This window comes from Chironomus tepperi, unplaced genomic scaffold, assembly GCF_022539635.2.
Source record: "Chironomus tepperi strain 1889 unplaced genomic scaffold, CSIRO-AGI_Ctep_v1 contig_445, whole genome shotgun sequence".
NCBI lineage: Eukaryota > Metazoa > Arthropoda > Insecta > Diptera > Chironomidae > Chironomus > Chironomus tepperi.
Window position 1 is genome coordinate 8,516,692 of NW_027226567.1, and position 122,586 is coordinate 8,639,277.

Sequence of the window (122,586 nt, forward strand, 5' to 3'; positions counted from 1 at the left end):
ATCGGGACCTGGATTTCGAGAAAGCATAGAATGAACGCCTAAAGCCAAATCTTTGCTTCTGCCAGCTAAGAACATTAATTAATTTGCAATAAGCTCTACCTAAAAAGCATTTCGCAGTAAGTAAACGACCCTTTATACCTAATTGAAATTCGAATGTACAAAATATTGAAAATATGACATCCACAAGCCAGTATACCATTGAATGCCTACCAAGTGAGATACATTCAGGGACAAAAAACTGCAATCCTAAAAATAATATTCGAACCGAGATAAGTGACTAAATTGTTAAAATCAACAATTGTCTTCGTAAGTAAACATTACTAAGGATTAAACAAAGAATCTTAGGTTCAAAGGTCAACGCTCTACCACATAAGCCTCTGATGTTATTCATTATCATTAGTTCGTCATTATTGTAAGTCAGGTAGTTTATGATTCTCTCATTTTTTGTGAGTCACTTAGTTTATGAGTAAGTCGGTTTATGAGTCAATCGGCTTATGAGTCAGTCTGACTACTATCTTTAGAGTCTGTTATCTAGGCTATATTGGATATCAAACCCACTCATACTCTGTTTGGACACAGTTTTCCAATATACTCGAGTTCTTCAAGACCAAAATTCACAAAATTATTGCGTCACATTCCAAAAAATTCAAACTTCTTTCCCTCTCTCCTTCCAAAAATCTCAAACCACGCCCCTGACTCTGTTTACATCTAATAGACTAGCTTGTCTGCCTACTAGTTAACTTGTAAATTGAGAAATAATATTCAATCTAATTTATAATTTAATATTCATCCTTAATTAGTCTGTAGTTAACTTTAAGTTAGGTAGTTGATAGTCGTGGCTACTGGGACACATAATCAGCATTTTAATGAGAGTGATTTCTACCTGCCATGCTCTAACGAGATAGTCCACTAGTATTCATATGACTTCATAGCCATAAAATGCTTAATTTACCCCTAATCTTATTGGACTTTATAACTTGATTCATTCTCATGTTCTAATGTTTGTTGCCTTGAGAATTTGCAATGGATTAACGTCAAACCATATGTGCGTGTGTATGTGTGTATGTATGACTAAACTACTGACTACATCAGTATATAATCGACTTTTGGAATCCCTATGATGATGCAATGGTAAATATTTAATGAGGATTGGGAAACATGCTGATAAAAAATTTTTTTTTTCCTTCTTTTTATTCAACAACTGTTTAACATATGGTTGACATAACATAGAAGCAGTTCAAAGGCCAAATAAGAGAAATCGTGAACGGTACAAATGTTATTTTTGTGCATCATACTCACCACAGTGTGTAAACTTTTGTTGATGTTTGGTGACTTAGTTGGCGTTATTCAATTAAAAAAATGCTCATTTCTAGTACCTGAATATATCATAAATGACATCACATTAGTTTGCGACAAATGTAATTACAACAAAAACAATTCACCACATATACAAAAACATAAATCAACAAAAAAATAAAGCAATAAGTAAAAGTGTGTTACAAAATTCACAATTGAGTCCCCTGTGTAAGGTTTTAAGAATTTTCACCAACAATTTTATTTTTTCTGTCAATAATATTTTTCATATAAATCGACATCTACCTTACTAAAAATAGTGTTTAGCAATTAGAAAAGTGGAAATAATAGTGTTATTGATGAAGTGCCGCTGAAAGTTTAATTATAAAATCAAGAAAAATCGATAAAAATAAAGCAAAAAAAAAAAAATAAATTGAGGACAAATATTTTTCACTTTTTTTTTCTCTTTCTTAAAACAGAAAAGAAAAAAAAAATATCAAAAAATTTAATGAAAATTTTCACAAAAAATTATCGAAATGAGACACTTTATAACAAGCTAATGCATAAGTTGTCATTGATTGTAGAAAGTTTTTGAGAATTGAGCTCAAAAAGTAGGATTTTGATAGATTTTAGGTAGATTTTAATTGATAAGTATATAAAAAAAAAAATTTCTCCTACATGTCCTTTGTCTCTCTCCACATACATACATACAGACTGGTTGGATGAACCATTTTTTATTCTCACCTCAGTGATGAAATCAAATAAAAAATTTTTTTTTCTTTCACTTTCTTTTGCTACTTAAAGAGATTTTTTATTTTATATGAACATTTCTTCTTTTTTTTTCTATTCTCTTTGTGTGTTGTGTGTCCTCCTTTATGCCATCAAAATTTAGTTAAAACGTGTAATGAACAACGATCAGCCACCAAATAATCAAATCAACCAAGACGGTGGCGTTTGGAATAATGAACAAGAAAATGATCGATTGAGCTTTGAGGATTCTGATAGATTTTCAGAAGGATCGTTATGCTCTTGGAGCTCAGAGCAGGAATCTCTGTGCAACAATTGGCGTGGTTGGAAGAAGCCAAATCTTAATATAACAAATTCATTTGGTATAAGTTTACCAAGACGAAATCCAGATGATGTTATATCACTTACGGAGCTAGCAGCGCGTTGTGTCGCATCATATATACCATTTGAATTAGTTGAACATGTATTTCCACCCGTTCCTGAACAACTTCAATTAAGAATTGCATTTTGGAGTTTTCCGGATAATGAGGAAGATATTAGATTGTATAGTTGCTTAGCAAATAGTTCAGCCGATGAATTTCATCGTGGTGAACAATTATTTAAAAATAAATGTGTTAAAGACCCCCTGCAAATTGGATTTCATTTATCGGCTACCGTAATATTACAGCAGCCAAAAAATCAGTATAATGTTGCAGTCACATTCGATAGACGACGAATCTCGTCATGTAATTGCACATGCACATCGTCAGCATATTGGTGCTCTCATGTTGTCGCTGTTTGTTTATTCAGAATTCATTGCGTAAGTCTTATTTTTTCATTATTTTTAAACTTTAAACAAATTGTCTTTTTTTTTTTGGTTCCTTGACTATATTTTTTTAGCCAACAAAAGTAAGTTTAAGAGCACCAGTATCAGAGTCATTGACACGATTACAACGCGATCAATTACAAAAATTTGCACAGTACTTGATAAGTGAATTACCACAACAGATACTCCCGACAGCACAACGTTTACTCGATGAATTACTCAGTGCTCAACCGACAACAATTAATACAGTATGTGGAGCACCAGATCCAACAGCTGGAGCGTCAATTAATGATCAAACAAATTGGTATTTGGATGAAAAGACACTCCATGATAATATTGCCAAAATTCTCATAAAATTCTGCATGCCAACACCTATGGTATTTAGTGATGTAAATTATTTAACAAATTCAGCACCGCCAGCTGCTGCTGAATGGAGCTCATTATTAAGACCATTAAGGGGTCGAGAGCCCGAAGGCATGTGGAATTTATTATCAATTGTACGTGAAATGTATAGACGATGCGATCGTAATGCAATACGTTTATTGGAAATTATCACGGATGAGTGTATGGCAGTTGATCAAATTTTGGTATGGTGGTTCAATATTAAACTCACATTGTTGATTGGCTATGGAAGTCATAGTGGTGGAAAACATAATAATGCTCATAATAATTCTAACTCTATGCAACATGCTTGTGCATCATTATGCGATGAGATTGTTGTATTATGGAGATTAGCAGCACTTAATCCAGGACTTGCACCAGACGAACGAGATTTATTGCACGCTCAATTTACAACATGGCACTTAAAAATACTCGATAGAGTCACAAAATGTACCGTCGCGTCATCATCACATAACAGTCGACAGCAACAAAATATGAGAAATGATACAGAATTATTTACAGGATTTAAGCCTGCAATTGAAGCATGCTATTTAGATTGGGAAGACTATCCAATTCCTGGTGTCACTCATACACAGGATACAAATCCAATGTATCATTGTCCATTTGCATGCTTCAAATCAGAATCGAAAAATGATGGAGTATCAAATGGCATAACAGTACATTCAAGTCAAGCGATCTTACAGAATAATGTAAAGCAGTTTCACTCACAAGCCCATCATCATCATCACCATCATCATCATCATCCGCACATGTCAAATCAACCAGGTCCATCAACCACTGGTCAAAAGAATAATCGTCATCGGAGTTATGCATCAAGCAGTCAAAATAGTCAAAGTAGTAGTGACAGTGTCAACAACATTGACTTAAATCCCGTCAATTTATCGGCAAATGACTCAAAACGTAATGAAGATTTTGGTGGTAATCGATCAAGTGTATCGAGTGAAGGTTTTTGTGAAAATGAGGATGAAATTGATGATACACAAAATTCATCAAAATTATCAACATCACGTAAGTCACAGAATGCAGACGAGTCATTGGATAATAGCTCGTTACTCGACGACTCAATGACATTACAAAATGATCCGACAATTAATGAATATGTTAAGAATGAGAAGGAAAATGTAAATAATGGAAATGACTTAACTTCACCATCCTCATCAAATTCATTGTCATCAACATCATCATTGTCCATATTATCACAAAAACAACAGCAACAGCAACAACAGCAACAACATATGATGAGTAAAACAAATAATAACGGTAATAATGAGTATCAAGAACCGACGCCATCAACAAATTACGAGAATGTCAATCTACGACGAGAGAACTCAAGACGATCATCAAAAGATGACTCAACAAGTTCAGATAGTCAAATGAATGAAGACTATACATCGATGTCAAATGTTGAACAGACCAACAACAGTAATAATCATGTCAATGTCACAAATAATGTACACAGTAACAACCACAAAGAGATTGAATATCATAATGAAATACGAGAACAAAGTCATAATGAAGGAGCAGCAATGCCATCAAATGCTGAATATTTTCAGAAACAAATTCAAAATGTCTTTGCTGCACAGTTACAGACACCATCGCAGCCACCCACACAAGAGAAAATGCAAATGTTTTCAAATCTTAAACCCACGGAGGATGCATGGGATATACTGTTCGCACGAGCTGAAGGATTACATGCTCATGGACATGGTAGAGAAGCGTGTATCCTTGCTGTACGTTTGGCTGAACAGATGTTGGCACATCCACCAAATTTAATGATTGAAGTACCACCGCCACCGAAAAGGAAAGGCAAAAAGCATATTAATCCATTGTCACATCAAGTTAGTGTATTGGCATCAGCTACACTCTCGAAATGTGCTTTCCTTTGTACTGTTCTTGCTGAAAATTCAGAACATTATCACATTGCATTCCGCGTATGCTTATTTGGTCTAGAAATGCCACGTCCACCAGCCAGTACAAAACCATTGGAAGTAAAATTAGCAAATCAAGAATCAGATTTATTAGCATTACTTAAAAAGATTCCATTAAATGCAATGGAACTAAAGATCATACGTGACAGAGCTGAGGCTTTAAGAGATGGAACCTTAAAGTCACGAGGTGAAGCTCTTCTACCGATTATGTTAGCTAGCTTTATATTTGAAGCACTCGTTATGCCAAGTGTTACAGGCAAAGAGAATCGTATGAAGGCATTATGTGCCTCATATCGTTATCCAACGGATGAGAATTTAGGATTTGAAGCAGCTGTTGCTGCATTAGGATTAAAAGCAAATGTTTCCGAGGCAGAACATCCATTATTGTGTGAAGGAACAAGACGACAACGCGGTGATTTAGCACTAACACTCTTATCATATTATCGCGATGAACCGCGTAAAATATGCCGTATTATGGAGAAATTATTGGATCGTGAGATACATTCATTGATAAAGACACCGCTGTTACCGTCGTACTACTCAAATAATCCACCGACAAGAAGTCAATCATCACAAATGCGACTTGATGCTGAGGTTGAACAGCAATATGCTGGAAATGAGTTATTGAATGAATTTAATGGAAATTCACGTCCACAAAGTAGTACAAGTGCTGAATTAGAAAATGGAATGTCAGCAATGAGTCTTAATCCGATTCCCGGAACATCAGCAATTCAACCAGCAGCAAGCAGTACACCACCACAAATTATGTCAAATAATATAACTGGAACGATATCAAGGACGAAGGATTTACGCTATAAAGGAAAACGAGCATATCCATCGATTCCAAATCAACCATCAGAAGCAAGTGCCCACTTTATGTTTGAACTTGCTAAGAATGTACTTACAAAAGGTGGTGGAACAAGTTCAACGTCACTTTTTACACAAGCAAATGCCACAAATAATTCACATGATCCACATCGTGCACTCCATATGTGTGCATTTCAAATTGGCTTATATGCATTGGGTCTTCATAATTGTGTGAGTCCAAATTGGTTATCGAGAACATATTCATCACATGTATCATGGATAATGGGTCAGGCAATGGAAATTGGAGCACCAGCTATATCATTTTTAATTGATACATGGGAAGGACATTTAACACCGCCAGAAGCAGCTGCTATGGCTGATAGGGCATCGTCAAGAGGATGGGACGGTAATATGGTATATCCAGCAGCAGAGCTTGCACTGTCTGTATTACCACATGCCGCAGCATTAAATCCAAATGAAATACAACGTGCGATTTTACAATGCAAAGAACAGAGTGACCAAATGCTTGAACGTGCATGTATAACGGTCGAAAAAGCTGCAAAAGGCGGTGGTGTATATCCGGAAGTTCTTTTTCAAGTTGCAAAATACTGGTATGAACTGTATTTGCGAAATACACCCGGAGGTGAATTGGAACCAGAAGAACAGCATGATTACTTTAATGTTAATTTAATGTCATTGGTCGAAAGTTCAAATGAATTACAGCAACAACAGCCAGCAGCTCCTCCACCTGGTCCACAAGCAAATCCCCAACAACCTTATCCACCACCACAAATTCCACTTCCACAAATGGGAATGCCAACCTATCCTTATGCTCCCTATCCATGCCAACAAATGTATCCAAATATACCCTATCATGCTCCAAATCAGATGCAAATGTACATATCACCATCACAATTCTCTTATCCACCACCACCACCACATGCAAATAATCCAGCTGCACCATATGGTCAGCCACAAATCCCACCACAATTTCAAATGGCACATCAGCCACCATCACAGAGCTATCAACCGATGCCAAATCCACCCCAACAATTTCCACAAATGCCAGTTCAAGTAAATGTTCCGCCTGGTGCGAATCCAACAGCTGGTCCAGCTCCAATGCAATATTTTGGTAATCCACCGCCACCGGTTGCAATGCAACAACCTGGTGGACCAAATATGGTACGTCCACCACAAATGATTGTTTATCCACCATCTGCAGCAAGTGGCTCATCAATTAATGTCCGACATCGTCATCAATTTAGTCCAACACAATTGCGATATTTACTACAAGCATATAATGTTGGAATGTTGGCATTAGAAACACTTGCAAGACGTGTTCATGACGATCGCCCACAACAAAAATATGCAAGAAATCCACCATATGGTGATGATGTTAAATGGTTATTAAGAATATCGAAGCGTCTTGGTACACAATATTTACATCAATTCTGTGTATGTGCTGTTAACTCAATCGTCAGTCCATTCATACTACATGAGGTCGCTATCGAGTCAGCACATTATCTGGCCAGAAGTAACTCTAATAATTCTGCATTGGTTATGCAACATTTGCGATCAACTCTTTTGCCACTCGTACAGAAGTGTCAGCAAATGTAAGTCTATATACTATTTGATATTTCCATTCACTTTATGCATTAACATGTATTTATTATACAGGTACATTCAATGCATTCACACAAAATTGTATCACTTAACGGTTGCTGATTATGAAGAGTTCACAAATACAATTTTATCGGCACGTGCTGCATTTCAAATTACACCGGAAGGACATAATCAATTTAAAGATTGGATTCAGTCGATTAGAAGGTATGTTATTGAATGATTGGGGTATGTATGGAGGTTGAGCTAGTTGCTTGACATTTTGGCCACATCACTTGATGTGCTTACAATACTTATAGGGATTATTGGTTAGTGATGTATCCATGGAATGGATTCAAGTAGCTTGCTGCTGGAAAGATCACTGGATGTGCTCAATTTACTTTGGGATTATTGATTTGGGATGTATCGATGGAATGGGGTCAAGCAGCTGGTAGCTGATAATATCACTGGATGTGCTTACAATACTTTGGTATTATGGGTTAGGGATATATCCATGGGATGGAGTCAAACAGCTAGTTGCTTGACATTCTAGATATATCACTGGATGGATGCTGGGTTTTAATCCCAGAAAATATAATCCCAGATACAAAATTAATACACAACCAAAATATAAGTCCAGAACATAATGCCAGGAGTAATTGTATGTGGCATTATAATCTGCACGTGTAGTTCATAAGGCCACATACATTTACTCCTGGACTTATGTTTGTTCAGTGCAATTATAAGTCCAGGTACAATTACTCCTGGCATTATGTTCTGGACTCATATTTTGAAGTGACGTCTGGGATTATAATTTCTGGGATTAAAACCTAGCACCCACTGGATGTGCTTGCAATACCTTAGGGTTATAGGTTGGGGATATAACCATGGGATGGACTCGAGCAGTCAGCTGCTTGAAATTTTGGACACATCATTGGATGTGCTTATTTTACTTTCGGATTATGAGTTGTGGATGTATCCATGGGATGGGGTCAAGCATCTTGTTGCTGGACATATCACGGGAATGGCTGGCAATACTTTAGGATTATGGATTGTAAATGCATCCATGCGATGTTGTCAAGCAGATATGAGCTGGGCACATCACTGAATGTGATTACTTTACTTAACCATTATGAGTTCGGGATGTATTCAAGGGATGGGATCAAACAGCCAGGTGCTTAATATTCTGACCGATTCAATGGATGTGCCCACAATACTTTGTGTATTTTCAATGATACTCGCTTATTCAGGAAGCAATCAGACATAAAACTTGTAACTAATCCCAAACTTCCTTAATCGTCTCCCGCATATCTAGGTCAAAATCATGCAAGAAAGAGCTTTGGACTCAGATAAATGCTGCAATGCAAAATCAAACGAAATGACAGCGGTTCGATACAATTAGTGGAAATTCAGAAAAACCAATTCAACAAAATGGACAGCCATCACATTATTATTCATCAGCGGCAACTTCATCAGCTATTTTTCCCACTTTACAGTCATCAAGCATGCAACTTGTCGTCGACTATTCAAATTTGTCGGCCTGCATACCATCGTCAAAATTTAATCAAGAAGATAAATGAATGTTCTTTCCTTATTTTTTTGGAGCGTATTCCTTTTTACCGACACGCAATAAGGCATAAGAATTGCATAAATAAGTAACGAAACATTAATGATGAAAAAAAAAAAAACAGAAAAATTGTAAGTTTCATTGTATGAAATAATGTAATTTCTCGTGACTGTCATGATAGATATCCATATCCATCATTAAATCGACGGTTTAGACTGGACAAAAAGCACATAAATTTTAATTCAAAAATCTTTTTTTTTTGGTGTTTAATAATTTTAATTTACATCTCAATTCCATTCTTAATTTTACAATTAAAAGGAAGTGATTTTTCATATTTTTTTTAAATGAGCGAGAATTTTGCATTAAAAAAATTGATTGGAAATGAGCAATTCTTCTTTAGATTACTTGGAAGGACTTTAACTTCTGAGGCGAACCTACGCTCAAAAGGAATGATTGTTGTTGCTCAATCAATTTTTTTGTTGTGCATGAAAATTTTTCGTTCAATTTTTTGATCGGCAAAAAAAAATTTAATTTTAAAAAATATGATTAAATGTTCTCTACATTACAAAATAGACATAGAATATTTTCTATCATATCGTTGCGTCAGTGACATGAAAATGAATTAAAACTGAAGATGAGCATCGAACAGACAATCTTAACAGGCAAAGAGAATGCTTTCATATTACAGAAAGGTCATTATGGTACCTGAAAGTACAGTCTTATTGCCTGTTATGACAAGGAGGAGCATACTCATGTGCCCAAGTGAGCAAAAACTAGTTAAAGGCAAGTTAGTGACTAGCAATTGACTATTCTAACAGTTTTAAGCCCACACCGGAATTATCCTCAATTATTTTGATTCAGGATAGTCACATTTGGGTAAATACCCTCATTGTCTGTTAGGAATCATTTGCCTGAATAGCATAAACCACTTAATCAATCAATAATGCAGCCTCAGGCCGGAGTGACTCTGTCTTGTTACCAAATTTGGTTTAAATACCAGAATCACGCTGGTCTGGTGTTGAAATTGGATGGATTAATCGACATTTACTATTTGGGTTATGGATTCTTGAGGTATTTGTTCTGATGAGTCATTTTGACGACTTGATGTCGAGTATCTTGAGTAGTTCTTAAGATGCTGGCTTGTAAAAGCAGGACATAAAGTGACATAAGTTCAAGAATCTTAAATGCTCATCTGTGATTCATTTTTTGACTATTTCAACATCTTGCCCTAAGAGGCAGTGAGCATAATCAATTAAATGAGCCTGCTTATGAGTATACTCAATAAATGCAATTGAGTATAGTAATCTTAGTGCAAAGCTCGAAGTCGTTTCGAATATTATATGGAGCAGAGTTGGCAGGGTTTTGGAGTCCGGACTTTCAAAGTCCGAGCTTTGAAAGCCTGGACTACACTTTGGAGTCCTGCCAACTCTGATATGGAGTCTAGTCGACTTTAGTGGACTTTTCCATACAAAATTGGAATCAACTTTAAGCACTGAACTAATTAAGCACACTCATGAGGATGCTCAGTGTCTGTTCGGGCAATTGATGTTAATTTTCCCCAAAACTCTCAATTATTGTTGAGAACTCAAACATCCAAGAAGCTTTTCATACAATTTCTAGTAAAAATTTACCCCCTTTTGTTCTTTAAAATCAAACTTTAGTTCAATTTTTTTTTTATATTTTCTAATTATAAAATGTATTTATCATATTAATTAGATTATTATACATAGTAAGGGATTTTTTCTTCTATCTAATTTTACTAAGAAATGGAATGAAAAAAAAAATAACAAAAAAATCATCAAAAAAGAAGTAAATTTCCATTTGTTTTAGTGTCGTATTTTTACAAGATGAGTAAATGATGAGAGTGGTAATTAACATATAAAAAAAAAAGCAGAAAAAGATGAATTATATTAGATGTAGAGTGTACTTGTAAGCTATTAGAATTTTAATAACAAAAAAAGAAACAAAAAAAAATTTCTTCTTTAACTTCAAACTGGAACTAAAAAGACAAAGAGTCCTATTTTCAAATCTTAAACAGTAACAAAAGATCCAGCACGTCCCCCAAAATAATTCTCTCTCTTTTTTTTGTTCACTTTACTTGTATATTTATTATTATACATGACACAGCACCGGCTTTAACCGCCTACAATTAATAAAGCAATTTTTTTCAATTTAAAATCTTTGAAAAGAGCATAAAAAAAAACATAAAATAATAATAATGAAAACTATGAAAATTTAAAAAAAAAAAAAAAAAATCTAGACAAGAAGCAATTCAACTCAAGAAGAAAAACCAGAAAAAAATCTGAAATTCTCCGTTACTTTTGTTTCTTTAGTTCTGCTCTTTAGCATTTCCATAAGTCAACAACACATGATGTAAATAATATATAAAAATGAAGAACTTTCTTCTTTTAAACTTAAACAAAAAAAAAATCTCACACATCTACAGACATACTTAAATATTGACATGGATGGTTGATATCGGATGGTATAAGCTTTGTGGTAAAGACTTAATGGCCATGAAAGAGTGAATTTTGCGAAATATTCTGAAGATTAAATGTTGATGAATTAAGCAGAGCTTGAAGTCTACTCGCAAGTCGTTTAGAATTGTCGACAAAAGTCGACTTGACACGAAATATATTCAAGCTCTGTAATTGAGAATCTATTGACTAGATGTAACCTTTTGAGATCAGAATTGATCTATTGCTAAGATGGCACTTATATCCATCAATCCCTAAAAACACATCATATTCACAAGTGCATCGCTTTGTCGCCGTGTTCACGACACGATGAACAATTATTTTATATACGAACCCAAAAAATGCGGTTCACGGAATTGTGCCACTTGAGAATATTTTTGCCAGACTGTTAACACTTACTTCAATTAATAAACAATTAATTTAATCCAAACTATTCAAGTTTGAAGTTTCAAGTGGCATTCAATTCAATTTTTAATGACATTATTATTTGTAGCTTTAAATTCCAAAATTGACATTTCCATGCAACACTCTAAATTAGAACAGAGTTGCAAAACAGGGATCTGTGACAGACAGAAATGGTACAAATTCTTGGTAATTTTTTTTTTGGTTTTTCTGACAGAAACATACAAGTTATCAAGAAATTGTTCGGTTTTTACCTTTCTGAGGTGCCTATTTTGGAACTCTAGATTAGAACTCAAATTGACTTGAGTCAAAGCTTTAGGTTCAATTTCTATTATCCTCATGTTATCCGTACTATTTAATTAATTTCTTATATGCATGGTTATGTCATTAGTTTATCACTTGTCATTTCTGTATCATTTCTTGATGCAATTTGAAACAAATTTTGAAGAGAAAATTTTAAAAAGGCCTGAAATTGCCCTTAAATGCAAGATTAATGCCGAATGAAAAGAAGCATTTCTCTTACGAGTTCCAACAAAGAAAAGAAATTGAATTTAAGTCTAATTAATTAAAAAAAAAATAAACATTAGCTGTTCAGACCTGAAGGTCCATAGCTGCGCGTTCATATGCGTTTCTACTTTAATTTATTAAGACTTCTTTATAAAATTGTTAAAAAATAAGAAATAAATCCAATGATTTGTTCCAAGCGGGATTCAACCTTGTAGTCCTCGATTCTCAGAGGTAGACTTCCTTGTAGACTTCTGCTATATCTTCGAGAATTCAATAAAAAAGATGTTTTGCGAGATTCTCTTTCGAACAGGCAAAGATCATGCTTTTGAGAGCTAGATATACTTGATGAGCATGCTCGTGAGTCTTACTCTCAGTGTACTCTGCACTTGAGAGCAAACTCGTTACCTACTAAGGTCTGAATTGTATTCAAATCTTATCAAATCCCGATTGGCACATTTTGGCGAAAACAACCGAATTTGCCAACTGGCAGCTACTTGACTTTAAGTATACTACCACCTCGTCGCCGTGGTGGCAACATTTCAATATGTGCCGATCGGGAATAATATTAGTCATTAAGTCCATATCACAAGTCTCACATCCAGATACAATACCATAAAAACACAACACACAGACAAAGACAACATGAAATGAAATGAGAAAGAAAAACACCCACGAAGGTCTTCAAACTCCCTTTTTTAGTCTTCTTCTTCTTGTGCTTAGTTATAGTGACTAACAACTCTCTCAATTGTTCATAATAAATAGTTTTGGTTTTTTCATAAGAAAAAGAGAGATAACTAATGGTTGTTCACATCTATTAATAAGATGAATTACATATAATCTAATGTTGCACAATGAATAATCTTAGCTGATTATTAATTCTCATATTTCTTAAACATTTTTTCATTTTATTTTGTTTACAACGAAAAAAACAAGCAAAATTTGTAAAGCACAATTTGAGAAAGAAAATTGGACATTTCCGGTGTGCCGACTCAAACCCGACCATTTTTGTGTTTTCCTCAATAATAAAAGAAATGAAAACTTACACATGATGTACATACTAATGAACTCTTTCTCTTTTTTTTTTAATTTTTGGAATCTGCTATAATAATTATTTATTGACATTAAAAAAGAAAAAAAAAAAAACAAGTGAATTAAACGTAAATTGAATATTAATAAAATTTAAATTCAAAATCACTATATTTATACAACACAGACACACATACATACATACAATTCTATTTTATAAAAGATGGTATGAACTTAAAAATTATATTTACATTCAAGAAAAAAAAAATTATAAATGATAAAGAATTTTAGTGTATAATGAAGAATATAAAAATGATAAAAAAAAGGATGAAAAAAAAAAAAATGAAAATCTTTTTGGATAAAAATTTTTTTCTAGGATAGGAATTTTTTTGTCTCTAACCTCCTGGCAGAGTTTACATTTCCACAGTGCTTTTAAGAATAAAAAAACTTTTTGCATAGCTATTGCTCTGATGTTATTTGAAGAATTAATAAAAATAGTAATGATGTTCATTTTTCACATTAAGATTGTAATAGACTATTATTAACCTTTTTTGTGAAAACTTTAAATTGATGGGAAATGAAAGAATTGAAAGAATTTTGGATTTGCTTGAAATTCTCTTGAACAGATGATGAGCATGTTCATGAGTTTGCTTACAAGATTGAGCATGCTCAATTTCATTGATTGAGTAGACTCATGAGATCGCTCATTTAGGTGAGTATGCTCATTGTCGGTAAGGGTTCAAGGTGTTTTTGATATGAATTGACTCGAGGGATACAGTTGAATCTTGTAGCTTGAGCTCAAAAATTGGTCGATTTATCTCAGATTCAAAAATGAAGTACTCGAATGTCAAGAGTCAGACTTTATCGTGAAAATCATAAAATATTGAATTTTTGTGGTTAAATTATCCAAAAATTTTTAAATTTTGTGGTTAAAAAATCATAAAAATTGAAAATTTGAAAATCATAAAATTTTGACAGTTACGGTTTTTGACCTCCAACTAAAAATTTGAGATTTTTTGGACATCTTTTATAGAATTCTCAAAATTTGTTGGAATCAAAATTCGTAATTATTTCAATTTTTAATGATTTTAATGTAAATGTTCATTTCACGTCTTGCCTTAAAAATATCAAAAATATAAAAACTTAATACAAGTGCTGTCCATTTTAGAAGATCAACCTTATAGTAGAGCTCTGAGCAATATCGGCTCAGATTTGCTATGGAGAAGTCCATTCAAATTGACTCAACTCCTTATAAAATTAGAGTCAACCCCGAACTCTACTTTCTACATACAAATGTCCTCAATTTTGCAAAACTTAATTAAAGCAAACCAAAATTCTTCAATAAAAATTGTACATTACATGCTTTGTAATTGAATGTTTACTACACTCAGACATAGTTTGGTTTGCAATCAAGCAATAAGAATGAATACCATCCAAGAATTCTGAATCAATCTTATTGCTTTGTTGACAACAATTTGGATGAGTTGTAATGAAATTTGATTATTTGAGTTTTGAAGGGTTTATGATGAAAATTTGAGATTTAACTTTATTTGAAGAATGATAAATTTATAATTCTAAATTATTATAAATTTTCAATTCATATTCAGTAACCATGATCTCTTGAATTAGCAAGACTTAGATTAATAAAAACAGATAATTTAAGCTTCGATCTCTTTTTGGTTTGAATATGAAAATTTGTGAATTTTATCAATTTTATCATCATCAACATAGAAAATCTAATCTACATTGAGTCTTAATTTGGGCTTTTAGAAGCTTGCGACTGTTTCAATTGTAAGCTTTCCTAATCAACAAAGTGAATTAGAGCTTAGTTCAATCCTATACCTAAATTCTTATGGATTAGGGCTCAATATAGAAATTCTACGACTTCGAATTCTGCAATCTTTTGAAAAGAGAGTTAGGTCTAATTTTGGATTTTGTGTTGGAAAATTAAGTCAAGTCGATTCGACTTTTTATAAAATTCGAGTTCATTTTGAACTCTGATTAGTAATTTAAGAATGTTTTTGAAAAACAAAACGTCATTTTGAAACTCAGAACAAATTTTCAATTTTTCTGAATTTACTTTACATTTTGAATCTTAAGCAATGTCTAGCAAACTTTAAAGAGCTTGTAAACATTACTTACAAATCTTCTTAAATCAGAAGTACATTCATTATCGAAGCACTTCAAATGCAAGCACATTCTCAAGTTTAACAAGCTTCAATTACAGCCACTTGAGAATAATTTTCTCAATTTTCATCATAAACCTCAAAACTAAAGCTTCTCAAGCAAAATTTAAGTTCAAATTTAAAAAAATCAACAAAATTTTCAGTTTTCAAATTTTATTATTTATGTTTTGCTCCCCTTGTAGACTTTTTATCCAATATTATACATTATTATATTATTGGAATATAAATATATATTAAATATATTATACATATAAATAAATATAAAGTAAAGTAATGAAAATTATTACAGAGAAAAAAAAAGAAGAAAAAAAAATATTTTGAGGAAAAACATTAAAATTTAAGAGTAAGAGAGAAAAAATTTTAAAAAATAAGAAAAGAAGAAAAATATTTCACATACACACATAAAAGATATACTTACGACCGGAGTGGAATGGGGTGTGATGCAGGTGAATTGTGGATGTCAAAATCTGAAGATATTTATTTTGAATTTCAAATATTTCTAAACATTTTTTGAAAATTTAGAATTTCTATATTTAAAATTTTACATTTTTTGACTTTTTTTTAAACTTTTTTAATTTGATTTCATTGTTTTTCTTATTTGAAATCTTATCAAAATTTTTGTTTCAACTTTTTAAAATTTTAATCTTTTTTTATTTTCTAAATTTCTTTTATTTAAGAAATTAAAATTTCATTTTTTGAAAAATTAAAAGTTCAATTTTTAGAAATATCTAATTTTTATATCAAATTTAGCTTTAACTTTTAAAAATTTCATTTTAATTGTTTTTCTAACAATTTGTTAACTTTAATTTGATTACAAATTTTAATAATTTTAATGTTCAATTTTGAAAAATTTAGTTTTAACTTTTAAATTTTTAATTTAAATTTTTTGAAATTTAACTCTTATATAATTTTTCAAACCTTTTTAAAAATTTAATATTTTTAAGTTTTATTTTTATCAAATTTTTATTACACTTTTATTTTATTTTTTGAACATTTTAACATTTTTTTTTCAAATTTTAAAAGCTCTTTGTGTAAATTTTGAAAGTTTTTTTGAAATTTTAATTCAATTTCTTTTTAATTCTTAACTTAATTACCTTAGAAAAGCTTTAAATTTCAATTTTCAACAATTTTTACTTCTAAAACTTCAAATTTTTGAATTTAATTGAAAATTCTTGAATTTAATTGAAAATTTTCAATATCTTGACAACCACAAATCACCCGCAGACCTCCCAACTCCACAAAGGTTGCTGCTTTTTTCAACAAATTTGTTTTAAATTTTTAAAAGCAGAAACTGTTTTACAAGGAGATTATTACAAATTACAGTGTACTTTTTTTATTATTTCATACACACATACACACACAAAACAAAAAAAACTAAAAATCCACACATACATACAAACATATATTTACATACCTCCGTTGATACTATTTTTAACATAATTATTTGTTGAGCAAATAATTTATCTACACATGAAATTAAAAAAAAGAGCTTTTTTATATATACACACATACACACACAGATAATGTTTACTTACCTACCTTATTTTGCAGGCATTATTTATTGTTTTTTTATTATTTTTTAAATTATGTGAACTTTTTTATGTCACATGTGCTATTATTTGCCCAATTCTCTCTCTATCTCTCTCACTCACCTCTCTTTAATTTCTCTTATTATTTTTACAAATTCAAATTCTTTTTTTTTTGTGGAAAAAATTTTAAGTGAAAAAATGAAGTGTCTTTGTATATTATATTAAAAAAAAAAAATGAAGAAGAAAAACAGAATCTTAGATGAAGATGAAAAAATACATAAAAATATTCATTTTAGACTTTAAGTATTTCAGAAATTTTAAAAATATGAAATAAAATTTAAAAAAACAGCCGATAAAAAAAAAAAAAACTTTGCATTTTTATTAATTTCTTGGTGAAGGTCTGTGAAGAAATTGTTTGTTTTTTTCAGGTCTATTGTGGTGTAGTTTGTGGTTGACACAATTATTTTCAAAGTAAATTAAGTAGTAATGAGGTTGTTGTAATTGCTGTTAATAGCTTCTGTCTTAATTTGAAAAAGAGCTTGAAGTTAATTAGGATTTTGAATGGAAATGTCAACTAGATCCAGTTTAATCCAAGGACGTATCTAGACTGAGGTGTATTGGGGATTCGTCTCCCCTTCTTGAAGTGGAAATTCTTGTAATTCTAAATAACTAGAGTAATCCCCCACCAAGCATGATGAGAAGTTTTAAATTTAACGATTAGTCACTAGACTTCTATCGGACATAATGATAGAAGGACAGAAGGACAGAAGGACCGAAGGACAGAAGGACAGAAGGACAAATCTCGAATTAGGCTCGGATTTTGTACACAATTTGAAGCACCTTCGAGCATTGGAATTGAAAATCCCAATATTATTCCTTCATATGAAGGATTCTTGGATATGTCCATGATTACAGATTATTTTTCGAACAAAATACTAAAAGGAATTCGTTAGGATCTTTAATATGCTCCCCATTAACTTTAAACTCCTCTTTACCTACAAATAACATCCTAATAAAGCCATGTGCTGAAATAGAGCCATAGATCTGAGATAGATTTAATAGAGTCAAAGATAGATTTAGATGTGTAGCATAAATCAGAGGCGTATTCAGAGATTGATGTGTTCTGAAGATCAAAACATTTTTATAGAAATTGTTTTAATTTTGTAAGGTATTTTGAGAAGAAGTCCAACCCCGACCTCCTAAAAATTTGGGCTTTTTTAAAAAAAATTCAAATTTCCTCCCCCTGAAAAAGCTTTAATGTTAGCTCATTGGAAAAATAATAAGAGCAATCCTTTAGTATGTTTGTTCAATCAAGCTTTAAATCCTCTTTTATAACCTTATATTCAAAATAAACAGTTTGATACAAAAAACTAACAACTGATGCCATCCAACAACATTCAGTAACACAAAAGCAATTCAATCTATTAATTAATCCAATTCCAATTTAAAGATGTAATTCAGATCAAGAACAAAATTAGGTTGAACTCGACTTAATCCACATTTATCTATAATCAGCATCTAAAACAATTAACAATCATGCTAACAACTCTGCTTACCTAAAATAATTATTGTAGTCATTTCATCTGTGCATTGAAACAATTTTTTTTTGTGTATTCATCTCTTCATCACCATAAAAGTAACACAAATGACCTCAGATTTTTAATAACGAAACCAAATCTCTTTTTAAAGTAATTTTTTTTTTTATAAAACAACACGCGAGGTCGATGTGGATGGAAAAGAAGAAAAATTAAGCAAAAAAAAGAACTGAAATTCTCACATTAACTGAAGATATTTTTATTTATGGAAGAGACCTGGAAACTTGTTAGCGATGTTATATAATTTTTAATCTTCTTAGACCAATAATGTTTCATTACAATAATTACTGTAAGCTGGAATGATGTTTTGTTTTGTGCTTGTGCTGTATTGTAGAATTTACTGCTTTGCTGCTTTGCCTAGGCATTCCTAAATAGCTTATTCAAATTATTCTTAGTGCACAGTCTTTATTGGGAATATTTGTTGCTGTAATAGTAATTTTTATTTGGTTATAATTTGAAGTTTGAAGCATGTCAGCATAGGATCTAGTAATTAACTTCTGAGTGATATTAGAAGACCACAAGATAAAAAATAGAATTGCTGAATATCAAACCTTAAATTAAGTGTCTTTGTGGAGCAATTGGAAAGATATTTGTCTCAAATTGAAGCAAAATACCTCAAAGATCGTCAGTTTGGATCTTACTGTTGTCAAAATTGCGATTTATGGATGTTAAGATACTTCAACTGCTTAATACACTTACTTACTTACTGTAGCCATCCCGAGCAACATAAATGAAGAAGGGTCCGCCTTAGAGCTTTTTAGGCTACGCTAAACCTCTTTTATTAATACCAAATGGAATGCAGTGATATGGACGCCAAACTGAGGTGGCTATAAGCTCCTATATTGAATTTGGGTTACAACAAAATGCTTTCAATCTGACTCTGTTGCTGACTCGTTCACCTTATTTGTGCATATTCTCTGTCCGCACATTAGGCTGACATTCCTTCATCACTGTTCTCTGCATAATAAAGCTTTTGGATCTCTCTAGTCTGTTTAATGTTCAAACTTACTTACTTACTTCGCTGGTCATACAAATCAGTTGTGATCCATGACCTCCAACAGGAGTCACCTGAAGCTGGCTTTATCGCTTGCTACCACTTGCCAATTTCTGATATCAAGCGAAATACTATATCTACTATATCTATCGACAGCTTAATATTCAAAGCAAAATCATAATTTGAGATTCACGCAATGTTGGCATAAGCAACGGGTCTTTTAAACACATGTGTACAAATTAGAGACCTTTAATTTTGACTAACACACCGGATATCATATGCAAATCACATCAATATTCAACTAAAATCAATCATTATCCTCCAAATTTCAGGTGATTTCCTGTGTAAAATTTAAATTACAATAATAAAACATAGAAATTGACTACTTTAACCAAATGATACCCAATCAATATTCCCAACTGACCATTAGTTCTACCAAACCATACCCAGCGACATCTTCGCAACCATCTGCGTGAACATAAAAAGAAGAAAGCATTTATTACCCACACTGATTAATGGCTTTGCTTATTGTCTATTTCCATACTTACTCTAACAGCTGCCATATTTTATCACTAGCCCATGATACCCATATGTATGAAAATCATCTAGCCAGAAAGAAAATTACGTAACAGCAATCATTAATGTTAACAAAAAAGAGTTGGACAAGAATTATCAATTCATAGCGCAACAACCTAGCGATAAAAAAAGAGTTGTAATATAAGCAGAGGAAGCATTAAAAAAAATGCTATATGCGCGCCACGAATGAATCATTAACCGAGGAAAGAGTTCGTTGTATAGGTAATTAACATCCGAGACTCGTGCTCATATGTGGTATATGAATTGAAAGGCATTTACAGACACAATGAATGGATTCACCCATAAAAAAATTACTTTTTAGCTGAGAATTTTGAGAATAGATGATGACATTTGGGTGGCTGGTGTGCTTTGACATTTATATGTTTAAGGATTGTCTGGAAAGTCAGTATAATAGTGAATATGATGACGATTAGTTCTGTATGATCAACTGTAAATTGCATGTAGAAGAACAGGTTCTTGTTCCTGGCTGTAAATACTACTTTTACTAGTTACTATGCTAATCTTCATTTTCTTAATAACTTCCATTGCTGGTCGTAAAGATCAATTAGCCTTCCTCATGTCCATCAATTATGTCCGCCTGAAAATGGCCCAATCGATGGCTTCCGACACTCTCCGCAACTCTTCTTTCTCTACTATAAACTGTTTGTGGATTTAAATGCATCAGATCTAGATAAATGTCCAGTTAATGACTAGATCTTACATATTTTTGTCTACCAAATCTGATTTAATTCTATTTAAATTCTAATTTCTTAACAAACAACCAGCATGTCAAGAGTTATCTAATCCTGACCAGCAATTGCATTTCAGACAACAATAATTCAGTAGATCAAGTGAATGTTGAACCTAATATGCATCCATTCATTTAAGTAGATAAATACCAATTAAAAATGAATTTTGCGAATTAAATTTAACATCTCAATTCAACAATTTAATTCCAAAAAAACAGCATCCATCACATCCAAATTACATAAAATTTCATTTATTGCCAAAAAATGCGCATTATGAATCGATTGAATAACAAACCAGCATAATTAACTTCACAGCAATTATTTCTTTTCACTCTAAAGATCAAGAAATAAAAATAAAAAACTGGGAAAAACAATGCGGGATGGATGGTAATAAGTAGAAAGAGGCAGTGAAGTGAGAAAGCCTTTTATTAAAAATTCATATTAAGAACAAAGAGGTAGGAACCAAACCCGAGTAGTATGTTATGGAAGTTTTGGATACTTTTTGGGAGACAAATGGATTGAAGGGAGCTATTTCAGCATTTATGGGGATTTAACATGAGCAGCATATTTTAGTCGCTAGGGTCTGTCAACTAGGAAAGCACATTCTAAAGAAATGACGAAAATTCGACATCAGGTCAGCTTCTACAGGTCCTAGGCCAGATTAGATGAGCATTTCTATGATTATAACGTAGCCTGCAAACTTATGGCTATGTTCATTTAACCTGAAAAGCACTGATGTAGCAATCTCCAATAATTCAGTACTAGGCTTGAATGACCATTGTGCTTTGCCAGATTCGATTAAATTTGGCCTCAGGCTATAGTCAAATCAGCTTGGGTCAAGGCAACTTGAAAAAGTTGTATTAACGAAGCTGATATTGTTAAGAGATCTAGTGAAGCTACCTTCTGGTATTGTCAGTAAGACTATAGAGTGCCAAATCAAGGGTACGTGACGACTCATTCCGACCCATTTTTAAAGTAAAAAATGAAATCTGCCGAATTGTGCTATTCAAACAATTAGCATTTCAAGCTGCGACCCAGAAGAACCCCAACAACTATATGTGTTTCTCGGACATAACAGCAAAAACACACCTGGAAAAAAGAACTGTAAAAAAATGTATAATCTGATCATCAAAAAGGCAAAAAAGATAAATACGATTACGGCAAATTTGCCATATCATTTTATTGTTTATTGTCTATAAGTCAGCATTCTGTTTTTTCAATTTTATGTCATTTTTTGTATCACTCTAAATATAAATTTTTTAAAATTAAATTTAAAACTTTCGAAAACATCTAAATATGTAAAAAAATAATAATGTGTGTCATAATAATGCATTAAAAAATTATGTGGTTTACATTCGAGCATGAAGGAAATAAATTAAAAAAAAATTTCGATACCTAAATTAAAATGCAAAATGCTTCTATTATCGCGTACCAAGTGTATGTGACATAATTATTAAATGCCTGGCAAAATTAATAATTAGGAAATAAAATTTAGCATAAATTACAAATTATTATTCATTATCGAAGGCTGAACATTCAGCACAGACATAAAAAAAAAAGTCCCTTCGATGCTCATCGGCCGGAAAAATAAAAAATTATGAAATTTTTCTGTAAATTTTTTTATTTATTATTCATGTATGATTTTTATGTGTATAGTTATAGAAAAAGTAGCATAATTCAACTTTCAGTCTCACTAATTTTTTTTCATTTTTGTGTTGCTTCGTTAGCATAAAAAAGCCACATAATCTAATAATTCATAGCATAATTTGTTATCGTTGATGCGCGAACAAAAAAAAAAGAGAAATGAAACTTTCAGTTAAAAGCCACAAAAAATTAATAATTTTTTTCTAAATGATTCTAGTGGTGAGAGCATTATTGATGCCAATTTTTGAATGAGGATAGCTTCTTAATTTTGTGAATTGTTAGGGGTTCTTGAGGTCGAGATCAAGACTTCTTAGTAACGGTCTAGAGAGTTTTAAAGACTGAGACATCAAAGACGCCCCTTGTATTGTTGGGTTTAAGTTTTGATCTTGAACTTGGTCCTGGTCTCAGCCTGGGTCTCAGTATCGGTTTCGGTGTCGTTCTCAGTCCCAGTCTCAATATTGGTCTAAGTCTCGATCTCAGTTTGATTCTGAATCTGGGTCTGAGTCTCAGCCTGGGTATCAGTATCAGCCTGGATATCAGTAACAGTCTAAGTATCAGTTTGAGTCTCGTTCTCAGTCCCAGTCTGAAGTCTAAGTCTCGATCTCAATCTGAGTCTGATTCTGAGTCCAAGACTGATTCTGATTCTGATTCTGAGCCTGAGCCTGAGCATGAGCCTGAGTCTGAGTCTGAGTCTGAATCTGAGTCTGAGCCTGAGCCAGAGCCAGAGCCTAAGCCTGACTCTGACTCTGACTCTGAGTCTGTTTCTGAGTTTGATTCTGAGTCTGAATCTGAGTTTCAGTCTCAATGTAAATCTTAGTCTCAGTCTCAGTCTTAGTCTCGGCCTCAGTCTCGTTTCCAATCCTGATCTTGGAGTTGGTCTTAATCGCAATCTCAGTCCATGTCTCAGTCCAATTCTCGATCTCAGACTAAGCCTCAATCTCGAAAATTCATCAAAAGCGAGACTCTGAAAAACCCCTAGTGACTCACAAAATGATGATAACTTATGTTATGATACATGAACAATTGACTTAGCCATTGGTTTTGAAATCGTCCGGAATAAATCGATTTTAAAAATTGTATTTCAAGGAAAATTTGTTGCTGTATAGGAAACTTAATATATCAATTTGGAACGTGTGGATTTGAAGATTTTTTTGGTCCATTAAATGCTGATTTTTTTTTTACATAATTTGATTATATTGCGGTCTGTATCGCATGTGTTTGTGCAATTATTTGGGTGATTTGCGGCAATTTGTTGGATTTTTGAATTGCCTGAAACTATGAGTAGCTTGTGTTTTGTGTACACAACTGAGATTTGTTCTGACAAATTAGAATAAGAAGCTAATGAGCACACGAGTTGGATTTGGTATTTGAAAATTGTTTGTTAGCTTCAAAATTGGACTTCAATTCAGGGAATAAAGAGCATTTTAGATTGTTAAAGATATCAATTTCTTAAAAATACACAATTAAATGCTATTTGTAAATCTTTGGTATCATTAAGGAACTAGGAGCTAAGACATAGAGCAGTGATGGTCTCCCAATGCTAGTATGACTAGCGATGGGCTTGAATTTGTTGAATATGACTCGTAGCCAGTGTCAAACTGACCTGGATTCACTATTTTCCGACATCTTCACGTCGTGTGCCTTTAAGGTTATTGCATAAAATTAAAATGACGATCCCCGCACGTCACCAGTAAATTAACACATAATTTGAAAATATTAATAAATTTCATCAAACCTCATCAACGACAGCAGCAGCTAATCCTCATTTACATTTAAATTACAAAAATTTTAAACTTAATACGATTTTCCATTTTAAATTGTATTACCCGTGTATGATTATTACATTTGTCAGACGTCTTGCCATAATCCAATTTAGAAGGAAATCACGTACAAAGTAAGCAACATAGTCATTACTACTGACTGATCATTTGTAAAAAAAAATATAGTAAGTAATTTGTATACAATAAGACTTAACGACACAATCAACTTTACATTTTCTCTTGAATTGATCATGGATCATTATTTCATTCAGATCATGCAAATAACTAGATTCACTGAAATGAGTCTATTTACCAGAATGCACGTCTTCATCAGGCAAAGGTCAACAAAATTTTCAAGTTTGAAAATTTCTAGGGCAATTGATATAATTATTTGCTATTCATTTGCAGCGTGAGCTTCATGAAATGGAAAAGAAGAGCCCGGAAACTGTCAAAAAAATACGTTCATGCACAGTTCCATGAATTAAGGTTGAGGTAAAAAAAAATTCGGCATCCCTTTTTTAATTTTGAAAGCTTTTTAATTTCAATGGCAGCGGACTAGTTCTTTTTATGATTTTAATTACAATTTACAAAGTTTCATGGATATTGTAATTAAATTTTGTCAGGATAGTCAATGACAGCTGAAATGTATCAGCTGTTTAGGGGTAATTGACATTGTAAAATGGGATAATGAGAATAATATTGGAAGGGATTGGCATGTCATTAAATGGTCTGAAGCAGAGTTCGCAGGACTCTGGGAGTAGAATTCCAATGGACTTTAAATTCTGGACTCCAAAATTGAGTTCTATCAACTCTAAATAATCCTAAAGAACACAAATTGTCCACTAGTTAACCGGTAATTAACCGTAAAACGCGAAGTTTCTCTGGCGGCATTGTGACGACTGGTTTGTCACATTTTTATGGCGAAAAATGCAATTCGCCGCGTTGTGTCACTTGGGAAGATTTTGAAGTCTGATTTTATAGATAGCATGAGATTAAGTAGTAGGCCAAGGAACTCATGGTAAGAAACTTTCAGTAGATCTAATTTTCGACGAAATTGTCACGCCGCTGTCAAGGCAACTTTATGTCTTACTGTTAACAGGACGACGCAGCGCTGCTTTTACAAACACATTGTGCTGTTGGATTTTTGATTTGATAGTTGGCAATCGTTTACAGGAGTAAAGCTTTAAGTGACATTTATGGAAGCCCATGAATCACAATTGATCTAAACAGACATCGAAATAAGTAAGTTAGTATTAAAACATGAAACATCATTCTAAATTTATATAGACATGACTTGAACTTTCAAGTCTCTGATGTACTTTATGACCCTAAATAAAGATCCCCTACCTTTAAAATGCCACGATTAAATTTCAAATGCTTTCATGCAGTCAAATTCAAGTACAAATTTCTTTCCAACAATATCTGAATGCTTCAATAATTTTTCAATAAAATACCTCAAAAAATCATTCCAAAAATTCAGCACAAGCATTCAATACATTTGATTTCATTTCCATTTTCATGGATATTTCAAATGAGTAAGATTCTCACGTGGCCCAACATTAAATACCGGCACGCAAATATTTCTATTGAGATATTTTTGAAAAATAAAATATTTTAAAGCCTAAACTTGTAAATCTACAAGCCTAACAAGTTTTAAAAAATCTTTATTGGATGACTCGCTGAACAAACTCAACAGATGAGCTGTTTATTCGCTTTGTAGGACGCCTCTTCATGACTATTAACTAATGATCAGCCAGTAAATAAATATTGAATATGAAAATAGTCTATAATAAGGAAATTAAACAACAAAGAAAAATTGTGTCAATAGGATAGGCTCTGAAGTTCATTGTTGTCTTATATCGTGATGGATAAATTAATTGATTACATTTCCTTAGAATTACTTCTTTTTTTCAACAGCTGGAGGTTTTGACAGTTAACGAAATGTTTTATTAATTGTTATGGCAATGGCGACAATTGTCACGTTTTTATGGAATTTTCGTGTCTTGATATCATTAAATACAAAAGAATTAATTGTTTGGTTTGATGTGATTTGCCAGTAATGGCGGAAGCACTTAGTAGCAATGGTATTGTCTGTAGTTTTGTGAATTTTTGCGTGTTTCTATTGAGTTTTCGACCAAAAAATCCTTGGGAGGAAGTTGTCGATGGAGACAGTATTGGTAATTGGCAGACGACAGCTTATGGTGCTATCTGAGGAAGACGATGGATAACAATAACAATTGATCTGTATATCTAGCGAAGTGTGTAAGTAAGTACTATTAAGATTTAAATATCCCGAGCTAGTCCAAAGAAGCAGTCAGAGCACCGCAATTTGCTGCATCGTGCTGTTCGGGTATCATTAAACAAAGATCAGTAAATATTGAAATGCTGTCACCTAGACGACGAGGTACAACTATAATTAGAACAAAGCGTCAACAACTTGGGAAATTTGGTTGTTTTCGCCAATTGACTGTCATTTGGTTCTTAGTATACCTCCATCTTGTCACCATGATGTCGAAAGCAACCAAATTTGCCAAGTGGCTGCAAAATGGCTCTAAGTACACTTCTCACTCGTTGCCGTTGTGGTAACATTTCAATATGTGCAGATCAGGAACAGATAAAATATGAACTGAAACTTTATGCATGAACATCAACAATTACCAACCCTGCATTTTACTTATACGATAACTTTTAAAATATTGCATCTTACAAGGTCTGCGGCAATTAAAACACAGTTCCAAAAAATGCAGTCGACAGGAAAAAGATTGTTCATAAAATTATATGACTTTTTACTGAAAGTATCGAGTTTCTTTATATAAACAGAACCAAGCACATTTTGTAAGCCTTCCAATAAACAAATATTGTGACAATATTGTATGGAAACATGTTTATAACACACATGAGAATATAACTTGTGGGTTAACAATCCGAAATATCACGATGATTCATTCATATAAGTTATAGTGGTGCCATTATGACTTCATACTTTTCAGCCATGAGTTGTTCCGGTAAAGTTCATAAGAAATCGTGTTAAATTCATCCAAATCAAACTCAATTTCCTTAAACTGCAACTAAAATGTCTTAAAATCCAAATTGGCAAAAGAATTAGCTTCAAAAAACGCCATAAAAATGTCAACTTCATTGTAAGGTTTCCGTCAATAAGAAATCAAAACCAAATGTTCAACCTTGCATCACAAATCGTTCATTCACCACGAGTATCATTTAAATGGAATGACTTCTTTTTTGTATTCATACATAGAAGACTTTACGATTTCAAGGAATGAGAAGAAAAAACTTGTATTTTTTTAAGTAGTCGCTCATTATAAAATATATATTTTGATCCCATTTTTTTCATTATTTTTCTTATAAAAATTGTGCATTAAAAATTTTTAGTTCCTAATTAAAAAAAAAGGTTTTCTCATTACTCACTAAAATTAAGTAATGTATTATTAGCTGAATCATTTATCAGATTATTACACTTGGCTATTCCTTTATATTGCTGTGCTTTTGAGCTTTTAACTAGCATTTCATCGTCACTATTGTTATTATTATTACAATTTCCTTTACTAATATTGGCATTAATAATTGGTGGTGATTTTGAGTATGGAATTGTTTGTGTGATGCAATAATGTGGTGGCGGTGCATTCATTTGACTTGATTCAAGTAGAATGTGATACCAGGTAAGTGGATTAAATTGTGGACCCTCGCCACATAACTCTGGTGGCAATATATCGCGAGCGACAGCCTCGTGTAGGGTTGACAGATTTGATCCATGTAATTTAATACGTTCTCGAGTTTTTGAATTTAAAAATGGTTTTATGACTGACAATGCGGCCTCAACAAACCATGGCTGTCCAATGAAATGAATACCTTTAAAACGTACTGGAAATGAATCCTGAAGTCCCTCAATCATAAGTTTTAATATTTTTGGATTTAAATGTGCACTCTGCTTTAATGTAAAGTTTGTCCAGTCGACAATTACAACAAATCCATTTGCTTGATTCTGCTTATTCTCTATAAGCTTCTCGAGTGTCAATAACATTGCACGGTATACAGTGAGTAATGAATATTGTGTATAATCCCAATTCGATGCAAAAAATACTAAAACTTTTCGTCCTCGTCGATCTCGATTCTTTAACACACCCGGGAAGCCATCACGCAATGCCATTTGTATTGTATCGTCGAGTACGCAAAGACGCTGTAAGATGTCATGATTTTTCTGTCTATAAAGTTGATAATTGATGAGCAATTGAAATGATTCTGTGACATTAAATTTTCTAGCAAATAAGAATCTATAGAGAAATTCATCATCAGCATAACATGATTTATCTCTAAGTGCTAAATCACGACTTGCTCCTATAAGATCTTTTAATATAAGCAATGCTCGATATCTCTCATTTGCATCATGCTTATTGAATGTCATTTTTTCACCATCCATCTTTCCTGAACCGTAAATAGCTGCATCTTTCCCATGATATCCCGTTTTTTGAAAGTGACTATGTCTGGTCTTGGTCGTGTAGTCATCATAAAATTCTGACATGATTTTTTCTTCTATTTTTTTCCTTTTTTTATTGTTGTTTACTTTTCTTCTGCTTGGTGATCAAACCATGATAAATAAAATGATTCAATGGAAGTACGAAAAATGTCTGTAATGAGAGGAATCAGAAAAATACGTTAAAAATAAAGAAGTAGCAACATCATGTTGGAATTTTAGTTCCAACATAAATGAGATTTTTTGTCCTTATATTTCCAAAATGAAATTGTGATAAATGAAGATAATAAGGTGGCAAGCTGCATGACTTCACGTACATTCGGTCCGGTACGGAAAACAAAAAAGCTTTTTACGATCTCATTTTGACTGTACATACACATATGCTTAATTATAATAACCTTATGGGCAACACTTAACTGTTATTGCTAATTTCTTTAATAGAATTTGAGAAATTTTTATTATTTTTGGCAGTTCCTTAGCAATAGAAATACCAGGTCTGACTGTGTTTGCTTATTTTGCCTTTACTTTGTATCGTCGTGACCTATTTTATTGTTTCTTATTCGTCTATTGCACTTACTTTTTTTCAATTATCAACATAACATGTAAAGGTTTATGAAATTTCTCTTCTTATCTATGTATACGCATAGTTGTACCTACATAAAATATGAATTGCTTATTACATAAACATGGGCAGAGAATACAGTTTTTCTGGATAGAAATGATGTTTGTTTTGGCAGTTGTTTTGTTGATTTTAGGGTGTTTAAGTCAATTAAGTTGGTATAAAATGTTAATGATTATGGGAATTTCTGATTTAAAATCTAGACTTAGATCTGGAGATGAATAAGATATAAATTGCTTAGACCAGAGCTCGAGTCGAATTTTGTTTAAAACACGACTCTACTACTTACTAAATCTGATTCGATTTCGAGCTCTTTTTATAACAAAGCAAACCTAGTGAATCGGCTCTTATTTGACCACATAAATGGCTGGATTCTAAGGACAATAAGGCCCAGTCGAATGTCAACTAGGCAAACTCTAATGTCGTAATGATGCAACTTGTCGTCTTTAAGACTAAGCATAATATGTATGCTGACGTGAAGTGATTTTTCATTCTTAGAACTATATTACATGAAAGGAAACTGTTGAGAGAGACAGCAGTGCTCTTCTGTAATATAAAAGCATACTCTGTGTCTGTAACAGTTTAGAACTAGATTTCATGGAAGCAAGCTGTTGACAGAGACAGTATTGCATTTGTTACTGCAAATTGACAAGCGGTATCCAGCAATAGGACTAGTTTCAGGCGAAATCTGAGCGAGACCTTAGATCACAGCTCGTCTGTATGGCTAGCAGTAAATAAGTCCGAACTAGAATTGCAAGGAGTCATAGAAAGCTATGTCTCCTCTTGTAAGGTTCAATTTGGACTTATTACGACAAAATTTGGACAAAAATCCAGATTCTAGCCTTTTTTAAAATTCTTGGGTTTTCAAGCTTGTAAACCAAGAAAAACTTAGTTTTTAAGAGCCAAATTCTTACAAACTCTATCATTAAGTTGATGCATGATCTTGATAAGTGTCATTGATCTAAATTATACCAACCCAAAGAGTTATTAAACTTCATTTGAATAATTTTTACATTATTTTTCTTGTTTCTCAATAGCAACAAATCACTTTCAACTGTGAATCATCAAAAAACTACAAATTTCAATTAAAACCAGCTATAAATTTGTTAATGAACAAAGTCTGTTTAACATGCAAATTGAAAGATTGATCAGTAAATAACATTTTAAGCAAGAAGCTGAAGATTATTCAAAACAAAACAGGAAATTTTCATATTTAAACCTTCTGCTGTGAGAAAAAAATTAGATTAAACATTAAATGCAATTCATGGTCGTTATAATCCGATTTGTTCATTTGAGTACAATCACTAACATTTGCATTATTCGAGTAAGCTAACTAAGTTTATAGATTTTAATCTGTAAATAATGATAATTGATGAAAACTGAAACTCTTAACCTCAAAATTGAGCAATTAATTGGGATTTAAAGACAGTAATTATTGAGTTGTGCATCAAAATATGCATTAGGTGCAATAATTTTCTTAATTTTATAGCTTGAAATAATAAGCATCTAGTTCAATTTAAATAGTCAAATTTCCCATTCAAAATACGTTCGTCGAGACATGTTGAATATAAACATAAGCCATGTGCCCATGATTCTACATATCGCACGTATTAAAAAATATTGAGAATATGAGAACAAAATAGAAACTTTATGACATATTGAGAACTAAGTGCGGTTCACTAACCAAATGAATGCAAAAAAATGTACACTGTGACAATACCTAATTTGGAACACTCCTTAATAAGAGTAATATATCAATGATATTAAAGTCTTGTTTACTGTCTTTCTATAACATTTACATCGTAGATTGTTTTTGAAACGTGAATGAATCATCGGTAGTACTTTAAATCGACATAATAAAGATGTGTAGTCAATTGAGACAAAGAACTTTTTACAAAAATATCGTAAAACACAGAAAAACTTTCACCGCATGACTAAGCATAAAGGCAGAGAAAGAAAAAAGAACAAGACATCGTCGTATTGGAAGTAAATAAAGTGTAAAATAACTGAGGTTCATAATGATGAGCTTATTAAGCACAAACATGCAGTTTCCAAGATCCTCAAGTTACGACGATTTGCACTTTCCAATTAAGATTTAATTAGTTCAAGGCTTAATTATAGTGAGCAGTAATTTTTTTGCAGATTTGACTTTTTGTGCATTAATAATATATGAATATATACGTATCTATTACTCTTTTTCTTCAATTAACGCTCGCGTGTTGTGATATTTAGACATTTTATGGTTAATACTATTGGGGTTGATTGGGTATGACGTCTAGGACTCAAGATACTTGGATTTTCTAGCTTATACGCACGATTTTTGCCATTTTCTTAGCTTATTCTCAATTACAGCGAGGATCCTTAGCTTAGAAGTGTCATAAAATGTAGAACATCTACTTAAGTCGCTTCAAACACTAACAAAGCTCTTCACGCTACCAACATGTGCTTCGCAACAGCATTACATTGATGCCCGTCATTTAAAACGACCCCCTTACAACTCGTGCATATTGAAATCATTTTGAAGCCATTCAAAGAGCAAATTTTGCGGTGTGTAAGAATTCGCGGTCACAAACATTATTTTTTGCAACTAAGTATATGTATTATTCACTTCCATTCCATTTGATACACAGCAGAAACGTGGTTGAGTTGTACGTACAGCTTATTCTTTCTATCTCTGTGTTCAAGGAAGGTCGACTGGTTTTTTCTTCTTTACTTTAGTTTTCGTTCTTTTTCATCTCTCCATCTCTTATTCTGGTTTTCGGCATTTGATCGCCGCATCGCAACAACAAATCATCAAAAATATTCTCAATTTTTTTCATGTTTAACTCGAAATTCAAATTAAATTACGATAAATTATTGTAAAATCAGACGAAAGAATTCACACAATATTAACGAGTACTGGAAATAAGCAATTATAGATCTTTTTTTACAGAAATGGATTTATTTCACATTCAAGAACCAATTTGAATTAATCTTTTAATTTTTAAGTTGATTTGGGTTGGGTTTTTTGTAAGAAGTAAGCGAGAAGATTGAATGTGAGTCATTTATTATCAAGCTAATTTGAATTTAATTAATTGATTTGGTATCGTGATCCGATCAGGGCAAACATGTTAGGCACTATGGACTATGGAGTCAGAATTGAAGTCTTTTTAAGTGTTTGTGGAGTTAATTCAGTTGTGGGCAACCTTTTATTTGTCTCGGCACACTTTGGGTGGTTAGCATTGACCTGAAACCGCACACAACATACGCTTTATGACATTTCCAAATGTTTTTGGTGCCGCGGCACACAAGTTGCCCACCACTGATTCAATGAATCAAATGTCATCATGATGTCAGTACATCTACGTGACTTTAAACCAATAAAAATTACCTTGACACCTCTTACTTGATGCTGACTTTTAACTAAGCATCTTAAATGAATAATTAACTAAATATTACCCCAAACAAACGGGATTCCCATGCAATAACGTCTGTTGACAGTTACTTGCTATCTTATATCAACAAGCTAAATTTATCACCGGTTGAAACTCATTTTATTTTCTTGAAAATAATCCCTAATTTCAGTGGAAAGCCTACTTTTTTATCATAGTTTATTTCTTGCGATGAACATCATCGATCACCGTTACTTTCGCTTTATTTATGAATCATCGCTGAATTGCAATGTGTTAATAGACTTTGAACATTTATTTTTTGCACTTGCTAGAAAAAATAAAACTGTTTGATGTTCGGTTATGAATCTCTTGTGTTGCATAATTTTGTGAAATATAGGCAGATATAAGCAGAAAATAAGCTTTGTAGTTTTGTGGCAAGACTCAAATTTTTATGAATGATTCAGAAGAATTTTTGATATTTTAAAAAAAAAATTAGAAAATGGATTTACCCCAGGATCAGGCACTAAAGTAGAAATCTGAAAGTTCTTATTTTTTACGATTTTTACAATTTTTTCAAAATTAAAAATCTTAAAAATTGTGCATTTTACATGCATAAATTGCAATATTTACGAGGAATGATAATGACTGACCCTGTACTGAGCAGACATTGGCATTGGTATAATTACAGTCTGCGATTCAGCCAGCTTCAGACGCCAACTAAGAGAGACCATGAATACAGTTGACTGAACGGCTATCAACTGACTAAGTAAGTAAGGTAAGTCTGATCTTGGGTACAAAATATTGTTATTTTAAAATCTTCTCTATTCTATGATGAAATTCGAGTCGATTTCAAGACCATTTATCGGTCACTGAATATGATAGAGCACAAGTTGAAGCTTACTTAAAATCTAGCTTAAGTCCTGATTGAGGGTGTGATTCTATTTAAAAATCAATTTAAAGACTCTTAAATGAATCAGAATCTAATTATCATAAAAACAACTGATGATTTTACTCTATAGCAATTGTCTATTCCTCAAACTGCCTTAAAACTATCACACTGACTCAAAAATACTTCATTAAACTATCAATCAAAAATATCCCCTCGTTATTTTAACACCGGTAAAGTAATTTATGATTAATTACCCAAGCAACCAAAGACCATAACAGTTTCGGTCACTGAATTGCTAGAGCACAAGTTTGCTTTAATAGTATACCGCAGGCAAAAAAATTGACGAATATTACTGACTCTGTTGTTAAAATCTAGCTTAAAACTTTTGAGGGTGTGGATCAATTGAATATCAATTTTTAAGACTTTTCCAAAGAATTCAGAGATAAAATCACGTATTGAAAAAACGGAATAACGGCTAGTTAATGTCCGTTTTGATGATTTTTCAAAACCCGATCGTCATACATTGAATTGGTGACGACATGGCAACTAGGCGGCAGTATACTTAGAACCAAGTGACAGAAAATTGGGAAATTTACTAATTTTCAACTTGACGTTTCAATATGCGCTGATCGAGATTCTAACGCATTCCTGTCCACTCGACCAACATAAACAGCTATAACTAGTTATTTGGTTTGCCGAAATTGCCGACCGTGATTAAAATGTTAAAAGTCTTTCTACATTTCTTACAAAAAAATACTAAAATTCAATTTTTGAGACATTTTTTCATTCACAAAGCTTTCTAATGCTAAACCTTAACATTTTGGTCTCATTTGATTAATTTTGGTTTATACTTAATTTCCATAAATAATTGGTTCCCTTGATAATTCATTTATTTCCAATATTTTTGTGTAAAAACTGTGAAAATTTATTTAACAAAACACTTTTTTTTTGAGTAAATGTCAGTCAATTTCATTCCAACACACAGCTTTGATGATGAAATTAATTTTTCTCAATAATTGTAACACATTTTTTCCTTCTAAATTGCCAATAATAGCATCATGTAACGTATACCTTATAATTTGAGATAATTGTACCAAAAAATAGTAATTACAACTTTATATTTCTTAATGAATTTTCAGCACATTATTTAACATTTAAGTATCAAAATGCACATTATAGATCTCATGCACACAACAGAGTAATAAAAAATTGTGAAATAGGATTGAAAACTAAGCCACATGAATCTGATTTGATGTGTATTTTTTTTTTTTTTTTGTCGGTATATTGAGAACTGTCACGTATCGAAATTAAAATTTTCTCGTTCTTTTTTATCTACAAATGCAGAGAGACAGGGTTGGTGACTGTGATATGATTGTAGTAGGTGATATTAAGGCTTTAGTCAGTCTATAGTCAGCAATATCTATAGTTGGTCAAATATTTTAATTGGCAAGCGGTAGCCAGCGATAGAGCCAGCTTCAGAAACCGACTGAGAGAGGCTATGGATCTCACTTGATCTGTACGGCCAGCGAAGTAAGTAAGTAAGTCAAATATTCACTCAAATAATTCTCAGCCACATGGAATCGTCTATATGCAGCTATAACCGAGACTAATTGACAAATTTCCACAAATTCTGACTCAAATTAGCCAAAATACAGTCAAATAGTCTTATCACCAGTTGCAATCTCCCTCTGACTAATCAGCATCTGCTGTAAATCGACCACATTCACTAAGTCATCAACCCTGCCCAAAATACATTTGATCGAGAATTGAAGAATATTTTTTTATCGACAAAATATAAATTGGGTACGTAGATTCATTATCACTTTTATCATACTACGTAGTGTTTTCAATAATTTTTTTTTTGTTTTTTTGTCATAACGCACATGTGTATTGAGAAACAGAATTCTTGCCAGTAATGCTTCACACTTTATAGACATGTAAATAAATAGAGATGATCATTTATATAAGTTATTTTTTTCCCATTGTTCACAGTTTCTATTTGCCATGACATTGTGATGAGTAATTTGCATATCTTTTAGCTGTACAGTCGTAATTAATCTCATTTAGAATTGAAGTAGAACTTTTTGCCGGATTCGAAATGTATTGCGTCATGCTTATTGCACTTATTTATCTTTTTTTTAAAAATATTTTTGTAAATTCACCTTAAACACCTGTTTTAAAATACAGAATTTTGCTTGTGACTTAATGCAAATGTTGTAATAATCCAGTATTATCGCCTTCACTTATTGATTTCTTTTAAATGTACATGAAAATTTATCGACAAAACTTTTTTTTTGTCATCGGAAATGAACGTAAATTTCAATCAATGCACTAAAGCATTAGAAATAATAAAATGATTTATATAAAATTATTCTGTTCTCTTCTATTCCACTCGAATGTGTTTCTACTGTCTATATTAAACTGTTTTTTTTTCGATCCGAAGACAACTGGCGACACAAACTTGATGGCACGAAAGCAAAACATAAACTGAAAGCACAAACACTGAAAAAAAAAAGCGTTTGTAAAAATGAAAATTTATTCCGAGTTGGAAGCAAAACTATACTAAAGCAAGTTTTACGAGCTAACAATGAGGTTGTGTAAGCTGTGATGTGCTTAGTTTGTCTGGATTACTTATTTTGGTTGCAGTAAATGTTGTTTATTAATTTATAGTATTTAAAATGAGAGTTTTGCTCAATATAACGTAATTATGTAGGTTGCAATCAATTAAGCACACATTAAGCATGCTAAATACTGATAAAAGATTGTGTTTAAAGGCTAATAATTAAATTAAAGTATTATTTCAGTGTTTTCTGGTTGAAATTTACGAATTTCAACAACAAAAGACTGCAACTTATTTTTATCATATTCAAATATTATTTGACCGTTAAATTTTATTTTTTGTGAGTCGAACTGGCGGAATGGTTTAGTACTTCGGTCATATTGCAACACCGATCCATTATTTCGAGACTCGGTTAAATTTTTCACGTGTCCTTTTTCGAATCATTTAGTGCTTAGGCTAGAGACAATAAGCTGATAATAGCGTCAAGTGGTTCTGATCCCACTATAAAAGGTCTATTGAGTGCAGTGGTCTTCACTCGTTAAAAATCACGAATCGCCCTAAAGCAGCTCTGGATCAGCTAAAGGTTTTTTTTTTTTTTTTTTTTTTTTTTTTTTAAATTTTATTTAACAAAACTTTGCAGTTAAAAATCAAAACTTAACATTTATTTTGAAATCACATCCATAAAAGCGCTCCAGCCATCATCCAACCCATACCTTTCTAATTCAATATTATTCTCTTCTCTATCTCTTTCACATTCACGTTTTTGTGTAGTTTATTGTTGGTAGATATTTGGTATCCAAGCATTCGATAAATGTACAATAATGTATCTATACGTATATCCAATTGTGAGTGTAGTTACGGACACACACTAGTCGTTTGTAAACACACATATAACTTAATATTTTGTGTTGCCGATCGTTCGTTTGCTTGCTTGCCTATAATTAGAATTTCAACTATATTTGGATTCTTCCTTTAGCACGGAAATTATTCTTTTTTTTTTGCTGCTGCTGCGGTAATTATCACGAAAATTTTCATGTCGATCAAAACAGAATGAGAATTATTGCATAAACTATGAAATAATGTACAAAATATCTAATTTGAGAGATCATGTCAGCAAAAATTAAAACCAGAAAATTGCGAATAGAATAATCGAATTTTTTTGCCCGGACTGGAATTGCCATCAATTAAGCTCTTTTTGTCATACATGTACACACAAGTCAAGCCATCACAGATCAAAGATCATTTAAATCATCATCATCATCATCATCTGGAAACGGCAGCAATTTGAAAACAAGTCAAGCATTATGAGTCATGAGAATCACTTCGTGCGCTAATGAATTCAATTGTAACTAAATACATTTTATTTTTTTGTTATTGTCGTTGTTGTTGTCAAGCTGTCTTGTTTGAGTCCTACTGAAGACTTTGTCTCTCAGACAGAAATCATCAAAGTTATCAAATGTAACAGTAGAATGCTCCAGCAACCTCAGAACATGACACCGTGAAAAAAAAGTTCTTTTTTTTCGGTAGAAACTGGTTCTTGGGGGCGTTGAGATTAAGTGATGTGATGTCCTGGATGATATGGAGTAGATGAAGGTGGTTCTTATGGAATTCGACATGAAGCTTCCAATTGTCATCGGCATGGAGAATTGTAGTGCATAAAAATGAGTTTTCAAGCTTTATCCAACTCCAAAATGCAGCATAATGCCCAAAACCCTAAAATTCTTACTCTTAGCCATCATTTACAACCAAACCCAATTGATCGTAAGCTGAAAGGAGTCGAAAGAAGTAACGTAAACATTTAACATGTACATACGTCCCTCAAATATCAATCAAAATATTTTCAATGAACTTTCTTCTGTCTTCTATTCGTACAGCATGTTAACTTGATATTCTTGAGACACCCAAACGAAAAAACACAACAAAAAAAAAAATAATAAATAAAATGAATGTTCTGCCTTGGGCGATTCTTCTCGTTACTTTCATTGCCTTCTTCACTCTTCTTCAACAGAAATTGTAGCACCATGAAACTCGTATGTGTATATACACAGTTGATTATTATTTGGGGAAACTGGTTATATATTTTTGCCGGCAAAAATAAGTACCTTATTTGGGCGTTATTTATATAGAATGTTGTGAGGTAATTTTACACAGTCAGAATTATTTTGTATTTTGTCAATTTATTTTCACCAAATGGTTGTTTGGAATTTTAAGTTGTTAATTGTAATTGCAATCAAGTTTCAGGTCAATTTAAAATGTTTTGCGTTTTAAGATGTTGATAATTTGATGGTCTTTAAGTAGTTCAAATGAAATCAATTTTATAAGGTAATTTGTTTGTCGAGATGTGAATGCTAATTGTGGGTTTTAAGTGACATGACGATCAATTCTAAGGTATACTGACTTTTAAAATACTGACTAACTATTTAAGCAGTGGCAGTAGTGACTGGAGTTGAATTGGTGACAAGTTCTCTCTTAAATGGAAATTTTGGATGATTTTGTATCAATTTACTGTAAATGTATTGAGAATTGTGTGAATTCTGGTCATATTGATGACATTCTAAGTAATGAGATCGGTCACTAGTATGAATCGAACTCACATCCTTTCAAAAGCTAGTTCAGTACACACTCAGTCAACGTACAGCTGCCTCCAGACGTTATTTAAACGCTCCAATAGGCACCAGTGTGCCCAAGCTAAAAGATTAAGCAAGTAACTCAGACACCGAGGCCCTTAATTAATGACAAATTCACCTAAATAAAGCTTGATACCCTAAATTCCCAAAAATTCATTATATCTAAACCAGAGTTTGAAGTCGACTTGGATGATGTGTACTCGACTCCATACAAAATTCTAGTCAATTACGGCCACTGCTCCAACTAACTCTACAGCATTCTAGGCTTCAGCTCTAGCCATCCTCCTTTTTCAACACTTCTAACTCAGAATTAATAACACACAAACCACAATGTAAGCAGCCAACCAATTAAGTTCACTGCTCGCATTTTAAACTGCATCTTACTCATATCTCATGTTATTATCTAAGTATATAATTTAATGATTTACGATTAACCCATAAAGCGTTTTTTTTTTTTATCAGCTGAGAATGTTTACAGCTTTTATATTGGTGAAATGTGATGCATTCTAGTAGAATTGTGTTTACTCTTTCATAAATTAATGCTTGTAATTAGGAGGAGTCTTTTTTTACAGTTTTGAAGATTATGTTATTTGCTGTCAATTAAGTTGGGAGAAATTGCAGGAAAAGTCATTGACAGAGTTGGGATTTTGGATGAAAATGATCTAGTGTCCAATTGTGTACAATTAACAGGCGAAAGGTGGCGATAGAGCCAGCTTTAGGTGTCATCTTAGGAAGGCCATGCACCACAGTTGATCTGTATAGCCATCGTAGTAAGTAAGTAAGTAATGATCGAGTGTCGTGAATATATGGGATGCTTACGTACTTACTTGCTTATTGAGGGGAATTGGGGATGTCGAAGTCTGAATCCGAAGCTGATCAAGTATGTACATACCTCCTCGTGGTATTAAATGCACCACTGTAAGCCATGTGCCTAGATATGTACTTAATATGATGATTAAGAGCCTATCAAAACTTTGACTGAAGGGTTGTAGTCCCACAATGGGTAAATGAATGATAAGACTAACAACCGACCATCAGCAAACGAAACATTTTCAAAGAAAGTAATAGAATGCAAACAGGACTGCAGACTTTTTGGATGGCAAGAGATCACGAAGAAGACCGAAGAATTCCTGGATTAGATGTGTTGAAAAGGATGCTAGAGTCTTTAATATCCCGAACTAGCAGAAGGTTTCGAAGGATAGAGCTATCTTTAGACATTTCTTAAGCATGAAAATGAGAGCCTCGTGCACCTCAGCCAAAAAGTAAGAAAAAAGAAACAAGGTTCCAACCGATAAGAGTGTCAGTTCTTAATGCTAACGCCGGAGACCTCCCAATTCCAATAACTAATTTATGTTAATTACAAATCAAATAAAAGTCGATCAAAATATTTATACTAAGTATCTAAACTATTCTAGACAGTTTAAAAATATTTATTCTCAACCTTTTCATATCATGACTACTATCATGTACAATACCGTACACCAGTCAATAAATAAGCATCTGAAAAATTCTATTAAACAAACTCATTACAGTACAGCACTTTAACACATTTTGTGATACCACAAAAATTACAAATATTGCCATAACAATGTTATTTTAGTCGCCACGGAACTTCTGGCTTTTTTGAAAAAAAAAGGGTGCTGTAAAACAAATGCTTGCCTTCCATAGGCTTCCATCATTATTTTAAATTACTCCCTGCATGAATTATGAAAATTTTTCTCCCTTTGCCACACTTGCACCTGAATAATGCCAAAGTCTTACAACATTCATTAACTGCGAGTTTGTTCTTTATGACTTCATAACATGAACGGAAAATGAATATTGAAGCACGAGTATTTCTCTTTCTGTAGTTTCTGTGCATTTTAAATGAATTTTTAGCAAGAATAAGAAATTTTCTACTCACAGGTGCTTCCGTTTAATTAGCTATTCTATATGCGTTAATCTTTGTTTTTGTATGTATTCATTGACATTTTTGAGCTGTGAATTACTGTGCTTTATGTTATGTTTGGATTTAATTTATTGATTGTGCCAATAGGCAAGAACAGAAATAGCTTTGATTTTGATATGGAAGTACTTTAATTTGAGGTGATTTCTGTTAAGCAGAGCTTGAAGGTGAGCCTAGATGGCTGGAATCGATTCTAGTAAGCTTGGTTATTTAAAATCGACAACAGTGGCTCATATTCGACTCGAAAACATCATATCGACTTAAGTAAAGAGCGTAGCCAAGTAGGGTGGAGGAGGTCTCTAAGCCTCCAACTTAAAAATTTCTCACTACACTCCCGACTTGAGTAAACTCGAAGACAACTATGTCGACATGAATCTACACTGTAATAGTCGAGTCAACTTCAAGATCTGCTGTCGAATTAGTACAGACATAACAGATAATCGATCAGTTAAAAATGCGGCTTCAGGCCGGTGTCAGTCTTAAACCGAATCCTGTACCAAGTTAGAGTAACGTCGGTTTAGGGTCGTATTTTTGATCGATTAACGGATTAGTGCTATTAAGTCCTTTAAACCTACAATGACCATCGTCTCTTCTGGATTCAAAATACCTTAATTTAAAATAAGTGGTCATAGATAACATTCGACAATTACGTAAATTTTGGGAGCAAGATGGTTTACTAAGGGTTTTCGAGACCAAGACCAAGACTTCATAGTTTCAAACTAGTCGAAACCGAGAATGATGAACTCCCTTGCAGTCTCGGTCGCAGTTCCAGTCAGAGTCTTGATCTAGTTTTCGATCTCAAGAATTCTTCAAAACTGAGACTTTAGGAAACCCTAAGATTTACTTCTGTGTGACCCTTCATCATCAAATATCCACCCTAAATTAGCAAAAAATATTCTTCGAAAATCGATTAAAAAATACCCAGGAAGTTCAATTTCCTGTCTAATTTCACAAAAAAAACTAAGATTCTCCTTCAAACGCGTGTTCACAAAGTAACAAATGTTTTCGTCAAACTATACGCTCGATTTCATATTGGCGCACCCCATATACGAAGGTAAACAAGCAAACATCAAATGGACAAAACTTGAGAAAAACAATAAAAAAAATTTCTTTTTCTGGATATAAGGTCTAAATGCTCTTTATTTATGATATTCTCACCGATAAAAACACTAATTACAAAACATTCAATCGTCAAGTCAATCGAGTACAATTACATCATCATTATCTGTGGGAAAAAATAACAAGAAATAATTGAGAATGAAATAAAGTCAGTCTTTAACGGTTGATTGAACATTCATTTCTTACCAGGCTTCTTATTTGCATTGCTCTTTTGCTGCTGATTTTGTTGCTTACGTTCGGCCAATTTTTGTTGTAACGTCTTTGGTGGACTAACGATTGATGATGGTGAGGGCGTCAATGGTGGTGTGTGTTGAAATGGTGATGATGAATGTGTGGGTTTTGGTGATGCCATTGGATGTCCACTGAAGCTTGATGCAATGTTTTTGCCAAAATCATAAGGAATTTTTGTGTTTGGTACTTGCGATTTCTTTTGTTGACTTGATGGCTGTGATACATTCTTAGACTTTTGTTGCTTTAACAGAGATGTTGTGGCTCCATGTCCAACTGTAGCCAGTCCAGCTTTCTTGCTAGGCAATTGTTGCTGTTGAGTGTTTGGATATGATTTAAGGAATTCTTGATACGATTGCAGCATATTCAAGCGACTTGCATTTTGTGTTGATGAGTATGTTTCAGGCGTAATTGAAAGTGATGGATTTAAATTATATTTTCCAAGTGATGCTGCTGACTGTGATGCTGACATACTGAGTGATGCCTTTTCTTTTGATTTCTTTTCAGAGCTGCTCTTCATGCCACTTCCACTTGGGATTGTTGGTGTTATTGACAGTGATTTTGGAAGGTCTGGAAGATTCAGGCTTGTGCCTAAAAGTCCATATTTACTCAAATTATCAGCCATCTTTGCAGCAATTGGATCTTTTGATTTCTTTGAATGTTCTTTAGCATCTCCCATTGATTTTCTGACAGACACATTGGCTTGTGATTTTGAAACTGTTGTGTTTGTGGATGCTGATCCTAATGACATTCTGTTACTTGTGCTTGTTGTGGACGTAATTGTAGTTGTGGTAATCGATAGTGAATTACTCATCAAATTCTGTTGCAATCCTTGTAAATGATTGCCTTTACTACTTGCTGCTGTTGCTGTTGCTGTCGATGACATTAATGACTCTAATAGTTTCAAATCACTGCTTGATGCTGTCTTGGATGAATTTGGAGACGAACCAACTCCAGTTAAACTAGATAACAATGTGTTTGCAAAGTTGGGATCACCAAGCAATGCTAATTGCTGCGCAGTAAGTTGTGGTGCAGCAGCTGATGACGATGATGGCATTCCAAGCATTTTATAGTATTCACTAATGTATGATGATGTGAGTACAGCTGGATTACTATAAAGTGCCATGAGCATGGAATTATACATTGAATTGAGGTTCGTCGCACTTGCTGCTGTACTTTTGTTAGCATTTGATGATCTTGGTTTTGTTCTGGCACTTGAACTTGAAGTGTTTGCTGAAGAAGATGCAGTCGTGGTCACTGGAGTCTTTTCAGCACTCGAAAGTGCATTTTGGTCTTTATTTGTCTGAGGATTTGGAGTTCCAGGTTTACTATTTCCCATAATTGACTTATTAATTTCACTTACGGATTTAACGAGAATCGGCGATGACGTAGCTTGCGTTATCAATGGCTGTTGATGAGTCAATGGAATGACTGGATTCGGATTCGTTGTTATAATTCCTTTCTCTAAGTTTTTACGATAATTAATTTCTTGTTGACACATCTTAAATGCCAAATCAGTATAATTGGCATTTTCAGGCAATATCATTTTATCTTTAATATATTCTTTATAGACTTCAACCAAAACGCCTGAAAACAAACTTTGATCCTTTTGTTGAAATGTCTTCAATGTCTTACGATTTGCCTTAAATATCTCCAACATAAGCGATAGTAAATCTCTGTCATTATTTTTACCATCTACAATGCCATTCATTACTTCACGCAATTTATTCTTAAATGCTTGTACACCGCACGCTACAGCTTGTTGGAATAATTCTTTTTTGTCGGTATCACTGAGATACTTCTTGTCTGCTTCAGGATTTCTTTGCAATTGTAATGCTAAATCTATTAATGTTTCATAATCATTTGTTTTCTTAAGTACATCCATCAAAATTATGACACATTTTGACAAATGAGTTGTAAAATTGCCTGGTCTATCAATTTCTTGTGATGGTATACGCCATATACCATTAAAGAAATTGTTGTTCTTCCTCTCATGAAATAATCCACCGACAGAATTTCCGAGTGTCGTTTTATAGTCAGATGTAAGTAATAATTGACGACATTTATCTAATGATTCATTAATATTCAAGAAATGATATACAAGACGATAAATTGACTTGTAATGTTCGGGAAAGCGGCTAATACATTCCTCAAAGTTTTTTATGCACATCTTATATATCGTACTTATCGTTTCCTCATCAACATAAACATTCTCTTGATCCGTTTCATCATCGCTACTTGTCGAATCACTGTCAGAGCTATCAGAACTTGAATCTGATGATGTCGATGATGAGTGTGTTGTTGTTGTAGTTGTCGTTGAGGTCATAGCACTTTCTTGTGATCCACGTCTTGATCCAGCTTCTGTATCGATGATTTTACGAATGACTGGCTGGATTGGTGGTTCCTGCTGATTCTCATCAGCTTCTGTAGTTTCAACTGGCTTTTGTTCATCATTTTCTTTTGGAACAGCATCAACTTCCATGTTTTCAACATCACCTATCACATTTGTAAGATTTAACAGCAGCATTTCTGATAGATTTTCTTCAGTTTCTTCTGATTTCTTTGCGGTTTGAGTTTGCTCTAATTTCGGTACCTTTTGTTTTGATTGATTTGCCTCGCCTACACTAGTTGTGTTGATTTTCCTCTTCAATGCATTTATGTTGTCTTCTGTATGGGAAAAAGGAAAAAGCATACAATTAATCGGTTTGTTGATTGTTTGAGGTGCGCCAATAGATTCTTGGAATCGTCAACCGTAAATCTGAGCTTAATACCTCTTAGCACACAATATAAAGATTCTACTCACCATTAATTTTAGCCCGATTATAAGCAAAAGGGCTCGTTGCCAATTCCTTAAGTATTCTCATAAATAATTTTGCAGTTGGCTTATTAATCTTGCCATGTTGCTCAATGAATTTCATAATACATGCTGTCGTACGATAGAAAACCTCCAATGACTCAATGGCAAGATGAGTTGGATTATTGTGATTAATTTTAATTGGATACGTTGCGTTGTCTTCATATAGATATTTTGCAGACTTTAGGTATAGATTCAAATAAATCGATGGTACTTCTTTCCTCTTTTCTGCTATTTTACCTAACATGAACGAATAATACCATTTCTCGTCGTGATTTTCATCATCTTCTGAATTTTTAGCTGTCGTCATGTCGAATGTGGGCTGTGAGACTTCGGTGAAGCATTTGTATGATAAATTGAGGAATTTTTCCTTTCGCTCTTCGAGTGCTGCAAAGTTTTCCATCGATAATGTCTCACTTGCTTGCTTAAGATTCCTCGAGCAGAATGAATGTAGATGATAAGTAAAGGAACCAAATTCAGTCAAGATTGTTGATGTCTTTTTCAGTTTTAAGCATTGATTGAAGCATATAATCGCCTGATCAGCCATATCAAGGTAGTTCTTAACATCAATTGAATTATAAGAATTCAGTCGCATTTCCAATTTACTCTGTTTACATAACGATATTGAAGCCCACGAGTCAAAGCGATCAGGCTTCATGGTAAGATCACTGATAAAGAATTTTATAGCCTTTCCAGTCTCTTGATTTTTAAAGTAGAAATCAGCAAGGAGGTAGTAAATTGTTGATATTTTTGACGGCAATATATTCATTTCTTTTGGCAGTGCTGTGACAGTTCCATTAATAAAATTCCTAATTTCACCAACGAATGGCTGGATGTCAAGACATTTTGGTATCAGCAACAATATTCTCTGCAGCAATTGTTCCATTTCAGCAGTAATTGATGACAATTTAAATGAATCAAATTCAGGTAATGTTTCGGGTCTATAAAGATCAAACAGCTGAATTGCACGTTCCCATGTTAAATCGATATTTTTTGCGTCATGTTCTTCAATGTGTCGCAATCGTGCCTTCTTTGCAGGAAATCCATATAAACAATATGTATTTTGCTCTAAATTTTCAGCAATATAATCACGGAATGGATCAAGCATTGGCGTACGATAAATTGGAGCTAAATTATCGAGTAAAAACAGCCACAATTTACCATTGTCTTTCATACACCATTGTTTACGTCCCATTAGCTCATGAGCACTAAAAAGCATTGTTATTGCATTAGCAACGACACCAAATTCTTCAACCTCAACATTTTCATCGTTGACTTTCTTTTTACTATGCAGTGCATTGAGGATGTCATCTTCACGTTGTACAAGTGGAAATAGGATGATCCATGGTGACGTCAAATTTATTAAATGCATTTTCGGGCAGTTCTTGTCAAACGGAGAATCCAATTGACTTGTTATGATTTGAGTCAATGACTGGACAAGTCTTGGCAATTTATCATTTAATGTGAACAGCATGTCATTCCCATCCTCTCGAATTATAGCTTCAATGTAGACAAGACAAAAGTTAACAAGTGTTGCCCATTCCTCTAATCGATATTCAGTCGGTGCTGATACAAAATTTGTTATTGCATAATACAGACTCCGTTCAGCATATGATAAGCATTCTTCAATTCTATTCAAACTGAATAAACATTCAAGTAGCACCTCAATTTGTGTTTGAATTTTCAATGTCAAACTGTCGATATTTACTTTTGGTCCTGTACTGTACGTGATACTTTCCAACAAGATTTCAACTAGTTCTTCATAATTTTGAGTGTCGTATAGCTTTTTGACACTTGCCAAATTGATTTTTCTCTCAATTTTAACGACAAGATCTTTAACAGTCTTAAAGTCAATTGTCTTGTGATGCTTGCAATTCTTAAAGTCAAATGCTATGTCCTGGTACTTTGGAACATCGAAGATCTCCTCAATTTTATACAAAAATCCCAATGAATCTTTGTAGTTATTGTAGTGTAGATGAATGCCGTAACTCAATCGAAGTAATCGAACCAGCATACGTGTGCAATCCATATCATCATCAATAAATGCAATATTAACTTGAAGGAAATCTTTTAACCTTATGTAATCGTCGGGAATCTCTGCCTTTGTTTCCTCATATTCATCAAATAATAATTCAAAATAAAACATTGCAGCACGAAAAGTGGCAGTGAATTCATCATCAGACATGTGATGCATATTATGATAGTCAATGCAATCTTCATAAATTGCATAAATTTTCTTATAAATTGATATAATTTCAGCTGGTATGATTGTTTGATTCCAATATAATGAAATGTATCGAAGCCATTCAAATAACGGAATTAATAAATCGAATTCGCGTTCCTTAAATGATGCAATAAATTTTCCAAATGATTCTTTTGATAATTCATTGAATTTTTCTTCATTTTCTGCATCAGCCTTGCTTGTGTCTAGTGTGTCATTACCGTCAGTCTTTTCATCAGTGACTACTTCAGGTATAAATGGTGAATTTTTCGTGTCAAATGTCTGTGTGAAGTAATTTGGCAAGATTCGTCGTATTAATCCATTAATGCTTGTGTCAACTGTGTCTTCCTCTTCCTTCTGCTTCTTTCTTGTGGATCTACGATTCTTATGCCATCCCCACTCTTTTAAGAAATCTAAATCACTACATCTTCTTCGGTTACTTGACTTTTTTGATTCCTGATCTGGATTTTCGCTGTCACCTTCTGGACTTTTCTGGTCATTTCCATCTGATTGTGGATCTGGCTCTTTCATGAGTTCTTCATTTTGTTCACCATCGTTTTGTGTTTTTTCAGTTGATTCACTTTCTTCGGACGGTTTTGGTTCTTCTGGCTCGGGCTCTTTTGTTTTGCAGACCCAATCATGCCATTTGTACATCGTTAGAAGGCTCTAAATGTATTGAAAGAATGATTATTAGTGATTTTGGATGGAAGTATTCTGGAATTGTGTTTTAGGTTATTTTTACTGGACTTTAGGAGGATATTCCTTCAAATGAGCAATTTTTGAAGGATATAGCAAGAAACTAGCCTAATAATGGGTTTATTGAATGATCAATTTGTATAAAGGAGTTCAGAATGTCGAAAATAGTTTACAGGAACTATATTTCGTCAAAATTTAATTAAATATTGGAAGTTAGATCTAAAACAAGCTTCAAACAACATCTTTGAGAGGTAATAGATCACAATTGATCTGTGCTGTCAACCGAGTGGGCAAAAATACATTACAACTAGTTAAAGAGAAGTTAATGACTAGTTCCAACAGTTTTTTTGTTCATTCAGGCCAGTAAAAAACTCCAAAATGATAAAACTTACATGCTTATTATCAATTGTATATTCATAGACTTTATGAATCATCTTTCCAAATGTAATCCAACTGATTTCTTCTTCCGGAATCTTCATATCATCGGGAACAACTGTGTATGTGTCAACAGGAAATTTAGGCACTCTGTTGGTTGGAAATACACTCTTTTGAGGATCATAAAATACTTTGCAATCTGGATCAAATTCTGGCGCGTATCCGTAAATGCTGAAAAATAGGAATTGATGGTTATTTTAGGATGAATTTATAGACAAGAATAGAACTTAATGAGTTCTAAATTGAGGGCAATCCAGAGTTCGAAGTCGATTCGAGTTTTGAATGAAAAAGTCGACACAAAGTCAAGTTGTCTTCGAGCTCCGAGGATAATCTTTAGTGCAGGGAAGATCAAGGTCACCAAAATGCTATTTATATATGATAATTTTTTCACTTCCTAATTAATTTCAGTAAAGAATTTGAGTCAGTACTGATTAAATATTTCTTATCAACAGTTTAGTGAGATTTTTAGGTAAGTTTAGTTGACTTATGTTCAATTTGAGTTGGTTTAGGTCTCAAAAATTGTAGAAAATGTTAGCAGCAGTTGATCAATTCCAAAATAAGTTTAATTTCAATTTTTAATCGGAAATTCATCAAAATTGTCCAGCACAAAATCAAAGCAAAACCCAAAATTTCATCAAATCCATTCCAAAACACAGCATAATCAACATACCCATCATAATATTCACGACTAAACTTGAATCTCTCACGAATTTCCTTAAGCACCCGAATTGCGCGCTCATATTTACGATCCTCAGCATAACATTTTAAAGCAAATCCATAAGCCGCTTCAATCAATTCCATTTGACATAAAGTCTCTAAATATCCATCCTTTGCACTACAATGATTTGGATTCCTTTCCAAACATTTTTCAAATGACCTTTTAGCGGTCATCAATTTATCCAATTTCAAGGCTATTTTGCCGACTTTCAATTGTGTATAAACATCAGTATCGTCTAAATTTATAGCATCAACAAGGAATTTAAGCGCCAATTCGTATTCCTTTTTCTCCTCATAAATTAATCCTATATTCCTGTAGCAATTGTACTTAACAGAAAATAATTTGTTGTCTTTATCATCATTTGGAACCTATGGAAAGTATTTGTTGTGTCTCAGAAAGGTTATTCAACTTTATGGATATGCAAATATTACTTACATCATAAATAACATTTGTTCTTAGTAGATCTTCAAATAGACTCAATGCAAAATCACTCTTTCCGTGCTGCTTAAGCGATAAAGCTCTTAAATATTCACTTGCCGCTATAGTTTCCTAGATATTTACAGAAAAAAATTGTTTTTGTAGAAATAAATTTGCAAAAACTCAAATTTAAGGATAAATACCTGAGCTTCCTTGGACACTTGAACATTTTCCTCTTGAAAATCATCCTCATCCTTCGTCAAATCATTTAAAGCTGTAATTTTTATCATCTTTATTGCTTAATTTTGAAATTAATTCTAATCTAAACATTGAATATTTTAAATGTTTATAAAGACAACAATAGAAGTGACATCTGGATGTGAGAAGTTTGGTTATGATTCTCAATAATAATAAACGGTCATGAAACTTTTAAAAACAGCCTGTCAGCCAGTAATGCCCCGAAAGTCTGCAAAAAAAAAGAATATTAAATAGACTTTCTTATTAAAAATTAAAATTTTGTGAAATAAAGTACATTTTAATGAGTTTTTAGTGCTCAATAAATTTTATAAATCATCTAAGATTCGACTGGAATTGTTTGTGTAGATAATAAGTTTTAATTTATTGTGAAAATGAAGTGTTAATAAATCCTGAAAGGTAAAAAGCTAAATTTTTCAGCATTTCAATTAATTCAAGTGACTTTTGCAATGAACTCATTGAATATCTAATAAATTAATGTGATTTGTGTATTACTGGATAGTTCCATAATCAAAATTATGAGAAAATTCAATGAATTTTTAAAATTTTAAAATCAATGGTCTGAGTTCGTAACCAAATAACGATTGTATCGAATCGAAAATAGAGAAGAAATAAGCAAATAATCTTCGTGTATGTGTTCGCGCTTTTATTATAAGACCACATATTGTATTGGACGAATATAAAAATTTTTTTTGAGACAATACAGTCGATATTTCTCTTTTTTTTGTGTGCCTAAATTCCTCAAATGTAGAAGAATTTTTTTTTGGAAAAAATTCGATATGTGCGCCACAATTTTTTTTTGTGTTTTAACTTGTGACATGGATGGTTACAGAGGGGTTGATTTATTTTATGATGATATGAAGCAACTCTTGACGTAAACTGAAAAATGAATGGAAATTAATATGGAAATGGTCATTTTGAAGTGGATATGGACATGTATTTTGGATAATGATTTGGATGGGGGAATTTTTGACATGAATTTGGACATTTTTGGTTAGTCATTTTTGAGGGATTTCTGTGTTAAATGATGAATAAGCTATTTTATGGTTATAAGTATCTAAAAGTTGCATGAGATTCCGTTGATAATTTTTGGAAGTTTTTGACAAATTTTAGAGTTCAAATCTTTTTTGAATAATTCAAATCTTTTGAATAAGAGTCAAAAACGAACTGTTTCTTGAAAGCAACAGACGAGAACAATTCAATTCTTCCCTTTTTCTTCTACGATTCTTTTACGACCCCTTCTTAGAATTACTCTTGTGCATTTTTAATGTGTTCTCAAATTTAATTTTGGGGTTTTAGGATGATTATTAACAAGGGCGTAGCAAAAGCTATTTTGACAGGACAAAAATGATTTAGAATTAGTCATCATCTGGACATTAACTTGCCAATAACTGCTTATAACATATTTTTGTTCACTAGGACGAAAATAAGTTTTTTTAGTTAAAAACCCAAATCATGAATGTTTGTGGTTAAGTCACTGATTTTTTAAAAAAAAACTCGAGTGTGAAGAATTAATTCGACATTTTATAGCTAATTTCATTGGTAGCTAAAAACTGAAATGAGAGTCGTTAATTTAGCTTTAAAAGTCCACAAACCTTTTTGTTAAACGATGTTGTAAAAAAAGTCCAAATTTCCAACAGTGGCATAGCATAAAGAGAAGTTTTAAACAGAGGCGTAGCTAGAAATTTCCCAAAAAAAAAGGGATTTTTCTTTAAAAAAACAAAAGTTCAGCTTGGCATTAAAAGTTGGACTTATTTCCATCACACAAAACTAAATAAAGCCACTCGACTAACCATCTCAAAATCCGGCACCAGACCTAAGTAACTCTGGTATGGTGTCGGAATCAGTTTGATTCAGATTAACGCTGACCTAGGGCCGGATTTTCAATCAATTAATAAATTTACTACACAAAAATCACTTTCTCAAGTGATGTCTCTTGTTAAAAGCTGAAGGCAACATATCTTGTACATAACATGAGTTAATAATGTTGACTACGCCCCTGTACTTAAGTTTTAAAATTGTTGTACACTCACTGTGTGATGAAAAAGGTCTGAATGTTTGAATTGATTTTTTTTAAAACCACTTTTTTTGTCTATATTGTTTACAAGTTTGGTCAGTTTGACTGAATAAGCATATTTGAGCTCTGAATAAGCAGATTGTTTAAAGTCTTTTCGAAAATAATCCCTGATTTTTCAAACTGGTTGAAACAAATTTTGGCCAGTTGCAGACAGTATTGTAAAAATTGAGATTTTTCAAGATTTTTTACATTTTTATTCCTATAAAAATGGTTTTAGATTCATGGTTTTTGAAAGTTAAATCAAAACTAAGATTTAATCAGAAAATATTGGAACACTTTTAGAAAGAATTGACATTATTAAGTTAGACCTCATCTTCAGGGGTCTTTTTGAATAATTTTTTGTCTTAATACTCGAAAAAACTAGTTGAAATTACGGTAATATACTTCCGAAAATGTGTCAAAAATACTGCAATTTCATAAAAAAGGCTGAAATAATTTTGATTTATGATTTTTAGCAATAATCTGACTCATTGTAGTTTAATTCTCGTTCATGACTAAGGTCTGATCCCAATAAATGTCCATTTTCAACAATAAAAATCTAATTTCATGAAAATTTTATTTGACTTCATCAAAATCCCCAAAAAAAGTCGAGAATCTTGTGTATTTTAAAAGTTTTTGTTTCAAAGTTAGTTGAATTATAAATTTAAGTCTAGTTTAAAACTATTCATTTACAACACAAAACCAGTGACGATACAGAGGTCACGCTTTCTGTACAAGTATTGAAACTTTTAACTCAAGCCTTATCTTTTAAATTTCATATGCTCACTACCAACAAAATATAAGCTGTTTTCAAAAATTCTAATAAAAAACTTTGTTTATTTCCTCAACAGATCAACATCACGAGATAAAAAAAATCACACACAAAATTATGGCAGATCCGAATAATAATCGCAATAATGGCGGCACAAATCTACAACAAGATTTAGGATCAAGTACAATTAGTTATCTTCCAATTTTATTTGCAAATGGATATCCAACATCATTAGAGAAAATGACACAGGAGCAGCTCGAGTTGTTTATTCCATTTTTAATTAAATGTTCACTTAATTTAAAAACTGAAGAGGAACCAAAAACCGCACCAAAATGGTGGCCCACAAATTTAGAATTTACAATTCCGTTCGAGAAGCCAAAAGATTTTAAAAAGGTAAACATTTTGACTTTTTTTACATTTTTGAACTTAATTTTGACTTTTAAATTTTTTTGTTTTTCAGAATTGGAAGGAAGCGATGAAAAATTTAGTATTAAAATGCTACGATTATCATAAGCAACCATTTTTATTAAAGTATTCAAAAGATTTAAGCACTTATGATACGGCAAATTTTCGATATGTTAGAGATAGTGACACAACCACAGCACTGTGGAGTAGGGATCCTAAAAAGTTACTGTTAACATTTCGGAATGAATTAATGGTGAGTTGGAGTTGGTTTGAGGTTATGTTAAGCAAGCTTTGAGGTTATGCTGACCTAGATTTGAGGTTATGTTAAACACAAGTCGGAAAATTGATCCGAAATTCGAAACCAAGTAGCCGTGACTCTGGCATCGAACTACAAGCAAGAGTGACTCTTATATGGCAAATCAGTAAGCCGTGACTCTGGTTTGGCACTCCTGGCAGAAGTGTCTTTGGCATACTAATCCAGGCAGGAGTGACTCTAGCATGGTATCAAATTTAAACCGAATCTGACACCAAATCCAAGTCACATGAGGCTGTGATGAATTCGGTTCAAATCAGACACCATCTCAGAGTCACGTCAGCCTAGAGTCGATTTTTTGATCGATTTCCCGATTTGTGCCATCCGAAAACCCAGCTTAAATTCCAATCCAATCACATCCAAAAACAAAACCTCAAAACATCCACAAAACATTTTTTCACAATTTCAATAAATTTCCAATTTTTTTTCCCTCAACAGCAATACGATAAAAAGAGGAGACGGCAGTTATGGAAGAAGGATGAGGCAGTTAACGAGACGGAAGAAGCAGATTCAACATTTGATATTTTCCTGTGTGACTATTGCGATGCGACCTTTGTGTCGGAAGAAGCATATACAGTAAGTTCGTAACTGGATGATTTTTTAATGATTTTTTGATTTTTAGCTAGTTTAGATTTAAGGGGTCAGGATTCTGGTTCAAAAATTTTTAAGGGGTTTGAACTCGAAGGTTGTGGAATTTTGATGCAGATATGAAATGTTTGAGGAATTGAATTTGTAGAAAGCAATTACATTTTGCGCAATATTTTATCAAATTTTAAACAATAAGACGAATTTGATTACGTTGGATAGGTCATGATAACAGTATCAGAATTTGTATTGTTCAAGATAAGAGCTAAAGTGCTGTTTAATGAAATTTTCAAGTTTAAATTGAGGAACATGATGCAATGACAAAATTCATTAAGAACTACCACAAAATTAACTAAATTTATGTGTCATAAAATGGAATGTACCACAATAAACGTTTTGCTGGTCTCAAAATCGGTCGAGGATGTCCAAAAATCCCAACAAGTCTTAGCCTCATCATTGACAATCCAAGCTCATTCAATTCAGTTATTTAATTGATTTCAAACAACTTAAATGTTTCTTAAAGTTACTTAATTAAATTATCAACTTATGTATATTTCTTAATCAGCTTGACTAAAAGTCGATTCCGCTTGAGTTGAATCAAGTCAACTGCGAGATTTGGGAATCGATAATGTGTAAATCATTTCAAATTTATTCATCCATTCCTAATCAAAGATTAAGAACTCATTTACCGTTTGATTACTTCCTGAACATGTTTGAAAATGTTTCAAAATTTTATAGTAATTTTCAATAATTTCTAGTCATTTTGATCAGTTCCACAAGTTTGCCTCAAGTAAAACGTTCGAAAAACCATTACAAGCGATGTAATTTGCGATTCCTAAGACCATTCATTTCCTTAAACAACCAAAAATCATATTTACATACAAAATCTATCAAATGCCACTCAATTAGACACTAAGATCACTTAAATTCCAATAATAATCTAATTCAATAAATCATTTCCTCTAAATCACCACAGGAACATGAAAAGAAATGCAATCAGACGCCAGAGACAGAACAAACTATTGAAAATATTGTGATAAGTGACGATGAAGACGATGATGATGAGGAAGAGAAAATTGAGATTGAAATGATGGGTGAACAAACTGACTTTTTAGCATATTTTAGTCTTATCGGTATGGATGTTGATGAATTACCTCGTAGAAACAGTTTATTAGAGCGAAGTTTATCGCCAAAGAAGAAGAAAAAGGCTGTGCCAAGAACTCGAATCTGTCAAAAAGATCGTGAACGAGAGTATACAGTTCCTTTCTCATCACCTGCCGGTATGGTTCTTACAAAAAAGCCACAAATTGACGAGGATTATAATTTAGAACGAATAAATAGAAATGAAGATTTTTGTGCTGCAAAACCAACAACAAAAGTAACAAGAACAAAGATTAAATTTCCACAAAATAATACAGAGAAGACATTAATGAGACAAATGCGAAAAACACGTCCTTATTATTGGCCAAAAAGACAGTTAGCATCATCATCAAGAGAGAAAAATTTCGAATTTCTTAATCGATGGCTGGTTGAAGACTGTAAGCCATTTGCAATTATTACAAAGAAATTAACAAATGAGGACATAAAATCATATAAAGATAGACTGATAAAAATCAAAGAGCAAAGAGAACATTCAAATTGTGTTGATTTGATCTCGGATTCCGATAGTGAGTCAATAGAGTTAGGTGATCTTAATGAAAATGATGTTAGTGATGCAATGATGAAGCTTAATGGACAATTCTTATCCGTACCCATACCATCAACATCATCATCAACAATTATCAATACAACGAGTTCCTCCTCAACACGAATTACACCATATAAAGAATTATCAAATCTTAAATATGTAACAACACAATATCTTCCAAATGGTGACATTAAAATTAGTCAACGGACATCATCGACAAGATTAATACAGTCAACGACATTTCATTCAACTGATGTAAATAATATACAAAATCCATGTGATGATATTGAATTAATTGATCATCATAATGAGAAACGATCAAGTTCAATACATGAATGGCTTAGTAATGTAAGCGGAGAGAATTTTCAAATAACTACATAATAGTTGAATACTTTAAGCTTATCAACTTCTCATTAATGCATGAATAAAGTTATGTGATGATATTATGTCATCGATAGAGATGAGGAATTAAGGTGCATTATTTTTTGGATAAATGAATTTAGATTGAGACATTTTAGATATTAGACTACATTTGCAAACTAAATCTGATGATTTCTAATGTCAATTTTGAATTTTGGAAGCGAAATAAATTGAGGAAAATTGATTTACAGCAAAATCTCGCAATTGTCATACAGTTAAATATTACTGGAAACTAGACGATCAAATGACTAAATTTTGACGCGATTCTGATGCGATATTTTGAACAATTCATTAAATTTTCGCGATATTTCACACAAATATCGTTAATACTGTCTAGTTTCCCATCCTGGATGTTAGTGTAATCTTTAAATACAATTTAAGTTGCTAGAAAAAATTCTCGCGAATGTTCAAAATTTTACGAATTCGTGTCATTATAAATTGACTCTGTAGACGACATTTCAATGCCAAATGCGAGTGAATTTTGAGCCCTACTTCCAGTTCTGCACAATTTATTCAAGATTCCTGCAGTTATATTCTTAAAAACCCCAAATTTTCCAACCCAAAATCATCAAAACTACCCAAAAATATGCTCTTTAAAATCTCATCTCGCTTCCATTTTGAGATTCATTCATTCTCACAAAAAAAAATTATTTTCACAAACAAACAAAAAAATATCATAATACCTAATAATAAATCAACTATGATTAAACAATAATCGTTAATTAACTAAATTTAAGTCGTATTATTTAAAAGTTTTTAGATGATGTAAAAATAAAACAATTTTTTGCTCTGAAATTGAAAAAAAAAACTTAAATCTTTCAATGAAGTGGATCATAACATTGTACATTACATTTCCAGAAAACTAAGGATTTAGTTAAACATTTGATTACAGCTGATCTGCATTGAAATATAATTATTTTGAAATTACAAGAAATTTCGGTGTTTTTGGACTGTTTTTTAATTTCAGTTTCCTAGCCTTGAGAAGAACTTTTGAGAGTTTTTAAGACTCTCGCTTTGTAGAACATTAACTAAGGCTTAATGTCATTTTATTTAAATTTGCTTGCAGTATTCTTGTCATTAATGTAATGTCCGAGAGAAAACAACTTAGTTCAATATAATTTGAATATACAGAATACGTTATTGTTGTACTTCAACACACTTAATGCTAATAAATTTTCAGAGAAACAGAAAGCAGCGATTTGTCCAGGAAAGTCATAAAATGTTTGGTCTTACCTTTTAAAGCTTTACTGCCTGGATTAATAAATCATTAATTTTTCATACAATCACAGAATACGTAGTGAGAGTCTTCAGTTCAATTGAGGAAATCCAATTCAATTTGATAATCTCACCACTTTCACCACATAAACCGTTAAAAATTGTATTTTTTGAGTTCTTTTGTTTTGGTTGAATCTTTTGTTTTCCTTTCAAATTATTACTATGATTAATTATTTTTAACTCTTTGTTCCTTTTAATTTGACCACTCTTCTTACACTTCACTGATTCTGGTAAATATTTATGCTATTTATATGTTAAATTTTTGATTTGAAATAATTTCTTTTGTTTATGTTTTGATTCACAATTTATAACTTTTAATTAATTATTTGTCAGTTTTGTTTTGATGCCTCACACTTTTCTTTGATATTGTACTAAATATTCTATTTCTTACGGCCTAATTGCATTAAATACTAACTTAAACTCACTGATTTACATAAAATTTATTTTTTCTTTGTTTACATATTTCAAGAGCAAAAGTCCACTAACCTAAGTTTTGCAATAAAACTTTATCCCCTATGATGATCCCTTAAATTCGGTATTTTCCTATTGAAAATTGGTGCAGGATAAACGTTCAAGACGAAATTTTCAGCTTTTTCTACTCTGCTCAGTTCTAGCATGGCCTAGGATATAGCAATTTAATTAAGCTAGCCACAATTTGTGTGTCGTGAATATACAAACCGAGTTGATGTAACTAGAAACAGCGAAAAATCAACCGAATCCGTCTAGATTTCCTTAGGATCGGACTCTGGACGTTAAGATCGGTAGGCCGACTCTCTAACCACTAAGCCGTTGCTGCTTTTTCGCTGCCTTAAGGCTCACAATCGTCCATTTCCGAAATCAACTTGTATAAAGACAGCATAACAACTGCAACTTAACTAAGATCAACAATTAAAAATGCAAATTTTTTTTACTTCGTAATAATTTTTACCTTGATTTATTATTGTTTACTTTTTATTTATTGTGATAAGATGAGTAACAAGATATATTAATTTCAATATAACAAAAAAAATGAACTGCTTTGATATCGTATCGATAAGTTCCTTTACTATTATTCGATAAATTAAAAATTATTGCATTATTTGTTCTTTATACATTATTAGATAATAATATAATTAATATATTTATAGAAAAAGTGTGTTATACAACAAGTAACTGAAGATTGAGGAATTGGTTGTGAATTTATCATTTTTCAAGATCTCATTTTTTGGAGTACTTTAACTTAAGACATTCCTAATTTTGTAAATGAACACAAAAAACTACATTTCTAGTTGTATAGAAGACTAAATAAAGCTGCTATGACACAATTCGTTAAGTTGTTTGCGATTTAGTCTTATAGAATTGATTTTTATAAAGTTTGGCATTGATTCTGTTAATATTTTAATTTAGTATTTAAACAGGTGCTTAGTCAACATTATGATTTGTATGATTTTCAGTGTTTTGAGTTTGAGTAGAGTCGATTTAACTTAAGTTTTTGGATGGAAGGTTCGATCAACTCTAAAATTCCGGTTTTATCGCTAAATTTGATTTGTTCAGTTTGAATTGATTTTATCAGACCTGAATTTCGTTTGGAGTTGAGTCGACTAAAGTCGGTTTTCAACAAACTTCGATTTCTGGATTTTACAAGCTTGATGAAGTGGCCAGCAATAGTCAGATGGAAGGCCTTTTGTTATAAACTAGGTTCCAAGTCGGAGCATGGTTCCAGTAAGTAAAACTATATTTTACTATGAAGTTACTTAATATAAGATTTATGGAAAATTACCTCGGTGGATTGATGCAAAAGATTCATAACTTTTAATAACGAGTTCTAATAACTATTGAAGATTCTTAACTGATTTTGATGATTCAAAACTATATATTCAAATAACTGAACTTAAGACTCAACAAACTGAACAATTTTTAAATCTCGAACAACTCAAATGAATTAGACTACGCTACAAAGCTTCTAAGGCTTTACTAAAGCTCTTGTGTTATCACCAAATGAAATTCAAGGCATTGACACTGAATTTCATCAGGATAAAATTTCTTTTGTTTCTTAGCGGAAGTTCCCTCGATGTGGCATCTTTATGGCTGTCAAATAGATAGGTTCTATTGTGGAGCCTTTTCTATTTAATTTTTTAGGGATGCACATACCCCGAATAGCATAGATATGTCAATCTATCAAAAATTTGGCACCATTGCGGAAAGACACTAACGTGACGATGAATTGGTTTAGATCCAACACCATGCTAGAGACATTCCGACCTGATGTCTAATTTTGGATCAATAAACCAACTTGTGATATTTAAGCTCATTCATATTAAAAATAAAATACAAAATTTAACCTCAAAAGAGCTCCAAAAAAAGATTGAAAAACAATTTTCCAATTCAATGACCCAAAATTAAATTTTAGTCCCATTCAATTTCGAAGAAAAAAAAATCCATAAAGTTTCACCACAAAAGCCACTCGATTTTCATTTTTTTTTTTGTGTATCCCTCACTCAAATTGATGAAAATCATACAAATGTCTGAGTTGAATTTTGACCTATTTTATATAAAATAATCATCGATTTTTTTTGGATCTTGTCGAAAAATGTCTGGCTTATGTTGATTGAATCAGAGTTGCTGTGACAGGCAAAAACCGTACAAATTCTTGATAATTTGTTTGGATTTCTAAGAAAAACCATACAAATTATCAAGAATTTGTGGGGTTTTCGCTGTTTTGCAACTGGATTAAATTTGCAAAATTCATTGCTCAATTCCTCAATTCTTCCTTAATAAAATCAGGAAAGAACTCTAAAGTTCTTCCATATACGTAACATATTACAAAATTTGTTTTAGATAATATAAAAAGATACAAAAAAAAATTATAGCAAAAATTTTTTGTCTAGTTTTGTTAAAATGCTAGAGTTAGGTTCACATACTGTCTATATTGCCTAATTTCATTTCAATTTTTTTTTTTTTCATATCATTATTAAACATTAAACCTCAACCGAAAAATAAAAAAGAATTTTTTTTAACTTAATAATTAATAAAAAAAATTAAACAAAAATCTAATTCCTGAGTTTACAACAGTCAATGAAATCTAATAAGTACTGTAGTAATACATGATTCTCCTAAAAAATTTCTCATATTTTTTTTTAGACGTAAGACGACATAGAGAGATAGAGATTCAACCGAAAAAGAAGCAATAACTTATATCAAATTTGATCTGATCGGATTGGGGATGGTTTTGGGGATTATTTAGGGGATTTAGAGCTGTGGTTCTCAATGCTATGGTCCGCGGCACACTAATATGTATGTAGAGCTTGTCCTTAACCCGAGCTGACAAAAATACAGTTAGATACACAAACCTAACATACAAGCATATTCTCATTGAGCATTTTATGGTAGCTATTGAGAATCCTCAATGAGCATCTTACGAAAGTGGTACCAACGAGCATCCTCACTAGCTATGCTAGTATGCTAGGGCTCATTGGTACCGCAAGATCCTCATTGAGTAAATGCTTGTAATGAGCATGCTCACTAGGTACCGTAAGATACTCAATGAGAATATGCCTGTATATTAGAACAGGGCTGCAGTTTTAGGGCAAACCCTACTAGTATGTCGCTCAAACCTTCAGATATATCATAAAATGTAAAGCGACATATTAAATCTACTCTAGATATGTGGAAGTTTGAGATGCTCTGATCTTTCCCTAACAGACAGTGGACATACTCACCTAATCGAGGTAGGTATGTACATGAGTACACTCGATCAAAATAATTAAGCATGCTTAATTAAGTGAGAATACTCATGAACATACTCCTTGTCTGTTAAGGCTTAAGGTTCATAACCCTAACTAGCAAAGTAAGCTCTTTAAAATTTCCGTAATGGTCTTTTTTACCATGAAAGCAAGCTCTTTGCCGCTCTAGAGTAAGTAATTGAAACCTCTTCTGGCGAGTAGAGCTGTTGCCTAGTTACTCTACCTAAATCTCATAAACTATACAGCTCTACCTTCTTAATAATCCCAAAAAAATCACCACCAATCCGATTTAGCTACTATTATAATGTGTTGATATTCATATACAGAAAGTATAAAATAAATCAGTGGATGGATATAAATTGGATCAGAGTGATTTTTTTTGTAAAGTAAGTGTTTTTTTTTGTCCGTATACAGATGTAACTATTAATATTGATAATTAGTTGCACTATTATTATTATTCTTATTTTTTTTTTGGGGAGATATTTGGATGATATTAACTCGAGTATTGTCTTTTTCGTCCTTCAACATAATTTTTTATCGTGTTTCTTATTTATTGTCGATCTTTTCAGTATTGGAGTTTGATGTTGCGGAAGAGCTTGAGCTGCTTGAAGAACTACTGCTGGTTGAATCCGAGCTGTTTGATGATGACGAGCTTGAATCACTTTCGTTTCCATCTTTAACGGAACCTTCATTTACAGGCTCCTTCTTTATTGTTATCTTTAGTTTTGGTATTTGACCATTTGACACTGACGATGATTGAACTTTAAATACTTCCATTAACTTTTGTTGTTGTTGTGATGGCTGTGATTGATTCTCGTCCATATCCTGATATTGCTGTTCCACATCATCATTCATTTTTCTCATTTCATTCATTTGTTGCTGCTGAAGTTGCTGACTTTCACTTTTTTGTAAATTAGCTTTCGCACGACTAATTAAATCCTTTGTCATCGTAACATTATGCGTTATTTGCATATGCTGTGAATATGTTATTGCATCATCATCAAAATTAATATTGCATGCGTAGCAATATAATTTTGCTGTATGTGTTATCATATGGGTATTTAATGATGATGCTTTTAAGAATGTCCTTTTACAGATATTGCACATGTATGGTTGTGAGTTAATTTGTTGATTTGATTGCTGCTTTGTATGAATATTCATGTGGGTTTTTAAGTTACAACTTTGGCTAAAACTTTTTTGACATACGGGACATGAGTACGGTCTGAAAATAATGAAATTTCACAATTAAGTCACTTAATTACATGTATGACAAGGTCAAACTTACTTTTCCAATGTGTGCGTTCGTAAATGCACTTTAAGGCTGAATGGTTGTGATACAATTTTCTTACATATTGGACATTGTAAGTCGGCCAGCGATACAGCTTTTTTACCATTCTGTATAAGAACGGTTGCATTACTTGGAAGATTGCTGTTATTGTTAACATTATTGTTATTATTATTGCTATTTAATATGCTGTTTCTTCTTAATTTTTCCATTGTTTCAAAATAATTTTTATCAACAGTCGCAACAGAACTTATCATCAAACCTGAATTTGAATTTAAAGGCATTTCCTGAGATTTTTTGGCGGCTTCAACATTTGGCGTTGATGATGAATCATTTGTATTAATATTTATTAATATTGCTGGTTTTTTACCGTCCAGATTTTCCGTTGACTTAAGATGAGCTAATTTATTTAAATTTGATAACAACGATGGTGTTAATGTCAACGCGGATGATGATGAATTTGATGATGGTTGTGATTTCTTAACATTATAATTTGATAAAGTTGATGATGTAATTGCCGCCATTGATGGTGGTGTGTCACTTAACGGTATATATTCACTTTCGGGTGCATGTTTACCAAAATTATTCATTTTATGGAGCAATTCATGTTTACGTAGCATTGAAAATTTACCAAATGATTTGTCGCAGTACTTGCATTTTAACGGTTTAACTGTACTGCCATAAAGGTATGATAGAAGGCCTTCATCGGATAAATTTTGTACTGCCATTGCCATAGTTGCCCTCGGTGAAGATGTATAAAAATGTTTAGAATCCGATTCCTTTGATTGCTTATTATTGTGATGTGACATATTCTTTTGGTGCTTGTCAGGTACACGTGAGTTTATTTGTTTTTGTTGTTGCTGCGCATGTTGTTTTAGATGATTTTTGTAAAATTTTAAAATATTAAAAAATGAATTGCAAAATCGACATCTAAATGGTGCTGTATGTTGAGTCTCTTCGTGAGTTCGTAATGAACGTTGATCGCCAAATGGGCGCAAACAAATGCAACATTTGCATGTTGAAAATTTCTATAGAAAAAAAATTAATACGCAAATTTTAGTGAGTCATTTTGAAAATATGAATGGAATTTTTAATCCTTACCCTGTCAATAAAGTTCTTATTTTCACCTAAATGTCTTGTATGTGTTCTCACATGCCTCAAGAGTTCCTTTCCACTTCCCAATGTTTCTCTACATACTGTGCATTTGTAAATAAATTCTTTGGAAGATAGTTGCTGATAACTTTTCACCTGAATACTTCCATGACTTCTTGGCCTTTCGTTGTGCAATCGACCAGTACTACTTCCATCATTGTCATCATCATAGCTACTGTATTGATCGATGCAAAAATCATCAAATCTAAACAAATCCAAATGTTTATAAATTGAAATAAAAAAAAAAGGAAAATAAGAAATTCCAAAACAATTTTTTTTACACCAAAATCAAAACAAATGTCACTTACGGCAAAATATCATGAATTTCAGGTTCAACCTCAATTTCCACTGGCTCCTCGTTGCCATTCATCTCATTTGAAGCACTTTTAAACGCTTTATTGCTGATTTAATCTTAATTATTTTTCATATTTTAGTCTATAATATTTTTGGAATGTGTAGAGAAAGAAAACTATGTGTGGAGAGTAATTTTTGTAGAGATTATGAATTTCTCATGACCGTTATGACTTTTTATGATGTTTGTGAGATAGTGGTTCAAAAATTGAGGGAATTGAGACGAAATCGAGAGGGAAAATTGAAAGAGTAGGTAAAATTTTGATTCAATTGAGGAAATGCTGAAATAAATTCATTTTCATAGTAAGATTGAGATTTTGGGGTAATTGGGGAAGTCTGATTTCAAAGCTGACCAAACGACAAGGGCAGAGCTCGAAGTCGATTCAGATTTTGTATGGAAAAGTTCACTCAAATCGAGTTCACTCGAACTTCGAGTGCAGTAGCTCTTATGTATGCTGCTTTTAGTCGACTATTTCATACAAAATCCAAGTCGACTTCGAGTTCTGGTCAAATGAATAGCTTCTCGTGGAAATCCCTTTTATCGCTAAATACACCGCTGAATACCGAACTATGTGCCGGGATAATTACATTAAAGGATAGAGTAAAAGCCTATCCAAAGCTCCTTGTCTGAAGCATGGCAGCCTCACAATCAGGCAAATAGGGATGGTAAAGCTTACATCTGATCATTTACGGAATCAATCGAATTTTGAGAAAAAGTTAAGAATTTGATCTGAAATTTAAAGAACCTGGAAAATAAAGAAGTGGTTTAAGGCAACATCTGAGGGAGGTTATGGACCACATTTGATCTGTCAGTCATCAAAGTAAGTAAGTAAGGAATATAACGGATCTATAAATATAAGAAATTTTGAGATTTTCTCGTCAATTTTCAACCAATTCCTGCACAATTTACCTAATCGCCGTGATCAGATTTGATCTGACGGGACAAGACTTGACTAAAAAGGAATGTTCATAGCAGTTCATACATCAAAGTAAAACAAACAGATTTAATATTTCAAAAAGATTTTTTTTTCTTCTACTTTATTAAGTAAATATAAGGCAATTTTTTAAGAGAAAAAAATATATGCAAATATTAACAATTGATGGATTCTCTAACTCTTCAAAATTGTATGATTTATCTATTTTAAAAAAATGTTAAATTCATATTTATGTTGCAAATTTTTTCATTAAAAAAGGCAATTTTTTTTACAACTTTATTTTATTTATCATCACAACATTCTTAATTTACTTAATTCCTAATATTCATCATTATCGCGTCATTTTGTTTAGCCTAAACAGTTAATCTAAAGGACTTAGAAAAAGGAAATTTCCTCACAGAAATTTCATATCTTAATCATATTTTCTACAAAATACAAAATACCTTAAATTGTTTCGTACACAAAACAACTTCTTTTTGAACTAGCTTCAATTTTTTTTTCGTTCATCCAATGGATAAACTTAAAGGATATATTTCGTATTTATTTTAAGAATGGTCGTGCTTCACCGGTCTTTTCTAAATTGCCGCTCAACGTTGGATCGGGACGTCTTCGCTTGAAGAATCCACACTTCCAAAGAATGAATGCCACAAGAGCGAGTAAGAAGAGACCGACAAGAATTCCAACAATAATGACCCAAAGTGGTATCGGTCCACTTGGCACTTGATCGTGTAATTCTGGATAAGCGTGTGTTTCTATCGATGCTACATCATCGGAAAGATTTATTTGTCTTATGCCATATGTGGCTGGAATTGATATTTGTGCATGTGAGAATATTGTCACGCGATCAACTCTTGGATAGTCCATTGATAATGTTGAATTCCATAATCTTGACTTTATATGAACAAATGCTTCCGTTTTACGTTGAATATTGAATATTTCACACTTAATTTTAACACATTTGGCAGTTCTTCTTTTGCAATCCTGTAAATATCATTTGATTAATATAATATACATATTTCACAATATAAACCTGAATTTATTTACCATTGTAACAATGTTAGTCTTCTTTCCATCACTATCAACTAATTTATCAGCTCTAATGATCATTGCACGATCTCTTTTCACACGATTCAACACCGAACTCTCACTTGACTGCTTTTCTTCATACGTTGATGATTTTTGGTATATTGCAAAATTATGAGACTTGTTAGATCGTCTCATTAAAGCTGGTTCTTCCATTAGTGGTGCTGATAGCATGCCAACCGAGTCCAAAGGCTTTCTTATCAATCCTAATGGATTAATTGAATTGCTTGAATCGACTAAGGAACAAACACCGCCACCGGCACCTTCGATAATTGGATTATCTTCTAGATAGAGAAGCCATTTACCGAGTGGCTTATCATTGCCTACTTGGTATGGCCAATCAATGTATACTTCAACATGGGGAGCCTTCCAGGGTCCTGAGTTGTAGATCTGTGGATGGGGAAATTGAGAGAATTGAATTTAAATATTTCAAGTGATGGACAGCGGTGGAATCAGCTTCAGGCACTTCCTAAAAAAGGCCATGGATCACAGAAACTCTATACAGCCAATAATTGACGATTCAGCTGTCAATAGAGCCATATTACTAAGCAAATATTTAATTACCTGGAATGTATGAATAACAGATGTTCCAATATCCTCAAAATGTTTCATAGCACTCTCGCCTTTAATTTCACCACCATAGAATACTTGAGACGGACGAGCAAATCTGTGACAGACATAAAATAATTAATTAATATTCAAATTGTTAATTAAGATTCCAAAAATAATCTTACCCTTCAACTTTAAGCTCGACTTGTTTAACAACATTCGACTCAAGAATTATATCCTTCTGTGGATCAATAGCTTTCGATGTTGAATTAGCAAAAACTCTAAATGTCATTTTTGGTTCTGAATCATCCAATCCACTTGGATCAAAACGAAGTGTTGTACCGACTTTTGTTCCACGTTTAAATGGATTACCTAACGTACAGGCAACAACCGTACTATTAAATTGATTGCAAATCATTTGACCCTTTGTAGCTCCAATATAATTGACACTCTGTTGGTGAACGACGAATAGTTGTGCTTCATAAGCAGAGTCTTGTTCATTTTCAACCGTTACATTAAGGAAGATTACATCAGTCTTGCCAACAACAAATGCATACTGTCCATTTGATTCTTTGTCCAAATCCAATTCCGCTTCAACTTTAAGTTTCGATTCACAAACGTCATCGCTACCGCAGTCTTTCTGGAACGTTGCTTCAAATGTTCGATCAGCTTGTGTTTGATCGAGAATTGGATTCAATCGTGTCAAACCTGAATCAGCTAGTTCTTGATCAATTAATGAATAACTAAGACGGAATTTAATTGGCGATTGAATGTCTCGTGCACTGTCTTTTATGTAAACGACTTCATCAAAGCATGATAGTTCACCATTTGTTTTAATGTCAAAGTTTCTCTCAATGATATTGCTACGATTCACGACATCTGGTCCGAAATAGACACGTGAAAATTTCTTCTGGTTGTTGAATGTTTCAGCTTCAATTTTATAAATTATGTGGAGATTTTGTAAGCTTCCAGCTTCCGACGATTGATCAACAGAACAGCATGTTCTGAATGAAAAGCATGTTGATGTGCTTTGTTCATCAGCTGGACATCCTTTAAGCGATGGATCAATTGGTTTTAATTCTGTTTTTGATGGCACAACAGTTTGAATGAAAATAATTTGTCGGGATAAAAGAGCAACAACAGATGATGAATTATAAGCACCAGCAACTAAATCAGGATATCCATTATTATCAATATCTAATCCACCAGTTAAGTAACTTCCAAATGTATTGATAGCTTTATTTGGTGTAAGTCCCAAGTCTGTTGCTTTAATAATTTGCGATGGCTTTTTCGAAAGACCTTCTGGTGATCCAAGATATATATAAACTACACCTTCATCCTCATACGGTGCACCAATCGCAATATCATCTATAAAATCTTTATTTATATCACCGATATTTGCAAGCGCAAGTCCAAATCGTGATTCGTATTTTCCAGTCAATTTTAAATCGTAATTTTTATTTATTTTATATTCATTATTTAAATAAACATAAACAGCTCCACCTTCGTGCTTATCGAAATAGAAGGGAGCTGAAACTAGAAGGTCAGGTAGGCTATCGCCATTGACATCAGCTGTTGTCAATTCATAACCGAATCCTGATGCAAACTGTTCACCATCGAGTTTCTGTTTAACATCCATTGGCGTAGCTGGTTTTGAACTTTTATCGAAGAATATGACTTGTCCATGATTCTGTGAACGCGGTGCACCACCTACGTATGTTGTTATATTTACATGGAAGAAGTTTGCAGCTGCAACTGACATACCAAGATAACTATATTTGTCAATTGGTGGATTCTGTCCCTCGTGCGGTGTGTAATAAATATTTTTGTCTCGACTAAGGTAATTGCCAGCAACATTTTTGGTAAATAAGCTACCACGCCATGTAAACACACCAGGTGCTCCCAATACAACTGTACCGTCATCCAAAAGTGTTCCCGACGTACCAGCTTGACAAACTCCATATTCTTCATGTAATTTGTCTTTAGCTCTTCCCTTACATGGCTCAAAAACATCATCATATGAAAAGTCATTACTCAAAATATAACATAATCCAATTCCATGTTGTGCATCGTCGATTGAGTTACCGGGCTTGGAAATGTATCGATGTGCGCACGTAAGTATCTAAATATTATGATAAGAGGCTCATTAAATATTGATTTTATATGATTATATGGACAAATATGTATGATAAAGTGATAAGAAGATAAGAATTGATTACTTACCACGCCGGGATCTTTTTCTGTTGACTTTTGTGAACTCACTGACACACCAAGCCATTGATTCTCTTTTATTTCATTTGCAAGTGGTTCAAAAAGTTCATCATCATCACCTAAAGATTTATTTTTATGGAGAAAAAAGGAAGAAGACATTAAATTTAGTAAATGTGTGACAAAAGATCCGAAACTAATGTCCTTACTGAATATTATGCTCACACTTTATGTAATTTGATACTTTTTAATTTTGAGTCTTTAAAATAATTCTCGTCACTCACAATTTTTTTTGACATTTATGGAGCTTCTTCAAATTCAACGACACATCTATTTACTTCTTATCGACATGTCAAAAAAGCCACCATTTAAATCAATCTTAATTATCGTTAATTGAAGCCATAATGATTTACGAGATTTGTTCAACATAAGATCACGACACTAACGTTGTATGGATGGTGGAAAATTAATAAAATACCGAATCATTTTAGGGGGTGATTCAGATGTTACGTCACGCTATTGTGATGAGGGAGCATAGGATGGTATTGAGACCTTGATACTCCTTAATCAGAGCCTGAATAGAAAATAATATAAAGTAGGACTTGCTGATGGCAATGGCACTGCGATCGATGATCTGTTGTACCATCCCAAATTCCTACAAAATGCTTATGTCCTTGATAAAGACATAAAGACCAGAGCCTGAAGTCCACTTGAATCTTATACGAAGTCGAGTCGACTCAAGTCGGAAGGGTGTTGAGCCTTAATACTCCTTAACCGGAGCCTGAAGTCGACTTGAATCTAATACGCAATTGAGTCGACTCAAGTCAACTTTTCCATACAAATTCCGAGTCGACTTCGAGCTCTTTCCTTAAGAAAAGGCGAGGAACTTCAAAGTCAATTCCTCACGTTACATAACAACTGAACAGACCCCATTTATGAGCATAGAGAATTCTTCATTTTTGTGCAAATTAGGGCACATAAAAAACACATTTCCTAGTGTGAGCATTTCTTCATACAAAACATTAATTTCATTGCAATAAAAAAAGCACATAACTCTGGTTAGTTACACATGTTTTGGATATATAGATTTTATATTTTTTTTATGAAGAAACATCATTAACATTAGTTTATGCGTCTGGCTTGCGACTGCATAACTCAATGATGTTTTTTCGAACTCAAATTTATAATGTACATCCAATGTGCAATTCGATTAAACACCAAAAAATATAATTTAGATTTTTTTATATTAGCGAAATTCCAAATAAACAACGAATAATGGTAATAAATGCGACATTGAGAAATAAAATGTAATGAATTTAAATAAATTAAATTTTGATTGAGAATTTTTTTTTTGGAGCAAAAAGTGGAAATTCTGACTTGATTCTGTCTAAAACGGGTTTGTTATCTTACATTCGTTGAATTTTTATAACGAATGTTAAGAATATTTTTGATGTGATATGAGTTGGAAGGAGAGATTGTTCTTGTCGGGCTGATATTTAATTGGAAATTGGGCAAATTTAGCATCGCAATCCCTTACAGGCAAAATGCACACTCTTGAGAGGTTGCTCATCTTAAATATAGTTGATAATTTGATCTGCTTTTGAAAGCATGCCTTTTATCTGGGAATGTAGCTTCCAAATGGGTTTTTGGATTTTTTGAAGAAAAACCTTAGAATATTAAAGAATATTATCCAAATAGGGCAGTTGGGTAGAAGGGCTAGACCCCGATCTCTTCTACATCAATACACTTCTTTGACACACTTAAAAACGACTCTACCTTACTTCGAGCTCTGCTATCAATGTAATAAATTGCCCGAATAGAGTTAAATACCAAATAGTCAAAAAGACCGTTTTTAGATACCGTAATGGCATGTGAGTACCATGAAAGAATGCTTTTTAACATTTTAGGGAATATTTTAGACCTAGACATTAACAAAGACCCCGAAGTCGACACGAATTTCGCATGTAATATTCTACTCAAGTCAACTCGACTCCATACAAAATTCAAGTCGATTCCGAACTCTACCATTAACAAGTCATTATGTACATATTGTTTGTCTCCTCGGGATGACTTCATTTGAATGAATCATTTACATACACCCGATGAAATCGTGTCAACAGCTGAACAATCATGAATTTCCAGGAATATTTTTAACTTTAAAATTCTAGAATTTCCACTTTTTGACTCAAATTCTAATCTTTAAACAGTCAATAAAAATTTCAATCCAAACTAAACTCAAATTTGTAGCTCAACTAATGCAAACTAGGTCGACACAGATTGAATTGTTGTCTCACCAGGACGCCGAGTTGATAGTATACTTAGAAGTAAATGTTCTCACTAATTGGCGATATTAGAACAGGAAATATATTGACAGTTGACGAGAATACTTGGTTCTATTTAAGCATACTACCAACTCAGCACAGTTGTGCCAACAATTCAATGTGTGTCGATTGGAAAAAAATTCATTTCCAACAAAACCAAAACAATTTTTTTTTCAAAAAATTCAAAAGTGTGGAACTATCAAGCAAATAACAGGCCAGGCAAAGCGTAAAACATAAAAAAAATGATAAAATGTTTACATTCTTCTTATCAATGAATAAATTTTATGTCTACCAAGCCATGTGTTTACATGGCAGATGCACAACAAAACGTTCATATTCAACAAGAATTTTATGATTTTTTTTTTTTGAAAATAAAATAAATTATTTGCATTGCAATGCAGCATAAGATTTATTGAATATGGAGAAGAAGACGTCACGCTGTGTGCATAATAATCTAGATTAACGTCAGAACTATTTTATAAGAAAATTTGTCAGTAAACGCAACGCGGCATTTAACACAAGAAATGAAAATAAATCGATTTACATGAAAATGATTTCCGTATCGATTGCCATAAATGGAAGTTGAATTATTGTAGCGAATCATGCAATGGATGTGTAGCAAAATGATTATAAATGATATATGTGTGCACATATCAAATGTAGGCAGGAAGACTTGTGGACACCTAGACGGCTAAATGACCGCTGACTTTGAAAAATGATTTGTATTGATAGAGTCCGGAACATCTGGTAGTAATAAGTTCAATACTCCTGGATTCCAATAACAAATCCACAGATTCCATGAATTTCAAACCTTGTTAGAGGTAAGTCATGTTAGACCTGACAGCAATTTATTACAAAATCATAGTCTGCAAGACTTTTTGAGTTATATTCCTAATCTAATGAGCCACAAGACTCCAAATTCTATTAAAGCATCTCCGTCCACAATTTCAAGCAACAAAAATCAGTGCAGATTGTTTCAACTGCAAAATTTTAATGAAATGTCAATCAAAAAATTCTTAATTATCACTGATTGTGCTCTACAATTCCAAAAATAGCTCGTTATAGAATTTTTTGAAGCTTGATTGACAATATCAGGGTCATAAAATGTCAACACACTTGCAATATTAATTTATACACAATTTTAAAATTCGAGCAATCGATTCAACTTCCAAAAATAGGGGGGACAATCGATAGTGACGTCTATTGTGTAATCATGGGAGACACAAATGAAGGATGCTTTGACACGGAGCTCTTGAAGGACCGTTAAGAAGTGTTTAGGGCTCCGCTTAAGCTTTACTATTAACATTAAATGGAAGTCGCTTCTATCTGGCAGCCATATGGAGCATTAAGAGCTCTGAGACGGATGATTCCTCTTCTGTGTCTCTCAGGAACAGCATGAAAGTAGTCAAAATCAAATCCACATCCAATTTATGTATTTGGATTAAAATTTTCTTGCAAATTCCAATGAAAATGCTCCAAAACATCAAAATTTAAATTAGACACTTTCCATGGATGACCCCCAACAACTTTAACACAAAAATACAACATTTTATCTACATTGATTGATATTAATTTACTACAAATGATATCAGTAAATTTTGATTAATTCATCGCAGCAAATTTATCTCAATGATTGATGAAGTCAAGTTCAAGAGAAGTGACCAAAAAAATGTGTGTCGAGAGCAAAAAAACCACAAGCAAAAATATCATTTATAATTTGCCATAACAGTTGTGTACTAATTAATGTCAAACGTATGTTCACAATCGATATGCAAATTTTGAGTTTGTCACGTTTGCTCGATCGATTGAATGTTGATGCCATGTGGCACGAGAGATCATGAAAATCAGACAAGTGTGGAGAATTTCAAGGTGCAGACACATTGAAGGAATTGGAGAAAAATGTTAGAAAAATTGAAATTTCGAGAAGAAAATTTGAATTTTGAGACACCAAAAAAAAGGGTCAAAATTGACCCACCTTGCTGCAATTCCACAGCTTCTGAAGGCTCTCTCTCGTGTTATTGTCAAGGAACATTGCACGATATTGTAATTGGCGTTAAAAAATTAAACAACATAACAAAAAAAAAAGATTTTTTTTCTCCCGATTTAAGAGGAAAAATTCAGCACAGAAACGAATAAAATCGTGGATAAATCACGACTTGCATGTTAATGAACTTGCATTAGTACAAAGAAAAAAATTAAATTTTATTATGAAAATTAGTTAAGGAAACGACATGCATATTTTGTTGTTAGTCACTGTTGACATGAAAAAAGTAAAGAATTATTTTTAATTAATTTCTCAACAAGCCACAAAGCCACTTAAGGAACTGCATTCTGTTAGTTAAAAAACGCATGTTAATTTCTTATTTTTTTTTTATACCCATATCACCACTTACTTTTCTCGTAACGTCCATCACGATCTACTCGTAAAATTTTTTTGTACAATTTTTAAAGGTTTTATAATTTTTTTGGAAAATGGCAAAGAAAAGAACCAATTAAGTCCAATAAAATATTTTGTTTAAGATTTTTTTATACAGTTTTGTAATACAAAAAACATTTAAAAAAATAAACAAAAAAAAGAAAGAAAAAAAGAAATTAAAATTAAAATTAAATCCTTAATTCACCGATATCTGATGATTAACTACTAAAAGAAATAAACTAAATTATATAATAAAAAGGCACAATATGTTCACTTAATCTATTATTTTTTTGCAATGTTTACTCATGAGATTTATACACTAAAAACATCTGGATGATCGATGGCGATCGTGATTTTCCTTTTGTTGAAATTCTATGAGGTCAGACTTTTATTGCAAATTTTTTGTTGAAATCTGATGGATTGAATTTGCGTTATAAATGAGTCTTGTGTTGACTAAATGAATTTTAAATTTACTTTTTTTGATTTACTGTCTAATGTTGAATAATTTGGCATGAAAATAATGAAATTTAAACATCATTTTGAAACTTCAAGCTAAATTGAATTGTAATTCATCAATATTTGAATGAATTTTGAATAATTTATTAAGAAAATAACTTTATTTGCATTTGACAACTGCCCTGAATAGCACAAATAGGTTAATCGATCAAAAATCCTGCTCCAGGCTAAAGGGACTCTTACTTGATGACGGATTTTGTTCAAAACTGGGATCATGTCAAAGCGTGCCGGGTTTTAGACCAATCAACCGACTTATGCTATTCGGGTGCAGTTTAAATTTCTAGGTTTCATCCAAAACAGCAGGACTGCAGGCATAGAAGAACTATAAAGAACAGCCAAACACTGCAGGTTTGTGCATTCAAAATGCAAGCCTTTTATTCTTGGTTGAACCCTATAAATTTCATTTTTCGCATTAAAATTGGCCAAAACCAGCAGTCAAATAGCCATCAAGACACCCCTACATCTTTCCGTCAGTTGGAAGACATAGCGGAGCTTTGAGGACTTAAATGTGTCAGTCAGGTTACTAACTTAGATTGCAAAAAGTCACTTGGACGACCAAAGAACGTACAGAAAGACGTTGAAGACAAAAAGACAGAATTGCATTTGATATTGGAAATTTTCCAGTGGTAGCCAGCGTTATAGCCAGTTTTGGACCTCATCTAATTTATTCAATGCATCTAAATTGATCTGTCCGGCAATCAAGGAAACTAAGTATTAAAATTCGCTTCAAAACTGCTCAAAACCCAAATAAATCAGGTCAATAAAGCCATTTCCTCTTGTCTATCATAAAAAAAACAAACAATGTTCATTGCCAAAGGTCACGATCACCCTCGATCATCGCCATAAAAATGTCTTATAATGTCCAATCTCATGAGAATGTTTTAATGAGTAACTCCGAGATTATAGCAAATTTTTATTAAGCTTTTATAATCTCATTGTGAATGGCATCATTAAGTAATTTATAATTAATTTTATGCGATTTTTTCACATTATACTCAATAAATGAATGATGTAATTAACTATGAATATTATCATTAAGTATGCATAAAGGAAAAGAAGGAAGAACTAAATTATATAGTTAAGATTAATAAATCTAAGAATAGTCATTAATATCAATAATGGGTCGGTTAAATGAAACTGCAGGACATAAATGCTGCAGCTGTAAAAAAAAATTGTCAAGTAGGCTAATAAGTGAATATATTGTGTTGAAGTACAGTTCTATTCATTTTCGGAACGGACATATGGATAGATAGAATAATAATATTTACAAAAGAAATGTGCGAAATTTGATATTTTTATATCCCTCCACTTGTAAGCTAAACTGTCTAATATGCTACTATTTCTATTATCTATTGTCAATTTATGTATTTCTTATAAATCCCCTAACTTTAATTCTGAAAATAAACCTCAATATCTAATTGATTTTTGGCCATGAAATAATTTTTACAGTACGGAAAACAATGAAATTTTGACCACAAAAAAGGGAAAAGAAAAATAAAGGAACTGTAGATTGTCAATTGTTCAATTAAAAATAGCAAAATTGATCTTACTTTGTCGTCCATCTGTTAACACATCTTCACAGTCATCTTGATTTTGTGTAATGGGACATCGCATTAATGTTCCAGATCTCTTCGTATTTGGCTGTGGATTTTTACCTAAGGGCGCGCCCACCAGTATCCTATAAAGAAATAAACGTAAAGAAAATTAATAAGAGCAAAAAAAAGAGACAATTTAATTTAATATCAAACGCGTAGGTTGTTTACTTCATGCATGCATCAAACAATGGTATAAGAAAAAAAAAGGGCACGATCTCAAAAAAATATTTTCAATTCATCTTATCGCCACAGACGAGTTGAATTCTTTTTTATTTTCGGATTAAATATGTATTTTTATATTTGGCGAATAAGACGACAAAAGAAGCATGAAAATGCAATTAAGAGGACCTTAAAACAAGTCCAAGGGGGATCATTATTTCTCTTATATTCTTGCGGTCCTTTTCTCGATTCTTTTGATTTATATTCTCAAACACAATGGCAAAACTGACGATGAAAGCAAAATTTTGGTAAATTAAAAGTCTCACAATTCAAATATCCCAAAAACAGAACTGAAGAGAGTCACAAAAAAGATATTATTCTGTTTTGCGAATATGGTTCATTAATGAATCTCTTTATTTTCATCATATGATACAATGTTGAGATGATAAATCAACAGCATATACAGAATTGAGAACAAAACTGATTCTTTGATGAAAGAATAAATTAAAAATTCATCTAGACAACATGCAGGATGAAGAAGACGAAATAAAAGCGTCAATAATAGTGTATATTGAGGCTGAGATTAAATTCATTTTTATTAACAAAATGCACAAAAGCATAGATGCGTAGGATGGACAAGATCTTTCAGCTTTCATACCTTAAAAATGTGAGATCGACATACGATTTATCTTCTTCTTCATCTTAACTCTTTTTTAATATTATTTCTATTATTTATTAATGGACGGTTGGAACTACGGCGCGGATTTTCTTTTAAATGTCGAGTTGGTCGCGTGCTTTAATAAATTTTTTTATGGATTTGTAGCTGTTATCATTATTAAATTAATAATGACTTTAAGTTGGTAAATGAGATTTATATGCATGGCTTTGGATATCTTGAGATTTACATGAATTTATTGTCTTTATTTTGGAGAATATGGGGAATTTGAGTAAATTGAGGATTTTTAGATCATTTTTGTATGGTTTTTGGGAATTGGAGGAATTATTAGAGATAAAATCAAGCTATTTTCCTGAAAATTCTAGTCAAAAGGACACATGTGGCTTAATAAGCAATTCTCTATCTCTGTCGTCAACAAAGGCCAAAAATAGTCGTCACTGTGTCATCATGACACCTTCATTTTGATTAATTGATCAAAAAATTCGACTTCAAACTCTGACTCGTCGCTGGATTGGATTGAAATACAACACTATGCTAGATTAACTCATCATATTGCCGGATGTTATATCGATTAACCGATTTGTGTAACTTGGGCTGTTGGTGTCCTAAATTGTGCTGTTTGGGTTAAGTTCAGTTAATGAGACTCAAATTATCAAAAATCTATTGCAGATTCTTGTTTTGGTACTCAAACTGCTGCTAACCCGATCGGCACATATTGTAGACTTAGTACACTTAGAACCAAGTGGCAGCCACTTGGCGAAAACAACCGGACGGATGGATTTTAAGCTAAATCTTAGGCTTTTTAGCATAAATGTCATCTAAACACGCTTCAAATCATCCTATACTCTGAAGGTCTAGACATAAAAGCTGAATCAATTCTCGCTAACTATCCATAAACTATAAAACCCACATGCATGGATACTTCACAGTCTGCACAGCAAAACATCTTTCTTTTTTATGAACAAGTAGACTAAATAGGTCAAAAGTTTGTCTAGTATATGGTAAATTCTATAAATCTACAAAACATCCCAAGCCTATAAACTCATTTCAAATTGAATTTAATAGCAACATATGCTAGTAAAACAAAACGCAGCACATAAAACATCGACATCCAATTATTATTATTCCTGTTACGCTATTAATATTAAATACACTCGTATGATTATTATTATTTCAGTTGCAACAGTCATTTCTACTTTGTCATTTCTATAACGTACAATAAGAAACAGAAACTAACATCATAAACTTTCAATCTTAAGTCAATTAAGCAACTATCAACCCATTTATTTTATAAATATATTTTTTTTTCATTCCAATCGATGTTGCATTATGTAAAAAGATCTCACATTTATTGTCTCTTTTCTGTCTGTTGTCTGTCTTTCATAGCAGCAATAATAATAATTTTAATCATCTCTGCTGCAACGGCAAAAGTCGCAAAGTAAAAGAAAAAAAAAATCTTTTCATTAATTATGATGCTTTTAAGCCTCAGATAACATACATATATGTATGCAAATTGTATCTGCAGATCGAACATCAACAATGAATATGACTGACATTATAACTACAGGAGAGAAGAATTGGTTAATTTGTGGGCGTTTTAATTTTATTTCATACACACACAAAAAATACTACATATATATGCTGAGCTTATGATTTATTATCGTATCTTTTGGAATCTCTTATGTAGCAAATGGCTTGAAGCTTTGAACTTACACGTTCAGCAACATAAAATTGCTGAGAGACACCAACACTTTTTTTCGATGTTAATCAACAATTTTTAATGAATATCGCTGGAAGATTCATAAATTAGTATTGGATGTTTTAATGAAAATGGCATAAATGGTGTGTACGAAAACGAAGAAGAGACTACGAAAAACTGCACAAAGAAGTTTGTTGGAAAATTAAAAGAATAATCCTAGAGGCAAAAAAAAATGGAATCAAATAAGACTAAATTTATATATATAGTGAAAGTTTCGTGGGTGCACGATCTTCAATTAGTTGACGCTTAATGAGGGATTTATTGGGCCCCGCGGAGTAGTTCCACGATTCTTATTTCCTTCTTTTTTTATTTCTCCCCATTGTCCATATTTGTTCAATTATTTCGATAAGAAGAAAGGCAAAAAAAGTCTTTTGTGCTATAAAATTCTCACGATTAACTGTAAAATACAGCACACAACATGGTATCGCAAAAATTCAATCGATTTATTCGTCTAATTTAACGATACGAACTATTATGTGACTTGCATTCTATGCACTTATTAAATTTTCATTTTCTTCTCTCTTTTTATTCCTTTTTAACCCATTCTTCTGTTGCTATAATTCGTTATTCTTTTAACTTCCCATATAGACAAGAATCACACAATTATTATGGCTATTCACTCACTCATTTCATCGTCGTCTTCATTCTCTCACAAACATTATGCGAATGAGCATTCATTGAATCATGTTTAGGCATAGTAAAACATGCAAAAGAGCAACAATCAATTCAATTGAATCGATAACAAACAAAAAGTTAATAAATTATTATATGTATAAAATACAATTGACTAAAGGTGACAACTATGATGTAATATTGTGTATGCAGTAAGTTAATCACATTCCAATTATGAATATATCCAATCTACTGTAAATGGTAATCCACAAAATAATGTATTTACTATGCATTTGCGCGTTAGCCATTTAAATATAACTTTTTAACACAATTTTAAAAACATGGAAGTGCGTAGCGACTTAATGGACAATCAATTAACATAAAAATATAGTTTTGTTTACCTTAAATGACGCGCAACAAGCATACATTATTGATTTTGCTTTCAAAAAAGCATTCTTATGCACTTTGTTACTGTCACAGTAACAAACAACAATAATAAGACTTTTTACTGTACGCAAACAAAACTATTGTGGCTTATTTACAGTTCAATGAAACTTTTGTATATTTTTTTATTTACGAGTAAAATGAACATTTTGTGTCACCACATTGGCTGCATAAACTTTTAATTTTACTAATGTAATGTGGCATTTCATCTGATTTCCATTGACGAGTGAGACTCAATGGGGAAAGTTTATGATGAAAGAAATGATTAGATGCATTTAATTGATTGTTGAATAGAAATGATGAGGTTAATGAATTTGATCTGACTGTTTTGGAGTCTTTTATGCTGGATAGCGTGAGTTGGTGCGGAGTAGTAAGTGATTAACATATGAATAAGTCAATTAAGTCTTTTATTGGAATTAATAAAGTACGACTGATCATATTTTTTGGAATTTTGAGATGCAGATGTGCAGTATTTACTAATAATGATGTTATATGAGTTATCCGAGCAGTACGATGCGACAAATTTGAATTTTAGAAGTAAAAATGAGCTGATTCGGTTTTTTCAGGGTATTGTCTCGTCTTGACTTCAATCCTGCAACATAGCATTGCCCTACCGATTAGGAAACGCTACTGAAGTAAGATATAGGATCTAGGGATTTATTAAAGTATGTGAATTTGGAATGTATGCATCAATTTCTACTTATTCGTGGTAAGTAGCTCAAGAACTATGCTTTTGGAGGTTGTGTTGGTCTAGCAAGACACTGAGCTTAGTATCAAAGATATGAAACCAAAATAGATGCAAATTGTACTAACATCAGCAACAACGACCTATGGACAAATGATATTCAACTTCTGTATAACCGTCAAAGGATGTACACTCGCCTGTGGATCCATATGTTTGCCTAAACCTTTCTCAATCACCAAAATTAAATAAATTCCATCAACATCTGCAACTCGGGTTATGGAAATATTTTTTATTACTTTATTTAACTAACTTTATTGCCATTCATCCATAATATATGTCATTGAACTTCATTTCTACGTAAAAATATTCAAAAAAACTGTCGATACCGCAAATATTTTACCAATAACTTTAAATTTTACCATACATAACAATATGATTGCCCATAAATAGACAACAACAACAATATAATCTCCATATATGATAAACTAGCTGTCGATTTTGTAATTGCTGAGCAGCAAATAAAGTGAGAAAATGACTAAATTAAATAGACGAAAAAAAAAAAATGACATTTTAAATTTGTTAACGAATGTTTTCAACATTGACATATTCATTGACTTTTTTCACTTCCACTTGTTAACTTCTTAGTTCCCTCAATCACTTTATTACATGCATGCTTATGCATTTCTCATATTTTACTGCTCACAAAATTTCATTTTATTACTTTAACATTTTTTTTTTTCGCTTAGTTCGTTGAATATTTTCATAATCTTTTAAAGAAAATAATATTATAATCTGTAAGTGTAGTCGTTTATGGATGCATACAATGTTGACGAGACTTGGGGATTGTTTGAGTGTTACGTAGGGGCAAGGGATGTCAAAATTTTGGAATAATATGAATTTTTTCAAATAAATTAATGAGATTTTTTGATGAAATATGAAGCAAAAGTAGGGATCGTCCACAACTGCAGCCTTGCAGATGCAAAATGCTGACCTACAGCCTTGGACGGACCATAAGGTGAAGCCGAAAACTTCAGACTTGCGCATCTAAACTACAGGAGATGGAATCCTGCGATTCTTTGTCGAATCTTAATCAAGTCTCAAAAACGACAAAACTTGACGTCACATAACATTCAAATCGACCCCAAGAGATAGCAAGAGATACGTTTAAGTCAACATAACATGATTCCATGTCGACATTTATGACTTTATCTAGTTTATGGTATATTTTCCCTCTAAACAATAATTTATGAACTATTTGTCGTCATCTAATCACATTTTAAGCAGTTTTGGAGTTTATGGAAAGTATCAGTTTTGAACTCTTAAACTTGTCGAAATGACGAGAGGGAATTATAAATTTTGACGGAGTCAATGGGTGTGAGAAGTTTCTTAACCTTTTTTTTCTTATTTCTTATTTCTCTTTACAGGCTTATGTATAAGCCTCATTCGTTTGAAATGAATTCTCATGCCAAAATATTTTGACCCTGTTTTCGCATTACAATGAGCAAAAAGCAGAAAGAAATTCCATTTTTGCTTATATCTTGCGGCTTTTTTTTAAACATTTTAATTATGATAATTCAGTTTAATAGCAAGTTTCTCATGACTGACTCAATTGTTTTTCCATCTTAAATGCCGCTTTAGGTTGATTTTGCCATTTTCAAGACTGAAATCAATAGCTGTAATTTTTTTTGGTCAAACGCCTTCACATTCTTTGTGATGACATGACACGCGTTCATGTTTCTTAAGAGTAAAAATCTTTTGTTTGGATATTCTTACTCCTTTTTGTTTTGATGACGGCATATGATTTATTAATAGACGTCAACATTCAATGAAATCTTACGAAACTATCAAAATAGTTTGACCCAAAAAAAGTCTAATAAAATAAATAGACGCATTTAACGAAAAGCTGTTGTGATTAAATCAAATTTATTATTTTTTGGCAATGACACAAACATTTTGCAATGTTTTAAAATTTTAGTGCCCTCTAAAATATATAAACTGTGACAATATTTGTGAATAATTTATTATTCTAAATTTAAACGACGACAATGTTTACTTTCTTGGCATGTTTTTGAGGAAAATTTGGATATGAAAGGGGGAATAAAGGCAGTTTGGGTGACTGAAACTGTTTTTGTTGACTAATTTGGTAGAAAATTAAATCATTTGGAAAATAAGCTGACATGTTTTGTAAATTTAAGAGACAATTCATTAGAAAAGAGGTTTACGATGTCATTTATTTGGCAGAGGAAGTCAATAAGCAATTCTTACCTTTTACTGAACTTTTTAGAGACATCGAGATTTATCTATACTGATCTTGACCAGTGGTGAGCACAATAGAGTGCCAAAGTACACTGGTTGATCATTAGTGATCTGGACAAATACTTCGAACTCTAGGGTCAATACTAGATTGATTTTCAAAGTCAACTGATGAATTTATTTAAGAAATATAGACTCAAATCGACAATTTTTGGTGAATTCTACTCGATACGAACGACCCGGGTTCAACCCAAAGGAAAGTCAAGTTGAATTTGCGTTATTTTTCACTGTTCTAGCCACATCAACGCAGTTTGTATGATTCGCGACACAAAAATTGTGATTAGGTGCATTGTAATGATTTACTTTGAGTCATGCAATGTACAAAGTTGGGAATCTATCATTTTCTGATTTACTTTCGGTAAAAACCCCTAAAAAATGTAAAATTTCGTCCCAATAGAGAAAATCGACTTTAACTCAACTTCAAAAATTCAAAAAATTCCGATTCGACTCGAAATCGACTTGATTTGAACTCTGGCTCGAAATTGACTCGGATTTGATTTGGAGTCGAGTTTCAATTGTTACGTTCAGTGTGGTCGATTGCACAACATAAAATAATCGAACAAATTTCACACTTATCATCATATAATCATCAAATTTCCTCCCAATTAGTATGAACAAATCGCAAACATGCTTCTTTCTACCTTCTTTCCTAACAACTTGCGGTCATCATAAAGAAGCTAAAATTAATCTTTACAATTTTAACGACTACGTCCAAAAACCTCATTTCCTCTTTCAAAAAAACATAAATTTAAAAATCTTTTCTTGTCGAATCTTTTATTACTGTTTCAATTCAATTAAGACTTAGTTTTCTATAAAAGTAAAATTTATGTCTTACTATTTCATTCTACATCAAACAATAGAGTAATTAAGATCATCATTAATTTATTGAATGAAACTTAAGTTGCGAGGTATGTGTGTGCAAAATGGAAAAAAAGGCAACAAAAGAGAGAGAGAATTAGCAATGATTTAAAACTCCACAAGATCATCTTACATTCAACTTAATGAAATGCAAAAGAAGTTGAGTCGGCAAAAAAAGAAGTGACGATCAGTTTACAACTTCCACTGAATTCTTTTAACTCTTATTTTTTAATTATTCATTCCATGACTAAGCTTATATTATGAGCTTATACAGCATATCATGTTCTTACTATTAATAGTTATAAAATTACAATCTTTTATTTAATATTATCACAAACATCTATAATTACTCTTTAGTTACAGTAATGAAGGGGCAGTTGTAAATCAATGAGCGACACCAGAACCGTCGTTGAATTTTTTTACAATATTTCATGCGCAACGCTTGCATCAGCCGATAAATGTTCAACCTTTATTTGCGAATAAATACTTAAAATAAGTTGATTACATTTCATTGGCTCCAAATGGTGTTGATTTTTCAAGTGGAATTGTTATTTGATGTTTGAAAGTAAGCGTAGCGCATTTCACATCATAGGGACGTTAATTTTTAGTAAATATATGTACATATTTTCAAGTCTATCGAATGTGTAAGATCAAGGCATTTAGTCTTATCCCAAAAGTAGATCTTGCAAATAGCAATCAATTTATAGTGAGTGTAAATTTATAGAAATAAGCGGCATGTCTTATAGAGAAGGATGGCAAAATAGATACAGCATACACACATTTTTCAAACAGCTGCGTGGTAGGGCTTATGGAGATTTGGTTTTTGTGAGTGGAGATGGAATTGGGGTTAGCTTAAGATTTAGAGTCTAGTCTCGAGCGACAGAAATAAATTTAAAGTTATGAAACGAAGCTTTTAAACGCTCCGTCAAAGCTATTCTATAAGGGCCGAATGGAAATTTGGTAGGCATATGGATGCAGCTTGTAAATCTCTAATAATTTAGGAGGAAGGATCAAGATAGGCAGCTATGGTGAATGATCAGAGTGGAAACTAGGGAGTCGAGCCATTTATAGGCACATCTTTCAATGCGAAAGTAAGGTTTCTGTGACCCAGGGTTTGGCAACGTACTGGATATCTGAATCAACGCAATCACCCTTTTGTGTGTACGTGTGCTCGATTCTCAACAGAGCCCGATCTTCCAATCTCTAAATAAAGTTTTGCCAATTCATCCTATACTCACGCCATTACATCATCCTAAATTCACAATCAACAGCAGCTTACCAATTCTCAAATCCCATAGAACCCCTATAACAAATAGTTTTAATTCAATAAAAGTCACATTAAAAAGTCTCTAGTAGGCAACAATAATAAATGAGAGAAAATTGTTTGTGTACAACAGAAATGAAAGAAAAAAAAGGAGGCTGACGATCAACAGCAATCAGATTAAATTGGACACACGAGGATGAGGAAAGAGTTTATCGAATAAAGTAAGCAAGTAAGTAAAGTGAGTGAGAGAGGAAGGTAAGTAAGATGAAGGAATTGAACAACAGTGAAATATGTTCAATATATCCATTTAGATATACCTCGAGTTATCTGCATGTAAGCAGCAACAGCAGCAAGCTAGTAAGCAGTGAATAATGTTCACAAATGCATGAAACATACATAAATAATACTGGTAGCTAAAATGAATTTTTTATTTCTCTTACAACACTGCTCCCAATATTATTTTGTACTCTTATTCTTATTTCTCTTTTAATTTTCATTTCCTTAATTATACACCAACATGCTAAATTAAAGGCAATCCTACTTACAGCAAAATGTAAAAAAATTCTGTGCTGTGAAACTGAAAATTATTGTTTATGGTGAAAGCTTGAGAGACATTTATCGCTTTTAAATATTGACATTGATTTCATACATTTTTTTGATTGCGAATGTTAAGGTGTTGACAATTAATCCAAATATTTAATTAAGAAGAGTAATTATGAGCGGGGCGGAATTGATATTGGATGTGCAAATCGTAATGGTCGCAAATGCTTGTTTAACACGCAACGTTTGCCATATGGAAGTGAGAAAAGTTATTGAATGAAAGGGCGAAATAAGACAAATAAACGTTTGTAGCTTGAGGAGCAGTAAAGTCGACAATTATCTGATGGAATTATATGAATTTGTTTTGCAAACATATGCATTGTGTGGAGCAGCAATAAAAGTTAATTGTCTACTGAGCATTCATAACTTTTATTATAGACATTACTTTTTGCGTATGAATGGAATTGACTTGTATCACAGCATTTGACAGTTGAAGGTGAAATTGGACTTTTTTATTAAAAATGCTGTCAAGGTTTTTGTGCTAATGAAAATCAATTAAATTAGTTGAAAAGAGTTCAATTAAATGTGTAGAAAAGTACAGTTGGATAATGACTCGTCAAGTTTGACAGGGATAATTGGAGCTTGCAACAATGTTAGCGATAAATGAGTTGTTGAATGGAAGATGTGGACAACATGGTACCAAAGTTGTATCTCCTAATATGGTGATTCTTTGCGGAAATATAAAAAAATTCTTTGACAATCTTAAATTACGCTTGAAAGTTGGAATGTAGGTTTATTGTGAATTTCTGGTTGTTCTAAAAAGACGGTCCGAATGACCATCAGTATTCAGATTATAAATTTGAATACCCAGCTAAGCAGCTCTTTCTCGAACAGCACAAATCGTTTAATCGTTCAAAAAGCAGAACACAGGTTGGATTTTACATCAATTTACAAACTTATATTACTATTACTACCAACTTACTACTTTAATAAGGAACTCAAATTGTTTATGAAGCCAAATTCACTTTTTCTATCAAAATCAAAGTCTATACTACTATAATAGCTCAGAATGTCTGAATATTCAATTAAATAAACATCAATTAAGAACGACTCCCTCAAAACTACACAAAAAATGTGCTAAAATATGCTCCTTAAATAGATTTCAAACAAACTATTCCTAGACAAATTTCAAACAAAAAGCCAACGAACCGGACAAACAAATGCCAAAACTAATATAAACAATCCAGCATTGTGACAGCCCACAGAGATTTGTTTTTAGTATTTTAATTCAAATAAATGGAATATTTTGTTAAATCCAGAAGCGCTGCGCATTGATTGTTGATAAATCCTTATCGAAATTTTTTCATTAATTTACCTAATTGAAATAATCTCGACAACGACACATATCAGTACATGCATGCACAGACTTAAAGAATTAATTAATTTGTGAGCATGAAGAATATTTAAATTGTCGCTATGTATGCGTGCTAGCAGACGATTTCAGTGTTTCCCTCTTTTGTTAATTAAAATCATGCTGGTAATGCATGTTTGAGCTTATCGTAGAAATTATATTGGGCATAAGAGCATTTTCAACCTTTTTTCAAAATATATCGAGGAGATTTTAACGGGTTTGTAGCTTAATCTACCCTCTTTTATCTGCTTTAAGACGCCACCATTAATTATTTCATTTACTTTATCTCCTTACTCTCGTATTTGGAATATATGTACATATGCATTGGCTCTGCAATGACTCCTCATGAAATAAATGGAATATAATATTGATATTCAGACATTCCCTTGATATTGGAACTTGCCGGTAATTTTTTTTTTATCGAATTCTTCATGGTAAAATGGAATTTTATTTAGGTGGCGTGGGAAGTTAAGGCATGTCTGTACTTACCACAATTGCCATTTATCAATCACATATATGCGGTCAATAGCATTCGATTATTTTTGATCGTAGGTTGCTTATTATTCACTATAACAAACATATACTTCATACATTACATGATTTTTCCGGAAAATTTGAAAAACAAGCAAAGTTTATTTATGAATCATCAATTCCATTGATTTTTTTTTTCCCATGACTTTTCATCGTCTAATTTCCGGCATTGAACGAGAAAGATTCTTTTTTCTGCTATTTTTATCTCAATACTTTCCTCATCTTTATACAGTGGTTTTTTATGTATCTCTTCTTCTTTCTCCAATTGAGTAACATACATACATCTTTTTGACGCACATGTTTATAACTCTTGCCACACGCATGGACGTATTTAGCGCAAAAAAAAATTATGATTCACGAGAAATTTTGCGTTGCTTTTCACATTTTTCATTTGACATTATTTGAATGTCTGCCTTCATATTAACATTTAACGAAATTATGCATAATAAATCTTAGTAACATCCAGAATCCTCAACTCTTTAATCTATGAACATGTAGACTCATTATAAACAAAGAAATGATATTTAATAATGAACAAAATCACATAATTTTAACTTGTATATTTACCCAACCCTAATCTACAGTGGGCGACAACTAACTCTTATAAAAACACGCACATCAGTTTTATTAAAATGCAGGTAAATGCCTAACACAGAAAGTTTATGGTAACATACATACATCTTTTTGACGCACATGCCGTGACAAAGGAATTTTGCGTTGCCATTTATTTGAATGTCTGCCTTCATATTAACATTTAACGAAATTATGCTTGGTTTGGCGACAAAAACTCTATAAAAACCGCACATCCCTAACACAGAAAGTTTATGGGCCGTGACAAAGGAATGCCAATAATTGTAACAGCTCTATTTGGTTTCGAAAAAGTTCACTTTATGCTCACATGATTTAGCATTTTTTTGGGGGGGAATGAAAGAGTTGCAGTTGATATTTTGACGGATTGAATTGGCTGTTAGGAGAATAATTGCTTGTTTAATGAGCGATGACTGACGATTGAAATCTATTGCATATGCATATGCGTTTTGATTTAAATAATCGTAAGCTTGCACTTTGTGCATTTTAGAAAAGCAGGACTGTAGTTTTCGGCTGAAACTTATAGTTCGTCCAAGACTGGAGGTCTGCAATTTTGGACGAACGGTAGTTATGAGAGAGGTTTGCATTTGAAAATTTGCTTACTTTAGGATCAATGTTGAAATGCATTTGCATTTGAAAAGATCAATGTCTTTGATTTTGTAAAATTTTGCATTTAATTCAAATTTAACGACACATATTGACAATATGTGGGTAAGCGAGGTGTGTTAGCTTGGGTTTGAGGATGCTAGTCACTAAATGATAGCTTTAGCTTCTAAATTGAGGCAATAAGGTATATATTAGTTACAAATTTTAAGTTTTATACTCGAATGCATATTTGACAAGTTTGCTATAATGAAAATGTCAGCAAATCGTTCATATGTTTCGTATTGCTTGTACCACAACCTAACTGCTAAATATGCAAGTGCTGTACTCGAATGTACAAATTTTTGTCTGACTAATTGTACGTCTAATTCTAAAGACGTCTAAATGCATCATGAGAATGTTAGTTGTTCTTAGAACTATACCCAATAACCATGTTCATACCTCTCAAAATTACCAAACTGCGCTTATGTCATCATCATAATTAAAATACATTAAAACTATACTTTTTTTGCCTCTACAGTACGCTCATCTATGCCAGTGAACCATGAATGCCAGACTATGTTTCACAAAAAAAAAAAAAAAAACTAAAAGTTCATTGAATTGGCAGCAGTCGTAAAAGCAGAAACAAAGAAGAAGAAAATCAATAATTTTTAAAAATTCTAATTTTTATCTCAAAAAACTTTTTTTATTGTTGATGTTCAATCTATTATAATGGAAATACTGTTGTTATATTCTATTTATGAAGATGGGAGAAAGGGAGACATTTATCAATGTTCTCTAATGGAAATGATTTTCAATCATCTTCATTCATGCATAAATTCTGAATATTATTCAAAATAGAAGGAAGAAATTTTTCTTTTTTTTTTTGTTATTCAACGTCTGCCAGAATCATAAATACGGATAAGTAGGTCACGAAGTCATTCGGAAATGCTGTTCCAGCATATACAAAAAAATTATATACAGCATAATCATGTGAATCTGTATAATTTTTTTTGTTTAACATCTTTTTTTTCGTATATAAGCAGATCTTGTTATAATAATGAGGATTGCCTTTTTTTCATCTCAGACGATGATAAATATTTAATTCCAAAACGCGCTATAAATGCATGAGAATATCTTTTTGGATATCTTCCCAACAGAGTAGTAGTTGCACAATCTAGGGAATAGTGTGAACACCATAAAAATTCCTCGATGTTATTGTTGATACTATGCATATACTTGGATTTGGCTAAATAATAGAAAATTCAATTAAGATTTTCGACAAATTGGGCAAACATCCAAGAAAATTTTTTTCTCTCGAATCAATTAAATTGTGAACTTTGACGTAGCAAAAAATGTGATTTGATGTTGAAATCAAAGTTTTATTTTGGAAGTATCTGCTTAAAATATTCAATGCTAAATGTGACGTAGAATGAAATAAACATAGTAATTTTACAAAGGACTTAATAATTGAACAGTAATAAATTTAAAACTAACAATATCAATGATTTGCTTTTAATTGCAATAATTGTGCATAGTTTGCGATGATTTGTGTATTAAATCCACTTTCCATGGTTTTGAAAAGCACAATTAGCTTTTGGCTTAATGCTTAATCAATTTGTGACTTTGGAAAATTTCGTGGAAGATAAGTGCCGGATTAGAACTGTGGATCTATTTTTTTCTATTTCCCGATGAATCTTTTTACAGAAATGATGGATTTTTCTGTGAATTTATGCGTCGTTGATCGGAAAGATGGATGTCTGGTTTTCCTGATCGGTATAGTCTTAATTTAAACCGAATTCGAATCTATTTTTTGTAAATTTGCTGGGCATCAATTCGGGAAATATCCAGATCGGTACACATGTTATTTTGTGTGAAATTCGCGCATAAAATGTTGACATCCTGGAAGCAAATCGATAGTATTCGAAGAGTCCATTGACAGATTCCATCGATTTCTAAAATTGCATTTATTTTAAAATTTTGTTGACACCAGATTCTAAGTATCACGGAGCTATGTCGTCAATATTTCAATGTGTTTCGATCAAGTATTAGCCAGTTCATCTACAACGCAAATTCATTCAACTTTTTCATCAATCTTCTTCAATTTCGATACTTAAAATTCCCAATAATAATTTGAATAACAATTTGACGTCATCAATAACTGACTCATCATCATCGTAATCATTTTATAAATAAAAATTCATTCAGTTATCGAAAATTACTCATATTCAATAACTAAAAATTATCCAGAAGCCCTGTCTGGTCTTAAAAGCTCAATACAATTAAACTCGAATTCAAAGAAAAAATTAAATTAAGAATTACAAAAAAAAAAAATGCTGTCAGCTGTATTCGCGTGCAATATCAACGCGCCCAAAAAAAAAACAGTTTAATCCCATTTCAAAAATAATTTTCAATTCACTGAACTCTTTATTAAATTTGTATAAGAAGAAGTAAAATTCTTAACGATTCGGAAATTAAACTCATAAAACATTTATCGCAATATTTATAAATATTGAGAATTTTTTTCTTCTTTTTTCTCCAAATGATTTCAAAAATAAATTTAAATAAAACATCTGTTTTGACTTTTAAATTCATTTATTCTATCCAAAATAATTCATCGTGTTTTGTGTTTTCTTTCTTCTTGTAACTCAAAAAAAAAAGCGGAGCTGAATAAGAAAATTTTAATTTAAATTTCTAAGTCTAAAAAACACAGAATGACGAGATGCATTTGTAATTACTTTGTGGCTGTTATCATTCTTTTATCCCAAAAGAATTACTCCCTATCCAAAATTAAACCATCTTGAATGATGAATGATGGATGCGTAATTTGTAGTCAAAATGAATTTCATGTACACACATGGATGCATGACTGATAATTAAGACTGCTGTCTTTTTTTTTATCTTCCTCGTGGTGGTGACTCAACTATTTTTCATTCATTTTCAATCATACGTAAAGTTCTTTGAATATATTTGCTGATTAATTGAATGCTACTAGACATTATAAATCATGACATCATTCTTATTTTACTGTTTGGATGGGGATTCTTCGAAAAAAAAAAAATATTTGAAATATTCACAAAACTAATCCACTTGATGGGAGAACATATTTAAATTAATCATGTTTTTGTGTGGTGGATCAGAAAAAGGCATTTTTCTTATTTAGTGGATTTAGACAGAGTAGAGTTGGGAGGATTGGTTGTGGACTGTATGAATATACTATGAGATTTTGGAGTGGATTTTCTGATGTCAGTTAATAATTCTATCCTGAATAACACAAAACAGTTAATTGATTCAAATTCGGCATTAGACCTGTGTGATTCTGGAAATTTACTAGATTTAAATCGAATTCGGCTTCTTTTTAGAGTCAGGCCGCCCTGGATACAGTCCCATGATCAATTATTCCGATGGTGCTTTTCAGGTATGTTTGATTCTAGAGACACATCATAAAATGGTGCAAAAAACTAAGAACAAAGAAATTTGGATTTTTGATCATTTTTTAGCGTGACTTCTGACTTGGTTTCTCTTGGATTTGGTTTAAATGGGTTAATCATCCAAAATCTGCCCGGGTACGCAGGTTCATATGCCGAGAGCTACGATTGTTTGGACAATTAACCGACTTGTGCTATTCGGGTTCCCGTTGACCTCCAAAACCCCAACAATCCCCATCATTGCATCCAACTCTGTTCCCCCCTTCCTCACATCCATTTCAAGGAATTATAAAATATTATTCAAATTGAAATTGATGCATGATCAGCATCTGTTATTTTTTAAATCTAGAGAAAAACTATTTTAGTTTGCCAGTCAGCAAGGTTCAATGAGAAATATTGCGAAAAATCTACAAAATGTGTGAATGTGACTGCTTTCAACTCAACAGCTTAATTTCGAATTCAAGAGCAATTAAATGTTATTGAAATGTTTATGAACCATGACTTGATGTGTTTTTAATATCAAACAATTACGATAAGTGTTGTGTAAAATGAAAAGAAAATTTCTTAAATGCCTTTTTGAACGTGCAACCATGCACAATGGACTTCCATGTATGTATGTATATATGCTTAATCTTCACCTTCGGGGGAAGCCACCAATAAACCAAAACATCAGCCAGAAAAGTCAATCGTGATTTGAATATTAAAAGATTTTTAAAAATAAAGGAATCAAAATGTGGTTAATGTCAAAGAGAATTTATGCAAATTTAAGACATGCTGTAAATTATTATTTTTTATTTTTTTCTTTTATTCGCTCAATCCGATGACGTGAGATTGTGTGAAGTGATTACATGAACAAAAAATATCAAAAGGCTTATTCACCATTCTTAACTGACTTTGTAAAGTTATTTCAATCAACACCAAAGGAGAAAAAATAAAAAATAATGAGCAAGCACGTTCAATGTGCGATGTTGATAAATATCTAAAAATAATCGAATTATAAGTTTTTTTTCAAGAATGTTATCAACATCACGAGAGCCTTCAAAGAATCAAAAAAATAATTTTTTAATATCGATAAATACACATTCTAATGTCTGACGTGTTTTGGTAGAATTTAGACAAGTTTTGCTGAATTTGTTTTCTTTATTGGCGGAATTTAAGTTTTCGCTTGAGGATATACATGTTTGTGGAAAATTTAAATCGTTTTTAATTGCGGGTTTTGGAAGCAAGGAGTGGAAAAAAGTTAATTTTATAAATTACTGGACTGTTTGTAGTGAGGGTTTGACATGGAAATTTGAGGAAATGTTCAAAAATGTATGTTTGCTTTTGGTTTAATTATAAGTTAACAGGAAATGTGTTGGACATATTTTTGAGATTTTCAGATACGATTAAAGTTGAAATTCTCTAAAAAATATAAATTTTGAATATTTTGAAACATTTTGTATCGAATTTTGCAATAAAACCAAGTTCTTTTAAAACTTTTCTGCATTTAAATTGTCAATTTTTACACTTTCAAGCAAATAGGGAAATCTTTGTATGGATTACTGACATGAGATGTCTTAGTTTTTCTGAAAAATTTCGTGATAAATCAAAATCGGTTTGATAATTAGAAATCTCAAATTTACACAGAATCTTTCTGTATTCTTGCTCAATTCAACTTTTAGATACAAAATCCGAGTCTTCTTCAAGTTATCTCTGCTAATTTTAAGCCGCCTAATTAATCAGTATTGTTAGAATTAAGCGGAGTCCGTTTGACAAAATTTATTAGAATTGAAAGTTTATCAGTCCGATGCCTTTACGAACTTCTTAAATAGCAGATTATCATTAAAAAATCCAAAATCCGGCACAAGGCAGGCGTGACACTATCATAGTATCTGATTCGAAGAGAACCCGGTATCAAATCCGAGTTTTTTTGGTCTGAGCTGGATTTTTAACGATCAATAGACTTGTGCAGAATTCTAAGTAGCTACTAAGAGACTCGCAAGCGTCCTTCACTATTAGGCGTACGCCACTCGGATTTTCAATTATTTTGTCGATCTAAATATAATTTAAAATTTTTCATAGACCACCATATACTCATTAATATTCCCCAATTTTTTTAGTCCACCACATCACATCCAAACATTTTAATATTTCAAGCACATTAAAATCTAAAGCGAAGATGGACAAAAATATACATTTTTAATGTGCTAAAAATATCATTAAAATTCGCATTAAGTATATCCAGCTGTCAAACATTTTATATCGCCTATTTTATAACCATAAATAAAAAAAATTTATTAATTTTTGACTATTCAATAGAATCCTTTTTAATATTCAATAAGCATCAGCAATGACAAAGGATACAATAAAAATGAGGAAATCATGTCAAGGCATTATAATTCAGCTCTAAAACCAAACTATTTATTTATTTTTTCTACATTTCTATTTCATTCATTGAGAAAAAAATGTGTCATATCCGTTTGTAATGTGTAAAATTGTTCATAACAGCTGCATTTGCACTATTTAAAAATTCACAAGTTTTGCAACATAAAACTCTCATTTCAGGCACGATCTTTAACTTTCGTCTAATGGGATGTTCACACTCGTAAAATTATTCATGCGGGTGTCAAGGTAACATCAAAAAGCAGATGATGAGTTTGCACATCAAAGTGCGAAAACCACTAAAAATAGACCAAAAAATGTTCGCAAAACCGACAAAAAAAAATCATTTCTTGCTTCCGCATTTTGTATTTCTTTTAAGTGTTTATTAGACTGTTAATGGTTTTGGTAAGAACACACACATGTATGTAAATATTTGCAGATTTACAAGAATTAATTTATATACATAACATACACAATCAAGAGTTAAAGTCAATGTTTTTGGGAGTCATTTGGGTATGATGTGTGTATGTGACGAAAGGGTTCATTTGGTGCAGTTTAGAGGATGCTGGGGTATGGGTCGGTGAGTTATTTTGAGACTTAATGAGCTTAGGCTCGAAAAAGGATAATCCAATGCATTAAGCGTAGCTGGAAATCGACTCCAAAATCATATGGAGTCAAGTAACCTGTTACAGACAAAATCCGAGTTGACTTGAGGCTCTGAGCCTTTAAAATTAAACTATGTCTATCCCTAATAGGCTCCTCTCATTCATGTCCAAAAAAACAAGACCTACGGTACCTAAAAGTGGTCTTTTTGTCTATTAGGGTATGCTCAGATGTGGAATCTAAGAGTTATCAGAGAATGGCAGTCAAAAAGCGTCATTTTCCACGAAAATTCTTTAGCTACACACTCAGAAGCCCCAAAAAATCCAACAATCTAATCCTATACCCATCACTTATACACACCGCCCTAATATATTAAAAGAAATATGATCCAAAGGAGGAGAAGAAAAATGAAATTTTTTTCATCAAGAAGATCGATCTTAGCATCTCGGTACAGGCGTGCTAAAAAATAGATCAATAAGACAAAGAAGACTTCAAGAAACGAGGGCAAGTCATGGAAATGTGGATTAACTGGCTAAATGACACTCGCTTGTCGCTCCTGTTCGGATCAATTTGGCAGAACAATTTGTGTATTTACTTCTTTTACTTGAAAAGCATTAACAAATTATGCAAATTAACTTGCTTTTTTATTTATGACATGAATGTAGAGTCATGATGTAGTTCTGACATTTGATATATGACTCTCATGAGAGAGTCTGAAGAGTCTTTAAATACAAAATTGAATTACGATGAAGCCACACACTTTCACATAAAGTTATATGAATTATTTACGTTTTAATAGAGAACAATCACATACATTGTTCTGTCAAAAAAATATATAAACGCAGCAGCAGCAGTACTACTCAAAAGTTCTCTGACTTTATAGTTAAGAAAAAAAAAAAATAATGGAATGTGCTCTCGTTTATTAAACGTGTTTGAGTACGATATGCATCACATTGCTTTAACAATAATGCAACAGAAATGGGAGAAGAATAAAGGAAAGAATTTTTTTTTTGTGTGTGCATTACAGACACAAAAAATAATAAACAAATCGTTTTGGACTTTCTCGTTTTCTTATTGCTATTATGCTTATGTGTAGGATGTGTAGATGAGGTGTTTCTGGTGGGACAATCGTGACTTAAATTAAGCGTAAATTATTCAGTCACATTCCATGTGCCATGTAAGATTGCTAAGGATGTCCATCTTAGGTGCTTCTAGTGGGACAGTCATGACTTCACCTGGACAGCTCAGGTGACAAATGACAGAAGTGACGAAAAATGACAAAATTGACAGTCTTGGTCTCCTGAGTTGTCCGCCCGACCCAAGCAAAGCTAAGAATTTGCCCAAAAAAAAAACGGAAATGCGGGTTGGCATCTTCCATCCCACTGAAAACGCCCCAGATTCTCAGCCGTTATCACCCAGTAGTCAGCCTACTCATAACACAAAAAACCTTTTCATTGCTCGGTTCCGTTTCTTCTTTTTCAATTGTTACATATTTTATCTGTTTCCACATTATTCCATTGACTTTTTATGATTTTTGTGGCAGTAAATTTTTCATTCCTTCAGTCAGATGCAAAAAGTAAATTAGTTATGCACATATTTGCAGCTTTTGTTCATGTGTGGCATTTATGAGTTGCCCAATTTATTTTTGAATGATATTTTTTCGGTTCAGCTTGCATTTTTAAAGGCCTTTTTTTGTATTTATCGATGCACGAGAGCAACAGAAGTCAAAACGAATATTTGAATATGATTTATGGAAATAAAGGCTTTGATTCTAAAAATATAATAAGATTCTGGATGATTAATTGGAAAAGATCATGTTCAAGTTTGTTGGATGCTTTGTTATTGAATAAGAGGATTGATTCTATTGAGTTGTTATTCTTATGAGTTTACTTTTTATTGTGTTTTGTTAAGTCTGTTTGCTTCTTCTTGTTTAGACTAGATTTGGATGTAGAAATTATTGAGGTTTTATAGATTCTAGGCACCAATTTGGTCTATTCTTACTATTCTTATAATTTGACTTTGCATTGAATCGATTAAGAGTAATTCAACTCTGTGGAGTCAAAATCAAGCTGCCTTGTCTACTCATCATTCTATAAACTGCGTCTTAGTTCTACACATGTTCAATATTTTCTCAAAATTCATTAATTTGCCATCCATTCCGTATCATATTTTCGATCATCAACATAAAAAAGTCTAAAACATCATTTGCGGTTTATTATGAATCTTGTGAGCACATCCAGTTCTCATCCCGCTGCGTTAAATTTTTCTAGAATTTGATATCCGAATGACATACAACTGACATGATTAATACAAGTTGATGAATGATGTGAATCGATATAAAAATCATTCGCAAAAATATTAACTGTAATTATAAAAATCCACAGATTTTCGGACATCTCGTTATGAGCAATAATCATAAACAATCGATGAATTAAGAAGAGACTACGGATGTTTACACTTTCTTTTGACTTCATACCATATAAAGAATAAGAGAAATAAATTTAAACACTTATAATACGCGTGTAATGTGCTTAATAATATCTCTTTTTTCATCCACGACGAGATTTTTTTTTTCATTTAATTACATCAACAAATTTTCAATTATTTTCATGCTATAATGCATCGCAATCTTTTTTTTTTTCCAATGTACATCCCATTTGTTTGGATTTTTGATTTATGTTTTGTGTGTTTTTTTTATTAAACAATACGAACAAAGAAAGTATGACCGAGAAAATGACGAGACATCATGTGGATTCTGGGGGGTTTAATAGTCGCTTAGTTCTATCCACATGTGTCGCGACACATGTGGATTAAAAGGTTTTTATTAGTTTTGATGTGATAAATTGATGCGTAATTGTAGTGGCAGAGTTGTCAATTTGATGGGATATGGAACATGGTTGATGTCGAAAGTGATGGTAATGCAGTTGGGATCAGTGATGAACAAGCAGTTGCTTTCGATAGAGCCAGCTTCAGACGCAAGCTAAGGGAGGTCATGAATCACAATTGATCTTTAAGGCACGCGAATTAAGTAAGTATACATCGAATGCAGTGAAGGTTATGGATCTTGTTGTCTAAGTTTTGACAAGTTTTCGGGTCTGGGACCAATTCTAGGAGGGAATTCTTTGAAGTCTTGGGACTGTGACTAATTAGTATTGGTCTTCGGTCTCGAGAACTATTAGTCAGAATTTTATAAGTTTTGTAAGAATCAATACAATCATTTTGGATTATCTGCTGTTTTGTCATAAAATTCTAAGATTTAAAACTACGACAAATGCCCAAGATGAGTCAAGAATTATGAATATTTAGGTAGTTAATCCCGTTTTGGATCAGAAACTGACGGTTGGACTTCTAACACGTTTAAAACGTGTATACATGATGCAATAGTGATTTTGCAGAATTTTCTAAACCAATTTTTTTTGAAGCACCTTTCTAGACATCGATTGTGTTTCATCGCTGTTCATTTCAGCGTGTAATTTGCTCAAATTATAAGGATTGATGAGCCGGAACTCAAGATATCCATCACAACCACCAACCCTGTAAGTCATAAAAGAATACTTAAAAAAACTCTCTGGAACCAATCAATCTCGTTAACAAAATATATATCCATAGCATTGTCAAAGAACTTTATACAATTTCACATTCAATGATCATCCACTTCTGCTTGAGATCGTGAAGAAGTGAATTTTTATTTTTTATATATATCAAATTACCGAGGCGAGGCTACTCATCTCTTTTCATGGCCTAAATGTGTATTTTATATGAAGGTAATTGATATCGAGATATGTTGATCTTTTTGAGAAGTTGAAAAAATTGAATTTCTATCTACTTTTTTATTCTACATGTACAGAAGTTCAATGAAATGTAAAACGACATTGGTATTTCCACTCTTTTTTTCCTATGTAACAATCAAGATATTTGTGATAGATATTGGTATTTCATTACTGTTATTACTTATTTTAATTCAACCTCATCATGATCGTCCCCATAATAAAACATATTTTTTTCTCATCATTTACAAATGAAATCTCAAATTACTCAATATAAATAACTGACAATGTAAAGAATAAAGAATGAAAAAAAAAAAAAAAATAAATTGAGGAGCCGTAAAGTTTAAAATCCAGGTGTGAAGGTTGCTATCGTCATCATCAATAATAAACGGTCTTTTTTTGCTTGATCTCAATCACACATGATTGTCGTTAGCAAATGAGCTTTATGCTGAGAGTTTTTTTTGTGACCTATTGCAATTATTTTTTGTACTTAGTCAATGATGGGGTTGTTTTGGAAGTGATGGCAATTTAACTGGGTATTTTAGTCATTTGGCCCAATCATTTGGAAGTTTTACTACGTCTCTACTCAATAAGTGTTGGAACTGAGACTGGAAAGTCTTAGCCTCGACCTCAAGAATCTTTAGTCAGAGTTTTACAGATTTTGAACTAAATGATGCAACATTTTCGGATTATAGGATGTTTTCGAGGCAAAATTAATGATTTGCAATTAAGGTTTCCTTAAAATGTCCACGACAGGTCAAGCAGTTCTGAATTCAGGCAGTTCATTCTATCCAACTACGAATTCTTCAACGTTTTGTTCAAAAATTTGCTTCTATAGCTTCTCTTTGGCAGTAATATCGTCAAACAAGTAATTCAAATCCCACTATTAATTATAGGTTTAGGTTCATGGAGGGTCGTAGTGAAGTGGTCTAGCGAACCCTGACTCGTCAACCTATCCCGAATAGCACAAGTCGATGTACCGACCATAAATCCGTCCTTAGGCTGATGAGACTCTGATTTGGTGCTTGATTCAGTTGAATTCAGTTTAAATCCAGCACTATGTCAGATTCACGCTGACTTGGTGCCTGATTTTAGATCGAATAATCGACTTATATCGATAGAGCTATTTATAGCTTCATATAGATTTATTTATATCAGAACAGCAAACAACATTTCAGCTTAGATATCATAAGCAAATATCCCCAATGCATGTTTAATGATAAAAATCTCTTAAACCTTGAAACAAGAATGAATATAAAAAAAGTCACATGGAAAAGTGTCGCTTATAACAACGATAAATTATGTAAATTAATTGTTTGCAATAACTTGAGATTGAAGGAGCGACCGAGATGAAGCAAAAAATCTTGTTTCTTAGCGGAGAGGAAAATTACAAGACACTTTTTTACATGATGATGAAGAGCTACTTGAAGAAACAATTATTATAAAGATGCTGGTCGCTCTTTCTCATCCATTATACCGCCTCCTTCTTAATCTTACTACTGCCTTAACATAGTCATGATGCACAAGACTTCAGACTGTATTAGAATCGATTGAAGGTCATTTTGCATCATCAGCATACGTATTTACATACACATAACGGCAAGTTGAGATTTAAGCTTGATTATTTCATTATGAAGAATTTTCAATTCATTTACAGCACTTAGGCATTATATTTTGATTGATGATTATTCTCTCTCTCTCCCGACATAAACAAACAAAATTAAATGCCGACAGTTAATGCCTGCTTGTGTAAATGATTTAAATTTGTATGCAATTCATTGTTTGAAAAAAAAAAAATGTTTCAGGAACAACAAATATATTCAATCACGACAAACTGATTGCTAAAAGTCTGTGAGGCGAGAATTGCACACAGAATGAAGAAATATTTTTTTGAGGCAGTTCAATGTCGAAGAAAGATAAGGAGAATGAAAGAAATAAAAATTTGTTTTAAGTTAGTGTTAAGTTCAGATATGTTGGATTTTCAGATTTGTAGCGCATTAAGCATGCTTGGAATTAGTATTTGGGTCAACTTCGATTCGTCTGGTTATTGCTAAAGTGCTAGACATTAAACAATGGATTACAACTGATCTGTACGGTCAGCGAGGCAAGTAAGCTTAAACATTAGGAACTTGTGCTATTACTAGTTGTTTAGCTGCAAACTTTGAATGCAGCAATGAATCCACATAACGCCCTCGACAAGAAAGAAAGCAATAAAATTACTAATAAAGTTTGCACTCCTAAAACAACAGTCCTGCATTTTAGACGCTCAAACTAGCAGTATTTTGGCAAAACCCAGATTTTTGCGTTTTGTGACCGAAGCCACAGATAAAGTTTCTAAAAATCGACCACAAAATGTGGAAGCAAACTCAAAAATTAGGTTGCCTTAGGAAGTTTACTCTTAGTCAGAAATGATATTGACAAATGAAATATTTGTAGCATTTACAGCTCGAGAACTAACTTACATCACTGACCGTACAGTTGTGATTCAAGTAATTCCTTAGATGAAGCCTAAAGCTGGTTATTGCCTGCCAATTCTTAGTACCAATTGCTAATTCTGTCTCTTTTAACATTCTCCTTTCAAGGGAAGCGGAGATAAGATCAGGTGAAGCACAAAAAATTTCAAAATCCTCCATTTAATTCAATTAGTTCCTTTCCCGAACTGATCAACAGAAGTCCCCAAAAATCTAAAAGTCTGCTAACAACTTGGTCAACACTTAATTTTTATTTTTTGTGATCAAAAATAAAAATTGTTTACGTATGACTTGTAGCCTATAATTTCCAGCTGTATAAAAATCCCAAATAAGAAAGAAAAGGCACAACAACAAGAAGACTCCCAAGACAAGACAATACAGCAAAAGGAACAAAAAAAGTAAGTAAAATGTGCATCACGCAATCATGCAACATTGAACTTGTTATTTCGTTACGATGATGAGAGATGCAAAGTGGGAAAATGCAGTATAAAAAATGAACTGTATTTTTTTTTTTGACGATTACCATAATAATGTGAAGTTTAATGGATGTAAAAAAAAATTTTTCTTTTACGATGCATGCGCTGATTCATTCTTCAATAAACTTCTATTGAAATGACGATCGTCGACTCTAAAGTGTCGCAGTATGATTGAAAACAAGTTTTTTTCTTTCCATTCTTCATCTCCTGCTCAATTCTGAGCACGCTCAGAGAGCATGCTCTTTTAACGTGCTCAGAGCACATCGTAAGCAGCTCTAGAATGTGATGTGACATGAGAATTTTTTGAAGTGTCATGTGACATAAATGAGCATGCTCAGAGCATACTTAGGAGATGCTGAGCATACTCAAGAGCATGCTCACTGAGTATGCTCACTAAGCATACATAAATATGCAAAATTTAAAAAAAATTAATTAATTTCACTTAAGGAAGAGAGAGAGAGAGTGTACTTTTTTAATCTTATAATATTAGTAGTATTAGAAAATGTTAATGTAATAAATTCTGTTTAATTAATAATCTGAAAAAACCAAAGTTAGAAAATTTCTACATGGATTGAACCTGAGATGCTTCGTTGCTATATGAGACATCGCCTTAACCTTACGCCAGCTGTATTTTGCTTAATTTATAAATGGAAACCATAATAAATGTTATGTATTTTAGATTAATTTTAAGAGCTTTTTGGTTATTTTTTTCGGTGTTTCACTATATTTTCAGGTGGATAATTTTATAGATTTTAAGATTTTCCACATCCACGTTCTTCAGATGTGCTCTTGAGCATTCTCAACGATGTTCAGATGACACGCATTTCTTAAACCACATTTTCTCGTTGTGTCAAGTGAGCTCTTGAGCATGCTGACGACTCAGGTGAGCACGCTGAAATTTCATAAACCACATTTTTCGTTTTGGCTCTTAGCATGCTCAACGATTGCTCAGATGAGCACGCTGAAAATTCAAACTACATTTTCACGTTGTGCTCAGAGTGTGCTCTTGAGCATGCTCAACGATGTGTCAGGTGAGCATGTTAAATCAAATGTGGTATAATTCACGAGCATGCTCAAGAATGCTCAAGAGCAAAGAGTATGCTCAGAAGCATGCTTTATTTAAAATGTCATTTTGCATGACATTTAAGATGTGCTCAAGAGCATGCTCAGTAGTGTGCTCATGAGTACATCAAAATTTTGATTTTAGTATGCTCACGAGCATGCTCAGGTGAACGTGCTCACCTGAGCACGCTCAAAAAATTTTTTTATTTTTCGAGAGCACATTCAGAGTGTGCTCATGAGCGTGCTCAGTTGAGCATGCTATGGTGAGCACGTAAAACGATGAATTTGAGCATGCTCAGAAGCGTGCTCACAAAACTGAGCACGCTCTTTGTATACTCGGGTATGATTGAAAACAAGTTTTTTTTTTCCATTCTTCATCTCCTGCTCAATTCTGTATGCATTATAGTAGAATGATTTAGAAGAAAGTCAATGAAAACAACAAGAATAAGAAGAAAATGGATATTATAGAGAAGGAAGTAATACATGAGAGCGGGAGATGAGAATGAAGCCAAGTTTAGAGCGTGATTTTTAATGTTGTTGGATGATAGTAAACACACTTAAGGTGTACTTGCTTTTGTTTGATTGGAAATAATAAGTAGAAGTAGATTGAATTGCAACCCATATATGATTTTAAGATTTATGCTCTTCATATTCCATTCGTTCGATACCGCAGAAAAGTCAATGAGCTCTTTATGCGAACCATCTGTTTATTGTTTTGGCTATTACTTAATATTTTTATATAAAAATTCATATAATTTTCGTCAATTACTTGATTGTAATGATCATAAATCATCTCAGGGTTAATGCTAACAAATGATCATGAAATTATTGTTTTGTACTTTAGTGGAGATTGTTTACCAGTGATGTCTTAATTGGTTCTATTTCCTTTTCTGACTCGCTTTGCTGTAGGCAAAGTGGGAATTGAGAATGGCTTGACCCAAACCACTGTCTGAACCCCAACTAATTAAATACGCGTGTAGATTAATTATAAGGCCACATTCAGCTACTCCAGTGCTTATTTACAAAGTGACCTCTGAACTTATAATTTGTGAGATTATAAACTAGTCTCGTAGAATCCTTGGAAAGAGGCTGTTGATAGAGACAGTATAGAACATGACAATAGCAATTAGCAAAAGCCAGCTAGCGATAGAGCCAGTTTTATTCAACCGAGAGTCCATAGAACACAGCTGATCTGTACATGCTTCATTTTTGGATACTCGATTCTCAATTTACATCTCCACAGTGTGGGAAAAGACTGTGAATTTCCGATGTGCGTCGGTTGCCGAGGACATTAGGTGTAGGTCACCGTTTCGACGATGACCAATTCTGGCATGCCTCCTCTGCTCCACACTTCCATCCATCCCTTAAAACCTGACCATCATTCACAAATAAGCCCCAAACCATTTTGTTTCATTTCTTTTTTTACACAATTTTTTTCGGAGAATCACGACGGCTCGGCACATGATCACACTAAAAAATGTAAATTATCATTTTATTTGTACTTTCTTTTGTTAACTTAACATGAAGAAGAAATGAACGAGGGAAAATTATGGTTTTTATTTTGGAGATGAAAAGAAAAAGACGAGAAGAAGATCCAGAAAAGTAAAAAAAAATTGTTAAACATGAATTTTTTTTTTATTTACGAATTGCTGTTAAATTCATAATCTTCAAGTACACATACAGAAATAGATAAATAATATGTAAGATATACATACTTTAAGTATTCACATTATTTATTTTTTAATATACACCATTGCATCGTTTAATATAATATATGTATACACGAGCGCTTGAACAAGAAAGACCACATCCACTCAAATTATATCTTATAACTCTTTTTTTTTATTTTATTTTATTAAGAATACGCATGGCACCAACAAATGAAATGCATGGATAGTCTGAGATGTTGGAAAGTCTTCGTCATTCTTGTTTGCATTTTACTCATGAGTGCTATTTCTTTATAAATTTATAATGTCATGAGAATCGCTCATTCTTGTTCTTAGTAAAGATAGGAGAACAAGTCTTGATGATGAATTTTATAACTTAAGATGAGGTTCTTGATCCAAGGGGGTCATTAAGATTTTGGTTTAAAAAAGTAATAATTAGAAGAGATCTTGATGAAAAGGAGGCGGAACAATAATGTGAAATATGGATCTTAGATGATGGATATAAGTCTAAAATATGAAAACACACAATTATCATCTGATTAATGATTTTTGATCAAACCCACACTTTTGTTCTCAACACCTGATATCTTATGATCCAGGTATATCCCTGAAAGACATATGATGTAAAAAAAACGCAAAAAATGCGACCTCTTGCGGGCTTAATTCAGACACTACCCTAAGTATACTAAATTCAGTTCAAAGTCAGTCATGCTAGCCTAAGACTTATGCCTTGTGCCTTTCTGGAGCTCATTTAAACCTCATGGATAGCCCAGAAATATGTAAGATTCCCTGTAAGATTCTTGATGTCTCGATATTGATTAGTTAGAGACTAAATCGATACTAAGACAATCTCGGGATATTATGAACTCAGATTCCGTCTGTAAAACTCATTCTCAATCCACTAAGTTGTAATTTTATAATCTAATCGTTACTATCCATAACATACTGTAACATACAAGCAACTTACATAGAACATGCTCATTGATATCGTAAGATGCACATTGATACCGTAAAATGCTCAATGTAACCGTAAGATGCTCATTGAGCATATGCTTGTATATTGTGGTATGTTTTCAAAACAGCACAAATTTTCCCAGACTCAGACCACTCTATGCACCAAAACATTACTATTATCAATGATTTACAAACTCACAATTTTCTTAGACATTTTGTGTGTTCAATTGTTATGTAAATATAATGCATACTCTGCTTTTTTCCTAAAAGACCTTATTCAAACCTTTTTAAAAACTGATAATTTTCATGTTAAACATCATTTCTATTCACCTTCATGCTCTTCCTCTTAACATTCAACTCTTCCGAAAATTTCATCTTTATGCTCGATATTTTATCTATTATATTCTCATATTTGTACATTAGAGATGCACAACATCATTTTTCCGTTGCATATATCCACATCATAGCTTCATCATAATTAAAATTTTAAGTGACGAAATATGGATTGTGTATAAGAAGAAGTAGGAAGAAGAATAAGAATGAGTTCTTAAGAAATCTTTAACAATGCGATAAAGTAAAAAGAGAGGGATATAAATGGAATACAGAATGTCGTATCATCATCATCGTCGTCATGCATTTAATGTTTATGGATCCACTTGAACCACAAAAATGAAGAAGAGGAAAGAGAGGAAAAAAATATACTTTTTGATGGAAGAACCACCACTAAAATGTGATTAAATGAGACCAAAAATATTTTGTGGTAAAGTTTTTTAAGGAGTTGGGGGTAATGTGAGCAGTTTGGGAGGGTTGATATGGAATTGATGTTATTTATGAGTAGTAAAATGATTAATTGAGAGTTTTGGAAGTAATTTTAGACAATTTAATGGAAGTTTATAGATAAAAGATAGCAAAAATCATATTTTGAGAATACTTGCTTATGAGGCATACTCAAATGTACTAGCAAAGCATATTCGCGACTGTATTAATTATAAATATCATATTCTTAGTGTAATTTGGTTTATTTTGGGCTTGGCGCTATGTCAGTGATTCTCAAACTATGCTTCGCGATGTTTTGTCAAGACCTTCAGGTGTGTCGTGTAAAGTTTGCTAAACATTGCTCAATTCTGAATATCATAAGTCGGTTAATTGATTCAAATTCCGACTCCAGATCGGGGTGATTCTAGCATAGTTCCAGATTTAAACCAAATCCTAAGTCAAATCAGAGTGACGTCGACCTGGTTCAGAAACTTGAATCAATTATGTAACTTATGCTAATTGAAAGTGTCAATGTTGGGCGGGGGAAGAAACACAAGATTGTTTTACCTCCCTAGGATGGAATCCACAAGAGAAATGACGTCATGGAGCTCCAAAAGCAACGGTTTTGGAGAATGGACGGTTTTAAAAGAATGTCAGTTAGGTTTGTACAAACTTTGTGATAAGGCCAGCAACAGAGTTAGATGGAAGGCCTTTTGTAAAAACCTAGGCTCCACTTACTGGAGCATGATTCCAGTAAGCAAGAAAATATGCTAATCGACAATATTCATGAATGTAGCCTACATCCATCAAAATGCGCTCCCATCATCACTATCCCTAGAGATTCTTTAGAACATTTTCATTCCATTTTTTTTCATTTAAAGTGCCTTTTTTATTATCATTATTTTTATTATAATTCGCTGTATGTCGTCATGAATGAAAGAGAGAAAAATTATTTGAATATTAAGGAGTGCCACAGAAAAAGGTTGCATGTTGTGTTTATGATCTACATGAATTTATTCTACATTCTTATTGTCTGAAGAACAACATTCTATTCTCATTTTTATTAACACCAAAAAAACAGCCTTTTCGTGTAGATTATTTTGACAGATAAACTTAATGCTTTTTGTTTTCAGATTTAAATCAATAAAATAAGACTTATTTTGTTGTGAAAATGACGATAGAGTTTTTTAGCGCATTTTTGAAATTTTTTTCAAAAAGGTAGCTTATTAAATCACTTTGTTCGTTCGGTCGTTCGGTCAACATCGGCTTTCGGGCGTTCGGCTGACGAATCTAAAAACTTAAATTTAACTAGACATCGTAGAAGCGTCGAATTGAATTGAATTTTTGAAGATCAGTTCCAAAAGTTTTGCGAAGCGCCGGGCATTTAAAATTTCAGATCAACGCATAAATGCTATAATTAACAATTTTTCATTTTCATAAACAAACAACAACAAAAACAACAACACGATTTTTTCAATTGATTTTTCTAGTGTTATCAACTGTTTTTCGATGTTTTAACAGTGTCTTAACTGAAAAAATTGAATATTTAGGTGACCATTATTGAGAAAATTATTAAAATCCGTTAAATAATGAAAGCTTAAATTTCTATTATGGTAACTTGATAGAATTAACTGGATCTTGTTTTCATGGTCTAAAGTGACTTGGATCCTACTGGATCTTGTTTTTGCTACATTCAGGAAATTATATGGATCTTACATGGTCAAAATTTTCTGGGTCTGGAACATGACTGAAAATATCCTACTGGATCTCTTTTTGTGGGTCTGGAAGTTATAGCGATCCTACTAAAATTCATTGTTTTGTGGATCTTGATCCTGCTGGATCTTGATTTTGTGAGTCCGGAAGTTGTATGGATCCTACTGGATCTGTTTCTTTGGTAGGAAAATTGATACCGATTAATATCTATTAATCAATTACTGATCGCTGGGACAAAAATGCGCTTAAGTCCCTCGATCAATAACACGAGGACTTTTGTAATTTTTTTTTATGAACAAGAGACAACAATGCTTAATAAATCAGTATGAGACTTGATGTTATGTTGTTGTTCTATGTATCCACACCCTCAATGCGTGCATTTTATTCATTGATATCTCTCGACTGACATTGATTTTTATTGTCCTACATTTTTTATTATTCGTCCCTAATAAAAGGAACCCCCCCGGAAATTGTTATGTCTATAACTATGCAAAACTATTTTGTGTACAGCAATGAATTATTGTTGAGATGATAGCAAAAGAATTTTGTATAGTCTGTAAATGGGGCGTAACGAATGAAGGCAGTGAAATTTGATTTTTTGCGCATAAATGACTTAATTTTATTATTGTATTATACTTGTGTAGGGAAATGAAATGTAATGGTTTATTACACAAAAAATGCTTTGTGCTTACCACAGAAAATAATAACAGTGGAAAATTGGAATTTATTTAGCTGACAACTGTGCGTACATTCAGCATTTTTAGACACATGGGGACTAAAACATTCGAATGTTTGAAACATTGAAGCATGTGAAAGGCATTATTGAGTAAATGAGATTAATTTTTTAAGAACTGATAAAATGAATTTAATGACCGGCTTAAAGATATTAAGGAATATTATTAATGCGATGTATCGAAAGGATTAAAAGAAATGAAAATGTTCATATGGATCTCGTTAAATTGTCTTGATGACTGTTAAGGCTGAAAAAAAACATTTAAATGCAGCATTCGATTGGAATGTTCCATCAGCCTTAAATTGAAGGTGTGTAGGTTTTAATAACATTGGGTCAATATATGAACATAGATTGTTAATTAAATTATATATTGGAATAACTTTACTGTAGACCAGTGATGTCCAAACTATGTGCTGCATAAAAATTCTGGAAATTAACATGAACCGTATGTCGTGTGTGGTTGTGGTCAAGGTTTACCATGAAGTTTGTACAGCACTGCTGTAGACATTTACATTATTATTTTTTTTTGTGCTATTCCGGAACACTTTATAGCCACTTGCTTAAAATATTCTACATTGTTACGAAATAATCAACAGACTTTTTTTTTACAAATGTCTCGAAAGATCAAATTACAGCGTCTTAATTTGAAAAGTTGCGCACTAAATGGAAATATGAGATTGGTATGAAAATCATAAAGTGGCCATTAAATGGAATTCTACTTTTTTAGTATTGCCCGGAAAACACAAAGCGTAAAATTGGCTGAAATTGTGGCTCCAGGCCGCTTTGACTCTACACTGAGGTCGCAATTCACCGAACCTGGCCTGAACTCAAAGTCACAGCTTGCCTAAAGCTTTGTTTTCTAGATATCGAGACTGGAAAATCAGGGAAGCATATCAGAAGCTGGTTTTCCAGCCATATCTGTGTTATGTGTTCTTCGGGTTAATCAATTTTGTTCAATAGTCTGACTTTTATGGAGCTAAAATTAATTAATTTAATTTTTTTCAAAAAATACCTATTCCAAAAACTTGAAGCTTACCGCCTTTTTCCTATGCCCAACATGTGACTTTCATGTGGCGATAAAAAATGATAATCTATGCGGAAGCATTGTTGAATATATTTTAAATCCGCTTATATCGATATATCTTATCATGCATACTAATACCCTTGAAAAGGTCGAATCTTGTAACATCATTGTCTAGCTTATATACAACAACAATGAAGAAGATGTTTTTGTCTACTTGAAGACCATATGATTAAAATTGTCAATGTATTATAAATTTTAAACTTCTACTGAGTATTTTGAAGACTTAATGTTTGGCTGTGTTTAAAGGTTAGCTACATCTTACATAGATATTGTTTAGTAAAGAGCCCTGAACAGAGCTTGAAGATGATTAGGATTTTAAAAGGAGTTGAGTCGATTTTTCCCAGATTTTTACACACAATACTCGAGTCAACGTGGAATTCAGCTTCAGAATGAATCTCAGAAAGCAATGAAGTTTTTAAAAGTTCAAATTTTATCAAGCAACTTAAAAATCTTTGAATCGAATTCTGTACATATATTTTTTCGGAAGTTTCGAAGCGAAAGCCAATGAGGTCAATTTGATTCAAATTTTGTCACCAAGACTCTAACATATTGCCTGGATTTGAATAAATCTAGTCCTTCATCAAGTTAGAATTTGCTTCGGCCTGAGGTCAGTTTTTTGATTGATTAACCGGTTTGTTCTATTCGGGTTATACACTTTAGTTGCACGCATAATGTACGAGATCGAGAGGAAATTGAATCAATAGGTTAACGTTGGATTAAGAAACGGATCAGGAACATGGAATGAAGCGAGAAAAATAGTTACAAGAGCTACAAAATTACCTTATTGTCATAATACAAAAAGATCATCAAACTAGAAGATGATCAAGACGAGTGGCTACATTTATTCAAAATCTACTTCATCATTAATCCAAAGTCAAAACGAGCTATTCTGGATGGTAACATCGTCGAAAATAGTCGCAACTGTATTGTCTCTTTTTTTGGAATCAAACGAAAAAAAAGACAATAAATTTTTGTATTTTTATTCAAAATATTCATAATAATCTAATTCCATATTATCTCAAAAAATACACATCAAATTGTGGCGATAGTGATTCATGAATTCATAATGTGTTACTTTGAACAACTTAAAATCCTTCAAATATTTTAATTGCATTTTTCTAACTGATTCATTTTAATTTAATTACTTTCATAATCTTACTCTAAGACTGATTCATTCCAAAGAAACTGAGTCAGTAGAATTTTAATTAAAGTCAAGTGATCCATCTCATTTCACCTGATATGATTTTTTTTTTTATTGCAGACATTAAAATCTCATTATGATTCAAGTTCAAGAATAACGACAGCGAATGAAATGAGATCATCTGAATCAGTCATTGAAATTTGATTATTGAGTTTAATTTCAAACATGATATTTTTTTTTTCTTATCAGCATTCCAATATGTTAGTAAATAATCACGAATATGAACCTATAGAAATTGCATTATATTCTATGTAGCAATACTCGTATTCCTTATCGCTCATTTTTCAAATTTTTTTTTTTATTTTTTACTACAAAGAAATCGAATTAAATTTTCTATGGATTGTTTTTTTATTTTATTCTTAGAAGTTCCAGATTATAGTCGTTATGGAAATTATGTAGCATAAAGTATAATATAGACCATTCAGATATGAGAACCCTAATTTAAAAATTCCAAATTGCGATAATTTCATGTTTATTTTTTGTGGAATGTTTAGAAGTGATGTGAATGATTGAATTTCGAAGCTGTGGTAAATGTGGATTTACGGTGTTGTGTTTGGTATTTTCAATTGGTAGACTAACATAGAGCTGGTTGCAGAAGTCTTCCATGGGATGTTATAGGTTGAAGTATTCTTGGATTGAATGAGTAATAATGAAGGATATTGGATTTTAATAAATTCTACTGCAAGTCAAGGTCACATCAGCACCGGAGCTGTTATATGAAGAACTCATACTCAGAATTGCCAAATGGTTTTAAATACAGAGTCGGTTTCATCATTATACTCGCAGCAATCGACCCAATTGGGACTCAAAAAAGCCCCAGTCAAACAAGTCACATGAAAAACTAGCCAGAATAGCACAAGTCGGTTAAACGATCCAAAATCTGAAATCATCCATGGATTCGATTTAAACCTAACACAATCCTTGAGTCAAACAGGCTTAATGTCTGATTTTGGATCTAATAAAAGCACAAGCTCTTCGGAAAGGAAAACTATCTGAAAATCTAAATTTTTCATGAATAAAGCTCCAAAAGAATGTATCTAATTAACGTTAATAATCAAATTCCGTGCTCCAATGAGCATAGTAACCTGAAAGTAACGCTCGCGAGCATGCTTAACACTAGTTTATTTGCCTGTTAGATTGAAAGTATCCAAAATTAAATCATTCAACTCTCCGTTACTCTTTTTTCAATCCTTAATTTGTCAACATATCTAACATTCCTCAAAAACTTCCTAATTCTCAAACAATTAGACATCATCCCTAAACAACCCTCATCAATAAATTCTTAGAAAACAAGAAAAAATTTAAATTTTTTCGCCATTCCTAAAACCCATCAATTTACTTAATAAATGAAAAATGAACATTTAAGAATTGTTTACATTATGCAGCATGTATGTTGCTCATTTCATGGCATTAATAATTTTTTATTAAAACTTATACATTATTTCATATTAGAAACAATAATATGGGTATATAGCGCCAACTATAGACTCAGTCTATAGTGTTAAAGTCAGAACAGCAACATTTTTTTGTTCTGTTCATTAAAAAACATAAAAGAAGAATGAATTGCATCATACGGGCTCAATCAATTGAGGGTTTTATTTGTCTGTTGCATGTTGTGTGGATGAAGGCACTTGAGTATGAATTTATGGCATCACCGTTAGGGATCGTTTACTGATAAGGGTAATGAAGAGATCGATTTTATTGTTTAAAATTCCAGAGAAAAAAAGGCGGGCTAATAAGGATGAAAACAGGATGCATTTGCACTCAGGTAAGAATTTTTTTAAGTTTCACAATAGCCAAAATTTTGTTTGTTTCTCAATTGCTACACCTGTGTAGTAAGGTATAGAGACAAGAGAAAAATAAAATAATAGGAATTTGTGTACAGCCTATGCTAATTCTCACATGATAAATTTTTGTCAACTTTGTGTTAAATTTTTTTTTCATCTCTTCTTTTAGACATTCCAGCTTGTATGAGAGCCCATCACATGTATCATATAAAGAGATACAAGAATATAATACAAAGATGATGAGGAACGAACACACATTTGGCCTCTTAAATAACAAATGAATTCAAAACTTATGTATTTGTTTCATTAAAACAAAAGTAGACTTTTTTCGACAGAACCTGATTCTCATTTTTTTTTTTTTGTTTTTTTCTCTCGGTGCTGTGTTGTTGATGTTATTAACGAAATAAAGATGAAGAAGAATAACAGGTAGAATTCATTATACCCGAAACGACGCAAAATATATCTCATTTGTTAACTATGAAAAGATGCATGATCGGAAGATGTATGAATTTTGACAGGTAATGTGGATATGTGTCAGTTATTGCTTGGTTCCGAATTTTTTTGGTTTTTGAATTTCAAGTGAAATTTTGAGAATTGACAAATTATTAAAAGTTTGGCAGAAGTCTTGCTCGATCTGCACGTACTGAAAGAATGTCTGCAACGCAGCCTAATGGACAATGCAATAAGAACCAAGCGATTTCTGCGTGAACTTTAATTATTTATCAAAAACTTCCTAAATTTGTGTCAATATTTTAATTTCTTGAAAAATCGGGACATTTTGAGGCTTTGTCGGAAAACATCAGCTAGGAAGAAATGTACAGCAGCGTCCCAGCTAAAATACAGCAGATAATCGCCATTGGTAATCGGAAAATGTATTAGAAATTAGAAATTTTGAGATAATCTTTTCTTAATATAGCATATTCAAAGCACTTATTCTACAATATTAGTTTAACCGCACTAGTTGATAGCACAAAAACCAACAAAATAACATCAATCCACAGTCCCTGCCAAATACTCTTATTTATTTTTTATCTCCAGCAAATTCTCCAAAAAAAAAAAAGATCTTAAAAACTAAATAGCAATTAAGTCTTTAAGAAGATGAAGGAGAGAGAGATGGGGTTCTTAATTGGCGCTCATTATATGGCCATTATTATATCCGCAGCACTTACCATTTCTTATTTGCTTCTATCTCGTGATGAATTGCCACTGAATATCCAAAATATGAATTATTTGTCGTATCGAATTTATAAATTGGTAAACGATTTTCCAGATTGAAACTATTAACATTTAATATGAATGTGATCATGTATGTTGCAATGATGAGCAGCTTTCCATCGTGGGAATTTAAGTGGTGCTTCATTTTAGTCATCGTTTTAATTATTTTCTAAGTGATCGGCTTAATATTTAATTTATTTATTATTTTTTCTCCTTGTAACTATAATGATAATGATGATGTGAAATGAGGCACGATGACCTTTATGGCACTACTAACAACACATTTTTATAAATTAATTAAGCTATGAAATTCCTCGATTAGCATTTATGATTCCCATCACTATTTAACATTTTTCATTTGCTTCTTCAAAACTTGTTTCAATATTTTTTTATTAAATATGATACTTTTTATAGTTGTAAAATTGACGTAATAATAACTTTTTTTAACTGTATTTATATATATATTTTTTATCTATGTGTTAATTATTTATTCCACTCTTTTACTCCAATTGTTATGTGGCAAAACTAATCTTATCACTTTTTACTAATATAAAATAAAATACAGATAAGATGTGTAAAATAAAATGCACGAACAATTTCTATTTCTGGCTACCGGCACTTTTATGCAATTGGATTCTGTTTCACTTTATTAACTTGCCTTTTATTAAAACACTATAATTATCCAAACTGTAAATTCAATAAAAGATGCCAGAATGATGTCGATATAAAACAAGAACATTACTTTTTTATGCAAATATCTGGTGAATTTTTAAAGGCAAGAATTAACACTTGTGGAACTTTTATTTACCGACGAACAAAAAATTCACGTCTTAATTAATCGATTGCTTCTCGCAGAATGATTTGAAACAAGTGTTTTTCAACAAAGATTGTTCAATGTTTTTGTTGCTCAATGTTTTTTCAATGTTTTTTGGTCTTACATTGTTCAACAGTCAAAATATTTTTAAATCTAGCGTAGTTTCTAAATAGTCCCCTTATTTTCAACGATCTTTTAAAATTCAAATCAACAACAACATCAAAACATTGCCGGAAAATTAAAAATCATTAAAAATGATTAAAGTAGCCAATGGCTTTTGTGATTTGTGTATTCCATACAATGAGAAGAAAGAAGTGATGCTGGAAATATTTAAGGAATTGATAGATGGTGAGGATAATTAATAAAAATATTGAAATTACCAAAAGTAAACAAAACAACGTTGTTTTTTAGCTGGATACAGAAATGTTGCTGTTGAGCAGACATACAGTCATGAATCTTTAAACTCAAAGAACGGGAATGACTTAATACCAGAGCCAGTTAAACTAGATGAATTTAAGGAACAGCTTAAAAATAAGCTTAATTTATTCAATCGACTTACAATTGAATATTCAGATCCATCAGTCAGTCATGCCTGCGGTAGATCACTGAATTTCAAGAAATATCATTTGATCGCAGCGCTTCCAACAACAGAAACAGCACTTCAACATAGTTGTCAAATGTTTTTAGGCGATATAATCACATACAATGAAGAAACAGTCAAAATTCGACTATCCAGAAAGTTTTATTATCTAGCAATAAGAAGGAACATGTTTTTTGAGCTTAAATACTCGCCAGCAATAATCGATTCGAGTGAAAGACGTGCCACAATATCAAGAGCTCAACAATATCACATGATCGGCAAATCTCGTGGAATAATTTTGACAAGTGAAGCAAAAGATCCATTTCATATAAGAAATCCATACGACGTCGGATGTCTAGGCTATATTTTTGGACTAAGTGAGGAGCAAGGACGTTCAGCAGTTTCAACTTTAGGTAGAAAAGTTTTATTAGCAGCTGAAAGTCGACGTCTTGGAAAGACGCCAGTTTTAGTGAAATATGAAGACGTTAATTCCAGTTCTGATGAAGAGGAAGGTGGCAGCGATGAGGAAGATGAAATAGGTGCTGAAGAGCAGTCATCGGAAGATAATCTTGGAAAACGAAAAGATAATTCTTGTACTGATAAGAATAATAAAAGAATCAAAATTTCATAATTATGACAGTGATTTATATGAATTTTAAGTGTTTTGCTTTATTGCTGGATGTCTGTGTCTGTGAATGGATAGTTTGAAGCAGTAGATTTTTAATCGTTATTATTTGAACCGCTTTTTTCAGAATCAAAAAATATTGAACCGTTATTTTTGAATTCAAAAAATTATGAACCGTTTCTTCCTAATTCAAAAAATCTTTGCCCGTTAAATTTAAGTTCAAAGTTTTTTTTAGTCATATAGGATTCAAAAATAATTTTACCGTTATTTTGAACTCTGACTTTTAAAAAAATTTTGACTGGTTTTTTGAAATTCAAATTTTTTTGACACAGTTACGTATTATTTTTTGAAAAATTATTTACCGTTAAATTTTCAAATATTTTTTTAAACGGTTTTTTACAAATTTAACATTTTATTTCTCAGCAACCATTGAAAAAAATCAAAAAATTTTTATCAACATTTTCCCACTCAATTCTCATCCACAAAAATGTCAGATAGACCAACAACAATTAAAGAAGCTCTTGATAAGTGGGAGAAGAAGAATGAAATGAAAGCATCGGAAGCGACGGAAATTGGTCTGCAATTTCAAATGCCACCGATTGAAAAAATGACACCGGAGCTAGCTGCACTTAAGAATTGTGAAAAATTAAGCTTGTCCACAAACAACATCGACCGAATCGTTCTTCCACCGTTGCCTAATTTAAAAATATTGGCACTGGGAAGGAATAATATTAAAAGTTTTGCTGGTTTGGTAAGTTATGGCTTGTGACTGCTTATTTCAATAATTCATGTTTGAGTGTTTAGGAAGTTCTGTGTGATACATTAGAGCAATTATGGATCAGCTACAACTCAATTGAAAAACTTAAAGGAATTGAATTAATGAAGAAGCTCAAAGTGCTGTACATGGGATATAACTCAATCAAGGATTGGAATGAAGTTTCAAAACTTACAGCACTGAGTGAAACTCTCACAGACTTCAATATTTACGGAAATCCAGTAATCGAAACCTCTGAAAATTATCGAGTTGATGTCATTCAACGTCTGCCGTTCCTCAAGATGCTCGACGGTGAACCTGCCCTCATCTAAATTGAATTTTTCGTTTATTGCAAATTTATGAACTGTAAAAAAATTATTTGCGCAATAAATTGCCTGAACATTATTATTATCAGCATATTAACGTCAATGTCCTCAACCTTCGCACTTCTTTTTATCATTTCATGTCACGATTTATGCGTTTTCATTGCTTGGATATAAAAATTTATTTTGTCATTGTCGCATAAAGCTTGATGCTCGGCAATACCCAAAAAGGGAGAGAGAGAGAGGAGCAACAAAAGAGATATTATAGTAATATTGTAATAGATTTACGGCAAGCTATGAATAAGAAGCAAAAATACTCAATCGATGAGCATAAACGATTATCACATTTTTTGCTTTCCGTTCATAAATTTCTTTATTGCTATTTTTTTCGTTCGCGCCGTGAAAATTCGGATGGTGAGAAATGGAAGATGGTAAGGGAGAGTACAAAGGATGAGTTAAGAATGTTCTTCTGTGGATGATTGTGGCGCAATTAATAGCTAAAGTGATTGATATTGGAATTAATGTTTGCTGAAAACCCTTCAAATGTTTTGAATATCAAAAATGTTTCAGAACCGCTCAAATGTTTTTGAATTTTTTTAGAAAATTTAATTGAATTTTAGAAAGCCTTACAAATTTATGTAAGGCAAAAAAACCATACAAATGTTTTTTTTTATTGCCTTCAAAACCGCAAAAAATATCCTTTATTCCATCTTTTAAGGTTAACTCGCACAAATTCAATGCTCATATATTGTCATCGGAACTGACATAAATCTAGTAACATTGATCAATATCACAGAAAGTAGTCATTTTAATTCAATTTTTGAATTTTTTTACAATTTTTTAAAATCATCACATTGCTTTTTTTTTTTATTATTTCTAAAACCACACAAATGACTTTTTCTAAATTATCAAATGATTATCCCAAACATACATCCAAGGAGCTTCTTCATGACCATGAGTATATCAGAACAGTACAAATGCTAATTTTTGAATGATTTTATTTAAAATCCCCTCTAAATCCTTGACACAATTCTTCTTTCCCCAAGACACAAACCAAAAATCAAACCTAATTTAATTCAAATCCCAAGAAATCCGTTAAATCTCCCTTTAACTTCATAATAATCAGCTTAAGTCTGTCTAAACCTAATTTAATATCCTTTAATTCTTACGACAGTTGATGAAGCAAGAAAAAATGAGCAAAAAAGTAGAGCAAAAAGATTGTATTGTGAATAAATGTTGCTTCTTTTGTGTCGAGTAAGACGAAAAAAAAAATCATTTCAATTCAGATTTTCTTTTATTTCTCTGTCTATTAAGCACATGCTACTCGTACCGAAATAAAATATAAAAGAAAATTTGATAGAGAATGATATAAAGCTTAAAGATGTGAAAGGAAATGGAAAGTAAATGGTGGATAATATAAAGTTTCCAAAACTCATTTCATTTTCGTTCAGCTGGAAAGCTTAAATGATGAGGTAAGTAAAGCTTTAATGTGGCGGTTCATCTCATCGTATACTTTATATGGGGTAACATTTCGATTCATTTCAAGCATCCAATAAGAATGAGAAAATGTATTTTATGGTGTATTTGATATGTGTACGTTTTGGATGCGACTAAAGTGGTCTGAAGATGTAATAAATAGTCGTAATATAAGAATGCTGATTCGGAAGGAATCTGTGGTTGATTTGATAGACAGAAATAATGTTTCTTGTATTTTTTGTAGGATTCTTGTGAAATTTAACCATTCTTGACTTTAAATGCTTCCCAAATAACACAAGTCGGTTAATTGATCAAAAATTTAGCAACAAACCGGCGTTATTTTGCTATCAGGGCTAGAATAGGCAAGCCTACATCGGTCAGCGCTAAAAAGGGGACCGTTGACCCAGTCGGCAAGCGCCCATCGGCGGCCGTTGCCTACAGTGACAGGCGTTCATCAGCGGCTTTTAAAAAGGTGTATTGAATTATAATATGACTCAAGTTCTGAAGGATTGCCAAGCAAGAGTTAAATGCTCTTGTTTAAACGATAAATTATGCAAACATTGCTTGGCCGACAGATTATCGTAAAGTTGTCATAACGTTCATTTGAGATTCAAATAATATTTATTGAGCATAGTTGAAGGCCCCTTTTTGAACAAAAGTTCAGTCTGTATTTAAATTCCAAAGAATAAACATTGTAAATTAACTTGAGCGACAGAAATGAAAGCTTTATGGACGCAAACATGGGAGGCATTTGGTGTTGATTAAAACATTAAGCAGAGCTTTAGAAGCTCCCGGAGATTTAATCATCTTTGTCGCTCGGATAACATTAAAAACCGTAAAAAGTTCTTAATTACAATTTCATTCAATTCCAACAGTTCTAAACTAGATTGAATTGAGATTAAGAATATTTACAACAGTTTTAAACTCAAAACAACTCAATATTTCCCAATGTTTACTCTCATTTCAGATCATCACAAAATAAGCAACAATGAAATCCAATACGTAAAAAGGGATATTGATACTGCAATATAAATTCATGAGCAAATTCGAATTGATTGATATCATTTTATGATGATAGAATCCTTGAGGGAGAATTAAGATATAAATTTTCTGCTCTGGTTAGTGCACCCCCATTACACAATGATCACTTTTACAGCACATTGTACATTGTAAAAAAATACTGCACTAAGATAAGGAGAAGGAAAAATGTCATAAAAGTTTCAAGTACCATTACAGTGAAATTATGTCAAATCAATTTATCATTTTGAGCTAATTAAGACTAACAGTTTCTGTCAGTTGGTATAAACACCATGACTACTCATACATCCTTATCATCACCGCCATCAAGCATTTACTAGAAAAAAATGTCGGGAGGAAAATTGGAATAATCAAATAATGTCTTGTCATGGCAATGATTTATTACTTGATTCCTGGAGCTGTTCTCATTTTTCTTTCCCTGTTTTGTGTGGTATATGCGGAGAATTGAAGACAGAAACTTATCTCCATCCTTGATATCTGTTTCTTTTTTAACCCGAGCGACACAATCCGGTGAATTGCATTATTCGACTTAAAATTGAGTCTAAATCAGACTTCATGGTGCAGTCAGGGCAAATTCGCGTCTTATATGGCTGATACTCTAAGCATACAATCAAGCATTGTCATCAATATGCTCACATAATTCAGTATAAATGAACTAAATTGACTCTTGACGTTGAATCATAACGGAGCAAGCTCATTTATGGCTGAAAATGTTTCCATTTGATGGCAATAAAAGAAGTTTAGCAGATCCTTAAGAGCTCCGCAGCAGGTAACAGACTTCTTATTCACTTGTATCACTCGAGTTTGTGTTGTTCGGGCTGGCTAATATAACAAACTGTTACAGCACACACAAAAAAATTATGAAAATATGAATCTTTTGTAACATTTTTTTTTCGGTATATGATGTGCTAAATTTTCACTATCATTTCTCACCATTTCCTCAGCAACAATAACATTAACATGAGCAAAAAGATACGGTAACACAGCAGTTAAGATAAATCAATTAGTCTGCTACAAATTAAATGTTAAGTTTCTTCATGTTCAGTCACGATTGTTGTTTTTTTTGTTATCGCTACCTTAATGTTCTCTTGGTATACATGCTTCCCCTTTCTAGACCTGCTATTTTGATGCATAATGGGTTTTTATTGCTTTATGTTGGTGAAAATTGCAGAGTAGGAATTTTTATTGGATGGAAGCTTTGAGTATTTATAGAATTTTAAGGGAAATTAGCTAGATTGCTCCAGTTTCTTGGATGTAAATCAGTTGAACGACACATAATCTGATATTAACTGTTAGGAGCATGCGAATGGAAATCTTAAGATATCGGGTAAAGTCAAACTAGAGATCCGTTAATCCGTTGTTCGGAACTAAACTTCTTCAGTTCAGATCAACAGATAATTGCATCAAAATTTCCCCAAATAAACAACAGAATGGCTAATTCAAATTACTCAGTAAAATCAATTCACAACGTAAACAATACGTGACTTGACCTATGTGTGATTTGTTTACGTTCCAAATATGTATGTTTACATCTAAATCAAGCGTAACAAATGGGTTATTCATCAATAATGATGATGAATTAATTTGAAAGCTGCAAAAAACAGTAACTGTTAAAGGTATAAATATGAATGCAGTGTTATTTCATAGTATCAGTTCGAAAAAGCAACCACAAAGTCATAAAAAAGCAAAGAAAATCCTTAAAGTTTAGAAATTTACCTTTGATTTGGAAGTTCAAAGAAACAAACAAAAATGTTAAAACTTAATTTTCACAATTTTATGCTTAATCGTCGCAGTTCAATCATTTTGTCGGCCATATGATGGAGAAACAGGACTCGGATACATCAATCTGTGTGACATAAATAAACATAACTGTAAATTAGCTAGCAGCAACAAAAGAACCTGCATCAACCTAGTTGGTGGACCATTTCACTCTGGAAATTCAGAAAATTCAGAATATCAATGCTTGGTTTATTCAGAACAAGGCTGTAGAGGAGAAAAATTTATCGTTGGACCAACTCAGACTGAGATTTCATGGAGAGGACTCTCATTCCGATGTCCTTATAAGTGTTAGATACTAACAGGTTCAAAAAGCACATGACGAATAATCGAACCAAAATCTGGACTCTGGTTGGAGTGACTCTGACTTGGCACTAGGTTGGTGTAGCTCTGACTGATAGTTAGTGCCAAAGTCATCAAGTCAGTCGACATCAGCCTGGATATGGATTTTGATCAATTTTCCGCTTTGTGCTATTGGGTGAACAGCACATATATGTTATATTGAGCATCTATTTCACAATAAAATTGTATTTTTTGCTAATCTTTTGTTACTTAATTCCAACTCTGTCCAAAAACGCTTTCTCACCACATTTTAAAAGCACCCAAGAGCTTTCTCTCCTTTAAGAACAAGTCTTGAAGGCTGTTCATACATCCCTATCAAAAGAAAATTTCAAAGATTTTCCTTCAGATAATTGATAACTTCCTGCCATAAATTAAAATCTTGAAGATTCTCACAAGAATTCATTCAAATAGTAAGGCACGAAATTCCTTGCTCCATTTTACGCCTCATATATTTTGAATAAATTTTTATTTCGTCATGGGATGTCGCAAATGGGCTATAAAAAATTGTTCAAATGCAAATTTTCCTTTCTTACCATTCCATCCCGTCATTCAACCACAATTCTCCTATGAGTTGAAATAAAGAAATTTTCTCACATAGTTTTGTGCTGCATACATGTGCTGGAACATGAGTAATATGAAAAAAAAAAAAAATGAAAAAATTGCTAAGTGTAAGGAACATTTTTTTGTAACTTACATTATGCAGTATTTCAGCTTTTTTAAGTTATGAAAGTGACATGCAACATTATTGCAGTTCCTTTGAATATGGGGTGCAGTTCAGTGAAACAGCGTGTAACAGTTAACTGGAACTTTATGAGCTTTTTACATGCAGATGCAAAGGATTTAAATAAACTTATTGAGTCAGTGGGGGGTAACTTGTTTGAACCATTCTAAACATTCAGAACTGGCAGAAGTTCTCGAAGGATAGAGCTGTCTTTAGACATTCTTTACGTGTAGCTATGGGCCTACGTGCGCCACAACCAAGGAAGTATGTAAGTTTCATGGTCAACTTGTTAATATCATGATCAACCATATGCTGTGTGCGGTTTCAAACTAGACTTAACACCAAGATGTGCCGCAAAAAATAAAAAGTTGTCCAGCACTGCTTTAGATGCATATACAATATATGTGATTACAAGGATGGAAATTTAATTGTTTGAATTGTGGATAGAAGCTTTTGACACATTAGACAATTGTAATATGTACTTTATTCACTTTGTTGGCCAAACAGACAATTGTGATTAGCGATTTCTATGCTTTCCCGATACCGGGACCGGGACCGGGAAATCCCGGGACTGTCCCGTCCCGGTCCCGTCCCGAGTCCCGGAAATCTTTCGGGACTAGTCCCGCGGGACCAGGTTTTAAAAAAATTTTTATAAAAGAAGTTTAATTTGGAACCAAAAATTTAAAATCAAAATAAATTATATAATTTTAACAAAAAACATGACAAATATGAAGCTATAAATTCTTATTTTGAAT

The 122,586-nt window shown here is 32.4% G+C and overlaps 8 protein-coding genes across 11 annotated transcripts; 4 read left to right on the forward strand and 4 right to left on the reverse strand.

Annotated features, from left to right (window-relative positions):
- The first annotated feature begins 1,541 nt into the window (after window positions 1-1,541).
- Dora (zinc finger SWIM domain-containing dorado) lies at window positions 1,542-16,236 on the forward strand. Its single transcript, XM_070649977.1, has 5 exons — window positions 1,542-1,926; window positions 2,186-2,839; window positions 2,920-7,595; window positions 7,660-7,809; window positions 8,897-16,236. The coding sequence occupies exons 2-5, from the start codon at window positions 2,198-2,200 to the stop codon at window positions 8,961-8,963; spliced, it is 5,535 nt and encodes a 1,844-aa protein (XP_070506078.1). The 5' UTR covers window positions 1,542-1,926; window positions 2,186-2,197; the 3' UTR covers window positions 8,964-16,236.
- Window positions 16,237-22,339: 6,103 nt separating this feature from the next.
- On the reverse strand, window positions 22,340-36,426 carry LOC139098110 (clavesin-2-like). Its single transcript, XM_070650230.1, has 2 exons — window positions 36,124-36,426; window positions 22,340-29,236 (listed from the first exon to the last, which is right to left on the reverse strand). Exon 2 carries the CDS (start codon window positions 29,128-29,130, stop codon window positions 28,012-28,014), a length of 1,119 nt encoding a protein of 372 aa, XP_070506331.1. The 5' UTR covers window positions 29,131-29,236; window positions 36,124-36,426; the 3' UTR covers window positions 22,340-28,011.
- A 5,773-nt stretch (window positions 36,427-42,199) lies between these two features.
- LOC139098468 (calcineurin-binding protein cabin-1-like) lies at window positions 42,200-50,143 on the reverse strand. Its single transcript, XM_070650689.1, has 7 exons — window positions 49,985-50,143; window positions 49,800-49,913; window positions 49,317-49,732; window positions 48,604-48,817; window positions 45,244-48,181; window positions 42,399-45,107; window positions 42,200-42,318 (listed from the first exon to the last, which is right to left on the reverse strand). The coding sequence occupies exons 1-7, from the start codon at window positions 50,069-50,071 to the stop codon at window positions 42,290-42,292; spliced, it is 6,507 nt and encodes a 2,168-aa protein (XP_070506790.1). The 5' UTR covers window positions 50,072-50,143; the 3' UTR covers window positions 42,200-42,289.
- Window positions 49,083-57,027, forward strand: ova (ovaries absent). Of its 3 annotated transcripts, none has more exons than XM_070650692.1 (5): window positions 49,083-49,115; window positions 52,944-53,257; window positions 53,325-53,522; window positions 54,021-54,158; window positions 55,144-57,027. In XM_070650692.1, the coding sequence occupies exons 2-5, from the start codon at window positions 52,982-52,984 to the stop codon at window positions 56,233-56,235; spliced, it is 1,704 nt and encodes a 567-aa protein (XP_070506793.1). In that variant the 5' UTR covers window positions 49,083-49,115; window positions 52,944-52,981; the 3' UTR covers window positions 56,236-57,027. The 3 variants fall into 3 exon arrangements, with proteins under 3 accessions (XP_070506793.1, XP_070506792.1, XP_070506791.1); XM_070650691.1 differs by lacking the exon at window positions 49,083-49,115 and adding an exon at window positions 50,142-50,435 and having other exon boundaries at window positions 55,144-57,026; XM_070650690.1 differs by lacking the exon at window positions 49,083-49,115 and adding an exon at window positions 50,869-51,029.
- Window positions 57,028-58,579: 1,552 nt separating this feature from the next.
- On the reverse strand, window positions 58,580-64,176 carry LOC139098240 (zinc finger protein 260-like). Its single transcript, XM_070650371.1, has 4 exons — window positions 64,017-64,176; window positions 63,658-63,913; window positions 62,557-63,584; window positions 58,580-62,493 (listed from the first exon to the last, which is right to left on the reverse strand). The coding sequence occupies exons 1-4, from the start codon at window positions 64,076-64,078 to the stop codon at window positions 61,818-61,820; spliced, it is 2,022 nt and encodes a 673-aa protein (XP_070506472.1). The 5' UTR covers window positions 64,079-64,176; the 3' UTR covers window positions 58,580-61,817.
- A 983-nt stretch (window positions 64,177-65,159) lies between these two features.
- On the reverse strand, window positions 65,160-114,224 carry mew (multiple edematous wings). Of its 2 annotated transcripts, XM_070650766.1 has the most exons (8): window positions 113,337-114,224; window positions 75,638-75,765; window positions 73,549-73,572; window positions 68,850-68,956; window positions 66,812-68,748; window positions 66,642-66,744; window positions 66,039-66,467; window positions 65,160-65,975 (listed from the first exon to the last, which is right to left on the reverse strand). In XM_070650766.1, exons 1-8 carry the CDS (start codon window positions 113,534-113,536, stop codon window positions 65,535-65,537), a joined length of 3,369 nt encoding a protein of 1,122 aa, XP_070506867.1. In that variant the 5' UTR covers window positions 113,537-114,224; the 3' UTR covers window positions 65,160-65,534. The 2 variants fall into 2 exon arrangements, with proteins under 2 accessions (XP_070506867.1, XP_070506868.1); XM_070650767.1 differs by lacking the exon at window positions 73,549-73,572.
- Window positions 114,225-114,404: 180 nt separating this feature from the next.
- Window positions 114,405-115,410, forward strand: Rpp30 (ribonuclease P protein subunit Rpp30). Its single transcript, XM_070650417.1, has 2 exons — window positions 114,405-114,544; window positions 114,608-115,410. Exons 1-2 carry the CDS (start codon window positions 114,451-114,453, stop codon window positions 115,405-115,407), a joined length of 894 nt encoding a protein of 297 aa, XP_070506518.1. The 5' UTR covers window positions 114,405-114,450; the 3' UTR covers window positions 115,408-115,410.
- A 478-nt stretch (window positions 115,411-115,888) lies between these two features.
- Window positions 115,889-116,487, forward strand: LOC139098533 (dynein axonemal light chain 1-like). The gene is made up of 2 exons (XM_070650764.1): window positions 115,889-116,152; window positions 116,206-116,487. The coding sequence occupies exons 1-2, from the start codon at window positions 115,889-115,891 to the stop codon at window positions 116,485-116,487; spliced, it is 546 nt and encodes a 181-aa protein (XP_070506865.1).
- Window positions 116,488-122,586: the final 6,099 nt, after the last annotated feature.

Coding starts and splice junctions, on each gene's coding strand:
- LOC139098468 (XM_070650689.1), bottom strand. CDS start 50,071: ATGATAAAAATTACAGCTTTAAATGATTTGACGAAGGATGAGGATGAT. Junction 49,733..49,799: donor GAACAAATGTTATTTATGAT/GTAAGTAATATT, acceptor TACTTTCCATAG/GTTCCAAATGATGATAAAGA. Junction 48,182..48,603: donor ATACAATTGATAATAAGCAT/GTAAGTTTTATC, acceptor CAATACATTTAG/AGCCTTCTAACGATGTACAA.
- ova (XM_070650690.1), top strand. CDS start 50,927: ATGGAAATTAATATGGAAATGGTCATTTTGAAGTGGATATGGACATGT. Junction 51,030..52,943: donor CATGAATTTGGACATTTTTG/GTTAGTCATTTT, acceptor TTTCCTCAACAG/ATCAACATCACGAGATAAAA. Junction 54,159..55,143: donor TGTCGGAAGAAGCATATACA/GTAAGTTCGTAA, acceptor AAATCACCACAG/GAACATGAAAAGAAATGCAA.
- Dora (XM_070649977.1), top strand. CDS start 2,198: ATGAACAACGATCAGCCACCAAATAATCAAATCAACCAAGACGGTGGC. Junction 2,840..2,919: donor GTTTATTCAGAATTCATTGC/GTAAGTCTTATT, acceptor ATATTTTTTTAG/CCAACAAAAGTAAGTTTAAG. Junction 7,596..7,659: donor GTACAGAAGTGTCAGCAAAT/GTAAGTCTATAT, acceptor TTTATTATACAG/GTACATTCAATGCATTCACA.
- LOC139098533 (XM_070650764.1), top strand. CDS start 115,889: ATGTCAGATAGACCAACAACAATTAAAGAAGCTCTTGATAAGTGGGAG. Junction 116,153..116,205: donor TTAAAAGTTTTGCTGGTTTG/GTAAGTTATGGC, acceptor TTGAGTGTTTAG/GAAGTTCTGTGTGATACATT.
- Rpp30 (XM_070650417.1), top strand. CDS start 114,451: ATGATTAAAGTAGCCAATGGCTTTTGTGATTTGTGTATTCCATACAAT. Junction 114,545..114,607: donor ATTTAAGGAATTGATAGATG/GTGAGGATAATT, acceptor GTTGTTTTTTAG/CTGGATACAGAAATGTTGCT.
- LOC139098110 (XM_070650230.1), bottom strand. CDS start 29,130: ATGTCAGAATTTTATGATGACTACACGACCAAGACCAGACATAGTCAC.
- LOC139098240 (XM_070650371.1), bottom strand. CDS start 64,078: ATGAATGGCAACGAGGAGCCAGTGGAAATTGAGGTTGAACCTGAAATT. Junction 63,585..63,657: donor ATAAGAACTTTATTGACAGG/GTAAGGATTAAA, acceptor TTTTTTCTATAG/AAATTTTCAACATGCAAATG. Junction 62,494..62,556: donor CGAACGCACACATTGGAAAA/GTAAGTTTGACC, acceptor CATTATTTTCAG/ACCGTACTCATGTCCCGTAT.
- mew (XM_070650766.1), bottom strand. CDS start 113,536: ATGACTAAAATGAAGCACCACTTAAATTCCCACGATGGAAAGCTGCTC. Junction 66,468..66,641: donor CTGTTATTCATACATTCCAG/GTAATTAAATAT, acceptor CCCCATCCACAG/ATCTACAACTCAGGACCCTG. Junction 65,976..66,038: donor AGACTAACATTGTTACAATG/GTAAATAAATTC, acceptor TGATATTTACAG/GATTGCAAAAGAAGAACTGC.